This window comes from Staurois parvus, unplaced genomic scaffold, assembly GCF_062004578.1.
Source record: "Staurois parvus isolate SC_StPar_1 unplaced genomic scaffold, SC_StPar_1.0 ptg000120l, whole genome shotgun sequence".
NCBI classification, from domain to species: domain Eukaryota; kingdom Metazoa; phylum Chordata; class Amphibia; order Anura; family Ranidae; genus Staurois; species Staurois parvus.
The window spans coordinates 3,783,811-3,927,989 of record NW_028317916.1 but is presented as its reverse complement, the minus strand read 5'-3'; positions in this window follow the sequence as shown (position 1 = coordinate 3,927,989).

The following is a 144,179-nucleotide window of genomic DNA, read 5'->3' as shown; positions in this document are numbered from 1 at the left end:
CTACGCAAGCAACCGAGCATGCTATGGGCCATTTGTGCCAAGGAATGCGAGGGACTCCCTGCCTCCATCTCCACAGCATACTGCCACGGTGCGTCTGGGTCCTCTGTCTCCTCCTCCTCCTCCTCTACCAGATGCTCCTGCTCCTCCACTCCTGTCCGCTGAGTGGAAAAACCACCCATTTCACTCAATAATTCCTGAGCACAAATGTCCTCCTCTACCTCCTCCTCTTCTTCCTGTCCTGCCCCCACAGGGGTCATGTGGCGTTGACATCTGTGCGCCACGTCTACCGCACCCTGACCAGCCATTGTTAACAGCATTTGTTCCAGGACGTGCAACAGAGGAATGACGTCGTTCATCCCATAGTCCTGCCGACTCACGAATAGCGTGGCCTCCTCAAAGGGCCTGAGCAAGCGGCAGGTGTCACGCATGAGCTGCCAATGGCTGACATCTAAGTTACACAGGGGAGTACCTTTATCCGCTTGTAACATCAGGAAATCGGTGATGGCCTTTCGCTGCTCGTAAAGGCGGTCTAACATGTGTAGGGTTGAATTCCACCTTGTTGCAACGTCGCAGATCAGGCGATGCTGTGGAATTCCGTTCTGCCGCTGCAGCTCAATGAGGGTGTTCTTTGCGGTGTAGGAATGGCTGAAATGCATGCACAGTTTACGTGACATTTTAAGGATGTCTTGCAGTGGGATGGTGGATTTTAGGAACCGCTTGACAACCAGATTGAACACGTGAGCCATGCATGGCGCATGGCACAACCTTCCTTGACGCAGAGCAGACACCATGTTCTTTCCGTTGTCAGACAACATGGTTCCGATTTTTAGTTTGCGCGGAGACAGCCATCTGTCGATTTCTCTGTTCATTACACTCAGCAGTTCCTCCCCTGTGTGACTACGTTCGCCAAGGCATACCAGGTGCAGCACAGCGTGACACCGTTGCGCCCGGCACATGTGATATGCCGGTCGGGTAATGGGACTTGGCACGGGGGTGGCGGCTGAGGACACGGCGGAAAAAGAGGTGGTAGAGGCGGACATGCTTGCTGGACCAAGGACGTGCAAACGTGGAGGCAAAAGCGTCGTGACCTGTCCAAGTTGCTGGTGCGGCTGTGCCGGCACCACGTTCACCCAGTGGGCCGTAAATGACATGTACTGTCCCTGACCGTAGTTACAGCTCCACACGTCGGCGCTGCCGTGCACTTTGGCAGAGACCGACATGCTCAAAGACTGGCCCACCATCTCTTCTACATGTGAATGCAGGGCTGGCACTGCCTTTTGGGCAAAGAAATGACGGCTTGGCACTCTCCACCGCGGCGCGGCACAAGCCATCATTTCTCGGAAAGGTGCTGAGTCCACCAGTTGGAAAGGGAGGGACTGCAGCACCAGCAACTTGGACAGGAGGACGTTCAGCTTTTGCACCGTCGGGTGCGTGCTCGCAAACTGTTGTCTCTTGGATACGGATTCCAAGAAAGACTGTTGACGGAATCCGAGAAGAGGAGTAGCAGGAGAAGGAGCATCTGAACGAGGGGAAGATGCCAACGAGCGACAACTCCCCTCAGCAGAGGTGTTGGAGCCTTGACTGGCTGATAGAGGGCGATTGACGACGTCGGGTGACGGAGCAAGTAACGGAGCGGGTGATGGAGCGGGGGCTGGGGCAGGCAGAACCGCCGTATGTTTATCACGGTTTTCCCAGGCCACCGAATGGTGACGCTGCATATGCTGACGCAACGCTGTAGTCCCAACATGGGCCCCCTGGCCACGCTTGCATTTCTGGCCACATAGTCGACATACGGCTACGTTTACTTCCTCGGGCGGCTTGAGGAAAAATTGCCACACCACCGAGTAGGAAACTTTGCCCCCGCTACTCTTCACTGGCTGACTGCTACTTCCTCCGTGCGCACCGGCACCACTACTGGCCGTGGTGGTAGGCTGCAGTGGAGCTGGTGCTCTACTCCGTGGACGTTTGGCTCCACTGACACTGATGCGACCCTGCTGCCTCCTGGGCAACCCACCGACTGTTTCGCTCGCTGCCAAGCTGGCACCCTCTTCTCCTGATGATGCGGAAGAAATTGCCTGATGACGACGAGGCAGCCAAGTGCGATCAACCTCCTCATCATCAAGTACGGTCTCCGCCTCACTACTAGCCCCCTCGGCTGCGTCTGGGTCAGGAGACAGACCTGTCTCTAGACCGGCTACCGAGCCACTCTCCTCGCCAGTACTTGTTCGCTTGGCTGCTGAAAAGGCGGATGTCTCCCCCCGTTCCTGACCGCCCTCTGTTAGCTCTTCCTCACTGTACAGTGGGGCTGAGCCCACAGCATGCGATACTTCGCTTGGTGAGGGAACAGCAAAGGACAGGGGCAGGTAGAGGACACGTGATTTAAGTGGGCTTGCTCCCGGGCCATGCCAACTAACGGTTGTGTCTGACGTACCCACCGACCGTTGGCTGTAGGTGTCAGAGGTGACCTGGGAAGAGGAAGACGACCGAGCCAACCAATCAATGACGGCAGGGTTGTCGGTGGAGACACGACCGCTGGATGACACCGGGAGCACTGGCCTCTGGCTGCGAATACTGCTGCCTCGACCCCTTCCTCTGCTGCCACGTCTGCTCGCTCCTAAAACATTGCCTCCTCTGCCACTCCTCTGCATGTTGTCTGACATACTATTTAATTCAACGATTAGGTGTCCCTGAGTAACAATTCTCTGGCACTCAGTAACAATTCTGTCTGTCCCTGAGTATGAATTCTGTGGCCCTGAGTAACAATTCTGTGTCTGTGCGAGTAACAATTCTGTGTCTGTGCGAGTAACAATTCTGTGTCTGTGCAAGTAACAATTTTGTGTCTGTGCGAGTAACAATTCTCTGGCACTCAGTAACAATTCTGTTTGTCCCTGAGTAACAATTCTCTGGCACTCAGTAACAATTCTGTCTGTCCCTGAGTAACAATTCTCTGGCACTCAGTAACAATTCTGTCTGTCCCTGAGTATGAATTCTGTGGCCCTGAGTAACAATTCTGTGTCTGTGCGAGTAACAATTCTGTGTCTGTGCAAGTAACAATTTTGTGTCTGTGCGAGTAACAATTCTCTGGCACTCAGTAACAATTCTGTCTGTCCCTGAGTAACAATTCTCTGGCACTCAGTAACAATTCTGTCTGTCCCTGAGTAACAATTCTCTGGCACTCAGTAACAATTCTGTCTGTCCCTGAGTAACAATTCTCTGGCACTCAGTAACAATTCTGTCTGTCCCTGAGTATGAATTCTGTGGCCCTGAGTAACAATTCTGTGTCTGTGCGAGTAACAATTCTGTGTCTGTGCAAGTAACAATTTTGTGTCTGTGCGAGTAACAATTCTCTGGCACTCAGTAACAATTCTGTCTGTCCCTGAGTAACAATTCTCTGGCACTCAGTAACAATTCTGTCTGTCCCTGAGTAACAATTCTCTGGCACTCAGTAACAATTCTGTCTGTCCCTGAGTAACAATTCTCTGGCACTCAGTAACAATTCTGTCTGTCCCTGAGTAACAATTCTCTGGCACTCAGTAACAATTCTGTCTGTCCCTGAGTATGAATTCTGTGGCCCTGAGTAACAATTCTGTGTCTGTGCGAGTAACAATTCTGTGTCTGTGCAAGTAACAATTTTGTGTCTGTGCGAGTAACAATTCTCTGGCACTCAGTAACAATTCTGTCTGTCCCTGAGTAACAATTCTCTGGCACTCAGTAACAATTCTGTCTGTCCCTGAGTAACAATTCTCTGGCACTCAGTAACAATTCTGTCTGTCCCTGAGTAACAATTCTCTGGCACTCAGTAACAATTCTGTCTGTCCCTGAGTATGAATTCTGTGGCCCTGAGTAACAATTCTGTGTCTGTGCGAGTAACAATTCTGTGTCTGTGCAAGTAACAATTTTGTGTCTGTGCGAGTAACAATTCTCTGGCACTCAGTAACAATTCTGTCTGTCCCTGAGTAACAATTCTCTGGCACTCAGTAACAATTCTGTCTGTCCCTGAGTAACAATTCTCTGGCACTCAGTAACAATTCTGTCTGTCCCTGAGTAACAATTCTCTGGCACTCAGTAACAATTCTGTCTGTCCCTGAGTATGAATTCTGTGGCCCTGAGTAACAATTCTGTCTGTGCGAGTAACAATTCTGTGTCTGTGCAAGTAACAATTTTGTGTCTGTGCGAGTAACAATTCTCTGGCACTCAGTAACAATTCTGTCTGTCCCTGAGTAACAATTCTCTGGCACTCAGTAACAATTCTGTCTGTCCCTGAGTAACAATTCTCTGGCACTCAGTAACAATTCTGTCTGTCCCTGAGTAACAATTCTCTGGCACTCAGTAACAATTCTGTCTGTCCCTGAGTAACAATTCTGTCTGTCCCTGAGTATGAATTCTGTGGCCCTGAGTAAGAATTCTCTGGCACTCAGTAACAATTCTGTCTGTCCCTGAGTAACAATTCTCTGGCACTCAGTAACAATTCTGTCTGTCCCTGAGTAAAAATTCTGTGGCCCTAATAACGTTTCTGTGGCCCTAAGTAACAATTCTCTGGCACTGAGTGAAAATTCTGTCTGTCCCTGAGTATGAATTCTGTGGCCCTAACTAGCGTTTCTTTGTCCCTAAATAACGATTCTGTGGCCCTCATTAACAAGTCTGTGTCCCTGAGTAATGGTTCTCTGTCCCTAAGTAACTTCTCTCTGTCCCCAATTCTCGTTTCTGTGGCCCTAACTCTGTCCCTGTCCCTAGTACAGAGCGGTCTGCCTCTGTTCAATGACTGCAGGCAAATGAAGATTTCCAAAATGGCCGCTATATATACCTCGACCATTACACAGTGCTGGCTGGCTGGCTGCTGATTGGCTGATGCGATCACATGTCGTTGAGGAATGCATTATGGGGCAGCGCGCCTTGTCTGCGCGCCTTCCCCGACATCCCCGCTCCGTCGCCGCACATGTCAGCCGCCATTTTCGGAAAAATTTCGATTCGCGCGTCCGAATTAGGCTGTTTTTCGGATTCGGCACGAATCGAAATTTTTCCGATATTCGACTCGAATTCCACTTCGGATACTTCGATTCGCTCATCTCTAGTAATAATACAAGTAATTCAATCTCTGTTTACACCCCGGTCACATCAAAGCCGATTTTGAAATTGTGCAATTTCAAGTGAAGTCGCACGATTTCAAAGTCAGGTGACTTTGAGGTGCGATTTTCAAGATATCTGACACAGATATCTATGCAAATTGCAACAAAAGCAGTGCATGCACTACATTAGAAATCGGTACTGCTCCGACCAAGTCAGAACCGCACCGATATGACTGCTCTAATAGCAGACAATAGGGTGCGACTTGGCATATGATTTGCAAGTCGCATGGCATGCAAATCGCATGTCAAGTCGCACTTGATGTAACCAGGGTGTTACTCAAATTATAAGTATGTGGATATGCTGTGTCTCATTGGGAGAGCTACACACATTGTATTCTTGTTCTCTATTAATTCTAAAAGATTAACATATAAACATTTGTTACATCAGTGTTATAACTACACTTTTATACATTTTCCCAACACAATTAAAATTATTTATCTAACAAAAGGGTATAACATTATTCCAGAGTGAGGTTAGTAGAAGGGCACTCCAAAAATGAGTTAGGAACAGTGACTTGGATATGTAATAAGCATGGAAGAGCAAGGCTCTGTTCACACCTATGCAGTTTGCTTTTTGTCCGTTTTGCAGTGTTTTTCGCAGTTGGCTTTGCGTTTTTCTACACGCATCTCAGATGCGTTTTTGACACACATTTTGCGTTTTGCTCAGCTTTTCATTTTTTTTTTAAAGTGGATTTTTTTTTTGCTGGGCAGAACAAAAATGCAAAACACAGCAAATATGCAGCAAAAACGTACTATCATGTATTTCAGCAGATTCTCCATTTAAATCTTGTAGCAAACACTAGATGCAGTTCAGTGCGCTTTTTTTCTGCATCAAAAATGCATGCACAGTGTTTTCCATGTACATATAAAATGCAGCGCTGTAAAATGATCAAATCATGCAAATTAACACAATAATAGTCCTGAAAGGGTGCTCATTAATTCCCAGTGTCAATGGAAAGAATGCAAACTAACCAGAAGCGCATTTAAAGTACGCATGTGAGTAAGAAATCCTGGAGATTCCCCTCTCTCCCTCTGGTCAGAAAATGGATATGTTTCTTACACACATGCGTACTTTAAATGCGCTTCTGGTTAGTTTGCATTCTTTCCATTGACACTAGGAATTAATGAGCACCTTTTCAGGACTATTATTGTGTTGATTTGCATGATTTGATCATTTTACAGCACTGCATTTTATATGTATATGTTTTATTGAGGATTTTTATATGCGTTTATCCTGGATGTTCAGCTGCTGTTTCTTTGAGAGCGCTCACTGTGTGTCTTTTACCTATATAGTGTTTTCCATGTATTCCAATGGCCCTGGTTCACACTAGTGCAGTCAGTTCCAGGCAGTTTCTGATGCAGAAAAAAAGTAGAACATGCTGTATTTTTTCAGCACAGAACCATACTGGAATAAAGCAAACTGCATCAAAACTGCACCGGAACTGCGCGTGGTGTGAACTGTAAGCACAAACATATTCAGAATGCATCCGGAGTGCATTTTTGTAGTTTGAACTAGCCCTTAAAAAAGTTCCTGATCCGTTCCAAAAATGCAGCAGCTCATAAAAGGATAGATGTGAGCATGTTCCATAGGAAACCATGTTAAATGGACTGTAGTGCGTTTCTGCAAAAAGCACTAAAAAACCCATTGATGTGAATGGAGCCTAACAGATCGGGTCACAGAAAACTGCTGAAGATTGCTTAGCATTGAGATTAGGTATGAGCCCGGGTTCAGACTAGGCGATGCGGGACATTCGTGTGCGATGAAAATGTCTGTGCGGCGCGATTTGAGCCATACATTTTGTATGGCTCAAATCACATCCACACCAAAAAGGTGCAGGAACTTTTTTTTAAATCCACACCTGAATCGCATCACATGGGTGTTCTCTCCAATGCGTTTTGCAATCTGTTTTCTGGTGTCATTAATATATTACTGACATGCGATGCAAAAGCACACAGGATTCGCAGTGTTTCCCACACCGCATTGGTGTGAATCGGGTCTGAGTGAGCTTAAATAGCCTGACTGACACCAACATATGCACCAGGCATGCATGTACATATGCTAAGATGCATCCATCCCAGTCCCTGAGATGGACCACATATCAGAACATATACATGTGCCTGCATCAGCTTCTGAATATTCCAAACAGTGAAGTCCTTAAAAGCAATAAAGGGAAATATTAATTCTAGCAGCACTATTGCCTTTTTTTAACACTGACCCAGAGTCAGCTTTAACTATTGAGCTGTATGTTCGCTAATCTAGAGTTTATAAGCTAAATTTTTTTTTTTCATTTTTATTGTCCATTGGTAGCATGTACCCCTAAATGGTGTTCATTAGCTAGAAGCTAACTTAAAACAAAATAAATTGCTGCTTACCTTTTAATTGCTTTTTTCTTGATGAAAAAACTTTCTCTTTAGGCTTCTTTCACACTGTGTAATTTGGATTCCAAATCGCATGCCAGTCTCTGCAAAATGCGTGACATGTATTTGGGTGCCATCCTTCAATGGCATCCCAAATGTGATGGAATTCTGCTGCTATTGTCACTTAACAGGGAATCATAAAAATCATACATGTGAAGTGTGTCTCCCAAAAAGGAGCACACACCTAGGGCAGCCAATTCAAGTGAATGGGCTACACGCATAATCGCTTGACAGTTGCTCTTTAAAAATCATGTAGCAGGAGTGCTCATTCCCTCTACTCCATATGTGAACTGGGCCTTAATGTAATGTTAAAGAGGTATTAAACCCAAAACTAAAAAATTTATATTTAGCAGGTTACCCATGCCTAGATGTGGTGGCTGCATTAGTTTTATTTTGAGGCTTTTTTCTCTGTTTTCACCTGATTATCTGGCCAGTAATACACCTCCTATATTAAAGTGCTCCCATTCTGGATGAAGGAGCACAGGAGGCACCTTTGGACAGCAGCATTGTTAGTCTGGGGGAAGGGGAGTTATATATACAAGCAGATTTAGATGCACTAACAAAAACTGAAGCCAAACTCCAGCTCACACTGCACTTACTCAAACAAGTAACAGCAACAGTTTTTTTTCTTTTGGAATAAAAGTTTTACATTATTAAATAAAAGTTTATAATTGTAAACACCCCTGTCAGTGGTAAATGGTTTGTCTCTAAACGTTAATTGCTACATATATAGTACAGCTTGTTCTGTTGAAAAAACCATACTTACTGGCAGTATCACCAGGCAAAAATAAAGGAAATAAAGCCTAAAAAGGAAAACTAATGCATCCACATCTTAGAATTGGTAAACGGCAATATAATAAATGTTTGTTTTTGGTTTTAATATCGCTTTAAGAAGGAGGCTGTCAGAAGATTTGATGCCTGAATAGCTCTGTCTGTACTGTGCTGGCAGAATTTATCAGTTATTAATTAGATTTGAACACTGTCTGTACTAACAAAGGGTTAAGGATCCCAAGGCTTGATTTCTGCATTGTATGTTAATAATCTTTTTTTAAAAATGTCCTTGCCTGGCCCTTTATCTGCACATTGCCATCTATTCAAGGCAGTGGAAGCCTGCCTATAGTGTTCTATGTATAAACCTGCACCAAAGAAACAGCTAAACTTGTAAAAAATATTTTGGTCATTGTTTTAATTTTTTCAGTTATATTGTTGGAATAGGAACACATAATTGAACAAATACCATACATGATCTATAACAAAATATGAACACATTCATATAACAAACATACAGTGTTGGGCTACGTTCACACTAGCGTTGTGTGCAGGCGGCAGAGAGGCATTTGGGAAGCGTTTTTACCGCTTCCCAAACGCCTCTGCCAATTCTGCACATTACAGCACATGGTGCTGTTCTAACGGGAACATTTGCGTCACGTCGCAGCAAAACGGACACCTCTGGTAGAGTCAGGAGGCTTTGAAGCCTCCTATTCTCGTCTATGGTGCCGCTCCGCAAACGCCAGGCCGGCGTTTGCGGTGCAGTTGCGACGCGGTTGCAGGGCGTTTCCGGAGCGGTAACACCACTCAAACTGCATTATAGGCGTTTGTAGGGCGTTAACGCTCAGCAAACGCCTAGCAACCGCCGCTAAACCGCGCATGCGGTGTTTGCGGAGCGTTTGCCGAGCGTTAAAAAACGCTTCGCAAACGCCGGACCAACGCTTGCCAAACGCTATAGGGGTAAAACAGCCAAGTGTGAACGAGCCCTTGGGGTGGAGGTTCTCAAATTTGACTGCAAAGATAGAAATACACTTAAAAGCCATAGTGTAGCTAAAATAAAAAACAAAAAAATCAGCAGAAAGGATATAACATATAGTCAATAGGATATGTACCTTATGGTGATGTCTCTTGTTAGTTAAAATACTCCTCCGGTCATGCCCCTGAAGCTTCTAGGATGGTTAACAATACTGTGAGGATGTCAAAAGCCCTCATCAAGAGTACCCGGACTATGCCTGCCTTTTTCCAAGCTGCTTCATTCATAGATGCTGTGCTACACCTCTATGAATGGATGGGTAACACCTTGCGATCATTCACCTATCTTTCAATCATATATCTTGCTTCATTCTTAGAACCTGTAGTATGGCAGCTGGGTGGAATGTGTGGACATAGTTGGGCTCTCCTGATGTGAGCCTGTGACAGTCCCTTAATTATTATAACCCCTGCCATGTTGGAAGATTGAGGAGCTAAGGTTGGGGGTGGGGGCATCCAGAGGAGTATTTTTACTAAGAGAAGAGGTATCAGCAGAAAGGATACATTCTACTAACTGTAAGTTATGTCCCTTGTGCCAGTTTTTCTGTTTATTTTTGTTATTTTGCTTGTATTTAGGCTTTAAGGGGCATGCATTCTCTAACTTATCTTCAGAATATAGACATAGTTCTAGCTAAGTCTGCCTTGTATGCAGATATTTTGTTCTGATAACTGTATTTTTAAACTAATAAATAAGATATAGTGTAACCCTCTATTTATTGCATCATTCTGCAACAGATGTAGACAGGGGCGGACTGACAACTCATGGGGCCCCCGGGGCAATAGGGGATCATGGGGCCCCTGTGTCCTCACCCACACTCAAAACCACACCCAAAAAGCCTATGAAAGGTACTAGGGGCATCTCATGGGGCCCCCTACTGACCCTGGGCCCTCGGGAAGTTCCCCAAGTGCTCGAATGGTCAGTCCGCCCCTGGATGTAGATAATCCTTACACTTTACACGGCTGTCCAGTCATCTGTCATTTCATAATTTTTCTAAAAACGAACAATACCGCCTTCTATATCTTTTACGATTGTTTATGGCAAGACTTCCATTATACTTTTTAGTTTTGCAGAAGGCATAAGAGAATAGTGATTCAGAAAACTGAAAGTAATAAAGATTTTGGTGGTTATAGTGAAGCAATGCATAGTGGACAGAATCTGCAGACTTGGCACGTTTACTTTGGAAGCGCATACATTAGAATTGTCTTAAGGGAAAAAAAAGGACAAACATTGTAACAATGGATTTTAGTTGACTATTAATTACCTAACATGAACCAATATTGTTTACAAGCATACTTTTTAAATTAAACTTCTTTTGCTATCTCTAAGAGAAACACAATACATTATGAATAGCAACCTTCCATATTATTTTATCCTCCAGATACTATTTCTTCTTTCCCTCTAAAGCAACTAGAGTAAAATTAGCATTTTAGTGTGCTGCCAGGTATTGATTTCCTGTCCTAAAATGTCAATATAGTTATACCAAGATTTCTATTCATGTCTCCCTTATCCTATTGTGAACCTTCTGAAAACCTTTAAGGAATTGTTAATACCGTGAACAAGAACAGTTATAAAGTATACATGCCACTCTTTAAAACTAGATTATTCTGAGCACCTCCAGTTCCTTTAAAGAAAACCTGTCATACGGTTAAGCATGGGAAGGCAATCACCAAAAAGTGACTGTGCATATGTATTTTGTTTTTTATTTTTGTCTACATCTTCTGAAACTCCAAACTTGAGAAAACTCAGTATGCAAAAAATTATTGAATCATTCTGGAATGTCCCTAGCATTCATAAGTAAGGCAGGTATATTGAAGTATAATGAACTGGCATGCCAGAACACTAAAGAATTTTCCTGCTAATTCAATGGCTACCAGGATGCTAAGGTGGAGACGTATGTCTTTTAATAACTGATTTTAACCTACAGTATATTGCTTTTAAAGGGCGGGCCAGCCAAAAACCTAATGTCTTTGAGACGCATGCAGACCCCACCAGCTAAGGTTTTTTGGTGGGGATGGATAGCCCAATTGTCTATGGCCAGGTTTAGAGTGTTTGTACATGGTATCCCTCAGAGTCACTTAAAGCGTAATTAAACCTAAAACCAAATATTTAACATACTGCAATTTATCAGTCCTTCATCAATTTTTTTTTCCAGGCTTTTTCCTTTAATGTGTTCTGGTAACCTTGTTACCAGAAACATACTTCCTGTCTTATCATGTCTATATTTACCCCTCAACTGTATCCGTGTAGGAATTAATGGTTGCCATCCAGACAAGACTTCAAACATGTTTTCACTTGTTTATCCCCACAGCATGATGGTTGGGGAAATTAGTAGTTTGCAGAAGGAATATACCATTGTTTAAAGTGTTACTAAACCCACAACAGTCAAATCAGTCTGTATATGCAGTAAATCATGCTTGTTATACTCACTGTTCAACCTAATGGGTTAATCCTCTGCATTGTGTAAAAAGGCTGTTTGATCCTGCCTTTTCTGCTCCTCCTCTTGTTCAAATGTCCATGCTGATGAGACAGACTGAATCCGTAGCCCTTCTGCACATACTTAGTTTAGTGTGTATTGCTAGAGAGGTTTTTTTTTCTTGCGAAAGTGCATGTGATCAGCACAGGGCCAATCAGCACTGTCCAGACAGAGGTCAGGTTTTTTCTGTAACACCCTCTAGCTTAGCCAGAGAGAGTTTGTGGTTTTACTTTTTTTAGGCAGAGACTGAGTAGCAGCCTGAGATGAGTCAGCCTGGGAGTAAGGTAGAGAGGTTGCCTCAGGACAGGCTGTGAGGCTCTAACATGTCAGGACTTCTGGAGCTACTTATAGAACTTTCTGGAAGAGGGGTGGAGGAGGGGGCCCATATCTGTATGTTTGAGGGACCTTGGCCAATTCCCTGGCAGGAGGCCAGGGCAACCTTCAAAAGTGGCAGAGCCTGTGCAGCAGGGTCAGTTAGTGTCAGGTGGAAGATAGAGTGAGAGGCTGGTGTGTGGAGACTGGGAGGGGGCCTACAGGGAGGTGCTGGAGAAGGGTATCTCCACTGCACCATCTTCAAAGAGGGATATCCTGAGCAGCAGGGAAGAAGCCAGCCCTGTGAAAGGCCTGTGGGCAGCCACCAACCCAACAAGCTCACAGGAAGGACAGTATGAGTACTCCTACTTCCCCTGGGCAGGATAAGGGAAGAGGGCAGTCAGGTGGAAACCCCAACTAACTTCTCATTTGGGGCTGCTGAGCTAAATTGGCAGCTTCTGGGCCCCCTTGCACAGGGAATACCCTCAGTGCAGCTGGGTGAAGAGGAGGATTCATCTGGGGTCTGATGAGGTACACCAGAGAGCTGGAATGCTCCTAGAGAAGAGACTATTTCTTTTTGTTAACATGTTTTGTACATCATTTTTCTGATCAAGTTGTCCTCAAATTTTCAGTTTCCTTGGGCATCCCATACACCCTTCAAACCCATCCAAGTTCAATATCCCTTAATAAATCTACTAAAACAAGCTCAAGGACTGTTTACTGCCTCCGGTGTACAAGTGTGGAGGAAAATGCGTTGCCTCGCTGTGCAGGACTATAGGGGGACCCAAAAACTCAGTGACTCTTAAGGGGTTAGTGCTACATTTCTAATCAAGATTTTCCTTTTAAATTATTTTTTTCACAAAATGCACAACAAAGATGTTTATGAAGATATGAAATATGAAGAGGTCATCCTGACTGAGTGGGTCATGTGCCTAGAGGAGGTAAGTAGTTCTTGATGCAGCACAGCAAAACATGACTGGGGAAGATGAAGTTAACAATTCTCATTCAAACAAAAGTAACATTACTACTTACTAAACTTTAGAATACACAAACCAAGAAGTTAGAGCTGTCTCCAAAGTCTCTCCATTTTATCCATGTGCACCAACAAATCCAGTTGGTTTCCTGAGGACAAGGGTGAGGAAAACAACTGGAGGAGCTAGTGCACATGGATGAAATGGAGAGACTTCAATTGAAAGAGTTTGTGTAAAAAGGCTGTTTTGACCTGGATATAAATATGAATCACATTCTACTGTTAAGAATCCTATCTGTCTATTTATTTAAGTGAAGATCGTATTGATGAGTGCTAGAATCGTTATTGACCTATGCTTGTTTAGTGAGTGTTTTCTGGTAAGTGCTCTACTTGCTTGGTTCCATGATTTGAGAGCTATGAATGAGCAATACTTTTGAATAAATTGTATTCTTATCTGCATTTATTGAAAAATAACATCTTTCACTATAAGATCCTCTTTCCGTCTTATGAAAAATCACATTGTGGCGAAGTGGAGTTGAAGAAGGAGAGACGTACTAGAAGAGGGGAATATCCAGAGTTTTTTTTTTTGCTAGCTGAGGCTTTCTGAAAAAAAAATGCTGTATGACTCACTATATATGAAAGGTCAATAAACTCTGGTAAGCCTCCTTTCCACTTGAGGGATAAGGCTACGTTCACACTAGCGTTGTGTGCAGGCAGGAAAGAGGCGTTTGGGAAGCATTTTTACAGCTTCCCAAACGCCTGGGACAATTCTGCACATTGCAGCACATGGTGTTCTAACGGGAGCGGTAGCGTCGTGGCAAAACGGACGCCTCTGGTCCAGTCAGGAGGCGTTGAAGCCTCCTATTCTAGTCTATGGTGCCGCTCTGCAAACTCCCGGCCGGCAGTTGCGACGCGGTTGTGGGGCGTTTGCGGAGCGGTAACACCATTTAAGCTTCAATATAGGCGTTTGTGGGGCATTTTTAACGCTCGGCCTAGCAACTGGCGCTAAACCGCACATGCGGCATTTGCGGAGCGTTTTTTAATGTTCTGCAAACGCCAGACCAACGCTTGCCAAACGCTATAGGGGTGTTTGGCAAGCGTTGGTAAAACGGTCAAGTGTGAAAGAGCCCTAAGGGTGGTGAAGCATAAAATTGAAGACCTCCTTGTATACTAATATAGGACTTATCAATTTTTGGACTTGAATTATCACTTTACAGGACTTTTAATAATATTAGATTAGCCTATTATGTCACTGTTCACTGTATGTTAATGAAATGTAAAGTTTTTTTCACATTTGTTAGAGCTGTTTTTTTGGATAACTTTCTTATTTTTTATTTTAGGAAAAAAAAATAGCATTTAAAAACACATCAAAATGTGTTATTTTTTTCTCCTGAATCTTCAGTTTAATATAACACTTCTGCTAGTTCCATTGATCACAATGTGCTCCAAAGATAGTAAACAGTCCTTGAGCTTGGTTTTTAGGTTTTATTAAGGGTATTGAACTTGGATAGGGTAAGGGTGTTTGGGATGCCCAAGGAACAGTAAACTGAGGACAACTTTCTGACAACTATGTAAAAGTCCAAGGATAGAACTTCTCTTCTTGGAGAGCTCGCCAGCCTCTCCTACTTTACCCCAGACCCTAGATGATGCCTTTTCTCATCCAGCTATCTGGAGGAAATTCCTGGGCAAGGGAATCCATAGCTGTCACTTTAAATGTAACAGTCCCAGGTTTCAGGTCTCCCACCAGAATGCCCTCTCCCCTTGTATGGCTCAGGGGGTGCAGGATTACTCAATCGGTCCTTTCCTGTGGGGACTGGTGGGGCTGAGTGATCCTCCTTTCCAGCTCCCAGCCTGTAGGTAGGTCCTTTCCCACTGGGCCCCCTCCCAGGATCCTGCATAGCAGCCACTCATTTCATCTTCCACCATAACTCTCCTGCTGCTGAGCATGCTCTCTCACAATTAAAGGCTGCCCTTGCCCTATGCCAAGCCTCCTGCTTGGGGATTGGCCATAGTCCTCTAAGTGTGCAGGCTGGCCTCTCCTCACCCCTGCACACATCTTCTAGAATATTCTCCAAGTTTCTAGAGCAGGGGAGGTATCAGGGAGCTGACTTGCAGAGCCTCTCAGACCTGACCTGAAATTGACCCTGCTGACCATTGCCCAGGCTGTTACTTAGCCTCTCTAACATGTAACTAGCTCCCCCTGGCTATTTAGAGGGATGCTACACATGGATCAAAATTCAGCCAGTTGGTGGGGACCAGACACATTCTGGATAATGTATGGACCAGCCTGTTGTGTTTTTACAAAACAATCAATACCGCTGGTTATAGCCTGAAACACTGATCTGATTCTGTCTGCAAAAGACTCCCAGCTAGCAGAATACAAAAGCTCAGCGGGAGTGATTCCCCCATCCATATTGAATGTGTGGATCAGGGAATCACTTTGATTTTTTTAGTACAACCAACAGGTTAAACAAAAAAAAAATATCATGTATAGCCAGCCTAAGCCCTCAATGTTGCTGAGGACAGCGTTGTCCATGACAATCTCAACTCACAACTCCCAGCATTTTGGAGGTGAGACCCACCCCCCCTTAAAGCTTGGTTCTGAGACAGCAGTAAGTCCTCCTTTTCCTCCTGCTGCTGTGATCCACTGCCTTTCAGGCTATGGAGTGTGTGCTCCGAGAGGAACATGAGAGGAACTGTGTCACTAGTCCCTACCTCATCGGGGCTCACCATTCTGTTCTTCTTTTCACAAGGTTCCAAAATGCTGCACACATCCTGAATCGTAATGTGGTGGAAAGAACCCTAACTCCCCAGAATGCTTGTCACCCGAGTTGGTGGGTAGCTTGTCTTGGTGCTGTATTTTTGCAGGCAAACACTGGCCAAATATGACAGCCAAATAAATTACCACAAATTATTCTGGCTCGGTGGAGGATTTTCTCTTCTAAAGGGCATCCAGCAGGTTAATTTTATTTCCATAACCATGCCTGGTTGAGGGTGATGTGCAGTTTGCAACCCCTCGGCCTAAGACCTAAGAACTGTCTCCAGTCATACAAGGTGAAAATCACCATAGCTTTGTTGAGTCTGGGCTATTTGCATATGCTCTGGGGCACTTTGGTTCCTGAGCAGGGGCGGACTGACAACTCATGGGGCCCCCGGGCAATAGGGAATCATGGGGCCCCTGTGTCCTTGCCCACACTCAAAGTACACCCAAAAAAGCCTATAAAATAGGTACCAGGAAACAAGGTCACTTCTTCTTCACTTCTTCACCTAATCTGGGCATGCAAGTCCCTCAAATCCTATTGGAACAAGGTTTTTCAGATAATTTCCTCAATCACAGAAACACAGGTAACCCCAAACCCAGCACTAGCTCTCCTTCACATCGAAATTGATAAATACCCCATAAACTCACGCATCATCATTATCCACACTCTAGCAGCCGCAAAAATTTATATTACCAAATTATGGCGTTCCACCTCCACTCCCCTTCTGTCACACCTCATATCCGACCTTAACCTCCAATGTGAGATGGAAAGAAGAATAGCCTTTCACAACTCCTCCTACCACAAACTTACGATTCAATAGTCTCGATGGTTAAAAAATCCCAATTGCTCAATACATTGATGACTAATAGATACCGCTATAACATCCCCTAACCCCACTGAAATGGTGCCTCCACCCCCCCTTCCCCCTACCCTGTGTTCTCTCCCTACCTACATCTTACTAGTTCACCAACATGGTTCACAATACACCGAGCATACCTCTCATGTATATAAGACGAGGACCCCTAGGTCCCTGGCCAAATGGTGGGGATCTTTCATCTTTTCCTTCTCATACAATGGTCTTTCCAAATGTGAACCTTCTCATGCTGATGTTTGTATACCCTCATTTGTATGTTAAAATCCTTCAATAAAAATATTTGAATATAAAATAGGTACCAGGGGCATTTCGTGGGGCCCCCTACTGGCAGTGCCTGAGTGCTCGAACGGTCAGTCCACACCTGTTCTTGGGGGATTTCTGGCTCCAAGTTGTCATAAGATAAGGCATGTGAAAAGGAGGGTGTAAAAGTGAATGTGCTTTTTTACTCTTGTAGCATTCTTATAACATTCAGTATGACACACTGCAAATATGTGATCTTCTGTAGAGGGCTGTAAATGTGGGAGTTCAATCTAGTTATACTCATGTCAACAGATGGTATACATACTTGAGATTTACATTGGGTATATAGGCAGTTGATATATATGTTCCAGGCAGGTTTTCTTTTTCTTTGTTTTGGATGTGACAGCTCAAACCTTGTGTGTGTTTTTCTCACGGCTCACTTCCTGTTTTCGTAAGTATCTGTATGTTATTCTGTGATATGGATATATTTTTTCCTCTCCAGTTTATTTCCCTGCTTCTATTGGTTAGAGGATCCCCATTTGGAGGGCTGTTTGAAGAAATGTATATATGCATTACTCTAAGGTTGTTTTTTATATGTACTTTCTATGTTTAGAATAAAGCGAAAAATGATATGCATAATATGTCGTATGTGAACATGAGTTCCTGAAGAAGCAGTCTCTCACCGTAAAGTGCGTGGACAGCATAACTGTCACGTACCTGGTTGGGGAGCCTGACGTGGAGAGGAGGCGTCCTCTTACTACTCCTGCGCGGAGCCCCTGATAGTGGGAACAGAGGGCGCAGAGCCAGGAGTGGCACGAGTGCCGGGTGGGTCTGTAGCCAGTGGCAGACAGGTGAAGACCCAGGAGATCCGGATGCAGGCCAGGTGCGGATGCAGGAATGTGGGTGCAGCAGCAGGTAGGTCTGGCGGCAATCAGGATGCAGACCGGGAATGGACACAGGAGCATGGATGCGACAGCAGGCAGGTATGGCAGTAACCAGGATGCAGGCCAGGTGTAGCAGCAGGTGAGTATGGCAGCAATCAGGATACAGGCCAGGTGCAGATACAGGTAAGTATGTGCAGCAGAGTCAGACAAGCTGGGTCAGGATCAAACGAGCAAATCAAGTACAAGGGAGCAGGCAAGCAGATAGTCAGGGATAGCCATGGTTGGTGCAGGAGGAGTTCTTTCTTAATCAGGGTCAGATCAGATACAGGCAACAAAATCAGGTTATTGAGCACAGAACGTTATAGACCACAAGGCATTGACTGAACTGTATTGGAGGTTTAAATAGCCCGCCTTGCGGTGACGTGTACGCTTTCTGCGCATGTGCGCACTTGCACGCCCCTGCGCATGCGGGCCCACACGCTTCGGCACATGCGCACTCGCACCGCTACGGCCAGAGGGGATCCGGCGCCATCGCATGGCTGCACAGAGGAGGGATCCTTGACAATAACTTATGAGATTACTGCTTTTAAGAAAAGAATGTAAAATTTGTGCTATGGATGTGAGCACATGATTCACAATGATTGTAAACCCTTTCTATATGGGTTATTAGGTTTTATGAATATTTTGTAAATAAACTTTTTAATTTTTTATACATTTGTACTTCTGGTTATCTACTGAAAGGCCGCCTTAGACCACCCATTTCCAACTGCTTCGATTTTTTGGGTTGGTGACCTACTGGTAAAAGTTTGTTGATCCCTTACACATATATATTTAATATATAAAATCAGAGTGCAGCGCTAAAAAATAATAAATACAAACGAAAAAAGTCCGTAATAATTAAATAGATGTATATATAAACGAATCCCAAGGAATAGCTGGTAAAGCCCGGAGACAATGGAAAGAGTGCGCACTCACCGGACGCGCATGGGAAATGCGCATATGATAAATATCCCCTGGAATATTATGGAAGTGAAGAGAATAAGCTCCAACTCTGTAAATCATTCAGCCTGGAGATGTATGAGAGAAGTCCGGAGATCCCCTTTACAGATGGTATGGTAATCAGCCAGGATCCAGAGCTCCGTCCCTCCGGTGGTGGTGAACACACACTACAGGAATCCTGCAAATGGATTTAGCTTTTCCCTGAGGTTATGTTACTCCATGTGCTGGCGTCCATCTTGGATTGATGGACGCCAGCACATGGAGTAACATAACCTCAGGGAAAAGCTAAATCCATTTGCAGGATTCCTGTAGTGTGTGTTCACCACCACCGGAGGGACGGAGCTCTGGATCCTGGCTGATTACCATACCATCTGTAAAGGGGATCTCCGGACTTCTCTCATACATCTCCAGGCTGAATGATTTACAGAGTTGGAGCTTATTCTCTTCACTTCCATAATATTCCAGGGGATATTTATCATATGCGCATTTCCCATGCGCGTCCGGTGAGTGCGCACTCTTTCCATTGTCTCCGGGCTTTACCAGCTATTCCTTGGGATTCGTTTATATATACATCTATTTAATTATTACGGACTTTTTTCGTTTGTATTTATTATTTTTTAGCGCTGCACTCTGATTTTATCTGTTACTTGTGGGTATACTGTGATTACCTTTAGTGCCATAGCTGCTTACTTAGGAGCGCTCACTTTATACCATTTACATATATTTAATATGTATCTTTAATTTCTCAGCAGTAAACACTTCTGTGAAGGGATCCATTCTCTTGTTTGAAGTTTTGCACGGGCATATTCAATTTTGAAATGTCTGAAGCCTTAAATAGTGAAGGTCTAGTGTATAGAAACTATTAAACAGATACTATGGCAGACTTCAGGCCCGAACTGGCCATAGGTTATACCGGACATTTGCCCAGTGGGACAGGGCTGCCTGGATAGGAGGAGCGGCCAGGCGGCACATTGAGAAACCAATCCATGCATTTCACTTCTGCAGCCACTGAATGCCCGCATCTCCTCCTCTCCCTTCTGCAGGTATTCAGCAGTGGCAGGAGAGAAATGCATGGAGTGGTTCCTCTATGAGCCACCTGGCCGCCCCTTCTGTCTATCTCCTGCTGCCACAGGCTCCTGTATACTCACCCAGCGCCTTACACCCCCCGCAGCGCTGCTAGGTTCCACCCTCTGTGCGGTTCCACCCTCTTTCCCTTTCTTTCTTTCTTTCTTTCTCTTTCTTCCAAGGAAAGGGTCCCAAGCTTGGGCTGCTCATTCCCTGGGCTATTTCTTGGCCCAGTCCTAGCCTGCTGGATTTGATCAGTGTGCGTTGGGAGACTTTTACAGATAACATAAAACCTCATTCAGTTGGTTCACAGAAAGCAGAAAATTAAATTAGAACCTATATGGTTAAGACATCTACTCGAACAAAAATTGAGGCTTCATTTGCACAGTTTTTATTTTAAACAGTATGCAGAGACTAAGATAGTCCTGTTTGGTTTGCGAATCCAGGTGTTTCCCACAGTTCAGAATTCCCCACAGGAGCTTTAACTTTAATTTAACATCATGCTCAATAAATATGTTGAATATACATATTAAGACAACATTATGATTTTGAGATCTCGAGATTAGATGAAGATATTCAAGATATATGTAACAAATTAGTGAACTATACAGACTCCCCAACATACAAACAAACATCGGGTCCTTCAGAATTTCTAGTGTTAATATGTGGTTACACCCCTTTAGCACCTGATAGATAAACACATCTACTAGCTATTGGGATTTGAGCACAGGTATATCTTGTTTGTTGTATTGTGAGTCAGTAGCCAGACCTGAACCTAGTAGCTCTCCCCCACTTTGTCTTTTCCCCTATATTGGCATTGTGTCCACAATAGCATTTGCGTAGGCAGAGCAGAGTAGGACTGGCCATAGAGGGATTGCTTTGACGCAGTTGGCCAGCTTAAACATGTATTGCAATATGTGTGAACTAAATATCCCTATTCTTTATTGCAAAGTCTGCTGGAAAGGGTATATACCAGTGTGCCGAGGGTCCTACAGAATTTCTAGTGTTAATATGTGGTTACACCCCTTTAGCACCTGATAGATAAATGCAAGTACAAGCTATTGGGATTTGAGCACAGGTATATCTTGTTTGTTGTATTGTGGGTTAGTAGCCAGACCTAAACCTAGTAGGTCTCCCCCACTTTGTCTTTTTCCTTATATTGGCATTGCGTTCACAGTAGCATTTGCATAGGCAGAGCAGAGTAGGACTGGCCATAAAGGGATTGCTTTGACACAGTTGGCCAGCCTAAACATGTATTGCAATATGTCTGAACTAAATATCACTATTTTTTATTGCAAAGTATGCTGGAAAGCATATATACCAGTGTGCAGAGGGTCCTTCAGAATTTCAGAATTTCCCCAACATACAAATCACAAAATATCAAATACAGAGAACACCTTAAAGATGTGCATAAACAAATTGTTTTGAATAAGGATAAAGAATTCACTAGAGACCAGATAGCTTTTAAAACTAACTGTACCTACAAATGGAATCATATAAGAAAAACATAAAACAAGCACCCACATAATGGAGGATAGATTGGATGGTGATATCAACTCAACTGCCTCTTCAGTTTATTCGTTACAAAAAAATTCTTGCCATAGAGGTGCAGGAGTAATATGGTGTGGGAATAGAAATCCAACAAAAGGTGATGGTGGTGCATCCAATAGCCGGAAGTGGAAGTGACGTCAACGGACCCAGATTTAACTGGACTTGACAATCTTCCTCTACATGTTTCGCCAATCTGGCATCCTCAGGAAACCAGATATATATCATATCCTAATACACTTTTACATTTATAGGCATTGGTGTATAACACGGTGATGTAAAACACAAAGATTTTACACAAGTGGATGTATACTATTTAGAGGGATAATCAGCACTATTTAATTATTAATTTCACATTCAACTATATGTACATTATAGGTAAGAAAAGGCGCTCAGTCATTTATACCAAATATAATAAATGTGCTACTCCACTGTGTATGGCTAATACACAACAAAAGTTTATCAAAACATAAATACAGTCCAAAATATTATTGCAGTGTTGTCCTCAAAATCACGACTGTGACAGGAGTTCCAAAATTCAAACAAACGTGCTCCGTGTCTCCACCACCATAAAGATGAGCCTCTCACCTCAGAAATTTGACTCCTGCATTAACAGAAAGGTCAAATCCAGCAGTGTTTCCCCAAGGAGGAAGATAGCTCTGATCACCATATGCCAGGTCCTCACTCTCTCTTCCTCCAAATGTGATACACTGCTCCTACCCAGTACGGAAATACTCGCTATATAAATGGAGAAAAATGTAATTCTCTCTGTATAAAATGTTGGTTTAATTATAAAAGAAGTATTGCACTTACATAATATAGCACTGTTGACTTATATTATGTAAGTACAATACTTCTTTTACTACTAACTTGCAACATTGTGTAATTTATTATATTTAATATTTTAATTTTGTCACTTTTGACTAAGGTAATTGGTTATATTTATATTGACTTGGACATATCCCAGGAAGCTTTAAGTCATTCATGCAGAAGTAGGAGGGAGGGCGGGCCTAGTGTGAGGCCCCACCAGCTGAACCCGGAAGAGTTGGCGGGTCTCTCGATGATATAAGATGCTGGCTCAGGATCCAGCTGTATCTGTTGACAGAAGGATGTCGGTGGGATCCGGTGGCTCGTTGAGTATCTGAGCTGTGCCTGGAATACCACCAGATAAGCAGTGGCTGAGAAAAAGAAAAAGTAAAAAGTTGAAGGTCCTCTTAAGTAGAAAAACCTCTAAATTATAAATAAAGTTAATGAGGTATCAAGAATTCCCATGGGTGTGTAGCAGACTCTTGCTAAGCACCTGATTGGTTTTGCTGATCCTTCCAGACTTGTTCAGAGATGTCTTTTATACAGTGTGTGTTATCGCCTCTTTAGAGGTTGTGAACAAAGATAGCATTCTCAAGTAACATTCAATCTGCAGCCCTACATGTCCCCTCACACTTCCATACATGTTATACTGTCACAGTCTATGATGTCACAACATTTATGTGCAGAGCTGGGCACCTCACCGAGATTCCATGGATATGTGGAAACAAACAAACAGACACAAATCATCCTCTACATCCCAGAGAGGAATCCAGCAATCATACAGCATATGCATATTTTCATAAAATGCCTCCCAAATAGGGATAAGTGAATCTGATTGAGTTAGATTTGCAGGCTCTTTGGGGAACCCATAGTAGACTCCTAAAATTGACAAACCCCATTTAAGTGTACGGAGGGCCAATCTTGAAAATGGATTCTGTCCATTTTCAAGTCTAAAAGGCAAGGGATTTTCAGACAAAGGATGTGGGGAGCTAGGCAATGCCAAAAAAATGTTTAAAGGGGGGCACTCGTGAGTAGCGCACGAGGATGGCCGCTTGTTAGCCATGCTCCTCCACCGCCGGGCACATCAGCTCCTTCCCTGCCTCCTGGGGAGCCTGTTTTGTCCCCCGCCCTTGCCCTCATCCTCCGCTGATTCCCCCCGCCACCTATGGGGAAGAAATCAGCGGCCTTCCGCGCCTCCAGCGCTCGATTGCCGGTCCAGTGATGTGGCCTACTTGCCTGCAGAAGCCCCGGCCTCAATTTCGGCTGCTTCCCCGCCGCTACCCTTGAGCGGCCCAGACACCCCCTCGGACCTGGAGAGCCTGCCTGACATACCTGCACACCTCCCACAGCCCCCCTTGTGGGACGCAGACCTCCTGGCCAGGTTTAAGACCATGCTGCAGCAGGAGCTTCACACTGCCACCTCCAGACTCGCGACTCATCTCACCAAGGAGATTCGCGAATTGGGAAACTGATGTTCTTGAAGATAAGATGGACGCAGCGGCTACGGTGATCGAAAATCATGAACAGGACTTTCAGCAGCTCTCTTGCATCTGGTAGACTTTGAGAATAGGTCCTGTCGGGGTAATCTTCACCTGCGTGGCCTGCCCGAAGCCATCGTTGACCTCATGCCACTGCTACCGTGCTTTTTCAAGAGTTGGATCCGGCGATACCGACAGACCGCCTGGAATTCGATCGCATTCATCAGGCCCTGGGTCCGATGATGTCTGATGGTCCTCCCAGGGACATCATAAATATTACCATATGAAAGAATCGCTCCTTTGCTCTGTGCGAGACAAGCAGGATCTTCGCTTTCAAGGTCATCCGTACCAGCTGTTCGTGGATCTGGCACCATCCACCATACAGAAACGTCGACAGATGAAACCCTTCACATCAGTCCTCTTGAACAGTCACCTCAAGTACCAATGGAGCGTTCCATTTAAGTTTACGTTTGCGTACCAAGGTCGGAGCCATGTTGTCCACAATCCAGAAGAGGCCAAGTCGACCCTGGAGGCGCTACACCTTCTTCCCTCGCGGGATACCTCTGACAGCCAGATGCGGCCCTCCGGTTCACATCCTCCTTCATCTCAGCTGGGGCGTATATGGGAGAAAGTTAGCATCTGCAAACGCTCCCTCCCTAGTACTCCTCCGTTGTCCGGATCCTCCAGCTCCGATCCAGGTTGAGTACGCTTGGATGGGTAAGCTTTTTCACTTTTCAGATGGCTTGATCCACTGCTGTGACTCTCCGCATTTCTGATGGGGTGGAGACCTTGACTGGCCCTTGTTGGGCAAACTTTTCGTATGTTTTGTATGTTTCTTGTTTTTAGTTTTCCAGTTTAAAATGTTCTTCTATGCAATACTGGTCTGTACTTGTGGTGATACTTGGTCCCTGCCGGTTCCTTGTGGTCCAGCTATGAGTTGAATTATTTTTTTTTGGGTTAGGTGATATTCTTGTAAGCTTTGTGTCCTATCCCCTTGTTTTTTTTTGTTTTGTTTCCGCTAATTTTACTGTTATATCTAGATTCTGTTTATGTGGATCCCCGGCTCCCACCGGCTCCTTGTTTTATTTTTTGTTTGTTTTTTTTTAGGGGGGATATTGTGCCTTTTAATATATACTGTGGGTCTTTCTGCCTCATAGTCCTATGCCTTATATGGTTGGTGCCGGCTTCCGATCTAACAGGGCCATGACCCGGGAATGCCTCATCTCTATTATGCTGATATATCTGTGTACCTGTTTAATTTTTTTTTATATATTATGGTGTATTATTATGCATTTCTTAAGGTCATGTACTTGACATTGTCGTTTTGCCTGTTATGCCCCCCCCCCCCTTTTAATTCACTGGCCAATCATTCTAAAGTGTTCGATCATCTTAAGTCCCAAGGCGTGGATGTAGTCTGTCTGCAGGAGACAAGGTTTTCTCAATCTCTTTCACCATTATCTGACCTTTTTCTCTGCTTTGGCCCTTGAAAAGCATAGGGGCGTGGTGATTGCTTTTAGACGCAATCTGCTGTTTACTTGCAACCTGGAAATAGCTGATCCCACTGGCAGGTACTCCTCCGGGGTACCCTTTGGGACCAGGAGGTGACCCTGGTGGGTTATTATGCACCAAATAGATTTTAACACAAATTTTTTTCTCACTTGTTGAAGGTGATTTCACACGATCAACGTGGTATTCTCTTATTGCTGGGCGATTCGAATGTTGCTCTTACTTCCTCTGTCGATCGCGGTTACCCGACGGGAGGGACCCCTAGCCATGACCTTTCTCAGGAATCTAAATTGCGTCATACGCTGCAAGCTTATGGTTTGGTAGATGTCAGGCATCCTACGTCATGGGAATACACTTTTTATTCCACTCCACACCTGAGCTTTTGTAGAATAGATCACGTCTTCATTTCCTTCCAACATTTATCTTTAATTCAAAAGATTGTCATCTCAACCTCACCCTGGTCTGATCATGACCCATTGGTTTTTTCACTGTGTCTTTCTGATATGGCTCAGCCCTCTTTTCTGTGGAGACTCAATGCATCCCTGCTCACCAATCAAGCTTCTTGCTCCCAGGTTCTTTCGCACATTCAACCCTATTTTACAGACAATGTGGGTTCTGTATCCTCGGCCGTCTGTCTATGGGAGGCTCACAAAGCCACTATTAGGGGTCACCTGATTCAGATTGCCTCGTCCAGGAAATGGGCCAAAGAGAAGAGGATGTTGGAATTGACCTTGCGATTGGTCGTGGTAGACACTACCTGCAAAGCCTGCCCGACTACGGCCAATAGGAAAACTCGAGATGTGGTGGCTGCTAAACTTGATCTACTTTCCACTACACGGGCTGAGAAGGCCTTACGTTGGGCCGGTCATAGGTTTTATACATGCGCCAATAAACCGGGGCCAATGTTGGCCAAGAAACTTGATTCGCTAGGTCGCACGCATAAACCTGTTCAACTCTGAGTGAGGGGCAGTGGCCTTACCTCGGACCCTGTGAAGATTAGACATAGATTTACAGATTTTTTCTCCTCCCTTTACCAGAAACCGAACACCTTTGTCGCGGAACATGCTGATAGTTTTTTCGCTGAGCTGAGCCTACCCTCCTTATCCGTTGCAGCTTGGGATGCCCTGAATGCGGTTATCTCCGAATCTGAACTCTACCAAGCCATCAAATCTTTGAAGACCTCCAAGGCTCCAGGCCCAGATGGGTTTTCAGGGCTCTACTATAAAAAATTTGCCACCGTTCTGGTTCCTCACTTGGTGGCCTTTTTCAATTCTTTGAAGCAGGGTTCCCAGCTTTCTTTGGAGTCTCTTCAGTCGCATATTACTATGATCCCTAAGAGGTCTGAAGATGCCTTTGAACCGCAAGGTTCCAGACCGATCTCACTGCTAAATGTGGACTTGAAGATTCTAGGAAAGGTTCTGAGCACCCGAATTAATAAGTATCTACTCTCACTTATCCATCGAATTCAGGTTGGCTTCGTTATGGGGTGACAAGCTGCTGATAACATCCGTAAAGTCATCCATCTCATTCATATCTTACATCACCGCAGGATACCTGGGTTTCTTTTATCTCTGGACATTTATAAAGCATTCGATTCACTTTTTTGGGAGTATTTGACATATATGCTGTCTAGATGGGGGTTCGGTGACGCATTTCTGGCTTGGATCTTGGCTTTATATTCATCTCCCTTGGCCTCTGTCAAATATGCAGGTTTTTTTTCCTCATTTTTCCCTATTTTCGGGGGCACGAGACAGGGATGCCCACTTTAACTTGCTTTTTGTTCTCGCTCTCGAACCTCTAGCTGCAGCCATTAGAAATCACTCAGATATTTCTGGTGTCCCCTATGCCGGCACTCAATACAAGGCAAACTTTTATGCGGATGATGCTCTTTTGGTTTTAACCGATCCTCTCATCACTCTCCCCAATCTCCAAGTCATATTGGACCATTTTTCGACTATATCTGGCCTTCGCATCAATTTGTCTAAAACCACGGCATTGAATATTAGGCTCCCTGCCGACCTTGTTGAACGGTTGCATACACAATTTCCCTACTATTGGGCATCCAATTCCCTGGCTTTTCTTGGCGTTACACTTACTGCCTCCTACTCTGCATTCTTTTTGGCTAATTATTACCCCTTATTGAGCTTTGTTACTTTCCTGCTTCATTCTTGGCAGTTTCCTTCTTTATCATGGATTGGCCGGATGCATGCGGTCAAGATGACTATCTTGCCGAAGATCCTGTACTTTTTCCGTACTCTCCCTATTCAGGTCCCTGCGTCTTTTCTTCGTGTACTGCAAAGCCGGATTCTCCGTTTTATTTGGGCTCATAAATGTCCCAGAGTGCCTAGAACCACTCTGTATACTCATAGATTACAGGGAGGTTTGGGAGTTCCACATATTTCTAGATACTATTTGGTGGCTCAGATCTCCCAGTTGTCTATGCTTCATGCCACGACAGATATCCTATTATGGGTATTCTTGGAATTACCCAACTGTGCTCCGCTTTCCTTAACTACATTGCTTTGGCTTCCGCCTAAGTTGCGCCCTCCAGATTTGAGCCCTATCATGCATCACAGTTTACAAACCTGGGATTCTGTTAAATATTCAGGTAATTTGATATCATCGTTCTACCTCATTTGCTGATTACGCATAATCCTTTATTTCCACCAGGCTTAGAACATCCCCCTTCTTTCTCTTGGTGAACCTCCCATGGCTTTGTTATTGTACATGATTTTCTGAGCACTCGTACGTTTCCCTGTACTCCCCCCCCCCCTTAGGGGGGCTACAGCAACTGGACATCTGACCACCGCTGGTGGTCTATCCTGAACACATGGTCAGTACCTTTTTTTTTTTGTTATAGCTTTGATTGTACCCACTATCTGAAATAAAGGTACTTTATACAGTATCACGCTATGTGGTCTCTCATTGGGCTCTCCGTGTGAGTGCCATCATTCGCAGTGCCCATACAGCAAAGAGATGACCCCAGATGGTGATACATACTAACGGACCAGGGAACCCTATACGCTGATGAGCCTGGAAGGTGATCTATGGTGTGATCGGACCTGGAAACGGATGACCTACTTATTGCTTGATGACGCAGGATTTCATATTGCGTATTTTAAACGCACTTCTGGTGAGTGCGTATTTCATTCATTTGAATCACATCATCCACCACTCCTGGTTCAGGACACCCACATATCTGGAGTTGTGATCCCTCAGGATCCACATGATTCTATCATCTTGAACTATCTAGTCACTAAAATCACCACTAGGTGACATTATCTATTCTGCACTTGTTGATATTGTATCATACAGTATATACCGTATGTATTTATTATTCTTTAGCGCTGTACCTATTATACTGTGATATATTTTGTACTGGAGGTTTTTTATGGTTACCTTTTCTGGTGTTCTAGCAGCTTGATCTTTACTCTCTATAGCTAAAGGTAGCGCTCGCTTAGCATCCCTTTATTGTACTATAGCTCAGGCTTGGAGATGCCCTTCGGTTGTTTTCCAGGGGGTGAAGACCTGTATGAATGCTATGCTGATCAATGAACAGATGCCTAGCATTCATCAAGATTCTCATCCAAGATTCCTTAAGGTTTGGGAACCTTGGATATGTTATTCCCTGCCATCCCTGCTTCCTACTTGTTATGGCCTCTTATAGTCATTGCCTGTACTAGCCCTGGATCCGTGATTCTTCTAGTCTTCTTTTCTTCCATGTTTTTTTTTCTGAATCTTTCTTTTTTTCTTATTTTTTGCTATGTTTTTTCTATTTTCTTTTTCCTTTTTTCTAACAGAACAGTTTTTTTTTCTTTCTTTCTTTTTCAGGTAATATGATGGATTGCTGCTGCTATTATTTGGTTCGGCTTTTTGCCGTCCGTCCTTGATGTCACTGGACAATCCGTTATTTGGCTAATACAAGTCAGCAGGATGTATCTGTTTATGTATGTTATTGTTCTGCTCTGCCCCTGCGTGGGTGTATCTTGAGCTTGTTGTATAATTAAAACAAAACTTTCTTAATAAAAATATTGAAATAGAAAAATGTTTAAAGTACAGCATGGAGCTCCCAGCTCACATGTCCGGTACTCACGGAAAGGTCCTGATCTCCTCTTTCAATCGGGACCTTTCCCGATCATGTGACCGCATGTCATGGCGGTCACATGACTCTAAACCCCGCCCCGCCTCCTGGCTTCTGAAACCCTTAAAGGGCCGGGAGACACCGGTGCCAAGGGGTTAATTATAGCAGCTACTTTCTTCAGCACTGTATAGTATTTTAGAAGCAACTATCTTTCCCTGCAAACACTTTGTGATCTTTCTCTGTCTGCACCAGGACTCTCCAACACACATTAACTGAGCATATGACTAACATTGAATATAGTAACTCTATTCTGTACCACTGTATAGTAGTATAGCAGCAACTATCTGCAGACACTCTATGATATCTCGCTATCTGTTCCCTGTCTCCAACACACTGACAAATGGCTGCTGGGAATAATGACTTTTATAGGGAGTGGCTAGGAGATAAAACAACCCCTATTAATGTAGTTCAGAGGCCAAGAAGTGCATTGGTTCACCATTTTTTCCAAACTGCTAATGATGTACACAAAAGTCAACCCTACTCCAAAACAACGTATAAATATGTGTACATTGTATGTAGCATGATGTTCAAAAGTGGGTAATTATATTCCATTTATAATATGATCATAAACCTAAATACTATAAAAAACTGTCTCACTGAAGCCATTGTGCCACATTGGATGCCATTAAAAATACTTATTACATCTCAACATAAGGGTATTATAAAATCTCTTTACAGCACAGTTACAACAGACTTTCATTTTGTTAGAAAGGGCACAAAATGTTAATCCTTTGGGAAGTATAATTCCTTTAGTGATACAGCTCAAATCCAAAAATATTATGAATTGCCTATAAAAAGACCCAGGACCCAAAATATCTTTTAAACCGGGGAGGCATGCTAACGTCTGATTCTATTTCCTCTACATAGTGAAAAGTATGCCTTATGTCGCTGCTCCAAGCTATGGATGTAAGGAAAAGGATCACCCCACTGACAAGTGAGAAGAGGGGAGCTCTGAGTCCAAGCAATTCCAATGTCAGACAATACAAGTGAAGGGATAGATGCTGCTCAATTGACCCCAGGAGTCCAATGTTAAGACATGGCCGCAGCTGCCATACTGGCCACGCCATCTGATGCATTTCACCCCACCCACCAGGGCTTGGTCACAGAGGTAGTCATTTTCTCTACAGTTCACTTTCATAGACAGTTCACTTGACCATAATGTTCAAATATAAAATGTTATACCACAGGTGACCTTAGATTATAGGTTTGTATATTATAAAAATGATCATATGATAATATTCTAACAGTTCTGATGGTTTTGCCCATGTGAAGAGTACAGCAGATGCAAACCAAAATATAAACCATTCCTTGGATGTTACATTTTAAAGATTTATAGCATTTAAGTAGCAGTGGATAGTTTCAAGGTATCCCTTTCAATAATCACAATAGTCTTATCTGCCGCATCTTGATGCACCTTTACTTTTTTAAGGCTTCTTCAGAGAGCTGTGTACCAATCCATCCCAAATTAATCTAGCTCTTTTTTATATAATGCTTGGACTCCTTGCAATAGGAATAGAGAGTGATCACTAGACTTTTTGAGTTGACTGACTGGGCTTGTTGTGAGGGGGTGATTGCTATGAAAACTGTGTCATTTTTGAAGGTACAACATCCCAAATACTAGTATCCTATGGACCCCAAAGGTATATAAATCAGTCAGGGATCCCCCCTCAGAGACCTATTGTTTAAGGTAAGGGATCTTTTACTGAGAGGATCAGTGAATGCATTGATAAAATTTTGCAACTAGCTGTGGCAGCTTTACTTTCTTGTGTGAGGAACACATTATTAAGAGATGTGTGGTTCCTCAGGTTCATCAGGGGACAGTTAATCCTGATGTAGAGTTACTATATTCTTCCATCCTTCACCAGCGATGCCTTGAAATAATGTAAAAAGTATTAGACAAAATACCCAGATAAAAATATGGGGGACAGGTGGTGCAGCAGCTTGAACATGCCCATTGTATGTGATAGTGATGTATGTGTGTGATAGTCTATGGGGACACCATATTTGTCCATAAAACCTCAAGAGGAGATAATTTTCAATGGAAGAGAGACACCTTGAATGAAGTAGGGTAAGTAGGGCAGAACTGATCAGATGCTCAGCATGGGTCCGTTACATACGGTGCCTATTGGAGATCCTGATACTGTATGTATGTGTGTAGACAGCTATTTGCTGAAGTATGTTCACAACCAAAAATTATTTAATTGGTACTGTGACCAACTACTGTACCTATATAAACTGTGAATTTTGAAGGGGAGATTCTGTACCCTGCAGAGTACACATTACTGTTTGGAGCCATTTTATATATATATTTTATTTCCATGTAATGGTGGTGTGGGAGCAAGCTTGAGAAAGCTGTTAGAGATGGGATGATTTAGGCGATAGTGGTGTAAAGGATATACCTTTTAATTGTATTCAGACAGTTCAACATCTGGGTAGACATCATAGTTGTGTGGCTGCCTCGTGGGTTTTGGATGTGATTCACTGTGAAAGTTATAGCTATAACCTGGATGCAATATAAAGTGAAGACTGAACCTACGCTTTCTGCATAGTACATGTTTCTGATGTATAACAGATGTCCTTTAGATCCATGCAATGCTATACCCAAACAAACTTTATGTCCTTTTTTCACACAAATAGAGCATTCTTTCAGTGGTATTTGATCACCTGTGCACTTTTTATTTTTTGCGCTATAAACAAAAAAAGACTGAAAATTTTGAAAAAGATGATATGTTTTACTTTCGGCTATAAAATATATATAGTAAACTCAAAGTTAGTCATAAATTTAGGCCAAAATGTATTCTGCTACATGTTTTTGGTAAAAAAATCTCAATAAGTGTATATTGATTGCTTTGTGTGCAAGTTATAGCGTCTACAAACTATGGTATAGATACTACAATTTACACAGTTTTTTGCTATACAGCGCTGCGCTAGTTTAACTGACAATTGCAATACGGTACATAAATTAATTTTGTGTCTTTTTTTTCTAAATAAATAGATATTTCTTTCAGTGGTATTTTATCACCTGTGCGCTTTTTATTTTTCACGTTATAAACAAAAAAAGACTGAAAATTTTGAAAAAAATGATATGTTTTACTTTCGGCTATAAAAAATATATAGTAAACTCAAAGTTAGTCATAAAGTTAGGGCAAAATGTATTCTGCTACATGTTTTTGATAAAAAAATTCTCCATAACTGTATATTGATTGCTTTGTGTGAAAGTTATAGCATCTACAAACTATGGTATAGATCAGTGATGGCGAACCTTTTTGAGCCCGAGTGCCCAAACTGCAACCCAAAACCAACTTATTTCTTTCAAAGTGCCAACACTGCAATGAAACCTGAATATCGAGCTTTTGGTTTAGAAAAAACAACTCGTACAGTAGTGCAAACTAATTAACAGTACAGGGATGACCAGAGACTGCGGACACAGTACAGGGATGACCAGAGACTGCGGACACAGTACAGGGATGACCAGAGACTGCGGACACAGTACAGGGATGACCAGAGACTGCGGACAGTACAGGGATGACCAGAGACTGCGGACAGTACAGGGATGACCAGAGACTGCGGACACAGTACAGGGATGACCAGAGACTGCGGACACAGTACAGGGATGACCAGAGACTGCGGACACAGTACAGGGATGACCAGAGACTGCGGACACAGTACAGGAGATGACCAGAGACTGCGGACAGTACAAGGATGACCACAGACTGCAGACAGTACAGGGATGACCAGAGACTGCGGACACAGTACAGGGATGACCAGAGACTGCAGACACAGTACAGGGATGACCAGAGACTGCGGACAGTACAGGGATGACCAGAGACTGCGGACACAGTACAGGAGATGACCAGAGACTGCGGACAGTACAGGGATGACCAGAGACTGCGGACACAGTACAGGAGATGGCCAGAGACTGTGGACACAGTACAGGGATGACCAGAGACTGCGGACAGTACAGGGATGACCAGAGACTGCGGACAGTACAGGAGATGACCAGAGACTGCGGACACAGTACAGGAGATGACCAGAGACTGCGGACACAGTACAGGAGATGACCAGAGACTGCGGACACAGTACAGGAGATGACCAGAGACTGCGGACACAGTACAGGAGATGACCAGAGACTGCGAACAGTACAGGAGATGACCAGAGACTGCGGACAGTACAGGGATGACCAGAGACTGCGGACACAGTACAGGAGATGACCAGAGACTGCGGACAGTACAGGGATGACCAGAGACTGCGGACAGTACAGGGATGACCAGAGACTGCGGACACAGTACAGGAGATGACCAGAGACTGCGGACACAGTACAGGGATGACCAGAGACTGCGGACACAGTACAGGGATGACCAGAGACTGCGGACACAGTACAGGAGATGACCAGAGACTGCGGACAGTACAGGAGATGACCAGAGACTGCGGACACAGTACAGGAGATGACCAGAGACTGCGGACACAGTACAGGAGATGACCAGAGACTGCGAACAGTACAGGAGATGACCAGAGACTGCGGACAGTACAGGAGATGACCAGAGACTGCAGACAGTACAGGGATGACCAGAGACTGCGGACACAGTACAGGGATGACCAGAGACTGCGGACAGTACAGGGATGACCAGAGACTGCGGACACAGTACAGGAGATGACCAGAGACTGCGGACACAGTACAGGGATGACCAGAGACTGCGGACACAGTACAGGGATGACCAGTGACTGCGGACAGTACAGGGATGACCAGAGACTGTGGAAAGTACAGGAGATGACCAGAGACTGCGGACAGTACAGGGATGACCAGAGACTGCGGACATAGTACAGGGATGACCAGTGACTGCGGACAGTACAGGGATGACCAGAGACTGCGGACAGTACAGGGATGACCAGAGACTGCGGACACAGTACAGGGATGACCAGAGACTGCGGACACAGTACAGGGATGACCAGAGACTGCGGACACAGTACAGGAGATGACCAGAGACTGCGGACACAGTACACGGATGACCAGAGACTGCGGACACAGTACAGGAGATGACCAGAGACTGCGGACAGCACAGGGATGACCAGAGACTGCGGACACAGTACAGGGATGACCAGAGACTGCGGACAGCACGGGGATGACCAGAGACTGCGGACAGTACAGGAGATGACCAGAGACTGCGGACAGTACAGGGGATGACCAGAGACTGCGGACAGCACAGGGATGACCAGAGACTGTGGACAGCACAGGGATGACCAGAGACTGCGGACAGCACAGGGATGACCAGAGACTGCGGACAGCACAGGGATGACCAGAGACTGCGGACAGCACAGGGATGACCAGAGACTGCGGACAGTACAGAGATGACTGCTGACCTTTGGGGAGGGAGGGGGAGCGGGTACCTGAATTTGACAGGTACCCGCTCTTACTTCCGCAGAGTTTTTTTTTATCTTACCTGTTCCTTTATCCAGCCGCGCGCTGTCTTCCCGGCTTCTGTAGTGTGGGCGCTCGTCGGACAGCCGGATGCCCAGTGCGCATGCGCGAGAAGCGCTGCGCTTTGTGATTGGTCCGGCGGCTTCTGGGATCTGTCATGTGTCCCAGGTACCGCCTTACCATTCACAAAGAGCACTGCTTCTTGTGCATGCGCATTGGGACCCGGCTGTCACGCACACTACAGCCGGGAAGACAGCGCGCCGCTGGATTCTCCTGGCGTGCCCACAGATAAGGCTCGGCGTGCCGGCTGTGGCACGCGTGCCACGGGTTCGCCATCACTGGTATAGATACTGCAATTTACACAATTTTTTTGCTATACAGCGCACGGTCATGCAATACTGTACATAAATGAAATTTATGTCCTTTTTTCACACAAATAGAGCTTTCTTTTGGTCGTATTTGATCACTTGTGCACTTTTTATTTTTTGCGCTATAAACAAAAAAATACCAAAAATTAAAAAAAATATATATTTTCTCATTTCTGTCATAAAAAACATCCAAAAAACTCACATTTTGTCATAAATTTAGGCCAAAATGTATTCTGCTACATGTTTTTGGTAAACAAAATCCCAATATGTGCATATTGATTGCTTTGTGTGAAAGTTATAGCATCCACAAACTATGGTATAGATAATGGAATTTACACCCCCAAATTACCCCTTTTCAGAAAGTAGACACCCAAAGCTATCTGCTGAGAGGCATATTGAGTCCATGGAAGATTTATTTTTTCCATGTTTTTGAAAAATGACAAAAGCATTTTTTTTTTTACACAAAGTTATTTATTTAAATGATATATTGCTCACACAAGCCATGGGTATATGTGGAATTACACCCCAGAACACATTCTGCTACTTTTACTGATTATGGGGATATCGCATGTGTGAGACCTTTTTGGGAGCCTAGCCACATACAGGAGCCTGAAATCCAATGATCACTTTGAAAGCCTGAAGGTATGTAAATTCCTCATTTCACTTCCTCACTGCCTATCACAGTTTCGGAGGCCCTGAAATGCCAGGTTAGCACCAAACCTTCTAAATTGACCCCTTTTTTGAAAGTAGACACCCCAAGGAATTTAAAAAGAGGCATGGTGAGTATTTTGCAGATCTCATTTTTTGAAATATAAAAAAAGAAAAGAAAAAATATGTGTTTGTTTTCTTTTTTCATTTTCTAAAACCTTGTGGCAACAAACGATATCTGCAAAATACTCACCATGCTTCTTATCAAATTCCTTGAGGTGTCTACATTCCAAAAAATGGTCATTTGGGGGTTTTGGTGCTGTCCTGGAATTTCAGGGCCTCCGAAACTGTAATAGGTAGTCAGGAAGAATAATGAGGAAATAAAGCCTTTAAAATCCTTAGGTGCGTATTGGATTTTGGAGTCCTGTACTTGGCTAGACTGCCAAAAAGTCTCTCACATGTGGTATTTCCATACTCAGGAGAAGTAGCAGAATGTATTTTGGTGAGTAATTCCACATATACCCATGGCATGTGTGAACAATAAATCATTTAAGTGACAATTTTGTGTAAAAAAAAAACTATTTTTTTTCTCATTTTCCAAAAACTTGTTGTAAAAAATTATATTCTTCTATTGACTCAACATGCCTCTCAGCAAATAGTTTGTGGTGTCTACTGTCCATAAAAGGGTCATTTTGGGGGGTGGGGGCATTTTATGTCCAGCATTAGAAGTTTATGCTACACATCACTCACTCTTCTAGCCACTGGACCAAGCCTTTTCTGACACGTTTTGCTCACATGAAAAAAATCAGCATTTTAAAACTTACTTTAAAACTGCGCATGCCCCGTGCAATGGTGACAAACTGCATACATTTTTTATATTCATAAGCAACACTTTAAAAGCCTTTAGAAGCTACCATTTTAGATTGACTGAGGAGGTCTAGTGCTAAAATTGCTGCCCTTGATCTAACGTTCGCGGCGATACCTCACATGCATGGTGCAACTGCTGTTTACATACTTACACGGGGTGAACACACGCAGGTGCAAGTGTGCACGGGGGGGGGGGGGGCGAGGATGATTATTTGATTATTTTTACATTGTCCCTCTTCATTTTTTTTTTTATCACTTTTAATGCTATCACAGGGAATGCAAATATCACCTGTAACTTCAATGGGTATTGTCATATATTCTTTTCTTTTAAATCTGGGATCTATCAGACTCTAGATATCTCCTTTGCCCTTATGTTATCTAATCTCACCAAGGTCTGTGTGATCAGATGCTTTCCCAATTTACAAATGGCGCTGTTTACATCCTGTGAAACTGAAGTGATGAAATGCTCGTAGCTTCTGATTTCTTAGACTATAGAGATGATTGGCACCATTCCAGTCTCCAATCAGCTCTATGGTCAGCTGACAGAAACACTAGCTGCATTGTCAGGTTCCCCCAGTGGCACGGGACTGCCCAAGAAGGCCATGGAAGGCAGTGGGGGAGGGGGGGCATTGTCTCCCGCTGCTTGTAAAAGCAATCCTGCAGCTAATTAGCCACTAGGATTGCTTTTACATGAAATCCGATCATCGGCTGAAAAAAATCAATACCAGGATGATGCCTGCAGCCACAGGCATAATCCTGGAATAACCACTCAAAGACCAGTGATGTACCAGTACATCACTGGTCCTTGTTGGGTGTATATGCTATGTTCTTTTCTTATGCAGCCTATGGGCTGAATAATAAAAGAGAAGAAATCTCTGCCAGAAAACGTGTGTGGTATGCCCACCATTAGAACATACCTCCATGCACCCACCCACTTCTAATGGTGGGCACACATGAAATGTGCCAAAAAATATTATAAAATATATATGCCAAAGCATAGGGGCCATCCACCCACTGGCCACCCCAGGCCCCCATGCTTCAAGATATATGCTCTTTTTTTTTACTGCAAATGAAAAATCTTAGCCAACAGCACTACTAACACCTATTTATGTATATTCTGAGAGCAAGACCCTGTTGCTGTCAGAATAAACAAGTCGGTGCTGCAGCTGAATTACATTCCTGCAAAGAAAACAGCAATGGATAAAAATAAAAGAGTAACTCAATATAACAACTTTTTTATTGAAAAATATCTGCCAGGAAAAGTGTGTGGTATGCCTACCATTAGAATATACCTCCCTGCATCCACCTACTTCTAATGGTGGGCACACATGAACTGTGCCAAAAAATATTATAAAATATATATGCCGAAACACAGCGGCCATCCACCCACTGGCCACCCAGGCCCCCATGCTTCGGCATATATGCTCTTTTTTAACTGTGGATGAAAAATCTCATCCAACAGCGCTGCCCACACTGACTTATGTATATTCTGAGAGCAAGTTCCTGTTGCTGTCAGAATAAACATATTGGTGCTGCAGCTGAATGAAATTCCTGCAAAGAAAACAGCAATGGTTAAAAATAAAACAGTAAAATTGTAACAGTAGAACAGTAACAACAACAACAATAACAAAAACTATAACTATTTTGGTTTTTAAAATGTTTAATTTTTGGGGGGATTTTTTTTTAATCTTTAAACTTTTTTAAACAGATTGTAGGGTTTCTTCAAATGCGATAGCCAGTTTCCTGACTACCTATCATCTTTTGAGACCCTGTGTAAATATGTACCCTGAACTGTGCTGTGCTGTACCCTATATTAATACTCCACTAGTGTGTGGTAGCGATGGAAGCAGTCCTTAAGGCAGAGACCAGGTTGGCCAGGACAGGAGAGACAAAAAAATCCATGTCTGCTACAGACACATCTTTTTTGGGGTGTCTTTTGGGTTGGAGTACCAGGAATAGCATCGGGAAAATGCATCTCATGCAGCTGGGTAATTGCATCTTTGTTGGAGGTTTGAGCCACAGCACCTTCTGGATACAAAAGGGCCATTATGATCTCTTTCTGGAATTTTAGGAAGGATCCACTTTGTTCAGTTGCTTTGTAAAGCACAAAAGCATTATATAGAGCCAATTTCAATAAATAAAAAGACACTTTTTTGTACCAGCGTCTGGCTTTTTGGGAAACTAAGTACGGCTTCATCATCTGGTCGTAGAAGTCCACCCCTCCCTTGTTAAGTTTATAGTTGTGGACACAGAGGGGCTTCTCAACAACATCAGCTGCCTTGGCAATTCGGATGGTCGTAAGGATACTAGGGGCTCTATGGGCCTGTGTGTGAATTCTTGGTGGCTGCGGGACACTACTTGTGCTCACCACTGCACCAGCTTGCACTGCACTTATGGGACTCGCCACGTCACAAGTGATACTGCAGTGTTGGTATGTGAAAGACCAGGATGTACTAGGCAGCTGGTGCTCGCCAGTTCACCAAAAGGTAGAGCAGCATTAGTACTGGCACTGTGCTGCATATGAGAGTCATCATGCGTTTGGAACATCTCAGATACCTGGGAATGGGGTCGGGTATGCCTGATCTTAGCAGGGACCTCTTCTCCATCGTCTGAGCTTTCTGTCAGGGTGCCACTGCTGTGCACCTCCGGCCTGTGAAAACTGCGTGATACATAATTTTGCGCACATGTGCCGCCCTGTAGCAGTACTTCTGCTATAGGGAGGCACAGAAGCGGTTAAATAAAAACAAGTAATGGAAAGGCTTAAAATACACTTACAAGGATGTGAGTAAATGGGCATAACATCAGTCCTTATTCGCTGGCAAGCGTCGGTGGACAGCAGGTGGATGGATGGATGAGATGTATCCTCAAAACAGCTCTATAGGACAGGTGGAATAGAGCTGTGCATAGCCATCCAGACCAGTGTGCCTGAGCTGACAGGGAGGAGGATTGTTAGTAATCAAAACAGTCCTTCTCCCCGTCTGAGATGCTTGGTAATCACCAGGTGCCGGTGGGTATTTACCGGCCGGGACCCAGGGATTGACAGCCGCCGCTATGAATGGCGGCGTGGGTAGGGTGCGCACGCGCTTTGCGTGCGCCCCCTGCCGGGAAATGCAATTTTTGCACACTCCTGCCACCCTGTAGCAGTATATCTGCTATAGGACGACGGGAAAGCAGTTAAGGATACATTAAGTTCACCTTTTGGAACATGTTACATGTTCTACCAGTATTTAGGGTGGAACATGTAATCCCCCTCACACCCCCCCCCCCTTCCCCAGTGGGGGATCTTCTCCCTGCACCTGATGTCACTATATGAAAGTACGGCGGCAGTGCGGGGCTCCGGCTTGTAGTTCTGAATGGACTATGAGGTCACTGATGAATATCCTTATAGTTAATTAATGAGCCCTGCAGCTTTTAAGCAGTCAGCCCGTACGAACGTATGGGCTGAAAGCTGCAGGGTTTGTCTGCAGAAGCCTGAGAAAGCACCCCTGATCATGGGTGCAATGCTTTCAAGGCTTCTTCGGACCCTTTTTAGTCAGTTTTTAACGTGAACCCGATCAGGCCCGCCATTATCCTCTATGGAGGAATTGTCAGTTTACACCCGTCTATATCCAATCTGCTCCGATCCACTAAAAACAGGTGAATGGGATCCTTTCCCCATCTGTCTAGTAAATCGGATTGGATGGCAGTAAGGTGTAAACGGACATGTGGTCTGTTTTCATCTGACCGTCCATAGAGGACAGCGGGCTGTGTCTGTGTCCGCTCTGCATAAGCAGAGCAGAAACGGACCAGCCATCTGCTTGCTCAGCCGGGACTAGAGCACAGATTCCATGCTAAGCAAGCGGATTCTTGGTGGCGTTCACCCCGCTTTGAAGGGGTCTTAGGGAAAAAATAATAAATGCACGTTTTTTTTTCTGAAAAAAATATGTGCATGTATTATTTTTTCACAAAAGTTGAACCTATGCTTTAAAAAGTTCTAATTCTTTGATGTCATACTGAGGCAGCTCAAAATTTTGGTGACACCATATATGTATACACCATAAGGTATAGTATTTGCCACAATGCTGCTGAAGATGAAGTGTTTTATTTACTCTAAGTTAGCTATGGTAGAATACCTGGAAAAAAATTGATATGCCATTTCACAAGCTAGATCCATAATTTTGCTCACACCTTTTTACCTATTACACGATATTACAAATAATATAAGCAAACGTGTTTATTTATAGCAGGTGTGACCCATTTTCTTTCTATTCGTATTTGTTGACAGTATGCCTATTATGCTGTCTGCTATCTGATTGTTATTTCAAAGAAAACTGTGTTTTGTAACTTGTTATACTAGAAGACTGACATTTTCAGAAATCATTTATTGTACTCCTCAAAAATATTTTTCATCAAAGCTTGTTGTAAATGTGAGTGTTAGTTATTATAGCAAAAATCATATTCATGGTTTTAAAACTGTAAATCAGTACAGGAAATAATCCAAAACTTTCAAATATATAACTTTACTTTTGGCTAGGTGTAATTAGAATGAAACCTGATAACAATGAACTTAAAAATAACGAAAATGGACAGCATATTCTAAATCTGGCAGATAGTGTTTATCATTATCCCTAGGGAAATCGGTGACAGCACAACAACCACATCTTTAGGATATAAGATTGAATTAATCTCACCTAGCTGTTACTAGTTTTTGCCTGTTAAAACTAGTGACTGAACATCTTACAGCGTTCCCAATGCTACCATAGCAAGATGTTTAATTTACACAATTTCAGATAATTCAATTAATTGGATTGTCCTAGCAATTGGTTTCCTACCTTATGCTAGTCCAGAACAAAATGTTATACTGCAAATTGACAAAAGCAAGAATGAAAGCATCCACTGTACACCTGATTTGTTCTCTAATAAGTGAGAAGATTGAAAACTATGGTAAGTAGATGAGGAAAAGGTAACAGATTTCTGTTGTTTCTGTTCATGTGACTTGGTGGTGAAGGGATGCCTTGAATGGTGTAAACAATTACTGCAAAAAGTGAAGTTAGCATTAGACAAGTTGAGAATAGAGTCAAAACTAGATCAATAAAAGTACATGGATTGTCCAAGCCTGCAGTTTTATGTATTTGAATTCAGGGAGAAGAGAGAAATAGAACCCACTCTATGTGGGTAAAATCAGGGGATATGGGGAAAACAGTTGTGATCAGAAAGCAAAATTAAAGCTAATCAGTGAGGTCTAGCATTGAGATCAGTCAGCAAAGGGTTTTAGGTGTAGAATGTCCAAAAATGTCCGAAAATGTATGATTATTTTCTAGTCCATAAATAAATGTAAATAATTAATTACATAAATACATATTTTTGTTTAAAAAATAAAAAAAAAATATTTCTTACTGAAAATGCAATCAATGTAGACATTAAGAACTATTGTTCAGAAAAAAAACAGTTCTACTGCAAACTGACAAAAACAAGAATGAAAGTATTCACCCTACACTTAATATGTTTTCTGATAGGTGAGAACATTGAAAAATATACTGTTACTGCTAGTAATTAGGGGGGGAAAGTGAATAAAATTAGATTTCTGCTGTTTCTCTCCATGTGATTCCATGTGAATGTATTTGAAGTTGGAAATCCTTACTGCAAAAAGTAAAGTTTGTCTCAGACAAGTTGGGAATACAGATAAAAATGGACCACCAAAACAAAATGGATTGTCCAAGCATGCAGTTTAAAGACTATGTAAACCCAACAATTCATATTCCTGTTATGTGTCATGTACCTGTTGTACCATGTACTTGTATGCAAATGTATATGTTTTTCTTTGTATTGCTTACTTTGTGTGAAATCCCTGGTGCTTCTACCAGTCCCTCTGTGCTCCTATTACAAACTGACCACTCTAAGCATGGGAAAACAGCGTGGTCAGTGTTTAGCTGTAATATATACAGTATATGATACTTTTTTAATTAGTACAGGTTCTACAGTATATATTATTATTCTGTAAAGTTTGCCACATTAGCTTACATAAGTTTAATATAATTTTTATAGGGTACCCATATTAAGATAAATTAAAGGTTTTGTATTTTGTAATGTTAGAAGCAATAGGAATGCCTTTATTTTTGTGCTTGTTATATTTATGCACTTGGAGAAAAGTGTAAACACCATCACTTCTTCCACATTAAATAACTCATCTTGCAATTTGAACAGTAACAGTTATTTTTGCAAAACACAGACTACAGTACTTATATCATAGACAATAGGTTGTTTACTGTAATTACAGAAGTATTCCACATGTTTCGATGGGCTTTATGCCAGGATCATTGGCAACAATTTGTGTTCATTTAAAGACCGTAAACTGAAACAAGTGGCATGGGACAAAATAAGCAATTTTAGCTGATACTGTGAAGGCATTGAGCTTCTTTTACAGGGCTTTTCATGGCACCATATGGCTGCATTTTTTTTTAGTCTTGATTCAAATCAATAGATACAATATTTGTGTACACAGTCTGAATGAGCCCTCAGTGTTTGAGGTTCAGCAATGTGACATATAGTTAGTTTCAGATAAAACATTATTCTCTACGTTTCTGTGCCCTTATAAGACACTGTCTATATTTGGGAAAGCTTAGCTTAGTTTTGAAGCATTATCTGTACCAAAAATTCTCAAAATTTGATAATACTATAGAGTGCTTGGCCTGTATTTATATAATTGCTACTCCCCTCACAAAAAAAAACCTACAATCTTTCAAAATCACTTTAAATTTCAACATTGTCAGACAACACAGCCTCATCCTCAGTGAAGCTGAGGCATAGCTTGGTCAAGAAGACTCCAGCCTGTTGGACACTAAAAGTGCAGCAGCACACTGATACATTCGTCCATCTTTCTATTCTATCCATTGTTCTGTGTGCATGCTGCAGAGGAGCCTTTTTGGGTACTAGTGCTAGCCCCCCTCTCCTACTTTGAGTTCTGTTTTACAACAGAATATGGGAACAAATTCAGGAATGTCCACATATACAGGCAAAAATATGTTTTCTTTTATAACTTTTAATGCTTTTTAGTGTACTTTGTCAACTTAAAAATAGAAAATCAAACACTCTTTGCTGAGTACTGAATATTTGGCTTGCATGTGTCCCAGTCAATATGCACATAAGGGTTCTATTTTTAAAATATTAGTTGCACGAATGTTAGAAAGATTTGTGAAAGTTGCCCCAAATTTCACTGTGTGCTTTCGAATAGATTTACTCCATATCATTAGCTTCATCTAGTGGTCAAAATGCAGTAAAGTTTTCTGAAATACCTCAATGAAAAAATAAAACACATTTTGGCTGTGGTATAGCACAGATATAGAAATTTAAAAAAACCTGGTATGCACTAAAAAGTAACACACATTATGCATATTCATTCTTAATAGAACCCTAATGCCTCTTTCCCCTGCACCTATGTTGCAGTGTACCTGTGTGCTGCATTACAAAAACAGCAACACCTTTTTTGGTACATTTTGGTGAGATGGGCAGCCTATTCAGATGACAATGCATCACGGTAACGCACCGCAACAATGTGAACTCAGCCTAAATGTAAAATTATATATTCGGTCATCAAAGGACCTGATATTTATTACTAAATGATCAGATCCTTTTTTGTATTGCCACATGTTAAGATTGATTGGAATGATGCTGCCTAATTGCTCACCTTTAGGCTAGGTTCAAACCTAAGCAGTTTGCGCTTGATATGTTTATGCAGTGCTTTTTGCATTGCATTTTGCGTGTTTGCACATGCATTTTGTAAGCATTTTTGATGCGTTTTTATTTTTTTCTCCAGCTTGTTGCTGGACAGATTAAAAATGCAAAACGCATCAACAACGCATCAAAAACACAAGCAAAACACAGCACTTGTGATTTATATGCGGTTCCATTGCAGTATTTTGGACTGCACCAAATTCTGAGTGAACCAGCTGTAGTAAATCTCCCCCTGTGTTTGTTTACTGTGTCACTGACTTGAGGCAAATGTGCAGATTGAAAAAAGTTGATCACTGACCTACGTCAAGTCGGTAGATAAAAAAGCTGGTCACTTGCACTTGTGTACATTTTCTTTGTGCCCCTCTTTTGAATGACACTCGACCAGTTATGAGACGTTGCTGCTGTTTCATCATGCATTGCTTTGTTGGATACTTTTGTTTGTATAAATAAAGAATTTAAAAAAAAAGGTGGTCACTGATGTAGGCCAAGTGGGTTGATAAAAAAGGTGGTCAGATTTTATGCCTTTGTTCTATCTTTTGAAACGTAGAGGCTAGTCTCCATGTATCTCATGAAAACATGTGGGCAGACCTTAACCTTGGTAATAACACATTGGCATGTTTGGTACATACAATCATAACAGGTTAAAACTGAGATTGATCTGGCTTATTAAACTACCTGGTATTTTTAGCATGTATGTTAATGTTAAATATGACCAGACTAGAATACATATTTTCCAAAAAACTTGTTTTTTTATTTTCCCTTACCATCTTCAAGAAGAATGCAGTGATTTGATTATGATACTTATGTTTTGTAGAGAGGATATGCATACATGCTGATTTTTTTACAACTTTAAATAACAATTCAACAAACATAAATTATTATTAACATTCCACATCAATAATCAGAAAATAACAGAAATTAATAAATTAAGACTACTAATTTAAATGGAGAACACTCTGCTGTTACCCAATGAAAAAAAAGTACTGTGACCCCCTCTTTCATATTTGGTGTCCACAATCAGGATTTACATCCAGTTAAACATACCTGATAGGCAGTTAGTTCTTCGTTTTGATCTCATCTTACGGCCTCGCATAAACTGGCCTGAAAGTTTATGCTAAAGTTTACCAATTAGTCATATTTCTTGTGCAACTGTTCTGGCAAATCTCAGGGAATGTTGTGAATATCTTATAATGTACATTCTGGCAGAAGTGAACTATAATAATGTATAATGCATAATAATAACTACATAGAGTTCCATCACCTCATGCTTGCCTTAGAGAAGATATGCAACAGAGATGCTCTCTTTGCCTGTCTTCAGCTTAAACCCTTGAAGGTTGAGTTACTAAAATCCGGTGCAGCTCTGCATAGTAACCAATCAGCATCCAGGTCTTTTTTTCAAACCTTAATCACACAAGCTGAAGTTAGAATCTGATTGTCTACCAGGCACAGCTGCACCAGATTTTGTACTCCCCTGTTTTAGTAAATCAATCCCTTGGTGTTCAAACTGTTGCCTGGGGGGCATATGTAGCCTTTTGGCATTTGTTGCATTCCTGCAGATGGTAGTGTGTGTTTTACTTACCTAGGTGCTTACACAGGCCAGTGAAGAAAAAATATTTTTTAGACTGGTTTGCTTCTGTCACAGTAGCTTACTTTTTCTGCAGTGGCCAACTCTTTTCCCTTTAGTGTTTTTTTCCCTCTAATTTCTATTAGTGGTTCTTGCTTTGCCACAAGTAATTTTTAAGTTGCTCTGTGGAGCACAAATGTAAAAGCATGAATTTTTAAAGGGATTGTAATAGCAGTGACCTCTAGCAGTTTCACATATCTCCAGTCTTCTGATGCATGTCCCCAGTTTCCAACAGTTCCTATAGCATGTTAACAATCTCTGACCATTTCAGTCTCTAACCTGCTAGTGTTAGATTTCTGCAGTATCTTACAGTTTTCTCTAGTATTACATTCACTTGATATTATGTTATGCCCTTTAGGCCACTTGACACCCCCATATCAAAAGAGTTGACTGCCACTGGAATACACTATGCTTGTATATTTTATATAGGTGTGCCTTGTAACAATCATGCACACAGGGAGAGGCGCGGTTCTCCATTTTGCTCCAAACTTCTGCATTTTGGTATTTCTCTTAAATTCCAAATCACTCTCCCTCCTTCGATTTCCCCCCTCCCTCAGGAATGCATTCAGTGTACCTTGCTAGTTCCCTGTCTTTATACAATCCTTTTACCAAATAAGGCAATTGGGTTCTGTTGTAAGAGACACCCAGTTGATTTTGGGTAGAAAAGAGGCTGTTATGTTTTGTGTGTAGACAGAGAAGTGAGGACCTTCTACATTTTATCATCTAGCAGACAGAGAAAGGAGAATCTCGCTGTAACAACAAAACTGAGTGCGAGACCAGAAATCCCTTTTGAGCTCATCAGACTTGAAACTGCTTAACCCCAGGCATCTATTTGGCAAGTACTTATTTACCTAAACTTCTTTCTGTTATCTGTTTGCTGTGCTGTTGTGCTCTGTATATATATATATATATATATATATATATATATATAGATATATATTTATTGGTTACATCTGTTTTTCTGTAAATATTTCTACTGCACCCTTTTGACCTTTTAGTAATAAATCTTACTTTCTGAAAGTGTTGAACTGTTTCTATAGCTCTTTAATGTAGCTTACGAATCCCTGCTGCTGAAGAGCGCTACTATGAGTGTTTAACCCTCTGTATAACCTGTCTGTGGAGATAGCGGTATACCGACAATTAACCAATCATCCTAGTGTATGGCTGAGTTTCCTCTTTCTCTGTACAAAAAGGAGGTGGTGGCAGTGTAAAGGGTTAATTGCGTAATTAACCTGACCCATTAACAAACACTCCCAGGCTGCAGGTACATCGATTGTGGTCCAATTAGCTGGAAAATCGTTGTGCAGGGTGCAGCTGGGTGTGATATTGTTACACACGTGACATCGCGGTTTCAGATTGGCTAGTCCTTCGGTCATGGGTTTGGCGAGATGGTCAGGGGTCTGACGCGTGATCGTCACATGCCTCACCTCTTACTCCATACAGTTACCTGCTGTGGCAAAGAAACAGGTAAGGCTGGACATACATTATACTATAGATTTACCAAAAACATATACAGAAATATGAGGTCAAGCCTAAACAACAATTTCCATTTGTATCCAGTCAGGCTGGCCCTTGCACTACATAGTTGAAGGTAGAACCTAAGGGAGATTGTACAAGAAAATTCTTTAATATGTGGCCAGCCTACAGTTGGGAGACATACAAATGAACCTGAAGTATTGGGCTGGAATGCATATTACAGAGTCAGAACTTCCAGCCAAACCTTATGTGCACATTTCCTGCTGCCACTGGGTCTCCTGGTTTAACTCTATACGGCCACATGTGGTACAGAAAGGAGTAGGCTGAGTGTTGGAACATAGATGCTAGCTCTTGTATTTTTACATTTATTCACCTGTTAATCAGTTTAACTAGGGAGCCTCCTACATTGGGCCTACAGTGCTTGTTTGAAAAGCAGCTTATCTTATAGGTCACCAAGGTAATTCTACAACATATAAGAAGGGACAGATGGGACCTGAATGCAATGCATATGTTGATATTAACCTCTTCGCACATACAGTACACACACACTATATTGCCAAAAGTATTGGGATGCCTGCCTTTATACACACATGAACTTTAATGACATCCCAGTCTTAGTCCGTAGGGTTTAATATTGAGTTGGCCCTCCATTTGCAGCTATAACAGCTTCAACTCTTCTGGGATGGCTGTCCACAAGGTTTAGGAGTGTGTCTATGGAAATGTTTGACCATTCTTCCAGAAGCGCATTTGTGAAGTAAGTTACTGATGTCTGATGAGAAGGCCTGGCTCACAGTCTCTGCTCTATTTCATCCCAAAGGTGTTCTATCAGGTTGAGGTTAGGACTCTGTGCAGGCCAGTCAAGTTCCCCCACCCCAAACTCGCTCATCCATGTCTTTATGGACCTTGCTTTGTGCACTGGTGCACAGTCATGTTGGAACAGGAAGGGGCCATCCCCAAACTGTTCCCATAGAGTTGGAAGCATGAAATTGTCCAAAATGTCTTGGTATGCTGATAGCTTAAGAGTTCCCTTCACTGAAACTAAGGGGCCAAGCCCAACTCCTGAAAAACAACTCCAAAACATAATCCTCCCTCCACCAAACTTTACACTTGGCACAATACAGTCAGGCAAGTACCATTCTCCTGGCAACCACCAAACCCAAACATGTCCATCAGATTGCCAGACAGATAAGCGTGATTTGTCACTCCAGAGAACATGTCTCCACTGCTCTAGAGTCCAGTGGTGGCGTGCTTTACACCACTGCATCCAACGCTTTGCATTGCATTTACTGACGTAAGGCTTGGATGCAGCTCCTCGGTCTCAGAAACCCATTCCAAGAAGCTTTTTATGCACTGTTGTTGTGCTAATCTGAAGGCCACACGAAGTTGTGGCTATTGGCTCTGCAGACAGTTGGTGACTTCTGTGCACTGTGTGCTTCAGCATGAGTTGACACTGCTCTGTCATTTTACATGCTCTACCACTTCATGGCTGAGTCGCTGTTGTTCTCAGTTGCTTCCACTTTGTTATAATATCAATAACAGTTGACCGTGGAATATTTAGTAGCTTGTAATTCAATGAGCTTGAATTCACTGAGCTCCTGAGAGCGACCATTCTTTCACGAATTTTTGTAGAAGCATTCTGTATGCCTAGGTGCTTTATTTTATACACCTGTGGCCATAGAAGTAATTGGAACACCTGAATCCAATGATTTGAAGGGGAGTCCCAATACTTTTGGCAATGTAATGTATATGTGGTCTCTGAGGCTGCATATATGTGTATCAAAATGTAAACAAGCCTATGCCTGAGCCCTGTGTGCACCTGGCACAGTTACCGGTGTCTAACAGAAAGCTCCTGATTGCTACTTGCGATCGGTAGCTTTCCAATCATGTGACCACTGTGACAGCAAATAACAGTGGTCAAATGATCATAAACCTTGCTCTGACTCCAAGCATCAGAAACCCCATAAAGGGCTGCGATACACCAGCGTTAAGGGGTTAAATGATCTCATTCGTTTTAAACAATGAGTTTGGATATCTATGTGTATCTAGTTTTTAGTACATCCCATGACCATTGCACTTATCATATATTAATTTCAATAGGATACACTTTGTAGATGTGTTCGCATGGCATCTTTTACATCTTTTGACAGTTTTCTAATAGCCAGCTGTCATTAGATATACTTTTTTGGGAATTTCTCACTTCTGGTAAAGCCAATATTTAGAAAACCAGATCTTTATCCTGAATAGGGGGGAGGTAGGTCATATTGCGGGAAAAGTGGGGCAAAATATTATAAAATTTTTAAAGCACTTTTCAACAATCTCTGGTTTTTATTATGTTTTATGTTGCCTACAGAAAAATAAACAAATCTGCTTCACTTGGGATTTAAATTACTATTAGTGTTTGTACTTCACAAATTTAAACTTAGTCCTGCTGTTTTATTGCTGATATAATTATTGTGGAGGTTTTTCTATTCACATAACATATTGTACCACAGATATAATGATACGTTTCTAAATTTCAGTTGTAGCAAATAGTCAAGGAAGGACCAATTTGGAAACAGAAATGTTACGTTGTTATGATTTAAACAAAATAAAATATATATATATATGTATTTATTTAAAACATTTTTATATTGACAGTAGTCTCCATATATACTATTGCAGTTACAGCAGTAATTATCATTTAAATTATGTTTGTGTGCTGAATGTGAAGGCAAGTATTCACCCTAATTATTGTGAAAAATGAAACCTATTAAACACTTAAAATTATTCTTAATGTATATAGTAATTAAACAAATTATATTTTTAATTGGCCTAATCCATTAGCATGTGCAGTATAAAGAAAGAAAATTGCATTTTCACGAATGCCATCAGGCGTTTTGTAAAACCGGAAATCATTTTTAGCTTGCATTAATTGAAATATTTTTAATAATATACTAAGCATTCCCTCACAGGGGAAAATACATTATGCATGGATCATATGAAGATTTTTTTTATTAACAGAAGCAAAACATAAAACACTTTACATATCTAGAGATATTGTAGAAAACTAGGTGAAATCAGGGTTATCATTCCAGTGCCGTGAAAGTTGCTGGAAGTTGCAGAACTTCCAGTGTCACCTAAAAAGGTTAGCGCTCCATTAATAGAATCTTCCAGAGTGCACATTATAATACTAAGGCTGGTACCAATACTCTCGCACTGATGAGTTTCAGGGCTAAGGTGGACTGGGGGGAATTGCAGGAGGCTAAGAAGGAGGCTAGGGCCAGTGGATTGGGAAGAAGTACAGTGAGAGGAGTGGGTATTTTAGTTAGTTAGGGGCATTAGAGGAACTATATAGTAGGGTGAGGGGCACGCAGTGGTCTGAGAAAAAATGTATGAGACCAGGGGCATTATGGGAACTGGAGTACACTGTACCAGGTTTTACTTTAGGAGCTGAGAAGCATTTCTGGAAGGCTGCAGACTGTGCAGGAGGCTGGGCGGAACTGCAAAGGACTGGAAGCATTTAAGGGAGCTATGATACCTTCTGAATCACTGCCTGCACTTATTTTCAAACTGCCTCTCAGAGCTGGCTAAACAGAGAAAACTGAATTGCACCCTTCTTTTTTATGCTCCTGTGTGTCCTGTCATGAGTCATGTGCCTGATAAAAGAGAAAGAAAGTTAGTCTTCACTTCCTGGCGGGCATTCCAGCATAAGGCACTCAACATCTAGTAACTCTGCCACCCCTAGCAGCAATGGCACCCTGGGTCATAATCTATGTTGACTAGTGACAAATCCATCTCCATCACTAACTTAACCCTTCTATCACAGGCCAGGCAACTAGCATATTCATAAACTTTAAGACCACCCTAACATTTAATCAGTTTTTGCAGAGTATGATAGGACATTATTTACCTTTAAAAGCTGCACTTTTAAATCTTAATGCTGCCTAAAAAAACTTTTGTACGTTTGACAGAACAGTTGTTTATTTTGAATTCTATGATATAATTAAGCTGCTCATTTCCACTGTGTACTAAAGTAATAATACCATTGATCATCTTTCAGGCTGTAATTAATGACTTTACAAAACAACTTTCGTGTAAAAGTTTATTTAATCAGTTAAAAAAGTTGCACTGAGAATGCCTCTCTCCAACACGGTAATTCTATATATTAGGATCTGATTGACACGTTTTGCAAAATTTAGAATAACAGATGGTAGTTTTCACAGATATGGCAAAACCATCCTTGAGCCAGATGGACCTGTAGATGTCTGTGCCAGAACTGTATGTTAACCATATGGACTTCATGTTCAAGTCTTGAAAAAATGTTATTTTCCCATTCTGTAAATACATAATGTTCTGTTTGCTGTGGATTTTCAGAAAAGATCTTCAGCCAAGTGAAGTTAATTACATGAATGTAAAATTCTGTATATTAATTTAATAAATGTCAAGACTTTTTTGAATATTGCAGATTATGTGTAAATATTATAGGTAAATTCCAGGCAGATATTAAAAAAAAACAAACAATGTGGTAATTAAATCTATCTATTGCTAATCTGTGAGCACCAAAACATTATGTAAATATATGCCTCAAAAGGGTGTAAATCCACTTTGAGTGTATCAACTGCCTTTGCAACTCAAACATTTACAACTCAAACATTACCTTGTAAAAGTAGCAGTGAAATCATTGTGAATCAAGGGGAGAAAGAAGCAATGACTTTGTCTTTATTACAGGAAGCAAAGTGAAGTAGTGATTTCATGGGGGAATACTTCACAGATCTGGAAGAAATACAAAAAAGAAACAAACATTCCAGCCCTTAAGGGTAAGGGAGATTGTTCAGAGGCAGGAGGAGAAGGAGGTAGGAGAAGGATGAGAGAGGTTGAAGTTCAGGAGCCTGGGAGGTAGCCCAGGCTGGAAGGGGCTCACTTTCAGGAGTGATGCTGGAGAGGAGGAAAGCTTCGGACTTCACTGGGCCCCTGAAAGAGGACCACCTGGCAGTAGGGAAGGAGCAGCCCAGCTTAAAGGCCCAGTAGCAGCCACTAGTCCAACAGCAGCGCAGGAGAAGGTCTCAATGAGTACACCTATAGCTCCTGGGCCAAAAAGGGGAGAGAGCATTTGGGTGAGAAACCTAACTCGCTTTACAAACCCGGGATTATTGCCCGTCCAGTAGTTACTACTGGATCCCCTGTCCAGGTATTCCTCCATACAGCTGGACTGAGGAGCACCTGGGGTTGGATAGGTACATTGGGAAATGCTGGCTAGCTCTCCAGAAGAAGATTTCTGTGTAAAGTCTTGTAATATAGTTTCAGGATGTTTGTCTTCATTTTCTATTCCATTGGACATCCCATACATCCCTTACCCCATCCAAGTTTTAAACCCCTAATAAAATTTCAAAACAAAGCTCAATGACTGGTTTCTGTCTCCTGGTACAAATCTGAATGAAAGATGCATGTTGCCTGACTGTGCAGGGCTATAGGGGGACCCAAATCTTCAGCAACCCCTAAGGGGGTAGTGGTACATGTCTATCAGCCTCTTTATCCCTTTACTAGCACAACTCAGGAAACCAAGCCCTAGAAGCCAGTTAGGCTCTGGTGCAGTGTACAAGTGCAGTGAACATGCTGACAGAAGGAGACATTAGAGTGAATTAGAGTGCATTCCCCACATTAAGGTAACAAATATCCAGCTACTTTCTCTCCCCCCCAATACTTTCCTGAATCCTATCTCCAGTCTGAAGCAGCACTGCTTTGTCTTCCTCTCCTCCCAGGACTCACTGAGAGCAGAAGGAGCCTTTGGCTCCCACTGCTGTCAGTCCAATCCAGTGAGGAAGGAGCGGGGGGTAATGCCAATCCGTGCTGTGTGTCTATGGATGCACACAGCCTAGCTTGGGAGTGCAACTGCACAAGTGCACATGTAGAAGAAGAGACGTGGACAGCACTGGCAGAGGACCCCAGAAAAGGAGGCAAGCACAATACCATTGCACACAGCAGGAAAGTATAACATTAAAAATACCAAATTGCCACGCTCCACTGTTACCAATAAATCATAAATACATGTATATGTGCCCAAATGACATATAGTGCAATATTACATGAATCCACTGTGGATAACAAAATAGTCCATATATAATTCTTCAAAATTCTTGTGTTCACTTAAAATATATTAATTCACCTCCTGTGTGAAAATTCACTTTAAAATTTGTGCACCCCCACCGGTTGTGCTCTCACCTCAAATATATGACCAAACCGTTAAGTGAGGTCATATAAAGCATGTGTCCCAATAATTGGACCAAATATGGATGGGATGGGGTCCTGCTGAGTGGGATCCCTTTTGCTCATCAATTGGCTCTCCTCCCACGATGGATATGTTAAAAGAGTAACCAGATCATAGTGCTTGTGGGAGGGATTGTGCTGGGGAAGGTTTGAATTATTTATTTATTTTGCTAGTTTGAGATTTTGCCTAATTTTATTTGTATATTGTCATGCTTGCTCGTAAATTGCCCATTTGTTCACATATCTGGGCTAAATTAGCACCGTTATCACAAAATTCACCAGTGCTGCTTCATGAACACATAAACTTATCCTTAGCATTTACAAAGCTGTGAAAGATTGTTGCTAATCTGACAGAGCAGTTTGACTTAGTAAGTAACACCTGATTCATTACAGAGATTCGGCGTGTGCTTTTGAAGATCTAACGGCTATGTGCTGAAGAGCTACACTGAGCTACACTGTGAAACTGTATTTTAATGGCAACCCATTATTTTCAAGCAGGAGATTAATAGCTGTGCAAGGTGGCATACAATTGATACGTGAGTATTAAAGTAGTTTTATAAAGAAAACATGATTAACATGTCTGAATCAAAAAGAGTGCAGGCCTTGAAGAAGATGGAATGGTAGCTATGTGCATGCATTGTAGCTGATCAGCAAACCTATGTTTGATTTAGTATCAACTGTGCTGTGATAGTTGAATCTAATGTTAAATTTCTGTATCACCATCAGTGTGAAAGCTCAATGTTCTGGGTGCATGAGCATTTTATTAAGGCAACCGCTTACGGTGTATGCTGCCAGTAGAAATTACTAGAGATACTATTATTGCATTATTTTTTTTTAAATATTGCCTTAGCTATTATTTGGATGCACTGGTAGCAATGCTTTAACATCTGTGATCTGCAACACAAAAACAACTTAGGGAGATAAGCAATTGCAGCACACATAATTGAGAGCTTTTAATAATTTTGCATTTTTTTACATTTACCCCCATATAATTCCATATTACACTGGACCCTGCCCAGTCTGTAGTGTTCAGAACAACATCTATGTTTTTGCCAATTTTTTCAGAACAATGTCAGTAAATTTTTGCCTTTGCAGTTTGGATACAGTAGGATTTTGTTCAGTCACCCCCTTTTCACTGGTTCCTTTTTTACTTCATCCCCTGTAGTCTTAATAGGACGTGAATAAGATATTTCCAAATGTGTGTTGCATAACATTGGGCCACAGGCATAAATACATAAGCTTCCACATCCACTTTAGGCATTTACAAACATTTTACTGGCACTATAATTGCACAGACAAAAATTTGGAAACGTTCACATTTGCTATTGGCTTGTCTCTTGCCAGTAGCTGCTCCACAGGTGTTACATTTCAAGATCTGTATTTATCCCTGATTTTTAACTCATTCATGCCTAAGGGTAAAACAGATCTTAAAGCCTAAGTAAACTTTACAACTTGTTGACATGTGTTAGTAAAACCATACATCTCATCATAACTACTTTGTACATCCAGGTGGATTATACCTTGTTTTTGTCAGGACAAATTGGGCTTTCATTTGGTGGTAAATGGTAATGGATATCTCCTGATTTTTTTTATTATCAAAGGAAAACTGGCCCAAAATAGTAAAAAAGAAAATCTTTTTTGTTTAATTTAGCTCTGTGTTTCTTGTTAGTACCATAACCTACCACCAAAGAGCAACCCAAGAGAAATTTCCCAGCTTTTGATGATACCATATATGTGTATGTTATTTGTTGTTTGCACCTGTACTACAGCCCAGAAACAATAGTGCACTTTGTGTTTTTCTTTTTTTGTACCTAAAACATGCTGACACTAACTGACACTGATACCAATTAAAAAAAAAATCCTGACCTTTGACCATGACGTTTGACCCTGACCTTGACCCACCCACTAACCCTGGCACTGAACTAGATCAAACCTTGCTCTAAGTAATTTTTCTTTATTTTTTCTTTTTTAATATTTATTTATTCATTAATTTTTTTACAAACAGTTTTTTTTTCTCTGCAAGGAGATAGAGAGATACAATGTATCTCTTTCCTCCATTCAGGGAGAAAAAAAACAAGGGGGGCGGGCTTCACAGGGACTGATCACTGTGAAAGCCATTCAGAGGCTAAAAATCTTTATTGTCATCAATTGTATTCTAACCCTTATTAGCATTTATTTAATTTCTTGATTACTGATGAAAATAATTGTGACATATAGCGGAGTGTGGGGAGAGGAGTGTTAAAAATAATCTGCCCCAGGTGTCAACTATGCTAGGTACAACATCAGTGTTTTTATGTCTTTATTTTCATTTTACATGTTTAAGATCTTATACTGTTTTCTACATTAAAGTGTTCTGCAGGAGGTGAAGTACAGTATTTAGAGTTAATCTATTCCTATGAATTGTAAAGATGAATGTTATTGTTTTATATACACTCATTTAACAGATTGTGAAATGTGTAGTCGTTATTTAAAAACTGCTCCGCACAGTTGTCCCTTTCCTTTTCAGTTTTAAAACAGGGGTGATATACTAAATTACTCATTTCAATTCCATCTATGGTTCCCTAAAATATTCAGTCACATACACGAGAAGTGCTATATTATTATTCCCTTGCACATAATTCATTGTTTGGTATTACCTAAGGTTCCTAAAGTGTTAATTTAAATTCTTTAGTAAGACACTTCTATATGGAATTCACTACAGGACATTGTGATTCTCATGTGCCATGGATGTAGAATGTAGGCAGATCCGGCTCATCTTCTATGGCGCTATCATGACCAGTATTTAATATTTTTTAGCTTGTAGGGTTCTTTATTTACATATATATTTATTTAACTCACAAGAGTTAAACAGTACATGTTACAATTTCTGCAGGATTCATGTTTGTGCATTATAACCCAAATAACTCCCCCCCCCCACATTTTGTTTGTGTTTCTCCTGCAGAATATGATATGAGCAGCTTTTTTGAAGCTCATCAAGCATCATAGGCATCCAGAGATCTGCCTCCCCCCGGACTTTGGATAAGTAGTTGAGATTCGTGGGGTTTTTTTCAAAAGAACTTTCTGTTTCAATATTTTTATTAGGAAAATTTTGTTTTAAGAATACAACAAGCTCAAGGGGTAGAGCAGAACAATAACACATACTTAGATACATCCTGCTGAACCAAATAATAGCAGCAGAAATCCATTATATTATCAGAAAAAGAAGAGGAAAGAAGAAGAAAGAAGCAGAGAACAAAAAAAAAGAATCAGAAAGAAAACATGGAGGAAAGGAAAACTAGAAGAGTCACGGATCCAGGGCTAGCGCAGGCAGCGACTATAAGAGGCCATAACTGGTAGGAGGCAGGGATGGCAAGGAATAACGTATCCAAGGTCCACGCTATGTAAGTTATGTGACAACTAAATTTATGATTGGTGTTTGTATTATTATTAATTGTTAGCGCTGAATTATAACTACTTCTATATATTTCTTGACTAATTTGTCTTATACAAATACAATTTGAATACAGCCTAACATGGTTACAGCCTTTACCAGCAAAAGAAAATTTGGAGAGAAGCTTAGCTGCAGGTGTTGGGATTGTTCCTAGTCCATTTCGCTTTAAAGAACAGTCTACAGGACAACCATCAAACATCACCTCTTTTATCTGTTTATGTTAAGAGGACAATTGACAACTGTTTGATTGCAGGATGATATAGCCTTGAAATATTATCTTGTGAAATGTATTTTGCATTTTATTATTAAATTACAATTACTTGATTGTTATACATTGGCAGATTTGAAAAATGATGAACCACTAGAAAGTAATATCAAATAATTTGAAAGCAAATTAATAGTGTACCGAACAATAGATTTGGTGCTAAAGTCTTGAATACTATTACTAAACTACAAACATCCTTGGGTGAAGTGTAAAATAGTAATGTAGTGTAAGGTTCCACAAAATGGTCACTAGATGTCACTACAATTGGAGTTTGGAACCCTGTAGTGAAGAGTTGGCAGTGTAAGTGCCTAGGTATTTGAAATCCTCAAACTAGTGAGTGGGGTGTACCATAGATAGTGTGTGGGGTATCGTGGTTAAAAGGGCTCTGTATATATAGTCTGATGGGAGTCTGCCTATAGGTTGCTGGTCAATGAAAGCAGTGCAAGGACCAAGGTATGCAAATATGTAATCTTTGAGACTGTAGCTTTTCGGACCTTCCCCTTAGGGATAAACAAAAAAGGGAGGTGCATAAATAATGGGACTACTCACACCCTGCGTCTTGTGATGTAGGCTTCTAGGACCCCCTAAAGGTAAAGGCTATTGTTCAGCTCTGCTCTCATCCATGCTGTTATCTGCTTGCAACTTAAAGAGTATGTAAACCCAACATTTCATATTCCTGATATGTGCCTGCTGTACTATGTACTTGTATGAAAAAGTGTCCTGTTCTCTTTGTATTGCTTTCTTTGTATGAAATCCCTGGTGTTCCTGCCTGTGTCTCTGATTTCCTATTAAAAATTGACTACACTAGACATGACAGCAAAGCGTGGTCAGTTCTCTAGCTGTACTGAGAACTTAGCTTGCTCTTCTCCAATGATCAGATTTCTGCTCACACTCCCCATTCACTGGGAAGACAAGCATGCTGCTATTTCTCCTGCCACAGCTCTCTGTTCTCAGACATAAAAGGAGCTTATAGGTTATGCTATCATTTATACTAAAAAAAGGGGGAAAAGGTATGTATAATGTTTTTATATCTATACACAAATATTTTGTGTATGATTTGGTTTAATGGAGAGGGTTTACATATACTTTAAACAATGTGCCATAACTGTTGGAATGACTGAAAGACTGTAAATATTTAATTCACCTGTGCTCCTGTAAAGAAGTAAAAGGCTGTTGCTGTTTGCGCTCTTCTACTTTTAACCTCAAGATGGGAGCATCTTTTGCCTATGTAATGGATTCCATGCCCATAGTACCTCATTGAGTCTCAGGGGACCATTCTATGGTGGGAAGGAAAGAATTAAAGAGTGCAGATGCTCCCCAACCATGTGGATATGCACGCGGAGGACAAACTTTCCAGTATGCAGCTAGGCCATGACAGAACAGCAACAATCTTCAATACTTTAAAGAATAAATGGACCCTAATACAAGGTATCACCTACAACACCTACGTTGTATTATCCCATTCCATTTAGAAATGTTTCTCAAACCCCTCTTCATATAACACAAGATATCAATAAATTGCATGAAAGTTATCGTTATTATACAAGAAACAGCGTGTATAATATTGCAATAGTAATACTAAAAGCTCAAACAGTAATGCCATGTCACTTTTTGTGATAAATTCAATCTCTACATATTACAATTAGCTAAATGAACACACTTTACCTGCACAAATAATTTTCATCCTAGTTTCAAAACAGAGCTTCTGGTTGCATATCTCTGCGAATGTATATACAATAGCTTTCAATCTAAAAATGGACAGAGCAGGTCATCTATATTGATTGGTACTGTGTGTACTAAGGAAATGTGTTTGTTGTTTGTGCACCTGGTGTAATCTGCCTTATCAAGCATTAAATAGAATGTGCATCTACCATTCTTTCCCGGCCTTTATCCTAGCTTTCATCTTGCACAACTGGATGTCCTGCTAACTAAATCCTAATACTTTCCAGTATTCTCTTCTGTATGGTCCTGAAGCAGAAAAGCAATCCGGCATTCTCCTCAGATCCTACATCACACTCTTTGAGCTACCTTCAGCTTTGCTACACACACTGGAGCATCAGAGGGTAATTACATATCACATAATCATGAAAAACGGCTAAAACCTTCTTCAGAAGCTGTGCAAGCAGCCTGATGAATCTGCTTTCAGTAAAGTGCCATTCACCCTGTTGCAGTTTGATAAGATGACATGTACTATATATTTTCAAGAAAAGTTGGGTACCATGGTGCAGGAAGTTTAGGAATACTGATACCTTTCTATGAAATATATATATATATATATATATAGTTTTAATCAAAGAAACAACCAGAACTTCATGAAGTATATTTTTGTAAAACATTTTCAAATGTATCTCTAAGGTCACATGCAGTCAAAGAATATTAATCCGTATATCCTTGGGGAAGCTTGGTTCTATCTTCAAATGGTATCTGAACCAGAAATAACTCTGTGACCTTAAAACTGAAAGGATAATTACAGCACAGTTGTATTATGCTCTTAGGTGAAGAGTTAAGGTCTCTGGCAGATGAGTTGCTGATCATTTAACTTTCTACTGGTTATTTTGTGAAAATCACAGTCAATCACAGTCTTTCACAGAGACATCATAAAACATCTGATGCAAAATAAAGACACAATAATTGCATATTCTGTATTACATTTCACCACTAATGGTGCTTTCTCTACACTGAGGCTGGAAATGCAGATTTAAATGATATATTTTATTGAGTAGTTTACAACTTGAGGCTTTTGAGACTCATGTCTTCTTTTTGGGCATGGCATAACAGGAAAACAAAATTCATTATATTATATACATACTAAGACAAGAAAATAAAGTTATCATTTGATATCTATGTCAAACAAATTCCTGCACATATACTGATTGGTATCACAAAACTGAAATTAATTTGCACAAAATTGCAGAGAATAAAGAGACTTAACAACTATCTGAAACCAATGGGGTTGATTTATTAAAGGGAAATAGACTGTGCACCTTGCAAGTGCAGCTGCACTCATTCTCCCCAGAGCTTAGTGAATGTGATAAAACTGCTGATTTCCATCATCCCAGGGGTCTCCTAACTTTATAAACAAAGGACCGATTTACTGTCCTTCAGACTTAAGGGGGGCTGACCTGAGGCCATTGGGAGTAGAAAAGGTCCTGACATCAGTGGAAATAAACATCTCCCCATCTTCGGTGTCAGTGGGATGAATTTTGCCCCATCATTGGTGTCGTGGGAGGAATTGTGCTGCATCATTGGTGTCATTGGGCCCCACCATTAGCATCATTGGGAATAAGTGTGCCCCATCATTGGTGTCATTACGTCCCATTATTGGTGTCATTGTTAGGAATTGTGCCCCATCATTGGTGTCTTTGGGAAGCATTCTGCCCATTCATTGGTGCCAGTGGGGGGGAATTGTTCCCCATTGTTGGTACTAGTGAATGAAAATGGTGCCCCAGATAATAGTACCAGACAAAAGCAAGCAAAGGGCCACATCTGGCCCCCGGGACGCAGTTTGGGCCAGATAAAAGCAAGCAAAGGGCCGCATCTGGCCCCCAGGATGCAGTTTGGGCCAGATAAAAACAAGCAAAGGGCTGCATCTGGCCCCTGGGAGACAACTGCATTATCCAATCTTCCAATCATGTGCAAGCAAAAAAGTTGTTTTTTTTCCTTTATACCTGACTGGGTATTCTTGGGAAGAGAAGGTTCACCACATTCACTAAGGTCTGAGGAAAATTAGTGCAACTGCACTTTCAAAATGCACAGTCTATCTGCCTTTAGTAAATCAACACCACTGTATTTTGAAAAGCATTTTTTTTTTTGCTGTCCTAGCACTATAAATATATGTGAACATCAAATGTTAAAAAATCCACTGTTAAGAAATGATTGTAAAATATATAATTGCTACAAAAGGCCTTTTGCCATTCAATGTAATTAAAACTGACCTTTCCATTTTAACCTACAGCCAGCCATAATTTTCTTAAATTGGAACACAAATGAAAATATTGCTGCTTTGTAATTGTAAGTGAGGGTGGTTTATAATTGTATGTGTACAGAATTTCCCCAGAAACATCCTTGCCTTGTGATTAGCTCACTGCTTTCCCTAGCAGTTTTATTTCAATTCTGTGCCTGATCTAGTAGCAGGCAGACAATTGCTTTTAACACACAGAAATCAAGAAGTGAGAGTTTTGTACATATAGGTTGCTACAAAACAGTACAAGGTATGAGTCTATACAAGGTTTGGTGCTTTACTTTAAGTTTCCATTCCTTGTGTTCCTGTTTTGAAATTGCCAATTCATAGAGCCACCCTAGGAACCTTAATATTGCTGTTCTTGCTGCAGAAAGACCAACTCAATTTAAAAGACTGATGCTGAGTTTGTGTTAATTTTCTGGTGCAGTTTGTCTGGTTTTCATGCATGGAGCTATAGAGGTTGATTTACTGAAGGCAAATAGATTGTACACTTTGAGAGAAGTTACACTTTACAAAGAAATTTGTGCCGGAGTTTAGTGAATGTGGTGAAGTTTCACTTTGCAGCAAAGGGGTTTATTTACTAAGACAAAATCACAGAGAGCACACAACCACCCTAGTGTAACTTCATTTATTGAAATAAAAATCATAAAATCATTTGCACTCACATGGTACAGTCACAGATGAGGCACTTCTAAATGATAATAATCCTCCTCAACTCCTCTCTACGCTGATGGTATAACTCGCACAGTGATTTTGTATGCTGACAGCTCCTTGGATCATACAGTGGCAAGGCAGAGAGTGCTGCCGCTACTGCGCATGTGCCTGGACGTGGTTGCTATGATGAGGTGTTTTGGAGGCATGGCCACCTTAGTCAAGTCATGCCCACTCATAGCACCCAAAGCTTTATATATAGTGCTAATATGGTCCTCCCAAGGATCCTTATAGGGGTACCCTTTTAAGGATGCTTAGGAGGATTGTATTAGCACTATATATAAAGTTTTTGGTGCTGTGGGGGGGGCATAACTTGACAAAGGAGGCCATGCCTCCGAAACGCCTCATCATAGCAACCATGTTGACGTTCTTCTTTTCTTCTCCAAGCATTGAGATGTACGCACTGAGTGTGTGCTGGCTGGTCAGGGCGCATGCGCAGTAGCGGCAGCTTGCTCTGTCTAGCCACTGTATGATCCAAGGATCTGTCAGCATACAAGATCACTGTGCGAGTTATACCATCAGCGCTGAGAGGAGCTGTGCAAGATCAATATCATTTAGAAGTGCCTCATCTGTGACTGTACCACGTGAGTGCAAATGGTTTTATGATTTTTATTTTAATAAATAAAAGGAGTTACACTAGGGCAGTTGTGCACACTCTGTCCTATTGTCTTGTTATTCAGATCCTCTTCCACCCTGCGAAGATATTGGAAAGCTGCAATACCTATCCCTGTACTCCTTGCATTACAAGTCCCAACCAGCTTGAGGGTTTGATAGAAGATCAGCACAATAGTGACATTAACTGTTTGCTTCCTTGTTTCATGGGGTTTATTTACTAAAGCTCAGAATCTTGTACACTTCTGCATGGAAACCAATCAGCTTACAAGTTTTATTGTTAAAGCTTAGTTGAACAAGCTGAGGTTAGAAGCTGACTGACTACCATGCACAGGTGCACAAGATTCTGAGGGAACCAGCTTTAGTAAATCTCTGCAAAATACTCAATCATGTGCAAAGAAAATACGTAAATGCATTTTTACTTGATCATAATTGGATAAACTAAGCTTGAGAGCAAATTATTTTGCAAGGTACAACTTCCCTTGCAGAGTGAAAAGCCTATTTGTCTTTAGTAAATCATTCACTGAATAAGGAAATTATTCTTGGATTGGTTAGTGACAAAAGGAAGCCAGGTTGCCAAAAAATATGATTGTTAGATATCCTAAAAGTTTACACCTGCCAGAATATGAAACAACTAAAAGAAGCAGTACAAAATTGAAAAAGGTTGAAAAGAGCTGCCTTGCTGAGAGTCAGACTCAACTGAACAGTTATCATCATCATCAAAATAATGCACGGAAACTGCAACTTAAAGAATATTGTGTTGATGATATCCACCTCAGCTTACAAATGTTCTTCAGCAGGCCAGCCCATGCATCTTCTGCAGGTAGGGAGATGTTGAGGTTTATGCATGAACTCTTCATTGAATTATAGAATCCCAAGAGGGAAATATATTTTCTGGACTTGGCAAAATAACCATAACTTAAAGAAGCTGAATATCTTGGAATAGTAAGTCAGAGAAAAGGGCAAACATACCATCTGAATATATGATGACCATCATATAGCGGAGGGATCAAGGGGTAGGGGTTTAGTACCTTAAAAAGAAGAATGTGTAATGCCCTCTGTACCTTACTGGGTCTTAAGTAACATTTGCTCTGTAAAAACCAAGTTGCTGTCATGATGCCTGACATTGCCTGGAGGTTTGTGGGCATATTTGATATAGTTATATTTAAACTAATATTAGTAATTTAATTTAAATAGAATAGTTATGTGTAAACTGCAAGCAAAGTTACCAAACATGAAAAAACAGCATATCACTCCCTAAAGTAATCCTTTCTTAATAAAAACACGAGTGGTACCATTGCTGACCTCTTTCTGTTGTTGGCTGTTTTTCTCATCCACTGCCTTCATTACTTTCTGAGGCACTGTTATAGAAAAAGTATGTAGATCAAGATATTTGTTCCAGAATACTCACTCAAAGAGGTGATTTAATAAAGGCAAATAGGCTGTTCACTTTGCTAGGGAATTTTCCCATAGCTTAGTGAATGTGGTGAAAGTGTACGCAATCGTGTTCAAAGAAAAAAAAATATTTTCATTTGGACATAATTGGATAATGAACGTCAGCATAGCTATACCTCAATAAGTAACCTAAGAGAAATTTCCCTTACAAAGTGAAAATTCCCTTGCAAAGTAAACAGCCTATTTGCCTTTAGTAAATCAACCCCAAAATAAGAAGGCAAGAGTTTCAGGGTGACAGCAAATCAATCAAGCAAAGATGTTGGTAATGACAACCTTCAAGTCTCTCTCATCACAGGTCTACATTAAAACAGAACTACACTGCATCTGAGCACCACAAACCAAACAGACAATTTATTCATTTTTAACATTCAAAGTAAACTCACCCATTCAGCCATGTCTCCATGCTTTATTTTTCTGAAAAATCAATTTCAAAAACACCCTCTAGCATTTTTGGCCATGGCCATCTTGAGTAAGAACAGATGATTCATGTAGCATTCACTTTGTTTAATCTATCTGCCATTAATTTAGGCATGCAGGAAGGGGGGTGTCCTTAGCTGAGAAAGCCCCTCCTCCCTTTCTGAAGACTCCTGGGATGTATGACATTTGCGTAGGCCTTAAAACCAGGAAGTAACTAAAGAAATGTTAGGAAAAAAAAGTTTAAATCAAGAAAATACAATATACTTTGCTATCTATTTACTAATGATAACAGCATAAGGATTAAAAATAGTCAATGTTGATTGTGGGAGTGAAGTTTCGCTTTAAGCACCTTAAGTCAAGTATGAATTTAGTTACCTTCTAAATACTTTGAATAAATTAAATTCAATACAGTTACCAGCCCAAGATTAAAATGAAGACATAATCACCATAATTAGAATGTTATGACAAGTACCTATCGTTTTTTGAATAACTAACATCATTTTCTTACAAACTTTACAACTTTCAATATTAAAGTGTGTTAAATTATTAAAAGGGTGATGCAGTAAAACTGAACATAAAGTCACAATTATAGGTTAGAGCTTTCCAGGAAGTATAATTATATGCTTTGAAATAAAAAAAAATGCATTATATTGTGAAATCTTACTGTTTATTTTCCAATTATGCCATCATGGTAATTTATATGTTGACATTTATAATTACAAGTCACAACACAAGCAAATAATATAGGTTCAGTGGAGAAAAACACCTGCTTGCTAACTTCAAATGTCCATGTTTGATGTGTAAAGAGCTAGCGTTATAATGCCAAAATTATTGAAAACTGTAATTTCACCCAGTGTTTTTCAAATATCATGAATATAGGTGAAGGATTTATAAAAGAGGATATGTTTGTATTTTTTATTCTATGTTCTAAAATCACATACTAAAGCCTACTTTTTGTACATAACTTCAAATCACATTATTTTACGTTACCAGAAAGGGCATTTTGACTCAGGACCTCTTGTGGTAAAATCAGAATGATTTCTAAACTTATCTTTTTTACCCTGTTTACATACTACCAGGAAATGACACCTTGATTGTTATCATAATAAGTCATCAAGGTTTCTGTAGAATAAAAAAAAGAGATTTCCAAGCCAGAGCAATGATTAGAGTAAGCTATACCCTCATCTTTTTAATAAAGTTCCACGGCAATATTTTTCAGATTACTTCAGCACAATAACTTCAATCCCCAATAGAGAACTTCTATATAACCCCCAAAACACACTGACTGACCTTCTTTTAAAGACACTGTTATTGTGACAAATAAATATGATATCTGGACATTCCAAATTGAACCTAACTCAAGATGACTCTACAGCTCTAATGGGTCACCAGCTTTACATATTTGTGTAACAAAATCTCTGCATAGTCTTCTGAGTACATTATTTATTTATTTCAGGTACTTATATAGTGCCGTCAATTTACGCAGCGCTTTACATATACAGTATATTGTACATTCACATTAGTCCCTAACCTTCAAGGAGCGTTACTGTAAACATATTACCTATGTTGAATGATGTAAGTACCAAGCTTAAGGCATGAAGCAATTTGTCACTGTGCTTCATTGGGACGTATCAACTTGATCAACATGAAAATGCTACCCAAAAACACATTTCTATTTTGTAATTCTTTGGCCTGGATTCCCATGTCCTATTTTATAAGCCTTACATCTCAACTTTCTATCTTTATCTGTTGGGGAAAGCCTCTGAGATTTAATTACACTTACTAGGCCCACTCTACATGGGGGATTGGCCATGCCAGATTTTTTGGCTTCCCAGTTGGTCATTCTTAATCGGTGCAATAGCCCTGATGAAAATAACCCAGCATGAATGCAGGAAGCTGCTTTCCTGGTCCTTCCGTTTACTTCCTTAAAGGGGTCCTAAGGCTCCATGTGCTCTCACTACTGCCATGTTAACTTATCACATTAAAACATGGGAGGTGAACTAGTGGTGGTGCATACACAGTACCTTTAGATTCCCACCTAACATCTCCCGTATGGTGAAACTCTAAATTAGATTGCTTCTTCAGCTTACCTGATCCACACAGTGGGGTCAAACTTGGTGTTAAAAGACTTGTGGCAATTTCTACAATGTGTAGTCTTAAGGAAGCAGTAGCAACCACCAGACAAATACTTGTTTAAATACCTTCAGGTCACTCACTTCTACAGCTCCCAATTTGGCAGTCTGTTTGTTTTGAGCTTACAGACCTTAAGACATTGATACTCTCTTCTCCTCTGCTTGAAGTTACCTCCACAATATAAGGGCATAAAGACTGCACCTCTTCTTACCAAACATGAAAAACAGTGTCAGAGAGACATTCAATCGTATGATGTGAATTAGTGGACTGATATCTGGAATACACCATTTGCTGCATCGATTTCTGTATTCTACTTCAAAATCATTCAAAGAGCTTATATTACACTTCAGAGGCTGAAACAATGAACCCTCTTCTTTCTTCTGTATGTTGGCATTGTGATCACTCTGACGGAGAGTTATTTTATATTTTTTGGACTTATGTGAAAATACAGCTTTATTGGACTCAAGAATTAGCCAGTATTATGGACATTAATGACCTTTTATGTGTTCCCCGTTGTATTGTCTCCTGCAGTTTACTGAAAACTTAAACTTTGGTGGGACACCTACGGCATTATGCCAGAAAAGCCATTGTCATATTTTGGAAAATACCAGAGCCTTCTACCTTTAAAGTTTTGGAAAAATCCTAATTATTTCTAACCTCCATCACTTTCAGGAATCCAATAATGTTAGGGGATACTATAAGGTCTGAGCACACTGGTTAAATACTCCATATTGTGCAACCAATTTGCAGTAACTTTTAAATATCTCCTCAACATTGCAGTCCCCTCACCTTGCCTCATCTTGACACTTTCTGGACCTCAAATCTGGACCTACGCCCTAATATTTAATTAAGTTTATATATCTGAAGAAGGCAAGTGAAATCGGATTACCACAAGCTGTTGTGCAACTCTAGAGCTGGTCTACTAGTACAAGCTATTGGCGTTTGTGCATGTTATTAGTTATGTGAACTTTACCCTATGGGGGATTTGTAAATAAAAATAAACAGTCCTTACCATATTATTTAAACAATAATAATGTGCGTAATAGGTAGTATTTAAAACATACTACCTACTATGTAAGATGATATGATATACTGTATACAGTAAATTCTAAAGTGTTCCTAAGCTTAAGTTGTTATTATTTCTTCCAGGTGATGTTGAGCATGTTCCAGCAATATGCGTCAGGGGAGTTAACTTCTAAGCTATAAATGTTTATCAGCCCACATAATCACTGAGGAGTATTTCCTAGTGGTACAAGCTAAAAAGGTGACAATTATTTGGGACAACTTTACAGAGTGTTTCTGGACTCCTGCCTATGGGGATGGTCAGGGGCGGACTGACAACTCATGGGGCCCCCAGGCAATAGGGGATCATGGGGCCCCTGTGTCCTTGCCCAAACTCAAAAAAGCCTATGAAAAAGGTACCAGGGGCATCTCATGGGGCCCCCTACTGACCCCGGGCCCTCGGGCAGTGCCCGAGTTTCCAAATGGTCAGTCCACCCCTGGGATGGTGCATTGCATTCTATGATACTTTGGTTTAGGCCTAAGGAGTTATATATCAGAGGAGGCTCTTCTTCTGGAAGCCTAATGCAAAATGCTAACCTACTACTGGATAATACGTACTTTAGCTTTGAGAAAGCACATACAACTATCCCCCACTTAGGGAGTGGCAGGTGACAGCCTGTGGGAGAGGTGTAGACTGGAACCTAATTCACTCTACTGCCTTAGGAACAGCTTCCAAGATACCACTAGATCCTTCATCCATAAGGGGCCAAAGATCCATAGGTTTTGCTTAGCTGATATAGGAAGTAAGCTTGAGTTTTGAGGCTGTGTACAATTAAAGCATCCTTATTATACCTCACCTTTCTCCCTACTAACTGCAGTTCTGCAAATAATTGTTTGTTCAAGTTTAAATTGGGCTATGCCCAATTTATTTACCAACACTCTAGAAAAAAAAACTAGACCTGAAGTGGATGTGCCTAAAAAACTGAAACCAACTAAGTGGTCCGTAGATCATATTCTTTAATAGGGTAAATTGCATTATATGTAAAATGATATAAAGTATCTTCAAACCAACTCATCTTTCATATGCTTTTATTGGAGATTCATCCGGGGTGCATGATCCTTGTGTTCTCCCATGTCATCAAGTTTGAAACTACACATTGATCAGCACTAGAGATGAGCGAAGAAATGAAAAATTCGATTCGACTGATTCGGCGAATTCGTGGACAATATTCGATTCGAGTCGAATAAATTCGCTGTGAATTTAACTTAAAAAAGGGTGTTTCTAGGCTTCAGAGAGACTTAATATTAGTGCAGAACACTGTACCTTTAATTTAAATGCCCTTGGAGTCTGCTGGGGAAGAGAAATAATACTGTCACTCAGTATGACATGCAGATGAGTGCCGTTGATCTTAGAATCACCGCACACTTCACTCATTTGGCCAGTCACGGGGCCAAAACCAGTGTTTGGAGCCACAGTGTGGCGGTGGAGGCAGCAGCAATGGGAGGCCATACAGCAACCTATGACAAAATGGAAACCAGCAGGAGTGTGAGGAGACCTGAAAGTGGCACATGGCAGAGTGGGAGCAATGGGAGGCGGTACAGGGACCCAGGTCACACTGTGGGCCCAGCAGCAGCGTGACCAGGCGGTACGGGGGCCCATGGCAGATTTGGGGCCTGGCAGCACCTATGGGAGGCCTGTAACCTGCCAGCAACCTATGACAAAATGGAAAACCGCAGGAGTGTGAGGAGACCTCAAAGTGGCACATGGCAGAGTGGGAGCAATGGGAGGCGGTACAGGGACCCAGGTCACACTGTGGGACCAGCATCAGTGTGAACAGGCGGTACGGGGGCCCATGGCCGATTTGACCTCGTTCATCCCATAGTCCTGCCGACTCACGAATAGCGTGGCCTCCTCAAAGGGCCTGAGCAAGCGCAGGTGTCACGCATGAGCTGACAATGGCTGACATCTAAGTTACACAGGGAGTACCTTTATCCGCTTTTAACATCAGGAAATCTGTGATGGCCTTTCGCTGTTCGTAAAGGCGGTCTAACATATGTAGTGTTGAATTCCACCTTGTTGCAACGTCACAGCATGAGGAGTCGGTACGGGGGCCCATGGCAGATTACGTGCCTGGCAGCAGCAATGGGAGGCCCGTAATCTGCCAGCACCCTATGTCAAAAAATTGAACACACCAGCAGTGTGAGGAGACCTCAAAGTGGCACATGGCAGGGTGGGAGCAATGGGAGGCGGTACAGGGACCCAGGTCACACTGTGGGCTCAGCAGCAGCATGACCAGGCGGTACGGGGGCCCATGGCCGATTTGGGGCCTGGTGGCACCTATGGAAGGCCTGTAATCTGCCAGCAACCTATGACAAAATGGACAACCGCAGGAGTGTGAGGAGATTTCAAAGTGGCACATGGCAGAGTGGAAGCAATGGGAGGCCGTACAGGGACCCAGGTCACACTGTGGGCTCAGCAGCAGCGTGACCAGGCGGTACGGGGGCCCATGGCCGATTTGGGGCCTGGCGGCACCTATGGGAGGTCTGTAATCTGCCAGCACCCTATGACAAAATGGAACCCTGGGCTGGGGCAGGCAGAACCGCCGTATCTTTATCACGGTTTTCCCAGGCCACCGAATGGCGACGCTGCATATGCTGACGCAACGCTGTAGTCCCAACATGGGCCCCCTGGCCACGCTTGACTTTCTGGCCACATAGTCGACATACGGCTACGTTTACTTCCTCGGGCGGCTTGACGAAAAATTGCCACACCGCAGAGTAGGAAACTTTGCCTCCGCTACTCCTCACTGGCTGACTGCTACTTCCTCCGTGCACACCGGCACCACTACTGGCCGTGGTGGTAGGCTGCAGTGGAGCTGGTGCTCTACTCCGTGGCCGTTTGCCTCCACTGACACTGCTGCGACCCTGATGCCTCCTGGCAGCAGCAATGGGAGGCCGTACAGGGACCCATGAGAGACTCTGGACTTGGCAGCAGCATGAGGAGGCGGTATATAGGGGCCCATGGCAGATTAGGGGCCTGGCAGCAGCTATAGGAGGCCCGTAATCTGCCAGCACCCTATGTCAAAAAATTCAACACACCAGCAGTGTGAGGAGACCTGAAAGTGGCACATGGCAGAGTGTGGCGATGGAGACAGCAGCAATGGGAGGCCGTACAGGGACCCATGAGAGACTCTGGACCTGGCAGCAGCATGAGGAGGCGGTATATAGGGGCCCATGGCAGATTAGGGGCCTGGCAGCAGCTATAGGAGGCCCGTAATCTGCCAGCACCCTATGTCAAAAAATTCAACACACCAGCAGTGTGTGTGGAGACCTGAAAGTGGCACATGGCAGAGTGTGGCGATGGAGACAGCAGCAATGGGAGGCCGTATAGGGACCCATGAGAGACTCTGGACTTGGCAGCAGCATGAGGAGGCGGTATATAGGGGCCCATGGCAGATTAGGGGCCTGGCAGCAGCTATGGGAGGCCCGTAATCTGCCAGCACCCTATGTCAAAAAATTGAAAACACAAGCAGTGTGAAGAGACCTGAATGTGGCACATGGCAGAGTGTGGCGATGGAGACAGCAGCAATGGGAGGCCGTACAGGGACCCATGAGAGACTCTGGACCTGGCAGCAGCATGAGGAGGCGGTATATAGGGGCCTATGGCAGATTAGGGGCCTGGCAGCAGCTATAGGAGGCCCGTAATCTGCCAGCACCCTATGTCCAAAAATTCTACACACCAGCAGTGTGAGGAGACCTGAAAGTGGCACATGGCAGAGTGTGGCGATGGAGACAGCAGCAATGGGAGGCCGTACAGGGACCCATGAGAGACTCTGGACCTGGCAGCAGCATGAGGAGGCGGTATATAGGGGCCCATGGCAGATTAGGGGCCTGGCAGCAGCTATAGGAGGCCCGTAATCTGCCAGCACCCTATGTCAAAAAATTCAACACACCAGCAGTGTGTGAGGAGACCTGAAAGTGGCACATGGCAGAGTGTGGCGATGGAGACAGCAGCAATGGGAGGCCGTATAGGGACCCATGAGAGACTCTGGACTTGGCAGCAGCATGAGGAGGCGGTATATAGGGGCCCATGGCAGATTAGGGGCCTGGCAGCAGCTATGGGAGGCCCGTAATCTGCCAGCACCCTATGTCAAAAAATTGAAAACACAAGCAGTGTGAAGAGACCTGAATGTGGCACATGGCAGAGTGTGGCGATGGAGACAGCAGCAATGGGAGGCCGTACAGGGACCCATGAGAGACTCTGGACCTGGCAGCAGCATGAGGAGGCGGTATATAGGGGCCCATGGCAGATTAGGGGCCTGGCAGCAGCTATAGGAGGCCCGTAATCTGCCAGCACCCAATGTCAAAAAATTCTACACACCAGCAGTGTGTGAGGAGACCTGAAAGTGGCACATGGCAGAGTGTGGCGATGGAGACAGCAGCAATGGGAGGCCGTACAGGGACCATGAGAGACTCTGGACCTGGCAGCAGCATGAGGAGGCGGTATATAGGGGCCCATGGCAGATTAGGGGCCTGGCAGCAGCTATAGGAGGCCCGTAATCTGCCAGCACCCTATGTCAAAAAATTCAACACACCAGCAGTGTGTGAGGAGACCTGAAAGTGGCACATGGCAGAGTGTGGCGATGGAGACAGCAGCAATGGGAGGCCGTATAGGGGCCCATGAGAGACTCTGGACTTGGCAGCAGCATGAGGAGGCGGTATATAGGGGCCCATGGCAGATTAGGGGCCTGGCAGCAGCTATGGGAGGCCCGTAATCTGCCAGCACCCTATGTCAAAAAATTGAAAACACAAGCAGTGTGAAGAGACCTGAATGTGGCACATGGCAGAGTGTGGCGATGGAGACAGCAGCAATGGGAGGCCGTACAGGGACCCATGAGAGACTCTGGACCTGGCAGCAGCATGAGGAGGCGGTATATAGGGGCCTATGGCAGATTAGGGGCCTGGCAGCAGCTATAGGAGGCCCGTAATCTGCCAGCACCCTATGTCCAAAAATTCTACACACCAGCAGTGTGAGGAGACCTGAAAGTGGCACATGGCAGAGTGTGGCGATGGAGACAGCAGCAATGGGAGGCCGTACAGGGACCCATGAGAGACTCTGGACCTGGCAGCAGCATGAGGAGGCGGTATATAGGGGCCCATGGCAGATTAGGGGCCTGGCAGCAGCTATAGGAGGCCCGTAACCTGCCAGCACCCTATGTCAAAAAATTCTACACACCAGCAGTGTGTGAGGAGACCTGAAAGTGGCACATGGCAGAGTGTGGCGATGGAGACAGCAGCAATGGGAGGCCGTACAGGGACCCATGAGAGACTCTGGACCTGGCAGCAGCATGAGGAGGCGGTATATAGGGGCCCATGGCAGATTAGGGGCCTGGCAGCAGCTATAGGAGGCCCGTAATCTGCCAGCACCCTATGTCAAAAAATTCAACACACCAGCAGTGTGTGAGGAGACCTGAAAGTGGCACATGGCAGAGTGTGGCGATGGAGACAGCAGCAATGGGAGGCCGTATAGGGACCCATGAGAGACTCTGGACTTGGCAGCAGCATGAGGAGGCGGTATATAGGGGCCCATGGCAGATTAGGGGCCTGGCAGCAGCTATGGGAGGCCCGTAATCTGCCAGCACCCTATGTCAAAAAATTGAAAACACAAGCAGTGTGAAGAGACCTGAATGTGGCACATGGCAGAGTGTGGCGATGGAGACAGCAGCAATGGGAGGCCGTACAGGGACCCATGAGAGACTCTGGACCTGGCAGCAGCATGAGGAGGCGGTATATAGGGGCCCATGGCAGATTAGGGGCCTGGCAGCAGCTATAGGAGGCCCGTAATCTGCCAGCACCCTATGTCAAAAAATTCTACACACCAGCAGTGTGTGAGGAGACCTGAAAGTGGCACATGGCAGAGTGTGGCGATGGAGACAGCAGCAATGGGAGGCCGTATAGGGACCCATGAGAGACTCTGGACTTGGCAGCAGCATGAGGAGGCGGTATATAGGGGCCCATGGCAGATTAGGGGCCTGGCAGCAGCTATGGGAGGCCCGTAATCTGCCAGCACCCTATGTCAAAAAATTGAAAACACAAGCAGTGTGAAGAGACCTGAATGTGGCACGTGGCAGAGTGTGGCGATGGAGACAGCAGCAATGGGAGGCCGTACAGGGACCCATGAGAGACTCTGGACCTGGCAGCAGCATGAGGAGGCGGTATATAGGGGCCTATGGCAGATTAGGGGCCTGGCAGCAGCTATAGGAGGCCCGTAATCTGCCAGCACCCTATGTCAAAAAATTTTACACACCAGCAGTGTGAGGAGACCTGAAAGTGGCACATGGCAGAGTGTGGCGATGGAGACAGCAGCAATGGGAGGCCGTACAGGGACCCATGAGAGACTCTGGACTTGGCAGCAGCATGAGGAGGCGGTATATAGGGGCCCATGGCAGATTAGGGGCCTGGCAGCAGCTATGGGAGGCCCGTAATCTGCCAGCACCCTATGTCAAAAAATTGAAAACACAAGCAGTGTGAAGAGACCTGAATGTGGCACATGGCAGAGTGTGGCGATGGAGACAGCAGCAATGGGAGGCCGTATAGGGACCCATGAGAGACTCTGGACTTGGCAGCAGCATGAGGAGGCGGTATATAGGGGCCTATGGCAGATTAGGGGCCTGGCAGCAGCTATGGGAGGCCCGTAATCTGCCAGCACCCTATGACAAAAAATGGAACACACCAGCAGTGTGTGAGGAGACCTGAAAGTGGCACATGTTTGAGGCATGATTCATGGCGGATTTAGTCAGTTGTGTCAGGAACTGGTGGTTTGAAATCCAGACTAATCCACGCCTGATTCATTTTCACAAACGTGAGTCTCTCCACACTTTGGGTGGACAGTCGTGTCCTCCGCGGAGTTACAATACCTCCTGCCGCACTAAACACGCGCTCCGATGCCACGCTACTGGCCGGGCATGACAGCCTTTCAAGGGCAAATTCAGCTAGTTGGGGCCAAAGGTCAAGTTTCGTTGCCCAGTAGTCAAGGGGATTGTCTACCTTGGTTGGCAGGGTGTTGTCCAAGTAGGCCCAAGCCTGTTGTTTGAGGTCCTGCTCCAGGTCCACCTGATGCTGCTGCTGCTGCTGCTGCTGCGGCTGGTTAGTAGTTTCCTCACTGCGCTGGTGAAGAAAGCTACTCATCATCGACTGCAGACTGAGGCAGCTGCTGCTGGTGGAGCTGCCACTGCTCCTACCACCCCACCCCTCCCCTGCTGCCATGGCAGCGGAACGCGAGCGCACAGGGCCCACAGTGTCTGAGGATGGACGTTGGCGCACAAAGGCAGAGACCAACTGACTACATAGGTGGTTTTTATAGTACGTTATTTTGGCCTCCCTCTCAGCAGGTGTGAAAAAGGCCACCATTTTTGAACGGTAGCGAGGGTCCAACAAGGTGGACAGCCAAAAGTCATCCCTCTGTCTGATGGTTATTATTCGGCTGTCGCTACGCAAGCAACCAAGCATTCTATGGGCCATTTGTGCCAAGGAATGCGAGGGACTCCCTGCCTCCATCTCCACAGCATACTGCCACGGTGCGTCTGGGTCCTCTGTCTCCTCCTCCTCCTCCTCTACCAGATGCTCCTGCTCCTCCACTCCTGTCCGCTGAGTGGAAAAACCACCCATTTCACTCAATAATTCCTGAGCACAAATGTCCTCCTCTACCTCCTCCTCTTCTTCCTGTCCTGCCCCCACAGGGTCATGTGGCGTTGAGATCTGTGCGCCACGTCTACCGCATCCTGACCAGCCATTGTTAACAGCATTTGTTCAAGGACGTGCAACAGAGGAATGACGTCGTTCATCCCATAGTCCTGCCGACTCACGAATAGCGTGGCCTCCTCAAAGGGCCTGAGCAAGCGGCAGGTGTCACGCATGAGCTGCCAATGGCTGACATCGAAGTTACACAGGGGAGTACCTTTATCCGCTTGTAACATCAGGAAATCGGTGATGGCCTTTCGCTGCTCGTAAAGGCGGTCTAACATGTGTAGGGTTGAATTCCACCTTGTTGCAACGTCGCAGATCAGGCGATGATGTGGAATTCCGTTCTGCCGCTGCAGCTCAAGGAGGGTGTGCTTTGCGGTGTAGGAATGGCTGAAATGCATGCAAAGTTTACGTGACATTTTAAGGATGTCTTGCAGTGGGATGGTGGATTTTAGGAACCGCTTGACAACCAGATTGAACACGTGAGCCATGCATGGCGCATGGCACAACCTTCCTTGACGCAGAGCAGACACCATGTTCTTTCCGTTGTCGGTCAAAATGGTTCCGATTTTCAGTTTGCGCGGAGACAGCCATCTGTCGATTTCTCTGTTCATTACACTGAGAAGTTCCTCCCCTGTGTGACTACGTTCGCCTGGACCTGGCAGCAGCATGAGGAGGCGGTATAGGGGCCCATGGCAGATTAGGGGCCTGGCAGCAGCTATGGGAGGCCCGTAATCTGCCAGCACCCTATGTCAAAAAATTCAACACACCAGCAGTGTGAGGAGACCTGAAAGTGGCACATGGCATGAGAGACTGTGGACCTGGCAGCAGCATGAGGAGGCGGTATAGGGGCCCATGGCAGATTAGGGGCCTGGCAGCAGCTATGGGAGGCCCGTAATCTGCCAGCACCCTATGTCAAAAAATTCAACACACCAGCAGTGTGTGAGGAGACCTGAAAGTGGCACATGGCAGAGTGTGGCGATGGAGACAGCAGCAATGGGAGGCCGTACAGGGACCCATGACAGACTCTGGACCTGGCAGCAGCATGAGGAGGCGGTATATAGGGGCCCATGGCAGATTAGGGGCCTGGCAGCAGCTATGGGAGGCCCGTAATCTGCCAGCACCCTATGTCAAAAAATTCAACACACCAGCAGTGTGAGGAGACCTGAAAGTGGCACATGGCATGAGAGACTGTGGACCTGGCAGCAGCATGAGGAGGCGGTATAGGGGCCCATGGCAGATTAGGGGCCTGGCAGCAGCTATGGGAGGCCCGTAATCTGCCAGCACCCTATGTCAAAAAATTCAACACACCAGCAGTGTGTGAGGAGACCTGAAAGTGGCACATGGCAGAGTGTGGCGATGGAGACAGCAGCAATGGGAGGCCGTACAGGGACCCATGACAGACTCTGGACCTGGCAGCAGCATGAGGAGGCGGTATATAGGGGCCCATGGCAGATTAGGGGCCTGGCAGCAGCTATGGGAGGCCCGTAATCTGCCAGCACCCTATGTCAAAAAATTCAACACACCAGCAGTGTGAGGAGACCTGAAAGTGGCACATGGCATGAGAGACTGTGGACCTGGCAGCAGCATGAGGAGGCGGTATAGGGGCCCATGGCAGATTAGGGGCCTGGCAGCAGCTATGGGAGGCCCGTAATCTGCCAGCACCCTATGTCAAAAAATTCAACACACCAGCAGTGTGTGAGGAGACCTGAAAGTGGCACATGGCAGAGTGTGGCGATGGAGACAGCAGCAATGGGAGGCTGTACAGGGACCCATGACAGACTCTGGACCTGGCAGCAGCATGAGGAGGCGGTATATAGGGGCCCATGGCAGATTAGGGGCCTGGCAGCAGCTATGGGAGGCCCGTAATCTGCCAGCACCCTATGTCAAAAAATTCAACACACCAGCAGTGTGAGGAGACCTGAAAGTGGCACATGGCATGAGAGACTGTGGACCTGGCAGCAGCATGAGGAGGCGGTATAGGGGCCCATGGCAGATTAGGGGCCTGGCAGCAGCTATGGGAGGCCCGTAATCTGCCAGCACCCTATGTCAAAAAATTCAACACACCAGCAGTGTGTGAGGAGACCTGAAAGTGGCACATGGCAGAGTGTGGCGATGGAGACAGCAGCAATGGGAGGCCGTACAGGGACCCATGAGAGCCTCTGGACTTGGCAGCAGCATGAGGAGGCGGTATATAGGGGCCCATGGCAGATTAGGGGCCTGGCAGCAGCTATGGGAGGCCCGTAATCTGCCAGCACCCTATGTCAAAAAATTCAACACACCAGCAGTGTGAGGAGACCTGAAAGTGGCACATGGCATGAGAGACTGTGGACCTGGCAGCAGCATGAGGAGGCGGTATAGGGGCCCATGGCAGATTAGGGGCCTGGCAGCAGCTATGGGAGGCCCGTAATCTGCCAGCACCCTATGTCAAAAAATTCAACACACCAGCAGTGTGAGGAGACCTGAAAGTGGCACATGGCATGAGAGACTGTGGACCTGGCAGCAGCATGAGGAGGCGGTATAGGGGCCCATGGCAGATTAGGGGCCTGGCAGCAGCTATGGGAGGCCCGTAATCTGCCAGCACCCTATGTCAAAAAATTCAACACACCAGCAGTGTGTGAGGAGACCTGAAAGTGGCACATGGCAGAGTGTGGCGATGGAGACAGCAGCAATGGGAGGCCGTACAGGGACCCATGAGAGACTCTGGACTTGGCAGCAGCATGAGGAGGCGGTATATAGGGGCCCATGGCAGATTAGGGGCCTGGCAGCAGCTATGGGAGGCCCGTAATCTGCCAGCACCCTATGTCAAAAAATTCAACACACCAGCAGTGTGAGGAGACCTGAAAGTGGCACATGGCATGAGAGACTGTGGACCTGGCAGCAGCATGAGGAGGCGGTATAGGGGCCCATGGCAGATTAGGGGCCTGGCAGCAGCTATGGGAGGCCCGTAATCTGCCAGCACCCTATGTCAAAAAATTCAACACACCAGCAGTGTGTGAGGAGACCTGAAAGTGGCACATGGCAGAGTGTGGCGATGGAGACAACCCACCGACTGTTTTGCTCGCTGCCAAGCTGCCACCCTCTTCTCCTGATGATGCGGAAGCAATAGCCTGATGACGACGAGGCTGCCAAGTGCGATCAGCCTCATCATCATCAATTAGGGTCTCCGCCTCACTACTAGCCCCCTCGGCTGCGTGTGGGTCAGGAGACAGACCTGTCTCTACACCGGCTACCGAGCCACTCTCCTCGCCACTACTTCTTCGCCTGGCTGCTGAAGAGGCGGATGTCTCCCCCCGTTCCTGACCGCCCTCTGTTAGCTCTTCCTCACTGTACTGGATGACACCGGGAGCACTAGCCTCTGGCTGCGAATAGTGCTGCCTCGACCCCTTCCTCTGCTGCCACGTCTGCTCGCTCCTAAAACATTGCCTCCTCTGCCACTCCTCTGCATGTTGTCTGACATACTGTTTAATTAAACGATTCTGTGTCCCTGAGTAACAATTCTGTGGCCCTAAGTAACGGTTCTGTGGCCCTCAGTAACAGTTCTGTGTCCCTGAGTAACAATTCTGTGTCTGTGCGAGTAACAATTCTGTGGCCCTAAGTAACAGTTCTGTGGCCCTCAGTAACAATTCTGTGGCCCTAAGTAACGGTTCTGTGGCCCTCAGTAACAATTCTGTGTCCCTGTGTAACAATTCTGTGTCTGTGCGAGTAACAATTCTGTGGCCCTAAGTAACAGTTCTGTGGCCCTCAGTAACAGTTCTGTGTCCCTGAGTAACAACTCTGTGTCTGTGCGAGTAACAATTCTGTGGCCCTAAGTAACAGTTCTGTGGCCCTCAGTAACAATTCTGTGGCCCTAAGTAACGGTTCTGTGGCCCTCAGTAACAATTCTGTGTCCCTGTGTAACAATTCTGTGTCTGTGCGAGTAACAATTCTGTGGCCCTAAGTAACAGTTCAGTGGCCCTCAGTAACAGTTCTGTGTCCCTGAGTAACAATTCTGTGTCTGTGCGAGTAACAATTCTGTGGCCCTAAGTAACAGTTCTGTGGCCCTCAGTAACAGTTCTGTGTCCCTGAGTAACAATTCTGTGTCTGTGCGAGTAACAATTCTGTGGCCCTAAGTAACAGTTCTGTGGCCCTCAGTAACAATTCTGTGGCCCTAAGTAATGGTTCTGTGGCCCTCAGTAACAATTCTGTGTTCCTGTGTAACAATTCTGTGTCTGTGCGAGTAACAATTCTGTGGCCCTAAGTAACAATTCTGTGGCCCTAAGTAACGGTTCTGTGGCCCTCAGTAACAATTCTGTGTCCCTGTGTAACAATTCTGTGTCTGTGCGAGTAACAATTCTGTGGCCCTAAGTAACAGTTCTGTGGCCCTCAGTAACAGTTCTGTGTCCCTGAGTAACAATTCTGTGTCTGTGCGAGTAACAATTCTGTGGCCCTAAGTAACAGTTCTGTGGCCCTCAGTAACAATTCTGTGTCCCTGAGTAACAATTCTGTGGCCCTAAGTAACGGTTCTGTGGCCCTCAGTAACAATTCTGTGTCCCTGTGTAACAATTCTGTGTCTGTGCGAGTAACAATTCTGTGGCCCTAAGTAACAGTTCTGTGGCCCTCAGTAAAAGTTCTGTGTCCCTGAGTAACAATTCTGTGTCTGTGCGAGTAACAATTCTGTGGCCCTAAGTAACAGTTCTGTGGCCCTCAGTAACAATTCTGTGGCCCTAAGTAACGGTTCTGTGGCCCTCAGTAACAATTCTGTGTCCCTGTGTAACAATTCTGTGTCTGTGCGAGTAACAATTCTGTGGCCCTAAGTAACAGTTCTGAGGCCCTCAGTAACAGTTCTGTGTCCCTGAGTAACTATTCTGTGTCTGTGCGAGTAACAATTCTGTGGCCCTAAGTAACAGTTCTGTGGCCCTCAGTAACAATTCTGTGTCCCTGAGTAACAATTCTGTGGCCCTAAGTAACGGTTCTGTGGCCCTCAGTAACAATTCTGTGTCCCTGTGTAACAATTCTGTGTCTGTGCGAGTAACAATTCTGTGGCCCTAAGTAACAGTTCTGTGGCCCTCAGTAACAGTTCTGTGTCCCTGAGTAACAATTCTGTGTCTGTGCGAGTAACAATTCTGTGGCCCTAAGTAACAGTTCTGTGGCCCTCAGTAACAATTCTGTGGCCCTAAGTAACGGTTCTGTGGCCCTCAGTAACAATTCTGTGTCCCTGTGTAACAATTCTGTGTCTGTGCGAGTAACAATTCTGTGGCCCTAAGTAACAGTTCTGTGTCCCTGAGTAACAATTCTGTGTCTGTGCGAGTAACAATTCTGTGGCCCTAAGTAACAGTTCTGTGGCCCTCAGTAACAATTCTGTGTCCCTGAGTAACAATTCTGTGGCCCTAAGTAACGGTTCTGTGGCCCTCAGTAACAATTCTGTGTCCCTGTGTAACAATTCTGTGTCTGTGCGAGTAACAATTCTGTGGCCCTAAGTAACGGTTCTGTGGCCCTCAGTAACAGTTCTGTGTCCCTGAGTAACAATTCTGTGTCTGTGCGAGTAACAATTCTGTGGCCCTAAGTAACAGTTCTGTGGCCCTCAGTAACAGTTCTGTGTCCCTGAGTAACAATTCTGTGTCTGTGCGAGTAACAATTCTGTGGCCCTAAGTAACAGTTCTGTGGCCCTCAGTAACAATTCTGTGGCCCTAAGTAACGGTTCTGTGGCCCTCAGTAACAATTCTGTGTCCCTGTGTAACAATTCTGTGTCTGTGCGAGTAACAATTCTGTGGCCCTAAGTAACAGTTCTGTGGCCCTCAGTAACAGTTCTGTGTCCCTGAGTAACAATTCTGTGTCTGTGCGAGTAACAATTCTGTGGCCCTAAGTAACAGTTCTGTGGCCCTAAGTAACAATTCTGTGTCCCTGAGTAACAATTCTGTGGCCCTAAGTAACGGTTCTGTGGCCCTCAGTAACAATTCTGTGTCCCTGTGTAACAATTCTGTGTCTGTGCGAGTAACAATTCTGTGGCCCTAAGTAACAGTTCTGTGGCCCTCAGTAACAGTTCTGTGTCCCTGAGTAACAATTCTGTGTCTGTGCGAGTAACAATTCTGTGGCCCTAAGTAACAGTTCTGTGGCCCTCAGTAACAGTTCTGTGTCCCTGAGTAACAATTCTGTGTCTGTGCGAGTAACAATTCTGTGGCCCTAAGTAACGGTTCTGTGGCCCTCAGTAACAATTCTGTGTCCCTGTGTAACAATTCTGTGTCTGTGCGAGTAACAATTCTGTGGCCCTAAGTAACAGTTCTGTGTCCCTGAGTAACAATTCTGTGTCTGTGCGAGTAACAATTCTGTGGCCCTAAGTAACAGTTCTGTGGCCCTCAGTAACAATTCTGTGTCCCTGAGTAACAATTCTGTGGCCCTAAGTAACGGTTCTGTGGCCCTCAGTAACAATTCTGTGTCCCTGTGTAACAATTCTGTGTCTGTGCGAGTAACAATTCTGTGGCCCTAAGTAACGGTTCTGTGGCCCTCAGTAACAGTTCTGTGTCCCTGAGTAACAATTCTGTGTCTGTGCGAGTAACAATTCTGTGGCCCTAAGTAACAGTTCTGTGGCCCTCAGTAACAGTTCTGTGTCCCTGAGTAACAATTCTGTGTCTGTGCGAGTAACAATTCTGTGGCCCTAAGTAACAGTTCTGTGGCCCTCAGTAACAATTCTGTGGCCCTAAGTAACGGTTCTGTGGCCCTCAGTAACAATTCTGTGTCCCTGTGTAACAATTCTGTGTCTGTGCGAGTAACAATTCTGTGGCCCTAAGTAACAGTTCTGTGGCCCTCAGTAACAGTTCTGTGTCCCTGAGTAACAATTCTGTGTCTGTGCGAGTAACAATTCTGTGGCCCTAAGTAACAGTTCTGTGGCCTTCAGTAACAATTCTGTGTCCCTGAGTAACAATTCTGTGGCCCTAAGTAACGGTTCTGTGGCCCTCAGTAACAATTCTGTGTCCCTGTGTAACAATTCTGTGTCTGTGCGAGTAACAATTCTGTGGCCCTAAGTAACGGTTCTGTGGCCCTCAGTAACAATTCTGTGTCCCTGAGTAACAATTCTGTGTCTGTGCGAGTAACAATTCTGTGGCCCTAAGTAACAGTTCTGTGGCCCTCAGTAACAATTCTGTGTCTGTCCCTGAGTAACAATTCTGTGGCCCTAACTAAAGTTTCTGTGGCCCTAAGTAACAGTTCTGTGGCCCTCAGTAACAATTCTGTGTCTGTCCCTGAGTAACAATTCTGTGGCCCTAACTAAAGTTTCTGTGGCCCTAAGTAACAATTCTCTGGCACTCAGTAACAATTCTGTCTGTCCCTGAGTAACAATACTGTGGCCCTAATAACGTTTCTGTGGCCCTAAGTAACAGTTCTGTGGCCCTCAGTAACAATTCTGTGTCTGTCCCTGAGTAACAATTCTGTGGCCCTAACTAAAGTTTCTGTGGCCCTAAGTAACAATTCTCTGGCACTCAGTAACAATTCTGTCTGTCCCTGAGTAACAATTCTGTGGCCCTAATAACGTTTCTGTGGCCCTAAGTAACAATTCTTTGGCACTCAGTAACAATTCTGTCTGTCCCTGAGTATGAATTCTGTGGCCCTAACTAGCGTTTCTTTGTCCCTAAGTAACGATTCTGTGGCCCTCACTAACAATTCTGTGTCCCTGAGTAATTGTTCTCTGTCCCTAAGTAACGTTTCTCTGTCCCCAAGTATCGTTTCTGTGGCCCTAACTCTGTCCCTAATACAGAGCGGTCTGCCTCTGTTCAATGACTGCAGGCAAATGAAGAATTCCAAAATGGCCGCTATTTATAGCTCGACCATTACACAGTGCTGGCTGGCTGGCTGCTGATTGGCTGATGCGATCACATGTCATTGAGGAATGCATTATGGGTCAGCGCGCCTTGTCTGCGCGCCTTCCCAGACATCCCCGCTCCGTCGCCGCACATGTCCGCCGCCATTTTCGGAAAAATTTCGATTCGCGCGTCCGAAGTAGGCTATTTTTCGGATTCGGCGCGAATCGAAATTTTTCCGATATTCGACTCGAATTCCACTTCGGCTACTTCGATTCGCTCATCTCTAATCAGCACAGCCAGAATATAAAACAAACCCCTTTATTATAATCTGTTTAAGAACAAAGCAATGTAGGTACAAGGACACACTCTTCATTGCAGTTAAATGCTTAAAAACCTAGGTAACATAGAGGGTATAAAGCAAAACAGGCAAAAAGCATGTAGAACCTGATTACAAAAGTCTTCATGTTCCAGGTTTTCCTAATACGTATGTCATAGATTTAGCTAAAATAAAAAAAACATACTTTATACAATGTAATGAACCTATATTAGGTTTAACTGTATCTACTATAGTATGTGAATTAAAACTTGTTTAAAAAAATTAAAAAGTTATTACAGCAGGTAGGAAGGGAATAACATTAAGATATGAACTGTGGCCCAGTGAAAGCTATATTAAATGTACCTTCAACTCTTTCTCTATTTTCCTATCATTAACCATTGCTAAATAAATTAATCTAGCCAAACTGAAAGTTCACAGGATTTTATATGATTAGCATTTGTAGTGATAATTTAATATGAAAAGTGACCTTAATTAAAATTATCATAGTTCTAAAACAGCATTATCTTAGGATTTCTAAACAGTAATTGTTAAACTGTTCTGGGAAAAAAATGCAAAGTTATTTTAGCAAGTAAGATCATTAGATTAGAGCTGAGTTATGTCTTAAAGATACTCTTAATACAGTAGTGAAACAAGTAAAATATTAAGCTTAAAAAAAGGTATCACATTGCTGCATTTATCTTTTAGTTTTTTTATCATAGATAACAGTTTTTAAAATCTCTAAGGGTATGTCACTGTAGTTTTGATTAACATAATGTTGTTACCTTTCACAGATTTTGTGTGTGAACATATTTTATAAACTGATGAACTGGCTTCCACCATGAATAATTAAACTGTTGAACGTATATCAGTCAGAAGAAAGATTTAATGTTGTCACAAAGAGTGCTCTGGGACTCCTTTAAGATTTATGGTTATGATTCCTTTAAGCTATAGCACTTTAGAATATGAATCATAGTTTTTATGCTTTTTAATTAATGCACAGATCTTGCTAATGATAATTATTCACACATTTATATGTGTAGGTTTTATAGTAACAGTCACTGTGCAGTATTTTTTTTTTTAAAAGTTGCTCATTGTTTTGGTTTGCTAAAAAAAAAACATTATTACAAATTTTTTGAAAGTGAATGAATTTTGATTAAGCGTAAACTATTTTCAAATATAAAGCATACAAAATGAATATGCATGGTATAAGTAACAGTTTTCTTAAAGCTTTGATGGGAGATATAAAAAGGTTGTCATTGTTGTCCTTATGCTGAAACTGTTGGTTACAAGCCATTTTGCTGACCCAATGGCTAAGTTACTTTTGAAGTAATTGACATGTGACAAGTAAGCAAATTGGGATGTTTGACTTGAAAGGCTAAATGCATGCTCCAGATAAGGGTCAGAGATATAAACTGTTGTGGAGGTCAGCACAACATTAAAGCATTTATAAAAGTCATTTTTTTTATTAAAGTAACAAACATGTTGCACTTTATTGGTTTTGCACAGAGTGGCCCTGAATCTCCTCTTATTGGGTCCCCTGCTGGCACTGTCTGCTCCTCCTCTTCTGTGTCTGCCCCCAGAGCAAGCAGCTTGCTGTGGGGCAGAAATGCATGTGCACTTCCAAGCCAGGCTGTGTGAGTCCATTGACACAAGGTGTGGCTTGGCCCTGCCTTCCTCTCTCTCCTCACTGGTTTTGACTAACAGCAGTAGAAGCCAATGGCTCCTTCTGCCGTTACAGCCTCTAAGGAAACCAGGAATCGGAATGAAGAGCTGCAGTGGATAAGCACAGCGCTGGACTGAGAATAGACTCAGGCAAGTCTAACCCTTGGTGCTGGTGCCTCCCTGCCCTTTAAGAGGTGTCTGTTGTCGGGAGGCGGGGTGGGGTTTAGGGTCATGTGGCTGTCATGATTGGCTGCCACAGCGATCACATGATCAGACAGCTCCTAATCGCAAGTAACGATCAGGAGCTTTCCGTAAGCCGCTGGTAACTGTGCCAGGAGCGTGCAGAGCACGCACTCTTGTCACATGTTTGTTTTCTATTAGGTACGCAAATATGAAGCCTCTCGGTGTCAAGGCCCAGCTGCTGAGAGGCCGCATATTTGTGTACCATTGGCAATGAGTTAAGGAGGAGGCTGGAAGAGCTGTTATTGAAAGGGTTTTTTTCAACCTTAATGCAGAGAATACATTAAGGTAAAAAAAAACCTTTTACCTTTAAAACTACTTTAAGTGAGCTAGCATTTTCACAAAGAAGATAGTATGGGCTTCTTGTAAATATTCTAGGACTTACTGCCTGTTCCATAGACACAAAAGTGAGAAGAAATACCTCCACACAGAAGTAAATCCTAGTTCAGACCTATCTCACCACGTGTCCTCATAAAAATACTTCTCCTCTGTTCTGGCTTCTACTCTATCCTTTTCCATGGACAACTCAACATTCTGGATTCTCATTTACTTCCTCACTTTTAGTCCCAATAACAGTGGTCACTAGAGAAGGTGGCTCTTCTCAGCAGGAAACAGACAGAAAATTTTGGAGTTGGATACACCTGTGACATAAGAAAATCTTCATGCATTACAGCCAAAAGACTTTTGCATCATGAATCAATAATACATTAAAGGCTACTCCTAACCTGAGCAGTTACGCCCTAGGGAATCAATACTAGGGGAAGAATTTAGCATCTAGGGAGCTTAGGGAACTTAACAAGTGGCTGGGTAACTGGTGCAGGAACAAGGGCTTTGGGTTTATGGAGAACTGAGCTGACTTTTCGGTTAATTAATTACCTGACCTATAGCATTGACAGACTGCACCGAAATGGGGAGAGAAGGATGTAGTTCTATTGGAAGAGAAGATGGCCACAAGATTGAAGGAATTTTTAAACTAGGTGGGGGGGAGGGAAGACTCATAGGAAGCTATAGCTGCCAGTGAATGAAAGTAAGAGGATAATACCATGGGCAACATTGGTGGTATATTTATAGTACTAAAAGTATGGCGAGGCAGGTATGTTATTATCATGGGGGACTTCAGTTATCCAGATGTTGACTGGGCAGATGGGACTGCTCAGTCATGTAATGCTTGTCTTTTCTTAAATGTTTTGCAGAATTATTTCATGTGTCAGTTGGTGGATGCCCCAACTAGAAATAATGTTCTGCTAGATCCGCTACTAACAGACTACTGTACTGTGACTACTGTTACAAACAACACAGATTTGATTGCAGATGTAGAAGTAAGGGATAACTTAGGAAATAGTGATCACAGAATATTTATGTACAACATTAATCATAGGAAAGGAGACATGAGGGTAGTGCAAGAACACTAAATTGGAGCCAAATTTAGTAAACTGCACTCCATATTGCATGACATTACACGTGATCAAAGTCTAGAAGCAAAGAACACTGAGGAAAAATGGGAGTGCTTTAACATCTAGGGCAATCAAAGGTTTAACTGTGTGCCTAACTCTATGTAATGTGTGTGCTGTGTGCAGGGGTGGACTGACCATTTGGAAACTCGGGCCCAGGGTCAGTAGGGGGCCCCATGAGATGCCCCTGGTACCTTTTTCATAGGCTTTTTTGAGTTTGGGCAAGGACACAGGGGCCCCATGATCCCCTTTTGCCCGGGGGCCCCATGAGTTGTTAGTCCGCCCCTGGCTGTGTGCTGTTATCTAAGCCTCTGATGAAAACAGTATTGTGAAAAACTCGGTGCTCAACCCCTGCCCTTCTCACCAACTCGTGACAAAGGGCTGTCCGGTCTCACTCTGTGCTGTCACTTACGCAACAATGCCACTCTCAGCTGCAACCTGCACAAAGATTTTCCAGCTGAAAGCTCTCCAGCAGCCTGAGAGCATTTGTCACTGGGTTTAGTTAATTAAGCATTTAACCCTTTAAACGTCACCACCACCTTTTTACCGAGAAGGAGGAAACTCGCAATCTTAGCAATAACAAATCTCTGATTTTAGAATAAACACTTGCAACACGTACTTCACCACAGACAGGTATGTTATGACTTTAATTCTGAGCCTTACAACTCAAGCAGAAAAATGCATCAGCTGGTAGCAGCATAAATATTACACAATGCGGGATATGCCTACCACCTTACTGGCAAGGAAATTGGTACCATGTGTATAAATGCTTTGCCTAAGCTGAGTTTGTAAAATGGGCACTTAACCCAGAACCCTGCACTGTTACTGAGTGAATTTCATACATTTTATTCCACACTATATGCCAAACCTGACCAGTTCCCGCCGGACAGGGCGGATACATTTTTTCAACATATTTCCTTGCCTAAAACTGAAGCAGGCTCATTCTGAGCTTATGGACAGGGCATTTTCTGAAGAGGAAATTAAATTAGCTATCAAGAACGTACACCCCTCTAAATCACCTGTCCCAGACAGCTTCTTGGGTTATTATTACCGGAAATAGCTAGATGTTTTGACACCTCACCTATGCTCCTTTTTCAAAGCAATCAAGTAGGACTCGGCTCTCCCAACTCAGGAGAATGCAGCATATATAAATGTTAATCAAAAACCCTGCAAAGACCACAGGGACTGCGCCAATTACGGCCCCATATATTTAAAAAACATGGACTTTAAAATATTGTCTAAGATACTAGCTTTCAGATTAAACTTTTTCCTAGCCCAGTATATCCATCCTGAACAAGTGGGATACTCTCTAGGAGTTCGATAAAACTAGGAGGATAATCAACATTATTTTGGCAATAGATTCAGTTTGAGATGGACGGGGGCACCAACAGAGTATGTTATTGTCCCTGGACATACATAAGGCCTTCGACTCCCTGTCTTGGGACTATCGTTTTAATACCCTATCACGATATGGATTTGGACAGAGTTTTGTATCAACATTGCAGGTCCTATATAGCACACCTAATGCGTCCTTAACGGTGAAGGGAAATGTTTTGGACCCTCTAACCATCCACAGAGGAACTCTCCAGAGGTGTCCTCTATCCCCAGTACTCTTTGCACTGGCCTTAGAACCACTGGCCATCAAAATCCACAATTGTGTAGACATTAAAGGGGATACCCTGCTTCCTTGTCCAATAATATTGTAGATGTCCTAGAAACATCATATGGTTTTCATTGGCAGTCTGAGGCCCTCCCATTCCTGGGGATTAATTTGACACCTACTCTGCACTTGGAATGCTACATTCACTGAAGATGAACATCATTCCATGCTTGTTATATTTATTTCACACTTTACCAGTATCACTTTTTAGATCTGATTTGTTGATTTTTCAAAGAAATCTAATACTGTTTGTCTGGGGCAGAAAGAGGCCTAGGGTGAATAAGCTTACTCTATTGACTCCGAAACTAAGAGGTGCCCTGGGGATTCCGGACTTGCTAAAATACTTTCATGCTGCTCAGTTGGCTTAGTTAATTAAAATTCAGTCCCACAAACCCCAACTGTTGTGGATGGCAATGGAGTCCTGCTCCTTTCTATCTAGGCCAATCTCTTTCATTCTATGGCTACCAGCGAAGGAGTGGCCTCCAATTTTATGTCCCTCCCTTTCACTTGCCCTGGAAATTTGGGATAGACTTTCCAAGTCCTATAAATTTAAGTCCCCTCACAGTCCACTTGCCTCAATACTTCGCAATAAAGAGTTCACCCTCATTCCCAATACTTTTGATTGGTGGACTAACAAGTGCCTTTTGCATTTAGCTGATCTCTGTGATCATAGAGGAATTCTGTAGAAATAAACTTTAATAGAGCGGTACTATATGCCAGAAACTGAATGTTATAGATATTGTATATTCAGACATCTCATTTTGTATTTTTAAAAGCCTTATCTCATAGATCTGATTTAGTTTCCATGTCCTCTATGGAACATTTATGTCACAGAATTGATAAAATTACGGGGCATAATTCAGCAATCTATACTATTTCAACTGATGCTAAGGCAAATCTTGGCTACATGCAGAAATGGGAAACAGATCTCCAGGATAGTTTTGAGCTGGACAAACGACATTCATTAGCCCAAAGGGCCTCAAGGCCTATCGTGAATACTTCCAATATCAAAGCCAATTATAAAGGACTCCTTAAGTGGTACATGGCACCAGTTAGACTGGCCACACATATCCCGGGTGTGTCTACACTATGCTTTAGAGGTTGTGACCAGGAAGGTACAGCATACCACATATGGTGGAGATGTCCCAAAGTGAGGCGCTTTTGGATTAGAGTGTATAATTTCATATATACCCTCACCCACGTAAATTTGACCAAGTCGCCGAAGCATGCCCTACTGGGATGCGAGGTGGAGGAAGCTTCCAAACATCAAAGAAGGCTTATTGCCTTCATATTTGTCTCAGAAAAATTACTACTGCCAGAAACTGGAAGTCAGCAATTATACCTTTTTACCAACTTAAACATAAGCTTTCTTGGATAATGATAAATGAGCGGCTGTCAGCAATTTAGAATGAAAAAATGAAACTCTTCGAAAAAGGTGTGGGACTCCTGGGTTAAATATTTAACAAACACCCTTGGGTTTAGTCTGAATAGGAAAACTTGGACAAGGGTTGAGATGGAGTGTGGAGTCCTTTTCTCTCCCCCCGCCTTTTCTTTTCCTTTACTGCCTTTTTCTAGGCACTCTTGCCTTTTCCTCATTCGTAAAGCTGTATTTCAACAAACTCAGGGACAATGTTTACTACAGCACATTTATGGTATGTTCCCTACAGTTAGGGAAGATAGCCTGACATATATGGCATGTTTGGCATATATTGCACCTACTATATTGTTCATAAGGTTATACATATTATATTTTTACGTAGTTATTTATCTAGTTGTTGGGTATGTTCCCTAAAGTATAGGTGGCCTGGTATTTACCAGGATCATGATATTGATGAGTAACATTCAAGTTACAGGGGCTCCCCTCGTGCCCCACAAGTACTACTGATACCCAGATAACAAGTGCCTTTTGTTTTGACCAGATAGGGAACAAATGTATTTGTTGTTAAGTTAACTGTCTGCTTTATGTACTGTATAAAGAGCTATGTAATGCTTTTTGGAACCCTTTTATGCCAATTATTGTTAAAAATTTTCAATAAAAATATTGAAAACAAAAATGAAGAATACTAGAAAATCCTTGGTTTAAGCAGAGTTCAGTCAAGGGTGAGCAAGGTGTTATCATCTCTCATAACTTGAGAGATGTGCCTTGGCTGATGGTACACAAGTGCTGTCAAAAGGTCCTGAAATTTTTCTGTGGTATCAAAGGGATGTTGACAGAGACCATCTGACCAATCATCCAGTTTAAGGGGTAGTGGCTGGGAGGTCACTACATTTATGACCAAGTCCCAAATATAGTTTACTATACTGTAAGAATTCATATTTCTGAATACCTACCGTGTACAGTCTGATACCTTGCAGATTATTGTCTAGCATAAAATTAGCTTAAAAAATGGATATAGATGTGACAGGTCTCGGATATCTATTTCTCATAGAAGGGGTGTGGAGGCCTAATCAACTCTGGTAGCTCCTGCATAGGGGTGTTTTAGTTCAAAATACTACCCAATAACTGGCTGTGCTGTCATTATTTCATTAATTATGAAAGATGCTGAAGTTTTAGAGTCTTGGATGATAACCAGTCAATCAGGGTTGTGTATTCTCCCGACTTCCAGCTAAGGTATTTATGACCCAATATCTGTTAACTTTCTGGTCACTGAAGTGGCTATGCCAGACACTTTTATGGGCCCTGCAAAGTATATTTGGGGTTAGATCCTGCTAGTCCTATTACCAGGCTGATAAGGGGTGTCTACCAGTAACTACGATTTTGTGGACTGTATGAGCTGAAAGGAGGAGTGTCAGGGCTCTGTCCTCGACAGAGGTGTTAGGAGACCTGGCACCCCTGCCAGTACCTTGCATGGCCGCAGAAGTTCACATTGGCTCAAATTTGGCTCCAAACGGCCTTTATAAGGAAGCCCTGCCCTACTCTCAGGTGCTGGTTGATCTCTGGCTTCCCAGTTCCTTGTTCCTGTTTCCTGTGCTATTGTACTTCCTGTGCTTCCTAGGAGACGAACGTAAATTCTGAGCCTTCAAGAACACTTGTGAGTTGTATTTCGCACTGCAACCCAGAACCTTCTCACTTGAGGCAGTTAAAGTGGGGTTCATCATTTCTCTCCTTTCTGACGAACCTCAATCATGGGCACACAGCTTACTGGAACAAAAAGACCCAGCGCTGAACTCAGTGATCACATTTTGTCTAGGTCTGTCTGAGTCCCTCAAGGACGAATTAGCCAGGGTGGAAGCTCCCTCCTCCTTGGAGAACCTAATTCAACTCGCTACAGAATTGGATCGACGACTACGGGAGAGATGTTCTGAACGTACCCAGACCTTTCGCCCCACGTGGGTTCTGCCAAGGGTTCCAAGACCAGTTAATTCTATCCCTATTTCTCTTCATATCAGCACTCCTGAAGTAGAACCCATGCAAATTGGCCTTCTCCAATCTGCCTTAACTCCAGAGGAAAAATTACGCAGATGGCAAGGCAACCTATGCCTTTACTGCGGGGCCATGAGCCATTTCTTACGCAACTGCCCAGTGCGACCAAGTAAGTCCTCATCCTTCATATCTCCAGTTTTCTGGAACATTAACCACCCATGTCGTTCTACGCATGTCATTACAGGTGGCTGGAAAGGAAGTCAAGTTGCGGGCAATCATTGATTCGAGAGCCTGTAGTTGTTTCTTGGACATCAACCTTGCCCAGAACCTAGGTAAACCTCTTTGTTCTAAAACACAAAGGCTCGATATACTCCTAGCAGATGGCACCGCTCCTAGCTCAGGGCTCGTTACCCAAGAAACCATTCCCATCCTAGCCACAGCTGACTCTGGCCATCAGGAATGAAACCGCTTCGATGTCCTGAGATCTACCATGTTTCCAGCCATCCTAGGAATACCTTAGTTGCAAGCTCACAATCCACAAATCAACAGGCTCAAGAAAGAAGTCACCTTCCCATCAAATTACTGCCTTCAGCACTGCACACTCCCACACCCACCAATTTCCCTCTGTGCCTCTCAGTTCAGCCTACCTCAGATGCCAGTCAATCCGTTCCCCCTGCCTACCACCATTTCCTTGATGTATTTGATAAAAAGAAATCTGACACCCTACGGAACCTCCATTTGCAACCACCAACAACATCATCAGAAAGCTCCAGACGGTGGTCCGCGTCCTGCTCACCACAGAAATCCCACCCATCACACCTTGCCAACGGTCAACTTAATGCCCACAAACGAGGGTGCTTCTCTTCACCTGCTCCATCTCCACAAGACTCTATGGACTGAGCCTCACCATTCACTTCTTGCCTCAGCATCCTCACGTGACTCATCCTCACGTGACGCTGCCAACGCAGCGGTCAACATCCACGTTGTCCACCCTCCTCATCCCTCCTTAGGATGCGGACGTTATGTATCCTTGCACTAGCCCTCAGGGCCTATTTTGTTCTTATCCTAATTTTCTCTTTTTTTTCTTTTAAATACCGGGAACACATTTTTTTTCTAATTCGTCCTGAGAGTTAATGGTTATTTTGACTCTTCTCTTTACCAGGTTTCTGAGAGTTTATTGTGCCTTACATGATACATTCTGCACTGTCTTGTTATGGATGTATTTTAACATATGTATGGGGACCCCAGCTCTGGCGGCACATTAAGCTGCATTTTATCCTCACCGGCCCTTTTTGACGGCTGGTGCCGCTTGAACTCAGGACCCCTAGGTTCCTTCGGGAACCCATTCTTCTATTTTACTTCCAGGATCTTACTGTAATGTATTTATTGTACTACTGTCGTCCCCTGCACACTTGCCACTAGCCCCTGCGGTATTGCAGTTTTAATACTGCTTGGGCTTCCACTGCTCCTTAGACCACCCTGTCACTTGGTGACTTTAGGGACCATCTCCCTTTTTTTTTTTTTTTTTTCTTTCTAGGCCTAGAATGGCCACCCACTCCCCCCCCCCAACACCTTTCCCTATATCCATCCTCCCCCCTCCTTTTTAAATGACTCCACAATCTCGTCTAGCCTTCTGTACCACCCAATTGCCTACTACCGCGACTACCAAATTCCCAACCAGTTGCTGATACCTTATCACTTAACACGCCTACACTTAACCCATGGGTTCTTTAAATATTCTCACCCTGAATGCTCAGGGCCTTAACATACCTCAGAAACGCAACAAGGCCTTCCACTCTTTTGCTTCATGTAAAACCCACATAGTATGCCTACAAGAAACGCACTTCACCCCTACTTCTACTCCCAAATTCCTTGGCCCCCCTTACCCCCAGGTATACACAGCCTCTGCTGCAACCAAACACAGAGGGTTACTTGTTGCCTTCTACCGTACAACTCCCTTTACGCTGCACAATGAGATTAAAGACCCTGAAGGCCATTATCTCTTGCTAATCGGACTACTTTTAGACGTAGAAGTCACCATCGCTACATATTATGCCCCAAACCAAGGTCCCTTACCATTCGTTTCCCACTTGCTATCAGTTATTGACCATCACAAATGCGGTACTCTGGTTGCATGCAGGGATTCAAACAGTACCTTATACCCCTCCCTAGACAAATCTCCTCAACTTCCCCCATCATTAACCCCTAAACAAACTTTCCAGGACATATTACAGTGTTACTCCCTGATTGACACTTGGAGAGAACTCAACCTGGCCCGACTCGTTTTGGTGGCCCAACTTAAGTTAGGACTGCAGAACTTACGTAAAATCCTGCACAGTGTGTCTACGTAGCAAGGGAGACAAAGCCAAGGCATGGGGGTTGCTGAGGCCCCTGTCCATTCCTAAGGATCCATGGGAAATGATCGCAATGGAATTTATTGTAGACTTGCTGCTCTCTGAGGGGTTTACTACCATCCTAGTGGTGGTAGACCGGCTATCCAAGATGGCCCATTTTCTGCCAATGATAGGAACTCTGTAAGCACCTGAGATGGCACATATCTTTATCAAGGAAATCGTTAGGCTACACGGACTGATCAGCAATATCGTGTCAGACCGAGGGGTTCAATTTACCTTCAGGTAAAACCCTATGTAAAACCCTGAAAGTGGAACTCTGCCTATCATCATCCATCTGCCTACCACCCTCAAAGGAATGGCCAAACTGAACGAACTAACCAAACATTGGAACAATATCTACGATGTTTCTCCACCTTTTCCCAGGATGACTGGACATCTCTACTCCCATTAGCAGAATTTGCATACAATAATTCTGTCCATTCCACTAAGAATCAGTCATCTTTTTGGGCCAAATATGGATTCCACCCTTCGTGCCTGCCAGATACCATACTTGGAACCTCGGTACCTGCAGTTCAGGACAGAATCAGCAGGATACAGGACAATTATCGAGCTCTCCAGGAATCCATACAAAGATCACAAACTGACTACAAAAGATACTATGACAAGAAATGGAGGGGAAATCCTTTTCTGAAGGTTGGAGACCAGGTTTGGTTATCAACAGCCAACCTAAAACTTCCTTGCCCATCGCGAATGTTGGGACCAAGATACATTGGGCCCTTTTGGATCAAACGAGTAATCAATCCAGTAGCATATAAGCCATCTCTTCCCAAATCATATAGGATTCACCCAGTCTTTCATGTTTCTCTGCTCAAGCCAGCAGTTCATGATCCATTTCCAGGAAGAGTAGAACCACCTCTGCCGCCAATAACAGTTGGGGAGGAGGCATAATACAAGGTAGAATCAATCCTGGACTGCAGGAAGCGAGGAGGGCAGATCCAGTTCTTGATCAAATGGAAGGGGTATCCTCCTGCAGAAAGCTCCTGGGAAGTAAAAGACAACTTACATGACCCCACACTTCTCCAGGAGTTCTACTCCAAATATCCAGACAAGATGGCCCAAGTAGGCATCCGGAGGCTGCCCTTTAGGGGGGGCACTGTCAAGGCTCTGTCCTTGGCTGAGGTGTTAGAAGACCTCTCACCCCTACCAGTACCTTGCATGGCTGCAGAAGTTCACATTGGCTCAAATTTGGCTCCAAACAGCCTTTATAAGGGCCTCCTTGATCCCCTACAGTCTGGCTTCCGTCCCCTACACTACACCAAAACCGCCCTACTCAAACTCACCAACGGGCTGCTAACCGCCAAAGCTACTCAGTCCTCCTGCTCCTCGACCTCTCCGTGGCCTTTGACACAGTTGACCGCCCCCTTCTCCTTAAAAAACTATACTCCCTTGGCATCAGAGACTTCGCTCTCTCCTGTCTCTCCTCCTTTCTATCCCAGCGCTCCTTCAGTGTTACCTATAACGCTGCCACCTCCCCCTCTCTGTTGGGGTCCCCCAAGGCTCTGTCCTCGGGCCCCTTCTCTTCTCCATCTACACCTCCTCCCTTGGCCAACTGATACACTCCCACGGCTTCAACTACCACCTCTACGCCGATGACACGCAAATCTACCTCTCTACCCCTCGCCTCACCCCTTCAGTCTCCGCCTGAATCGCCTGCCTACTGAACGACATATCAGACTGGATGTCACTCCACTTCCTGAAATTAAACCTTTCCAAAACCGAGCTCCTAGTTTTCCCCCAAGCCCTTGCCCCCCCCCCCCCCCCAACCTCTCCATCACGACCAATAACGCCACCATCAGTCCCACCCCGCAAGCCAAAGTTCTAGGTGTCACTCTAGACTCCAACCTATCCTTCCAGCCCCATGTCGAATCGCTGGCAAATTCATGCAGGCTCCACCTCCGCAACATCTCCAAAATACGTTCGTTCCTAACCCCAGACTAACTACTAAACAACTCATTCACTCCCTTATTATCTCATAACTTGACTACTGCAACTCCCTCCTCACCGGCTAACCTCATCACAGACTCTCCCCGCTTCAGTCTATCCTGAACTCTGCGGCCAGACTCATCCACCATACCAACCGCTCCGTATCAGCCACCCCCCTCTGTCATTCCCTCCACTGGCTTCCGATTGCCCAACGCATACAATTCAAACTACTAACATTGGCGTACAAAGCTATTCATAATACTGCCCCAAACTACCTCACCGACCTGATATCCATATACCACCCAACGCGTACTCTCCGCTCCTCACAAGACCTCCTACTCTCCAGTTCCCAGTTCTCCTCCTCCCATGACCGACTCCAGGACTTCTCCAGGTCTTCCCCCATCCTCTGGAACTCACTACCCCAATCCATCAGACTGTCATCTACCCTCCTCACCTTTAGGCGCACCCTGAAAACCCATCTCTTCAGGGAAGCCTACCCCACCCTCACCTAAAAGCCAATCTCCTCCACTCCTCCTACCACTCCATCCCCCACAGCCATTTCCTCCTGTACCACTATCCCCTCCCTCCTAGATTGTAAGCTCCAAGGAGCAGGGCCCTCGAACCTCTCGTGTATCGCATTGTATTGTTATTGTACTGTCTCATGTATTGTCTCCCATTGTAATGTACAGCGCTGAGTGAACTGTTGGCGCTATATAAATACTGTATAATAATAATAAGGAAGCCCTGCCCTACTCTCAGGTGCTGGTTGATCTCTGGCTTCCCAGTTCCTTGTTCCTGTTTCCTGTGCTATTGTGATCTGTGATTTCCTGATACCAACTCGGCTTGTTCTTGGACCTGTCTTCTCTGCTTAACCCCTGATCTGACCTCGGCTTGGCTAACGGATATTCCCTCTTTGCTCCTCTGTGTATGACTTTGGTTATCCCATCTGACTATGTCTGCTCTGATTCCCACCCGGTACCTGACCTTGGCTTTAAACTGGTTATCCAGTAATCCTCTGTTCCCCGGAAGGGCTTGCATACCTTGCACAGGCGCCACCTGTCTGCAGACCTCATCTCAGTGCATCAGCTGTGCTCCTGGGTGGACCATCAACAAGCACTCCTACAGGCGACCTGTGCCACTTTGGGCCTGACTCCTGCTGTCCCACTCCTGGGGAGTCTGGAACTTAGCCACAAGGGAAGCCCTCTCTCCATTGGCCTCTCACACCAGGTACGTGACAAGAAGGAAGGGGGGTGTCAAAGATGCGGGTGTGACCAGAAGTGTGTGGACTGACACAGGGAAACGCAGGCTTCAGATATAGTAAATAATATAATTTATTCCATTCGATAGACCTCTTGTAAATTATGTTTGAGTCGTGCCACATACTGGTAGTGATTTCTATGTTCCACTCCATCAGTAGACACATGCAACTGAATGTCAAAGGCAGACGGGCTTCTCTCCCAAACATGAGAAAATAAGGAGAGAAACCAGTTGACTCATGTCTGGCACAATTATAGGCATGTACCATAGCTCCAACATGTCGGCTCCAGGTTTGTCTAGCACCATTAGGAAAGGAACCCAACATATTCAACAAGGTACGATTGAAACGCTCAGGGAGAGCATCACCCTCTGGTTGATAAGGCGTGGTTCAGCTCTTGTTGATGTTAAGCAATGTTAACAGCTCTTTAATTAGGCGACTTTCAAAGTCCCGTCCCTGGCCAGAGTGAAGTCAATTTGGCAGTCCATAATGAACAAAAAACTTCTCCCACAACACTTTGGCCACAGTTACTGCTTTTTGATCTTTGGTGGGATAAGCTTGAGCATATCGAGTGTAGTGATCAGTCACAATCAAAACATTTCCCACACCATTGCTGTCATTATCAATAGACAAAAAGTCCATGCACACTAAATCCATTGGACCAGAACTTTTCAAGTGTTCCATAGGAGCAGCTCGAGAAGGCAGTGTTTTCTGTTGCAGACATCTCACACAACAGCGGCAATAGTTCACAACAGCTTCCCTCATTCGTGGCCAAAAGAAACGGTCTCGGATAAATCCATATGTTTTTTCAACTCCTAGATGCCCATGTTGGTCATGCAAACTTCTCAAAACAGATTTTCTGTAGACTTGAGGGAGCACTAGCTGTCTCCTTCCAGGATGATCATGGAACAAATGTACCCTATACAAAAGTCCATCGATTTTAGTTCATCCCATTCCTTAAGATAGTAGGTACTCTGCTCAGGTATGGTTTTTCTCATGTAATTAGGATCTTTGCAGAAAACAGACTCTCTAACATGTCTGATTACTGGATCCCTCATTTGTAGAAGAATCATATCTTTCTTTTGCAGCTGGATGTTTTCTGGTACCCCTAGAGCAGTGGGGCAGCAATACATGTCTGGGATACACTCTTCACCAGCTCCAAATGAGTCAATAACTCGTAAGTCAGAGAAAACAATATTGTCTCCTTGTACAGCAGCTGTAGCACAGTAGGCAGCCACAGCAGACCCAGGTACTTCCTCCCATTCACTTTCTTCTAAATTCACTGGCAATCCAGGATGCCTGGAGAGAGCATCAGCGCCAATATTTTTGGGTCCTGGCTTGTACTTGAGAGTGAATTGGTAATTAGACAAGGCAGAAAGCCACCTATGACCAGTGGCATCCAGCTTGGCTGTAGTCAAAACATAAGTGAGGGGGTTATTATCAGTTCTCACCTCAAACTGAGCCCCATACAAGTAATCATGCAGCTTTTCAACAATAGCCCACTTCAGGGCAAGAAATTCCAGTTTGTGCACAGGATAATTCTTCTCTGCTGGGCTTTGACTGCGACTGATATAAGCAACAGGCCTTAGTCCTCCTGGGTACTCCTGGCTTTTGTGAGTCTACATAAGCCAACACTGGTGCTTTTGTAAGGCTTTTCTTAAGCTGTAGAAAAGCTTCCTCACAAGCAGAAGTCCACCTCTCACTGAAAGGAGTTTTCCTGGTTGTGTCAATACCAGGTGTTTCTTTAAGCAAGTCATTAAGAGACCGAGCAGTCTTGGAATAGTCTCTAATGAAGCGGCGATAATAGCCACAAAGCCCCAAGAAGGAACTCAGTTCTGTCAGATTTGTGGGACAGGGCCAGGTTACCACAGCCTCCACTTTAGCAGGATCAGTTGCTACCCCTTCTGCAGATACGATGTGGCCCACAAAGTTTACTGAAGAATGGGCAAACTTACATTTGTCCAGGGAGAGTATCAGACCTTCTCTCCTCAAACGATCAAGCACTTTAAACAGTCTCTGATCATGCTCCTCCAGAGTGGAGCCAAAAACAATTATGTCATCTAGGTAGACAATACATTGAGTGGGACAAAGGTCTCCCAGTGTCCGATCCATTAGACGGTGGAAGGTTGCAGGTGCACCACTAATTCCTTGAGGCATTCAAGCAAACTGGAAAAACCCCAGAGGGCAAATAAAAGATGTCTTTTCTTGATCTTCCTCACTCATTGGTACTTGGTAATACCCGGATCTTAGGTCCATTACTGTGAACCATTTGCTGACTTTCAGGGCATCAAGAGCTTCCTCAATGCGAGGTAGAGTGTATGGATCTGGGACCGTTCCCCGATTTAGAGTCCTGTAATCAACACATATTCGCACTCCACGATTTTTCTTTCTGACAACCACTATTGGGGATGCGTACGGGCTTTTAGACTCAACAATGATGTTTTGATCTTTCATTTTGTGCAAGCACTCTCGAACATCATCCAGATCTTTAGGAGGTATGCGCCTGGATCTTTCTCTAAAGGGGGTGCTATCTGTTAGCCGAATACTGTGTTGAATACTTTTAGCACACCCGACATCCATGTCATCAGTAGAGAAAACATCATTGTTTTCCATTAGCTGCTCTTCTAGTACTTGTTTGTGCTCTGCAGGACTATCAGCATCATTCAGGTGAAAGTCTAATTTGGTTTCTTTCTCCTCGAGCTTGGCAGGGTAAGAGCTAGTAGTTTCCACTGGGTAACAATAGGCTACCTCCTGCCAGGCTGGTATTATAACTGGGTATGTGGTAACATTCCGAACAGTAACAACATCCATTCTTGGACATTTTAAACAATAGTCTTTCCTTTCTGGTACTATCTCCCAGCCATTCTTTGCAGCCTCTTTTGGATCGGTCTCCAGCAGGAAAAAACTACCATTTGCACCCGGTGAAATTTCCACATAAACCCGCAACACTCTCACTCCCCCGGCTGGAAGCTCTATGGGATGCCATGGATTCCCCACACATCCTCCAGGAAGATCAGGAGCAAAAGTTTGGCAGATATTTTGAAGTTCTGGAGCAACAGGCAGTGAAGGTAGAGGAGTACCCTGTTGTGGCTGAAGAAACCTTATGAAAGCAGCCTCAACGGCTTCAACATTGGAGCCCACAATCATACTAGCATACTCATTACCCCGGAAGGAGGACTCACATAGGCAATGACTTTAAGTGGGGGATCCTCATCAGCTGTCACACCAGGAATGTGAAGCTCAACTTCCAGACAACCATCCATAAAAACAGGATTTTCTCCCACACCATAAACAGGCATAGTGTCCATAGGTTTCAAAGGGAGGTGGCTTAAGTGTTGCTGATAGAAGGGTCTGTAGATAGTAGTCAGCTGAGAGCCCGTGTCAAAAAGAGCAGTAGTGGGTATATCATTAACAAACAAATTGAAAGTACATCTGCGGCCTACTCCAAGCAGTTTAGTGAACATTTTTTTTCTTGATTTCCCCTGTTTTCTTTTATACATTTGTCCAGCTTTACTATGAATTTCAGAACTATCAGCAAGCTGTGGACACTGAAGAACTGTGTGACCTGCTTGTCCACAGCGAAAACATTTAATGTGGAAGAGAGGCTTATCACTGGAGGTTTTCTCAGCAGATAGAGCTCTAGGCTGTGGAAGTCTACCAACTTCTTTGTTTTTAGCAACAGTCTCATTTTTGTGCTCACCCGAAGAACTCTGATGAACTTTGCTTTTAGAAGGGGTACTAAAAAGGATTTCAGCCTCCTGTTTCTTTACTTCAGTCATAGTTTCAGTAAAAGTAAAGTTTCTCTCTCTCAAAACAACTCTTAGGACCGGTGACATTGGGTGATGCGGCAGTAACCCCTTTATGATTTGAGCAGTCCTTAATTTATCTACATCTGTAGGAGAGATGACCTTTTCAGTGAGAAATCTTCCTAGAAACACTTCTAGCCTCCTCACAAACACAGAAACATCCTCTCCCTCTTTATGCTTTGTCTGTTTAAAATCAGCAAGCATCTGATCCGGGTCATGGTGCAGTCCATAAGCATCTGTCAAAATATCAATATATTCTTGAGCACTGGTACTCACATGTGTGTCCTTGTAAACTCTAACAATAATGGATGCTGGTGGTCTTAAGCTTTCCATGATGCGCTGTTTTTTCTTTTCCTCTGAGCAGGTCCATTCCTCTATCACTTGTTGTGCAAAATCTTTCCACACTTCAAAGCTTTCTTCACCAGCAGGGACAGGTAGCACTCCTGAAAAAGCCTTTAATTTGCAGTAAGAATCAGCATGTAAATTCTGAGCAATGACTTCAGTGACTTTTAGCAGTAGATGCTCAATATTTGTTTCCTGCATAGTGGCTGTAGCAGGCAACATTACAGTCTCTCCTAATGAAGCCGTTGTTTTCAATGGTTCACACTTTACAGGCAGGGCTGTTAACTTTTGCCTTACTGGAGATGAAATCACTGGAAATACTACAGCACAACCAATTGCTTCAGCCCCCTTTTGGATTTATGCAAAAGGACCCTTTAACTGGATTTAAATCCACCTCACTGAGACAGAGATAATGGGTATACAGTTCACAACTCTCATCTTCTTCTCTTTTATCCACAAGAAAGGCATATTGCAAGGTTTCATTTGCTTTTAGTGCCTCCCACAGTCTGTGGGAACTCACAGTGATAGGCACATATGAAATAGCAAATGTCCTTTCAGGTGGCAGTCCCTCTTCTAGGGCCCACTGCCTCACAGCTTCTGTTGATATGGTCTTTCTGTAATGTTCTAATCCAAGATATATTCTCTCAGCAGTGCCTCCAAATGTAGTGCTATTTGTACACTCTTTGCGGCTACTGGTGTGTGATGACACCACCTGTATAGTATTTAGGAGCAGAATCCTTATAATCTTTGTGATCAGGACAAGATCTCTAACAAGCGCTAGTGCCTCCACTCAATTGGGGCTTGTAGATAACAAGTGATATCCCAACTGAAAAATATATCGTCCACATAGACAGTAATCCACACAGCAGTGTATATGAAAGTTCATGTATTGAAGAAATAACATTCAGTGAACCATCCAACATAAAGTAACTTCCAAATAGGAACATTAAAGCAATAACAGTCTTTTCTGCATGTCTCAGTGAGGGGAGGCTGCAACACTTACAGTCTGAGTTCTCTCTCTCTCCCAGGAAATCCACACTTCCCTCTTTTTCACAAGTCTCTCTCTGATGACCTCATCCTCAGTGCCCAGACAGCATAGCAGCCATATTGGAAAAGGGCAAAACAAACACTGCATAATAGAAGTATACACTGGAAAATGGGCAAAGAAATTATCACATCACTACATAACAAAATGGCATGGAAGACTTGTGACCTGAACAAGATGGATGTTTTCTACAGCTTTCATGTGCCTAGTACACACAACCATTAAAAGTTTCATTAGTAGTAAGCCGCATGGATTTATTAAATATCGTTCTTGCCAGACCAACCTGTTCACATTCTATGAGAAAGTGACTAGCAATCTCATTAGCAGAAGGCCTGTGGACATAGTATATCTAGATTTCACCAAAACATTTGATACAATTCCCTATAAATAGGATTGATGATAGTGTATGTACCTGGATAGTGTATGTCTCTTGGTTGCTTGAAAGTGCCCAGAGGGTGATGGTTAATAATGTATCTTCTGAATGGTCTGGAGTTGTAAGTGGGGTACCTCAAGGATCTGTCTTGGGAACAATTTTCTTTAATATGTTTATAAATGATATAAAGGTTGGTATACATAGTTCATTCTGGGTGTTTGCTGATGATTCAAAGCTAAGCAGGGCAATAACTTCACAGCAGGACAACTTTACAGGAAGACCTCAGTAAAATAAAGGGGTGGGCAACTGCATGGCAAATGGTTTAATATTGCAAAATGCAAAGTAATGCATTTAGGGGCTAAAAAAATGAATGCATGTTACTCACTAGGGGGAGAACCTCTAGTGGAATTGAGAATGGAAAAAGGTTTGGGGATCCCACTAGATCAAGGGTCTGCAACCTTTAAGACATAAAGAGCCACTTGGACCCGTTTCCGAGAGGGAAAAAAAGACTGGGAGCCGCAAAACCATTGCAACATTTAAAACAAATCCAACACTGCATATATTGCAAAAAGCGCTCTGGTCATGAAGGGGGTTTAAGGGCCCAGTAAGCAAAGGGTTAATCAGGGCCACAGTGTATTGTCATAATCACAATCATAGCCTTAGGTCAGTGGTGGGCAACCTTTTTTTTCAACTGAGCCAAATCTCGCCAAAACCACGATTGAAATTTATTTTGAGAGCCACATTTTTAAAACTGAAAATACATCCCCCATATAGTAATTCATCCCCCATATAGTAATCCATCCCCCATAGTAATTCATCCCCCATATAGTAATTCATCCCCCATATAGTAATTCATCCCCCCTATAGTAATTCATCCCCCATAGTAATTCATCCCCCATATAGTAATTCATCCCCCCTATAGTAATTCATCCCCCATAGTAATTCATCCCCCATATAGTAATTCATCCCCCCTATAGTAATTCATCCCCCATAGTAATTCATCCCCCATATAGTAATTCATCCCCCATAGTAATTCATCCCCCATAGTAATTAATCCCCCATATAGTAATTAATCCCCCATAGTAATTCATCCCCCATATAGTAATTCATCCCCCATAGTAATTCATCCCCCATATAGTAATTCATCCCCCATATAGTAATTCATCCCCCATAGTAATTCATCCCCCATAGTAATTCATCCCCCATAGTAATTAATCCCCATATAGTAATTCATCCCCATAGTAATTCATCCCCCATATAGTAATTCATCCCCCATATAGTAATTCATCCCACATAGTAATTAATCCCCCATATAGTAATTAATCCCCCATAGTAATTCATCCCCCATATAGTAATTCATCCCCCATAGTAATTCATCCCCCATATAGTAATTCATCCCCCCTATAGTAATTCATCCCCCATATTAATTCATCCCCCATATTAAGTCCCCAAGTCCCCCCTGTGTCAATTCACTTACCTTTGCTCCGCGCGTTCCTCTCGCCGTGTTCCCGCACCGTTCCGGTGTAGCATGAAAATCTGTCTCCTATGAGGATCTGTCCCCCTCGACGTATCTGCGCATGTGCCAGTTTCAGGCATTAGCAGCCGATCGGCGATCTCCGGCACATGCGCAGATACATCGAGAGGGACAGATCCTCATAGGAGACAGATTTTCATGCTACACCAGTCTTCAGGGCGGACTGTGAGAGGAGCCTAGCTCCGCGGGCCGGATTAAAAGGTCCGCCGGGCCGTAGTTTGCCCATTGCTGCCCTATTGCCTGTCACCTGGTGGGCAGTGTGCTCTGGAGCCGCAGCCAAGGTGAAAAAGAGCCGCATGCGGCTCTGGAGCCGCGGGTTGCCGACACCCGCACTAGATCACAGCCTCAGCAATAGCATGCAATGCCAAGCTTCAGCAAGCAAGGCTAGCAGACTGTTAGCATGCATTAAAAAACTATTTGCTCAAGAAATAAGACCAGGGCCGGTGCTAGACTATTTTGCACTCTAGGCAAGACCAGCTACTTGTACCCCTCTGCCCCATCCCCCAAAAAATAAAAATAAAACAGTCTGTGTGTTATCCGGTGTACTTCTGCCACCTCAAAGTTACTGAGCTCCCTACACTTAGAGACACCTGCTCCAATGGCTGGGAAGAGAGGGGGAAAGGGGCATGGAGCAGACCAGGGGAGCAGGGCAGCACACAGGGGCCGGTAGCAGCAGAAGGAAGAGGAAGCTGGACAGGAGGGGAGGCATTTACTAGAACTATTCACCAATATTTTCCTCCTGCAGCGGCTGAATGCTGGTGGGAGGGAGAGGAAGAGAAGATGACATTCAGCTGCGGCAGGAGGAAAATACTAGTGAATAGTTCTAGTAAATATTAAAGTACCAGTAAATAGTAAAATGTATAATGTAGCATCTTTGTATAAGACATTTTTAATAATAAGCTGCTGTCTCCACAACTTCCTTGGTGTTTACATGTTCTTTATGTGTTTGTTTCCTCTCATAACCCATAGACAATGTGGTAGATTAATTGGCTTCTGCCCAACCTGATCCCAGAGTATCTGTGGTAGGAGTCTTGCAATCAAAGCTCCACTGGTTAGGAATTGCCATGAGTTATACAATGATATTAGCATTTCTGCACAATATGATGGTATTGTATAAATAGTGGATGATAACAGAATTACAAAAATATCACCATTTGTAGCACAAACTTTGCAAGTGAACAAGTCGAAAAAATGTAGGCAATTCTTTATACAGAATGAACACTTTTATTGCAAGCCAAAATTTCTATTGCTCATTATCCTTTATGCATGAGTTATTTGCAGTTAAATGTATTATTTAAAATTATTACTTTAGAGTTACATAGAATAACAAATCCAGGTCTGGGTGGCTTACATTATGTCTAAGACAGATAATACTTATCATTAGCAGGGTCATAGTACTGCAGCACCTGCCAGGGGAAATTAATTATTACAGTCCAGATTGTGTATGTCGTAAAACAAATTCAGCTGAAAGGATGAAAATAATAAACTATTCAGGTACTGGGTTTCTGTCAAACAATATAAGATTACACACCTGGGAGAGGCTAGATTGACAGATCTATACCAACACTGGCATGATTTATTGCAATGGAATGTGTATCCTCCTCATGCTTGAATAGTGAAAAAGCACATTTAAAATTTTTAGTTTCATGGTCATATAAACTGGTCTCTGATGAGAACAGGTTACTCCTTTTCACATGCAACATCAATGCCTGGCATTGCTTATTAAAATGACAGATAATTTTGAGACTAAATTATTGTAAGTCTGTACATTAATTGTCTAAATCCTACTGTTTCAGGTTATACACAACCACAAAAAAAGTTGTTAACTCTCGTAGACTCTTGAAGATAATTGGCAAACTACCATAGTAACCAGTAGCGCTGCACTTTTATACTATATACTTATTAGGAGTTGTTGCCTTTTCCTTATGTGCTAGCTGCTTTATATTTGTTCCCAGTCCTTGCCTATATACAATATACCATAGTAACCAGTCGGTAATTAGGTTTATTTGTTTACTACAAATCAGATTGTGGAAGCAATGTGTAATTAGCTATGGTTCCATGCATACTTGGTCAGAACAGTGGGGTTAGTAAATACACCCTCTGTATGATTTGGACCTTTAGATATGGGCTCCAAAGCAGTGCAATTGGAATGCATTCCTACTGCTGCAAAAGGTCTCTGACACCCAGGCTGTAAAAAACACATTAAATATTGTCTTGGCTCACTAGGCTTTTATTTCTTTTAGCTATTCTTTGATCAATTCAGTTGTTTCTCTAGGTGGACCCACATCTGGCAGGGATAAAGCATTAGCATAACAAAGTTTTGAAGTTGTTGGATGTTTTATACATGCTGTGTAAGCAGTGATCTTGCCGAATGCTTATGCTTTTTATTTTTCGAGTTGTGTACCAGAAAGGACAACACTGCAATGATTTATAATTGCCAATTCCTCTGTTTATACATGGTAATAGAATCATAAAAGGATGGATGAGTGGGGTCTGTCAGCTCATTACCTAGAATTGATCAGCCAGAGAAACTTTGTAGTTAACACTTACACACGTTATTAATAAAAATGCAAGTGCAAGCCCAATTAATATTTCAATATCATTAGACCAATACTGCATCAAATGAGAACTCAGCTGGAAGGAAGAGAAGCCTTTTTCACCATTGGAGTCTTAAAAAGTTAAAGGCGCCCAGTAAGTCATACATTAGACTTTAGCTTCTTGGCTGGTTTTATCATTGAATTTTAGTACCACAAAATCTTGTACGGTATAAACATGAGTACAAATATTTTTACTGCACAAGTTATATACTTAAAGCATCTGAAAAATTATTTTATCACACCTTAAAACACAACAGTGGTTATTCACTGGCTTTTAATCTCAATATAATCTAACCTACCTAAGCCTAACCCTTATCCTCAGCTTAAAGCTGAAATCTGGGCAGATAAAAAGGACATAAATGTATGCAACTCTGTAATCATCACTATTTTCTTTTTTTTTTTTGCAAACAGTGTAAGTAATTGTATTTATTGACCTGGTATTAGCTTCTTGCCACTTATGTAAAACAAGATTGGAGTGAGAAGAAAAAGCAGTACAAGATGCCAATCAGTTCATGTGCTAACAAGGAACATGCTGATAGGAGGTGAAAGCAGAGTGACAAGAGAGATGAACTTATCACTGTGCTTCTTCACCTTTCACTGTCCAGTAATAGGCTGGAGCCAGTCCAGGGTGAGCTGAGATCTGAGAAAGTGGGCTGAATAATGATAGCCACCAGACGGAGGACATCTAGTAGCAGAAAAAGTACTGTGGGAAAACTCTGGATTAATGGTAAATAATGCAACAGTTAAAATTTGTTGATAGAGATGGTACCACATCCCTATATTAATTGCATACTACAAAATATCCCTTAGCTAGATGAGGGACTTTTAGATGCCAAAGCACATGCAACACAAACTGTTACATAAAATGCATCATAATCCTTATTGCATTGCATATACACATTGTTTTTAAATGAATGAGCTAGTGATAGTCCTTATACCCCTAGAACATTGTACATAGGTAAATATGTCAATGCTAATTGCCTCATCGCCACCTAATATAGCTACAGTATATGGTATAAGTAGAAAAAGTACTTTCACTCATTTGATGAATTTCATGTTGCAAAGTAGGTATGGTGGCCAATCAGTCCCAATGCATTTTTGGGACATAAGGACTATTACTAGGTCATTAATTTAAAAAAAAAAGTGCACATACAAAGTTATAAAGATTGCAATGTATTTTTGTAACAAATTGTGTTTCATGTGCTTTTAGCACCTAAAAAGTCTTTCATCCAGCTAAAGGAAGTTTTTCAGTATTGCAAAAGTTGTTTTTTTTTATTATTATTAGCTATTCATGCTAATGTTGTTATTTTGACTGCAGGTCTGCTTTAACCCAATTCTTGGAGGCCTTATGCTTACTGCCATTAAAAGTCTCCTGCAAAATGGCCACCTGAGGACTTCCTGTCTATGGGTGATGCACTTCCTGTCCATCAATGACACACTTCCGATTGGAAGTGCAATCTGGCATCTCTGCCAGTTTGTTTGCGGCCACTTCCTTTCATCACATCCATCCTCACCTTGGATTGCCGACCTTGCCATACCCACTGTCAGGTTATTCACAGGATGATCTTCTATTTACAGTCCCACCATGATAGAGATGCTGCCAATTCACTGCACACCATGGAAACCATAGTAAGCACATTAACATTGTCATTACAGTGTGGGGTTCTTATATATGGACTGTGGACTTTTGTATTTTCATTTATTTGTTCTGATTCAATAAAGTGCATTTTTGGATATTTTATGCAACTAGACAATCTGTCACATCAATATATTACCATCACTACAGTGCACGCATGGCTCAGGCATGCGGATGTGCACTTTATGTGACATGGATCATGTGGCAGTGGCTCAAGTTCAATATTAGCTAATATAGTCAATTAGTTCAATTCACAAGGACATTGCCACCAACATTCATTATACCCCCCCGGTGCGCTGGGTTTTATATGTTGTTTGGCTTACTTATAGCATCACCCATTAACTAAAACCTGACCAATAATACCCTAAAATCAGGCAAATAATATACTTTACTATAAATGCAATATATATTTTATAATCCCAGTGATATACGAAATGACAATCATATTGTCATACTAAAATAATAACAACAATATTTAACAGCAATACAAAAATAGCTCAATGACAAAAAAAGTGATAAACTGGCAACCAGAGATGTTATTAAAAATTGGCAACAAATGATTATAATGCACAGGTTAACATTTACAGAATTTAGTCCCACATTCACTCTATTCATATTATTGTTGTCTATATTAAAATATAAAATCAGTTGTAGTGAGGCTGGTCACTGTAATAGATGAAGCTATTTTAAACATTTTCTGCTCTCAGAGGGTTGAGTTTATTTTTTAACTTAATTTTTAACTACTTTGGTCCCAGGTGCTGTTATTAAGTCATGCTCGTCTAGCAGCTATGTGTCCAAGCATCCTTTTTAAGATAGCACCCAAACTCAGTACTGGAGGGATGTAATGCTGCAATCAATCAGTTATTGTACTTGAAATACCAATACTGAGCCCTTTGCAGCAGGATAGGTCATGAGAGGTGCTGTGACCTCTCCTGTGATTAAATCAGCACTTTCTGTAGGTTCAGTGAACATCTTTTTTTTTTTATGACAGAACTGAATTAGCCCTCTTCTGCGGCAACTAATACACCACTTATATAAGTGACCTATTGCTTACTGCTATTAGCAAGCAATAGTTCACTATTTTAGGTTATTTGTTGCTGCAGGGGTGTACAGTGGGGGAGGGGGGAAGGGCTGAATTAGGTCAATGAAGTGAAAAAGATGTAAGAAAACAAATCAATGAAAAAATAAATCAATCAATAAAAAAGTCTCAGAAAATACATTGGATGTTTTGGAAGGCATTTGCATTTACTGTGTGAACGTAAAACATTTGGAATATTGCATAATCAAGCATAATGTCTTTTGAAACTATTATACAAACCTTTGAACTTTACTGTTTGGCTCATTACATAAAAAACACACTAATCTGTAACATCTCACTTGTACAGTATATAACATATATCTAGTCAGAAGGTTTTGATGAGTACATTTTGGGGTATATATCTAGGGCAGCACAAATTGCATAAAAAGTGTTGGAAAAATCTTCAGGAAAGTGCATTTTTTTTCTAATTTGCCTTATTCTAGTCAATTAAGAATTAAAAAATGAAAATATACTGTACATATTGAAATCTGACACTTACCACTTGTTTTAAACCAAAACATTACTTTTAAAAATTAATTTTAAGAATATCATTCAGGGTTGGATACCCTAATATTTAGCATGAACACAACCAGTACAAGGTTTTAAATATTCATTTGTATAGCTTTTTTATTTTGGCAGTGTGCGTTCTATCACAGAATCAAACTAAAAACATGCGCACTTAGTGCGTAGGATGGATGATAACGAAAAAGATATATCAAATAAATTATTATCAAATAAATATTTTTTTACAGGGTGTGGTAGCTCAACAGCATCCAGGGAATCAAAATTAAAAGGTATACAGTCAGGTCCATAAATATTGGGACATCGACACAATTCTAACATTTTTGGCTCTATACACCACCACAATGGATTTGAAAAGAAACAAAGAAGATGTGCTTTAACTGCAGACTATCAGCTTTAATTTGAGGGTATTTACATCCAAACAGGTGAACGGTGTAGGAATTACAACAGTTTGCATATGTGCCTCCCACTTGTTAAGGGACCAAAATAATGGGACAGAATAATAATCATAAATCAAACTTTCACTTTTTAATACTTGGTTGCAAATCCTTTGCAGTCAATTACAACCTGAAGTCTGGAACGCCTAGACATTACCAGACGCTGCGTTTCATCCCTGGTGATGCTCTGCCAGGCCTCTACTGCAAATGTCTTCAGTTCCTGCTTGTTCTCGGCGCATTTTCCCTTCAGTTTTGTCTTCAGCAAGTGAAATGCATGCTCAATCGGATTCAGGTCAGGTGATTGACTTAGCCATTGCATAACATTCCACTTCTTTCCCTTAAAGAACTCTTTGGTTGCTTTTGCAGTATGATTTGGGTCATTGTCCATTTGCACTGTGAATCGGCGTCCAATGAGTTCTGAAGCATTTGGCTGAATATGAGCAGATAATATTGCCTGAAACATGTCAGAATTCATCCTGCTGCTTTTGTCAGCAGTCACATCATCAATAAATACAAGAGAACCAGTTCCATTGGCAGCCATACATGCCCACGCCATGACACTACCACCACCATGCTTCACTGATGAGGTGGTATGCTTAGGATCATGAGCAGTTCCTTTCCTTCTCCATACTCTACTCTTCCCATCACTCTGGTACAAGTTGATCTTGGTCTCATCTGCCCATAGGATGTTGTTCCAGAACTGTGAAGGCTTTTTTAGATGTCGTTTGGCAAACTCTAATCTGGCCTTCCTGTTTTTGAGTCTCACCAATGGTTTAGATCTTGTGGTGAACCCTCTGTATTCACTCTGGTGAAGGCTTCTCTTGATTGTTGACTTTGACACACGTACACCTACCTCCTGGAGAGTGTTCTTGATCTGGCCAACTGTTGTGAAGGGTGTTTTCTTCACCAGGGAAAGAATTCTTTGGTCATCCACCACAGTTGTTTTCCGTGGTCTTCCGGGTCTTTTGGTGTTGCTGAGCTATCTGGTGCGTTCCTTCTTTTTAAGAATGTTCCAAACAGTTGTTTTGGCCACGCCTAATATTTTTGCTATCTCTCTGATGGGTTTGTTTTGTTTTTTCAGCCTAATGATGGCTTGCTTCACTGATAGTGACAGCTCTTTGGATCTCATCTTGAGAGTTGACAGCAACAGATTCCAAATGCAAATAGCACACTTGAAATGAACTCTGGACCTTTTATCTGCTCATTGTAATTGGGATAATGAGGGAATAACACACACCTGGCCATGGAACAGCTGAGAAGCCAATTGTCCCATTACTTTTGGTCCCTTAACAAGTGGGATGCATATATGCAAACTGTTGTAATTCCTACACTGTTTACCTGATTTGGATGTAAATACCCTCAAATTAAAGCTGACAGTCTGCAGTTAAAGCACATCTTGTTCATTTCATTTCAAATCCACTGTGGTGGTGTATAGAGCCAAAAATGTTAGAATTGTGTCGATGTCCCAATATTTATGGACCTGACTGTAATTTCATTAAAATTGAGTTACATTTTTTTCTGAAAGAGGATCTGTAGAATTTGTGCCCAAAAAAGGCAAGCAGAGGGCAAAGGCCTAGTAACCAGTATTGTCTGTAGGCTCCCTGCAGCTAATCCCTTCCCTATAACTTACAATGCCTTATTCTGTACGGTGTGTGGAAAAATTGACCAGATGTGTAAGACATGCTAGGCCAGTGGTCGGCAAGCCGCGGCTCGCGAGCCACATGCGGCTCTTTACACGCTTTAATGCGGCTCTTGTGTGTCGGGCGCCCGCTCCCCTCCCTCCTCTCGGGCGGCAGGGACTCTGCAGCGTGATCCAAAAAAAAAACAGCCAGGGCAGCGCGCTCAAATGCAATGATTGGCCAGTCTCGCTGCCACTCACATCCTGATAGCCAGTGATTGGCTGTCAGGATGTGTGTAGGCGGGGCAGCGTGACGAACGTGAGAGGAGCTAGGCTCCTCTCACAGTCCGCCCTGAAGACCGGAACGGCGCGAGAACACGGCGAGAGGAACGCGCGGAGCAAAGGTAAGTGAATTGACACAGGGGGGACTTGGCTTACTACTTGCTACTTACTTACTACTACTATATGAGGGATGAATTAATATGGGGGATGAATTACTATAGGGGGGATGAATTACTATGGGGGATGAATTACTATGGGGGATGAATTACTATATGGGGGATGAATTACTATGGGGGATGAATTACTATAGGGGATGAAATACTATGAGGGATGAATTACTATATGGGGGATGAATTACTATGGGGGATGAATTACTATGGGGGATGAATTACTATGGGGGATGAATTACTATATGGGGGATGAATTACTATGGGGGATGAATTACTATATGGGGGATGAATTACTATGGGGAATGAATTACTATAAAAACGTATTGAAACTAAAAACAGTGTACCATCCTAGGTATTTTCAGTTTTAAAATGTGGCTCTCAAAATAAATTTCAATCGTGGTTTTGGCGAGATTTGGCTCAGTTGAAAAAAAAGGTTGCCCACCACTGTGCTAGGCAACTGGGGGTCAGCCACCAATCAGAGTGTGTCGTATATGCACCGCAAGCACAGCATTCGAGTGAGACAAATGTGTGTTGGGGGGGGTTAGATTGGAAAAAAAAAGATAAAAATCTGAAAATTAAAAGACAAAAAAAGAAGAAAAAAAGAAGAAAAGTCAAAATAACAAAATACGAAAATAAACCAGAAAATAAATTCAAAATAAAATTCAAAATTCAAAAAGTAAAAATTTAAAATGAACTAAAAAATACTAATAAAAATACTAAACTAAAATAAACGGAAAAATAAACAAAAAAAAGTAAAAATAGAAATTATAAAATAATCAAAAGTGATAGAAAGTTACAGAAGATACAGGGGGGCATGGGAGGAGGGAAGGGGGAGGAAAAAAGGAGGAAAGGAGGAAAAAAAATAAGCAGCAAAAAGAAGGGAAAGCGGGGAAGAAAGTAAAAATAGCCCAGAAAAGATGGCTCCTAAGAGCCACTAACTGACATGTCATGTTTCACATGACTGTCATATTGACTGTCATATGCCTTTAAATGTTTTCTATATTTTGTCTCTGCTCCTCCCTTTCCTTTGGTTTAGTTAATGTTGCATAGATAGCCCTCCCCCTTTCCCAGAGATGCATTGCAGCAAGCATCATGGCAAGAAGCAGAAACAGTATGATCTTTCGATCTATGGAATTTCATTGTAAGATTGTAAGATTCTCTCAGTTTATGGAATAATTTTCACAAGATCTACAAGATGTCATTCTCATTGAGTCACCGACTGTGGTATCCAACTGAGGCTGAAGTTATTGCTATCTCATCAAAACTGTAAGTTACAGAGATCACACTATCAATGCTTAGATTGGAGAGACAGAACATGACACTTTTGACACTTTGTGGGAACCAGTGACACCAACACAGTGATCAGTGCTAAATATATACACTGTCACTCTACTAATGACACTGGGTGGGAAGGGGTTAAACATCTAGGGCAATCAATGGGTTAAATGTGTGCCTAACCAGAGTTTATGTGAGTACTGTGAGGTGCTTTCACTAGGGGATGTGCCAGCTTTTATTCCCTGCTTTGCAGGGAAACAAAAACCGATATGTCCCCACTGACAGGACAGAGCTCTGTATTGTTTACACGGACAGACCCCTGCCATGTCTTACTCCTTACCAATCAGCAGGTGCCAGCAGCTAATCATTGGTCTGCACCTGCTGATCTGCTTGTGCTGTAACTAATCATGTATGTGCGCTCTATCCAGAACTGCAGAATCACATACTAGATACGTGATCCAGCACAGGAGATCCACTATGCCGCCATACTACTACAGGAGATGGTCGGAATGCAGATATTCATGAAGACTGAGGTAGCATGGAGACTATAGAGTTAAAAATACTCTACTACTGATATGATTTTTTTATACCTATTACTGAGTTGGTTTTGTATCTTGTCCTGTTTTGATGTCATAGTTACTAATGTTTATCTTCATATATACTTACAGAGAACTACTGTTGTGACTTGTCCACCCTCTGAGGAAGCAGTAGTTTCCACAAAAAATGTCTAGAAGCTAGAGATATTCCCGGTAATTTTCCAACTTGGCACTGGTTTTATATATCCACTTAGTTCCAGCTTGTGCACTATATTAAGGTGGAATTATCCAAAGGGCAATGGAGGCAAAATATCTGATGTTTTCAGAAGTTTGTAGCTTTTATTACTTTAAATTTTGATCAATATATTTTTGTCATAGTTTATCTCAATATTTATGTGACTCTGTGAGGTGCCAATAAAGTGCAATTCTTCTCTAAGCATGGGTTTCTATTTCTGCCAGACAATGCATGCTGAGAAGTTTAAAGTCTTTTCTAGTTATATCATTTTAGATGAGTTTCTATCAGACAATGGCCCTTAAGTTTACTTTTACACACCTTCAAAGGTTTCTAAAACCCTGTGACTTTCATCATACAATTTTCATGCAATTAACCACAGTATATTCACAGTCAGAAAGACAGGGTAATCATTCAAAGTGATCTTAAAGTGGATGTAAACCCTCAATTATACCCAGTGAAGTAACTGGCCTTAGGTGATACACAGAGAAGAAACAACTCATGTAGGATAAGTTGTACCTGTTTGTACCTGTTTATCTACAGTTGCAAGAAAAAGTATGTGAACCCCTTGGGATTACGTGGAGTTTTGCATGAATTGGGCATAAAATGTGCTCTGAACGTCATCTAAGTCACAACAATAGAAGAACACAGTCTGCTGAACATAATACTACACAAACATTAGATGTTTCCATGGTTTAATTGCACATAACATGTAAACAATCACAGTGCAGGGAGGAAAAAGTATGTGAACCTTTGGACTTAATAACTGGTTGACCCTCCTTTGGCAGCAATAACCTCAACCAAACGTTTCCTGTAGTTGCAGATCAGACCTGCACAACGATCTGGAGTCATTTTGGACCACTCCTCTTCACAAAACTGTTTCAGTGTAGCAATATTCTTGGGATGTCTGGTGTGAATCGCTCTCTTAAGGTCATGCCACAGCATTTCAATCGGGTTGAGGTCAGGACTCTGACTGGGCCACTCCAGAAGGCGTATTCTGTGCTGTTGCAGCCATTGTTTTGTTGAATTACTTGTATGCTTTGGGTCATTGTCCTTTTGCATCACCCATCCTCTGCGGAGCTTCAGTTGGCGGACAGATGGTCATATGTTTTCCTGCAAAATGTCTTGATAAACTCTGGAATTCATTTTCCCATCAATGACAACGATCCAACCAGGCCCTGAGGCAGCAAAGCAGCCCCAAACCATGATGCTCCCTCCGCCATGTTTCACAGTGGGGATGAGGTTTTGATGTTGGTGTGCTGCACCTTTTTTTCTCCACACATAGTGTTGTGTGTTCTTCCCAAACAACTCAATCTTGGTTTCATCTGTCCACAGTATATTTTGCCAGTAATGCTGTGGAACATCCAGATGCTCTTTTGCAAACTTCAAACGTGCTGCAATCTTCTTTTTGGACAGCAATGGCTTCCTCCGTGGTGTCCTCCCATGTACTCCATTCTTGTTTAATGTTTTCCTTATTGTAGATGTGTCAACAAAAATGTTAGCATGTGCCAGAGATTTCTGTAGGTCTTTAGCTGACACTCTGGGATTCTTCTTTACCTCATGCAGCATTCTGCGCTGTGCTCTTGCAGTCATTTTTACAGGACGACCGCGCCTAGGGAGAGTAGCAACAGTGCTAAACTTTCTCCATTTGTAGACAGTCTGTCTTACCGTGGACACATGAACATCAAGGCTTTTGGAGATACTTTTGTAACCCTTTCCAGCTTCATGCAAGTCAACAATTCTTGATGGTAGGTCTTCTGAGAGCTCTTTTCTGCGAGGCATGGTTCACATCAGACAGTGCTTCTTGAAACCAGTAAACCCAAAACAGGTGTGTGTTTTTTAAGGGCAGGACAGCTGTCAGCAACACATCCAATATCATCACACTGATTGGAGTCAAGGTTGGCTCACTCTTGGCTCCAATTAGCTCTGGGAGAAGTCATTAAGCTAGGGCCTCACATACTTTTTCCTCCCTGCACTGTGAATGTTTACATGTTATGTGCAATTAAACCATGGAAACATCTAATGTTTGTGTAGTATTATGTTCAGCAGACTGTGTTCTTCTATTGTTGTGACTTAGATGATGTTCAGAGCACATTTTATGCCCAATTCATGCAAAACTCCACGTAATCCCAAGGGGTTCACATACTTTTTCTTGCAACTGTATGTCTGTCTTTCCCCGACTTCCATTAAAAGTGTAGAATTTACACAGGATCTCTCAACTCTGAAAAGTAAAGAGCTGATTGGAGACAAGGGACATACCCCCTTCACACAGCACACAGGAACAGAGCCGAGGCTGTCAATCGCAGACTCCACCATTCACTGTCACTGTTTTTAGTCCTTTTTGGTGTCAGGAAAACTCATCAGAAAAGAGTTATGCTTATAGCAGAGGAACAAGGCAGCGAACAGAAATGATACTTAGTGCTCTGGATTGAGACATGTACACACTATGGAGGGATATGCTTTGTTCATATTTCATGCCTGAGGGTTACAACCACTTTAAGCTGATAATAGATGGATTGAAATGTGGCCAGTTCAGCAGGGACAGGCCAGATTTTGATCTGTGTGTGTCCATGACTGTTCAACAGAAGTTGATCATTAAATCAACATTTTTCAAATAGGCTAGTTGGAAATTTTTTTCCTATTAGTTGGCTGAAGCAAATGGCTGGAGCCACTGATCAGTGTATTCTAACAATGGAGAATTCTGCTGCCAGAATACAGTGCTCCAGTGGGGAGATTCCTCTATCCACCTTGCTTGAGTGGGTGGAAGAATCCATTTTTTATTTCAACCCACTGGCTGATCGCAAAAAATGAATAATTTATGACAAGCTTTACCTGGTGCACACTGGGGATTGTGGTTTTCATAGAAACAACAGAAGACAGCTTATCAAAATGAGCACAACAGTACATTTAAATGGAACAGATGAGATCTACTGAATAAAGACTGATGATCTGTATCTGTATCTGATGGACAGAAAATCCACAAAAAGAATCTGAAGCACCAGGAACAGATAATGATTCTACATACACCAGTGAAGCGGCACCAAAAAATGTGAGAGAAAAAGTGGTTGAATCTTGAATCATAAACATGCATCATGTATTTCCTGGAAAGAGGAGAATTGTAACATACTGTGGTCAGCACCAGGTGGTACCAAAATAGTTTTTGTATCAAATTGTAGATTTGGAGTTTTATGTTAACGGGTGTGGCTGGAGTTACAGTATTTCAGCTATTTTCTTAATGTGAAATACTCATTTCCAGATTACAAGCACAGAAAATTCTGATTTAGAACATTACAGATGCAAAAAAGATTAAAATAAAACACAGTCAACCCTCCAGTATCTTACCATAAATTACATCTATTTACATTTTGAACTAGCCATGTTTTAAAATGTGTATGCATGCAAGAAGGTTTTATGCAACAACGAGTAGTCTGTCAATGAATATATTTCAGCTGTTAAACATTTTCTTTTTCTGACATTTTTCTTGGTGTACAGTACTTTAATCAGAAAACAATTTTAAAACTTTGCACTGCTATAGATCTGTTTTTTTTTTGTCAAAATGCTACGGTCCTGTCATTTCTGCTAAGTAGGTTATAAATCAGACTTCTTTTTATTTAATGCTGCATAAATCAATTGTGCTTGTCCAAAAAATGTCTCAGACATTAATCACTTAATGTAAACTGCATGGTTGGACAACTACAGAGATCCTTTCAATGTAATAAAAATATAATTTATATGGCTGACATACCAACGGGGATTTTAGATCAAACGTTTTAGGACACAAATAGTAAATGTATATGATCACTGAATATGATCACGCACACACGTCTTATTAGAGTGAGCAGAACAGAATTGGCTTGCTACTCTCCTACAAAACAACAGTAGTAGTCATAGTAAAGGGAATGTATAGCATTTTCAATGTTTTTTCAGATATACATGCAAAACAGATTTACCTAATAAACTGTAAGTTAGCATTCATATCACTGTGTTAAAGCTCAATTCTGAGATAAAATTAACTGTCCTCCCACTCCTCCGTCTCGACCCTATCTCTCTGATTGCAGCGTTGAAAAAAGATTTCCCTCTTTTACTTACCCAATACCATGGTCACATGATCATTCAGCGCTGGGTTCTTCTTCTCTCGTATTTCCTGTTGGATTTCTCTTAGGTTCTAGAAGATATGTGACATTGGACCGAGAGGAGTGAAGGAGACCAGACTGCGAGAGGTAATGTGTGGTGTTGGGTTAGCGGTCCCTGCAGATGGAAATTATGTCAGGGAGGAACATGGATGGGGAGACTCAGGTGAGTATAACTGATTTCTCCAGATAAGGAAAATTGAACAGCTGTCTAGAAGGGTTAGAGAGTGGAGTATAGGCTTCAAAGTTTAAATCCTTGTATTTACAGTCAAGCTCAAAAGTTTGCAAACCCTAGCAGAAATCGTGAAATTTTGGCAATAATATTGAAAATATGACTGATCATGCCAAAAAAAACTGTCTTTTTAAAGGATAGTTACCATAAGAGGCCATTTCTTATCACATAGTTGTTTGGCTCCTTTTTAAATCATAATGATAGCAGAAATCACCCAAATGGCCATGATCAAAAGTTTACATACCCTGGAATGGTTGGCCTTGGTACAGACACACAAGGTGACACACACAGGTTTAATGGCAATTAAAAGTGTATTTCCCACATCTGTGGCTTTTTTAAATTGCAATTAGTGTCTGTGTATAAATAGTCAAAGAGTTTGTTAGCTCTCACATGAATACAGTTGTGGCTGCAATCTTTCTTGCTCTGCCTGACCTTGGCTCGGTACCAGATTTTCCACTACTTAATAAGTGATTTAACAGTACTGACTGGCATATCCAAGGCTTTGGAAATCCTTTTATATCCTTTACCATCTTTATAAAGTTCCATTACCTTGTTAAACAGGTCTTTTGACAGTTCTTTTCTGATTCCCATGACTCTGTATCAAACCTGCTCAGTGCAACCACGTGAGAAATAACAAATTCATTGACTATTTATACACAGGCATTAATTGCAATTTTAAAAGTCACAGATGTGGGAAATTACCTTTCATTGGCATTTTAACCTGTATGTGTGTCACCTTGTGTGTCTGTAGCAAGGCCAAACATTCCAGGGTATGCAAACTATTTCTGCTAGCGTGTGCGAACATTTGAGCACAACTGTGCATGTAATGTGTAGTTACATATGTATATTATTATTATTATTGCATATATTTTATTAATGTATACATATCTACTTAAGTACATGTGCATAATTGACTTGTTTCTTTGTTGTGCTATACAATGGCTATGCTTTGTTGCTAATACTTGCAATGTATGTCAGCAGGGCAAAAGGAGTAGGGAATGTACACCTAGCATAGTGAATACATATCCAAATACAAACAAACAATCAATGTCTCCATGGTGCGTCCCTATTCACAGGAATAGGTCGTGTCTGGCAGTGGTACTACCAACCAAACACAACAGGGGGATACCTTTTGCTACACACATGCAGCAAAACATCATGGCATGTGAACATTCCCATATGCTTTCTTTGGAGCTTTAAGTGGTTGTAAAGGCAGAAGGGTTTTACATTAATGCATTCTCTGCATTAATGTAAAAAACCTTCTTTGATCATTTTCCTTCCAGTCCCCATATATATGTATATATATATACTTACCTGAGTCCAAACTCTATCCAGCGCTGTGCCCAAGAACAGCAGTGCTGCTCTCTCTCTCCACATATCTTCTTCTGTGTCTGCCTTCATAGCAAGTGCTTGCTATGGAGGCAGACATGTAGGCTCGTTACCGATCTGGGCTGTTTGTTTCTATAGACACACACAACATTAAGGTAAAAAATGCCTTGGCTTTAGAACTACATCAAGGTTATCTTGAGAAAAAGGGCCAAGTGCTCCACCTGCTAGCTGGAAATATGAAATGTTTGTGTGCAATATTTTATACTTAGTCAATTATAATAAAATAACAAAAACGTGTTTTAAAACGTTGTTTTTAGGAAAGTACAAAATAAATAAATAAATACATTTTCTTTAAATGCTAATCAAAAATCAAGTAATTATAATGACATGATGGCAATATATGTTTGTTTTGCACGGTAGTTTTGGTTTTTCTAATGTATTTTTCTGATTCCAGGCTACTTTTTCCCAACCTGTCCTGATAATCAACTAAGATCAAATTTTCATTTCTAAACTTCAACCACAATCATTTAAAAGATCAGGAATTCAGCTCACTTAAACCACATCCGAGTCTAATAAATGACTAGTCTAAAATGTAAATCCCGTACCACAAAAACAGGGGGTTGTTTAAAAACTAGTTTATTACAATCTATTTACATATTACAGCTCAATAAATAACTTCATAATCCAGAGCACTCCTTCTCAACAAGCCCCCTACACTGCATACTTTTTAAATTTCCAAGCAGAACTGCAACTTTGTTAGTTACACTTAGCCTTAAAGGAGTCCTGGAAACTACCATCATTGATTCATTTTTTAAAGATGCTACAGGGCTAGACATGTGTGTTTCATTTCGTAATGAATTGATTTTCGGATGAAAATTATATTTCCAGAGATTTGGATGTATACAAATCTCCAAGTGGACAGAATGTCAATGAATCCAAAAAAAGTTATAATGAAATTAACAAATGCATTTGTTTTATTTGTTTCATTCAGATGATGTCACATAATGTGATAGTAGTTTAGGCCTATGGAAAAATGAATTACAACTTCAAATGTGTTCGGTAATTTGGATTTGAGTACATTTGTGATTTAAACTGACTTTGTAATTGTCACAGTGGAATTTATTTTCTAAAGCTGGAGAGTGCAAAATCAGGCATACTTCTGCATAGAAACCAGTCAACTTCTAACCTCATCTTGATCAATGAAGCTTTGGCAATAAAACCTGGAATCTGATTGGTTTCTATGCATAAGTGAGCCTGATTTTACATTCTCCTGCTTCAGTAAATAAACTGCAGTCAGTCAATTCAGTTCAGTTCCACAGTTTAATGCAATTCTTAGGCTTGAAAAATTTGGAGCTGCCAAATTTTACATTATATTTATTCTGTTGAGTCCGAAAATATTGATTAGTTTCGATATATGAATCCACTCAAAATATCATAACCAAAAACTAATATATAGCAGTCTTCCAAAAAAAAAACTGCAAAATTCTCAAATCCACCCAGACCAATGAAACTAAATTCTTCAATAAATGTATGCACACGAAACGAAAATTTGCAGTGTGTACATGTCTACTTATGCCTATCATCCTGGCTTCAAAACCTAGTGAGTCAATGACCTGGAAAGAGCATGCCAAAAGGGAATTCAGACTTTCCAGATTTCACTGTCTGCATGCACAATCTAGGTCAAAGACACATTGGGCGATGAAACCAGAATCAAGATGGAAACCCTGGAAACTACACCTTTAAAACATATCAACAATGCCTGTTTTTATTCTAAAAAGAAAATAATAATAATAAACATAAATGTCAGTGCCATGCTTCTTGTACAGTTTTGTAACTCTTCATGGCTAATTCTGATCCTAGCCTCAGGTGCACATCTGTTTGGAGGGACATGGCCAGCTCAGCCAGGACTATACATCCCATGCTGCTTTGCTCTGCTTCCCACAGAGTATTAATGTGATTAAGATAGTATTATTTATGGTTGTCCCTCTTCAAGTTATTTGGACTGGAAGGACCACCAGGATGTTGGGTTGTATTCTACAGTGGGAATGCACATCCTTGGTTCCGCCATACAGAGACACTCGGTAACCTTTACCATTCTAGGACAGGAAGATGCTAGGTATTCCATCACTAGCAGGATCACTGGGTACAAATAAATGTAAAGAAAGCCTGCATGAAAAAAAACAATACTCTAAATAAACCAAAGGAATGATAAGCTACCATATAGTGATTTTTTTACGGGGGGGAGTTAAATACACTTTCAAGACCAAAAATGTAATGTATATTGCAGCTTACCACTCATTATATGTGGTGGCTGCATAAGTTTTTTTTCCTTGGGGGGGGGCTGGGTTTTTTTGTTTTTTTTAAGCATTTTTTTTCCCTGTTTTCACCTGGTGATCTAGCCAGTAACACACCTCCTGTTTTAGAGCGCCCCCACTCTGGATGAGGGAGCACAGGAGGGCACATATGGACACCAGCATTTTCAGTCTGGGGGGAGGGGAGTGTTACATGTACTGTCAGATTTAAATACACTGATAAATTGAAGCCAAACTCCAGCTAAAAGTTTATAATCAGTTACATCTACCCAAAGAACCCCCAGTGGGACTTTAATGCACAATAGGATCATACGTATATTGAAAGAGACATTTGGTTAAAAAAAGATTTTTACCAACTTTATTACATACACATTTCCATTACAATATTAAATACATGATTTCTAAAAAGAATATTGCTCTGACAGTATTCTTACAAGAGAACTCTCAATACAAGAATATGAAACCACACAGAAAAAAAAAGAAGAAACACCAACACGTCTCGATCATTCCACATTCTAGATCTTCCTCAGGGGACATGAGAGACAAAGGACTTTCTAGTAGATATATAAGCAATCATAAATAAGTATACCAAAAAATAAATAAACAGATAATCAAAAATATATCATTTTTTATCACATAACCAAATAATTTTTTACATACAAAAGCATATGTCAGAGCAAAAGAGAGGATGACTTCCGAGATGTGAGGCTGGACACTATGTTCCAGTGGGGTGCATCATCCAAGTGGGTAAGAGTGATCAGATGTAAGTCACCAGACAACAAAGACTGACAGAGGGGCACCAGAAAATCCCCCCAATGGGACTAAAGATGGTATGAAAAACAGAATATATTAAATTCCAAATCATCAGACCAAAAGGGACATACCTAATAAAAGAATATGCATTCAAGAATAGTCCATAAAGGATATATCAAGAGATGAAACTGACCGTGTCTTGAGCAGGCCAATGTATGGAACAAATAGAATTTCACTCAGTAATGGATGTAACAACTCAAGGAAATAGAGTGGTACATTTGAGATATAAATTTTTCCAAGGAATGTATGTATGTCAAATCCCATGGAACAAAGACCAATGTGACAGGTAAGACTGGGAAAGATCCAAATATTATGCAGACAATTAATGGTAATATGTACAGTATATTATATAGGGAGTGCTTGTTGGAGCCCAACCTATGTAGCTGTAAGATAAAGGTGCCAGATGGATATCAGGGATGGATGGATGGGAGCAGTAACACTGAGGCAGCTCTTCTTAGAGTGAAAGCAAGGCTCTAATGCAGTAACAAGATAAAGAGAGGAAGGCGCCTCTAAGTGCAGTATTGACAATTTATTTAGTAAACAATGGCTAAATTGCACTTACAAGATAAACAGTTAAAAAGACTCATCGTGTTGTAATTAGATCCAGGTGGGACATCCAGCCGTATAGCAGCAAACTATGTCTATAGGAACAGGAAGTAGAGTCCAGGATGTGCCTGTGCATCAAAAATGATGCTTGGAGAGCAGAGTCAGATGTAGCAGGTGAAGGGGGCGGTAATGCATTTCGGAGCATGCTCAATAGGCTCCTTCTTCAGACGCCCCCTTCACCTGCTACATCTGACTCTGCTCTCCAAGCTTCATTTTTGATGCACAGGCACATCCTGGACTCTACTTCCTGATCCTATAGACATAGTTTGCTGCTGGACGGCTGGATGTCCCACCTGGATCTAATTACCACACGATGAGTCTTTTTAACCGTTTATCTTGTAAGTGCAATTTATCCATTGTTTACTAAATAAATTGTCAATACTGCACTTAGAGGCACCTTCCTCTCTTTTTCTAATTAATGGTAATACCAAATGATAGTATAAAAAAGAACTATACGGTTGGCGTGTCCAAGATGGCGCCGGGAGCAGACGCTTCTTTCTGAAGCTCCGGCACCCTGATCCTCCATCCGTTGCCATCCGGGGTACGGAGGCTGCCCACGAAGGATCCCCGGCTGCCCAGACTCTACCTGACATCTGAGGAGGGGTGTCGAGCTGCTCTGCCCCTTCTCTGAGCTCCTGGGGCACGGGGCGGATTGAGGCCTACCGCGGCGTGTGAAGCCGCGGTGTTTCCTAGATCCGCGACCGGAGCGGATCGCCATCGCGGCCGGACCGCCGCACTATCACCTTGCCCGCCAACCTTTGGAGTCAGGTCAGCTATTGGGGCAGGCTGGGTGGGCTCCCATAGTCCTCCTGGTGGCTCGGTGGACTATTCTATGTCCCTGCAGGATCCTGGCAGGATACTGGAGGTCTGACCTGCTACAGGACGGGTGCTGGATGGGGGAAGGCATCCTTTTGCATAGCCCCCTTCCCCAGTGGATAAATCAGGGGTGCCTGGGATATTTTTTGGCAACCTATACACAGCCTGCATACCTGGCCTATATACCATAACCATCTATCTTTCACTGACTGTTGCATTATGTTGAACCTTCTGTGAATACCTCCCCGGTGGGGGACACGTACACGTACCAGGGGGGAAATGTCAGAGTGACCTCCTTGGGCCGTGCCACCGAGACATTCATCTCGGCCATTGGGCTTCTACACCCTAACATAACACTTCAATAGTCCGAGGGCGACTTGGAAATCTGTGGACCGCTTTCGGCAATGCACCGTACTCCCCGCACTAAACTTAAACACCGGGCCAAACAGCAATCCCCTTCACAGGGCCACATTGCCAAGTTGATACCTAGCCCGCCTGAGCCTGATGATAACACCCAACTTCCAGGAGACCCTGAGTCTGATGGTGATAGTCAGCGGCAATTCCCGTCGGGGATGGTTGATCCTCTTGAACATGATCCCGAAGCCTTATTACACAAATTTCGCACTATAGTGTGAGAGGAGATTACTATTGCCTCACGTAAATTATCTTCTGACCTGGCGAGAGGCCTAAAAGAGTTGGGTCTCCGCGCCCATCAGTTGGAACAACGCATGGATCTGGCAACTACAGTCTTGGAGGGTCACGAACAAGAAGTGGAGGATCTACATGCTGAGCTGGATACTTTGAAAGATAAGTTGAAGGATGCTGAGAGTAGAGCTCGCAGGGATAATCTCCGCATCCGCGGAATCCCGGAGGCAATCACCGATCTGCAGGGCACTGCAACTGCTCTTTTCCAGGAGCTGGCCCCTGAGATTCCTATGGAACATCTGGAGTTTGATCGTATCCATAGAGCTCTAGCACCTAAGCCCACGGAGGGTACTCCCAGAGACATTATTATTAAATTCCACTTCTATCGCACTAAGGAACGTCTACTGCAGGCAGCTCGGAATCGTTCAGTTTTGGAGTTTCAAGGTCATTCTGTCCATCTGTTCGCGGATCTGTCCCCAGTCACAATTGCCAAACGTCGTTCCTTGAGGCCTTATCTTTGGATTCTTCAGTCAGCTGATATCAAGTACAGATGGGGCTTCCCTTTCAAGCTTTCATTCTCCTTTCAAGGTTGTCAATTCCAAGCTTCTTCGCCAGCGGATCTCCGGCGTCACTTTCGGGAGCTCAAATTGGAGTTGCCACAATCCCAGAGTGAGGAGACTTTAATACCTACGCGTCCTCAAAATTCCCAGTCTTCGCATAAATCTCCTCCTAGTCAAAGCGGTTCACAGGCTCTTCGATCCCTACAGGCCCAGTGCTTTCAGGAAATCTCTGCGACCTGATGTTTGGAAGCTGGCCGCCAGTATGTAGCTTAGTCCCATGTGGATTTTTTTTTCTTTTCTTTTTTTTGCTGCCACTTTCTGGACTTGAGTCTAGATTTGTTCAGGGATTTCATATTTCCGTGTGTCTTATCTCTTCCAATCAAGAGTGGATGTTACTTTTCTCTGCATTGATTGGTTGAGATCTTCATTGTCCCGCGAGTTTTGGATTGCCTATTCACAGGTGTATTAGCCTCAGTTGTTTGTATAATGTTTATATATTCTATATCAATGCTGAGTTGTTCCTGTGGATGGTCGTGTCCCCCTTCGAGCTGGCTAGCGGTCTGGTCTTCTGTCCCGCCCGCTACCTAGCCTTTATGTGGGTGTTTTACCCACAGGTGATTACTATATTGTTTGAATCACTCTCCATGATTTACAGATATCTTGCTTGTATATTAGAGGTCTTCTTGTCCTCTCCTTTCTTCTTAGTTTCTTTCTCCTTGTCTTTTGTCATGTATGTTTTGTGTTTTTGCAAATTTTTGTTTCCAGGGCTCCCGGGGATCGTGGCGGATTTTATCTTCCTTCCTTTTAAATTTCCATGTCGTTGAACTGGTTATCGCTGAATGTCCAGGGGATGAACTCTCCACAGAAACGGGTAAAGATATTTAAGTTTCTTCAGGCTCGCCAAGTTGACATTGCTTGTTTGCAAGAAACCCACTTCTCCACTACTTCTGCCCCAAAATATTTTGATGCACGTTACTCTCAGATATTTCAAGCTACTGGTCCCACTATACAGAGAGGTGTACTGGTTGCTTTCCATAGTAGAACTCCATTTGTCTGTGTGAAGCGTATTGCTGATCCCAATGGCAGATACCGTCTGCTCCAGGGTACGATCCATGGAATAGAGGTTACCATTATGTCCTATTACGCTCCTAAGGTCAACCCTGGACCTTTTCTGTCACATCTATGTTCTCTCCTGGCCACACATCAAAGGAGTACGCTTCTGATGGCGGGGGATTCAAATTTAGTGTTAAATCCTGCACTAGATAAATATCCAGCGGAGCGCTCTGACCCTTCCACATCAGCGAAGTCCTTTGCACGGACGTTAACTACCCATGACCTGGTAGATTTATGGCGTGAATTTCATCCTCAGGGGAAAGACTACACTTATTATTCACATCCCCATCATTCTCATTCTAGAATTGATCATGCCTTCGTTTCACGTAAACACCTCCCTTTGGTTCGTTCTATTTCTATCCTAACAGTCCCATGGTCAGACCATGAGCCTATTTTGGTGGTCTGTCGATCTCTCCTTTGCAGGCCGACCTTCTCTTCATGGACAATGAATGACTCCTTGCTTTCACTGAAGGAGATTCAGACGGAGCTACATAGTAAGTCTCAGGAATATTTTCAATTAAACTCGGGTTCTGTCTCTTCAGTAACATTGTGGGAAGCATACAAGGCAGTTCTTAGGGGACATATTATCCATATAGCTTCAAGGCGAAAGAAAGAAAGACAGCTTAAGCAACATCAGTTAGAACTGAAGTTAGCTTCCGTGTCAGCCCAGTTTAAACAGTCACCTTCCCCGTCAAATCATAGACTCTTGGATCAGGCTCGCTTAGAATTGGATTTATGCCTAACAGATGAGGCTGAACGCTCCTTACGTTGGACTCGCCAGAAGTGGTATAGCAAAGCTAACAAACCAGACTCTATGTTGGCCCGTAGATTGCGTTCTTTTGCGCAACACCCCAAACCGATATCTTTACGTACTCGTCACAATACTCTTACGAGCAACCCAGTAACGGTTTTAGAGGAGTTCCGGCACAGACTAGCTAAACTTTACTCTGATCCCACCCGGGCCGACACTCAGTCTATTTCTGACTTTTTATCTAGGTTGCCCTTACCTACTTTAACGTCGGCCCATAAGGATTTGATGGACCGTAATATCCAAGTATCTGAGGTTTTACAATGTATAGCAGAACTGAAAACGGGCAAACGCCCAGGTCCTGATGGATACACGGCATTATATTATAAGAAATTAGCTGATGTGCTTGCTCCCCACCTTGCCGCTATGTTTAATGCGGTTATGGGAGGTTCGAATTTTTCCCCGGACTCTTTAACTGCTAATGTGGTTATGATCCCTAAACCGGATCGAGACCATTCTTCCTGGGCTAATTATAGGCCTATTTCTCTTATCAATATTGATATGAAGATTCTTACTAAGATTTTGGCTACTCGATTGAATTCCTTCCTTTCTCGTCTGATTAAAAAGGACCAGGTGGGATTTGTTCCCGATAGGCAGGCCGGAGATGCTATCAGACGTATTTTACAACTGCAACATTTGGCCCATACTCGTAAAATCAATATGATGCTCTTATCCTTAGACATCAATAAGGCCTTTGACACTTTATCCTGGCCGTATCTCCTGTCGGTCCTCCATCGTTTTGGCTTTGGCCCTTCCTTCTTACGATGGATCTCTTCGCTATATACATCCCCTCAAGCGAAGCTTAGATACTACGGATTTGAGTCTTCTACGTTCTCGGTTGCCAGAGGTACTAGGCAGGGCTGCCCGCTTTCCCCTTTACTTTTTATTTTAGCCCTGGAACCATTGGCAGAAGCAATCCGTATACATCCTGATATTAAGGGAATCGATGTGGCAGGCTCCCAACATAAATTGTCGTTGTTTGCGGATGACATATTATTGTCAATTTCGAACCCGGGGATTACTTTGCCTAATTTACTTGCAGTTCTCGATTCCTTTGCCACCCTCTCAGGTTTACATGTCAATCCAGCTAAATCAAGAGCTATGTCAGTTACCCTCCCACCATCACTTTTGACTACTATGAAGCAAACGTTCCCCTTCCAATGGCTTTCAGCCTTACCATATCTAGGAATTAAGCTTACCCCGACATATGATGGACTATACCAGGCTAACTTTCCCACTGTCTTTCATGAGTTGACCGAACTCTTGTCCTCTTGGTCTCATTTCCCGTTATCATGGTTTGGCAGAATTAATGCAATCCGTATGACTTATCTCCCTAAACTACTTTACCTATTTCGTGTTCTGCCAGTTTCAGTACCTTCACATATATTGCGTCTACATCAGCGAAAACTTCTGTCCTTTATTTGGGGCTCCTCTCTACCCAGAATTAGCAAACATATCTTATTTGCAAATGAATGCGGGCGGGTTATCAGTCCCAAATCTCCAGTCTTACTATTTGGCAGCTAACATTGCCACTTTAGCTCATATTCATGCATCTCACCATTTCCCTCTGTTGGCTGTAGTAGATATGATGGACTCTCACCCGATACCGCTCTCCTCCTTGCCATGGCTCCCTATTTCCCAACGTCCACCTACCCTTAGCCCAACACTGACACTTTCGCTTCGTCTTTGGGATTCTGTCAAATACTCCGCTGGCCTTATCTCTCCTCACCTGCCTCTGATACGTCTATTGCATAACCCATTATTCCCTCCGGGTAGGGATAACCCTAGACAGTTTGTCTAGTGGCAGGCGCATGGTTTTTATGATGTTCACTCACTCCTATCCCCCACCAGAATAATTACCTTTGATACTCTGCGTTCTTCTTATAACATTCCCCTCCGAGAACATTTTGGTTATCTTCAACTTCGTCACTTTATTCATACTTTAATACGTACGCATCCAGGACCTTATCGCCTATCCCCTTTTGAAAGCCAGTGTAGACATAGACCTCATGCTCCGGGTCTGATCTCCTTGATTTATTCTTCCATTATATCTTCTAGAACCCCTCCGGTTCGTTCCTATCATCAGTGTTGGCAGTCGGAATTAGGGGGAACCTTGGATCAACAAGACTGGCAGCACATGACCCAAACATTATCTAAGTGTTCCAGGAATGTCATTATTCTTGAGAATGCCTACAAAATTCTATATCGATGGTATTATACGCCTGCCCGTTTAGCTAGTTTTATCCCTACCTATTCCCCGGCTTGTTTTCGGGGATGCCAACAATTGGGTACCATGGCCCACATCTGGTGGACTTGCCCTAAGGTAAGCAGGTTGTGGATCAGGGTGTATGCCCTCCTCCGCACTATTCTTCATACAGACATCAAACGTAATCCCTATGAAGCGCTTCTATTTAAACCACTAGAGGGCCTTCTCCGCTCTGAACGGCAGCTGGCATCACATTTATTTATGGCAACTAAATTGACGATTGCGAGGGCTTGGAAGGCTCCTGTCCTTAGCTTTGAGGCTGTCAAAAATCGGATGAACTTCATAATGGTCAATGAAAAACTGACGGCCATATTGTTGGATACCCATACAAAATTTCTGCGGATATGGTGTCCCTGGCTGGATATAGCTCAGCCCTCGAGATTCGACCAGTCCCTTCTATCGATATGAGGATGGATTCTGCTGTGACCCCCCCAGAGCCCCTCCCTCCCCTTTTTTTTTTTTTTTGTGTGTGTGTTGTCCATGTCTCTCTACTATTTGTCTTTTTCTACTCTTCTGTTTACTCTGTCCTGAAACATAATTTACAGATTGTGCCTGCTGTTTTCTGCGCTACTTCCGCAATACTATTTATGCAATCTAGATTTTTTTTTAAACTCTAGGTCATGAATATGTACTGGTTTTTTTTTATGCGGCCTCTTCTCTCAGGGCACCTATATAAACTTTTCAGATTATGCTTTTATCGATGCATGCCTTGTACCAGCTTCCCTTCATTTATTGTAATATGTAAAAGTTGGTCATTGAATTTTTGCTTCGACTGTATGTTTATTTTTGCTTATTATTCAATAAAGCCTTTTGTAAAAGAAAAAAGAACTATACATTAACAATAGCATATGAAGGAAAGAATAGAAAAATATATCCCAATCACAAATTGATGGGGTATAAATAAATAATTTATTGTACTGCAACAAGAATTATTATCAATGCTGGTCAAAAAAGAAAAGAAAAGGCACCTGATTATGAGATATATGATAATATACTCTGCAAGAAACAAACAACCATAATTGTTGCTCACCATGTCTGCAAGGAAGCACAAAAAAAGGTGCTGTAGGGAACAAATCCACCAAATCCCTATTAGGCAAAAGAGATGGTGAGCCACCATTAGTATAAATTACATCCAAGTAATTGGCTATATATAAGGCAAGTCACACCATGTGGCCATGGAGAGATTTAACCAGTATATCAAAGTAGTAAACTAAGAATGAAATCAGAACAAGCCATATATGCATTAAAGTAATCATCCATGGTTGAAACTACTTGAAGCACAGACAGTGAGTCAGAACACAAAGAGACAAATGTAAGATGGATGCTCATTAATTAGGGCTGTGTGTAGGTGGTTTGGTAATGGGTATTAAATTAATGTACCAGTGTCCCAGGTCTAGAAGCGGCTGAAGCAGCCAATGACTACTTGCTTTATAGCAGACACATAAAAACAAATGTAATACTCACCAAATGATCAGAGTGATGCACAGACAGCCTGTGAATCAGAAGACTGAGAGACAAATGTAAAATGGATGCTCATTAAATAGAGCTGTATATGGATGATTTGGTAATTGGGGAAAAAATTAGTGCAACTGTGTCCCAGGTCCGGAGTGGCAGCTAAAGCAGCCAATGACACCAGAGGGCATCACCATATGGCCACCCTGATGTCAATGAGGGAAAAATCCCCAGCCTCCGCCGCCAACCATGACGGAAGTGGTATAGAGGCATCACATCCACACCTGCGCAATGCATCCCAGAAATGGGAGCATGAGCAGAAGACCGCGTCGTGCAAGGGCAGTCATGGGACACCGCCAGCATGGGAAACTATCCAAGGAAGAACATGCGGGGAAGAAATGTACCACTCTATTTCCTTGAGTTGTTACATCCATTACCTAGTGAAATTCTATTTGTTCCATACATTGGCCTGGTCAAGACAGTTTAATCTCTTAATATATTCTTTATGGACTATTCTTCAATGCATATTCTTTTATTAGGTATATCCCCTTTGGTCTGATAATTTGGAATTTAATATATTCTGTTTTTCATACCATCTTTAGTCCCATTGGGGGGATGTTCTGGTGCCCCTCTGTCAGTCCTTGTCTGGTGACTTACATCTGGCCACTCTTGCCCTCTTGGATGATGCACCCCACTGGTACATGGTGTCCAGCCTCTCATCTTGGAAATCATCCTCTCTTTTGCTCTGACATATGCTTTTGTAAGTAAAAAATTCTTTGGTTATGTGATTAAAAAAAATAAGTTTTTTTTTGATTATCTGTTAATTTATTTTTTGGTATACTCATCTATGATTGCTTGTATATCTACTAGAAAGTCCTTTGTTGCTAGGATGTGGAATGATCTAAACGCTTTGGTGTTTTTTTTTCTTTTCTGTATGGTTTCAAATTCTTGTATTAAAAGTTCTCTTGTAAGAATACTGTCAGAGCAATATTCTATTTGGAAATCATGTATTTAATATTACAATGGAAATGTGTATGTAATAAAGTTGATAGAAACCTTTTTTTAACCAAATGTCTCTTTCAATATATTTATGAACCTATTGCTGCATTAAAGTCCCACTGGGGGTTCTTTGGGTACATGCATTCATATAGGGACGAGCAGCCAGACACTCAACCCTTTTGGTTATAATCAGTTACATCAAGTCTTTTTTTTATTTTCGGGATAAAGGTTTCCATAAATAAATAAATGCATAAATAAAAGCTAAATATTGTAAGCACCCCTTCCAGTGGTAAACGGTCTATCTCATCTGCAGGACAGCTTGTTCTTTTGAAAAACAACAGACTTACTGGCTGGATGAAAATAGAAGAAAGAAATCCCCCAAAAAAAGAAAATTAATGCAGCCATCACATCTACAGTAAAATTTGGTAAGTTGCAATATAATAAATGATTGCTTTTGGGTTTAATATCACTGTAAAGACTCTGAAATACCAACGCAAAGCCAAAATGCTGTATTTATTAGCAGAAGAAACAAATAGAGAAAATTGTGACATTTTCTAAAATAGGTATAACAAAGGTCTAATTAATTATATGCTATTTTTCTCATCAGTATTGTCTTTTTATTTTTTGTTCAGTCAAAAAAGCTATATGTTCAGTCAAAAAAGCTATACGTTCAGTCAAAAAAGCTATAAAGATTTAGCCTCCTAGAAGTTAGCATTTTGTGGTTTTATTGTTACTGTGCTGTCATCGTTCATATAACATTTACTGCAATATTTGTACATCGATATATTAGATTCTGAATTGAAGTGGGTAGATGTTTGACCTTGTTTCCACCTTTTGAGTTTGCTCTTTAGCACTGTTTGATCCATGTTCTGATCTTTAAAAACAATGCAAACAACTAATTAAGAAGTGAACAGCTCAATTCCCCATGTGCCTTCTAATGACTTTTCACATTTTGGTTGCCAATTTTCTTGGAGGAATGATCTGCCTATTGACATTTGTTATTGAGCATATAAATTGACATTTCTCTGCCTTCTAAAAATAAATGAACCCACATTTATTTCGTAAAATCCTGACAGTACAAAAGTATTGCAAATGACAAGGAAAATGTTTCAGATAAAAAGATTAAACTAAAGTATGTACTAGTTTAACTAAATTATGGTGGAGAGTTGTGATGTAATTGACTTAAATAATATGCAATGCTGAAAGGTAACAATTCCATTCTACATACAAGCTGGCCCAGAAGGCATAGTCATAGTGTACTCCTTTGAACACAATGTGAACAGTATCCAAAGAAATAAATTGTGACCCATCTGCGAGGCGTTTCTGCATTGTCTGGCAATTGCTACAAAGTACTTATAAGAATAATTTTCCAGTGCTATAAAAAAAAAAAAAATTACAATTTTTACCAAGAATAAATAGACCAGTTAAAAAGGCAAAATTATCATCAAAGTGATACCTTTTTACTTTCTGTATATCCAAAGGAGCAACCTAGAACTAAATGTAAAAAATATGGGATTCTCCTTGTAAATTCACTATTTCTCACCTGGTCCATTTATGTAAACAGAGGCATACCTCGCTTAAGTAAAATAGTCCTATGCCTATGATCTGGGAGCAATCGTGTATTTCCATTCAAGCAGCCAAATTGGAATCACACCTACTTTATATTTGTTGAAAGTTCTCATTCACATAGCAAAACATGCTATACTTTGTTTGCAGATCTCCTTATTAGTTTGAAACTAGAGATTAGCACTGTCTGCTCTAACAAAGGGTTGAAGATCCAGAAGCTTCATTGTTAATGAAGGGAAACTCAGTGTGTCCCTCTTTGTCAGTTTTGTCTCATTTCAAGGCTCGTTCCCAACAGAAACATAAGATTTTTTATTATTATTATATTTAGTTATGCTGTGTGAATGGGAACACATAGGAAATATATAGCAAGAGTTTTCTTAGATTCAACTGCAAAGTGTAAATAAAGTAATAATGACAGCTACAGTATACACTGCTCAAAAAAATAAAGGAACACTTTGAAAATGTATCATGCTGGATATCTATACTGATATGGACTGGGTAATGTGTTAGGAACATAAGGATGCCCCATCGTTTGATGGAAATGAAAATTATCAACCTACAAAGGACTGAATTCAAAGACACCCCAAAAATCAAAGTGAAAAAATTATGCAGCAGGCTAGTCCATTTTGCTGAAATTTCATTGTAGCAACTCAAAATGGTACTCAGTAGTTTGTATGGTCCCCGTGTGCAAGTATGCATGTCTGACAATGTTGGGACATGCTCCTAATGAGATGACAGATGGTGTCCTGGGATATTTCCTCCCAGATCTAGACCAGAACATCACTGAGCTCCTGCACAGTCTGAGGTGCAACCTGGCAGCGTCGAATAGATCGAAACATGACATCCCAGAGGTATTCTATTGGATTTAGTTCAGGTGAGCGTGGGGGCCATTCAATGGTATCAATTCCTTCATCTTCCCAGAACTGCCTGCATACTCTCGCCTCATGAGGCCGGGCATTTTCGTGCACCAGGAGGAACCCAGGAGCCACTGCACCATTGTAGGGTCTGACAATGGGTCCAAGGATTTCATCCAAATATCTAATGGCAGTCAGGGTGTCATTGTCTAGCTTGTAGAGGTGTGTGTCCCTCCATGGATATGCCTTCCCAGACCATCACTGACCCACAACCAAAACGGTCAAGCTGAATGATGTTACAGGTAGCATAATGTTCTCCATGGCTTATCCAGACTCTTTCATATCTATCACACATGTGCTCAGGGTGAACCTAAACTCATCTGTGAAATACACAGGGCACCAGTGGCAGACCTGCCAATTCTGGTGTTTAATGGCAAATGCCAATGAAGCTCTATGGTGCCAGGCAGTGAGCATAGGGCCCATTAGAGGATGTCAGACCCTCAGGCCACCCTCATGAAGTCTGTTTCTGATTGTTTGGTCAGAGACATTCACACCAGTGGCCTGCTGGAGGTCATTTTGTAGGGCTATGGCAGTGCACATCCTCTTACTCCTTACACAAAAATAGCAGATACCAGTCCGGCTAATGGGTTAAGGACTTTCTATGGCCCTGTCCAGCTCGCCCAGAGTAACTGCCTGTCTCCTGGAATCACCTCCATGCTCTTGATACTGTGCTGGGAGACACAGCAATCCTTCTGGCAATGGCACGTATTAATGTGCCATCCTAGAAGAGTTGGACTGCCTGTGCAACCTCTGTAGGGTCCAGGTATCGCCTCCTGCTACCAGTAGTGACACTGACCCTAGCCAAATGCAAAACTAGTGAAAAACAGTCAGAAAAGATGAGCAGGGAAAAAAATGCCTCCACCTGTAAAACCATTCCTGTTTTGGGGGTCATCTCATTGTTGTCTATCTAGTGCACCTGTTGTTAATTTCATTAACACCAAAGCAACTGAAACTGATTTACAACCTCCTCTAACTCACCAGATTAATATCCCAGAAGTTTAATTGACTTGATGTTATACCTGTTCCTTTAATTTTATTTAAGCAGTGTACTTCTGTTACAGATAAAATGCTGCTGAAAAAAATATAATTTTGAGGGGGTTATTAAGTTATTTTTGTAAGTACCCATAAGCCTGTCTCTCTCAGACATGGCATTGTATTGATTCACAAAATGAAACACTCAAAAATGAGTACACAGGGATAGTATTTCTATTTAGAAAGCTTAGCATGTACCCTGCATTAAAGCCAAATTCTAATCTTGAATCACTGATGTAAGTGCTGTCCTCTGCAGCATTATCCATTGAGCCCAGGGAGGCTTGATGATGCACCCTCAGAGAGCATGTTCTTAATGCCCTGGGCTCAAGTGAGTTGAATGATGCTTGGCAATATTCATCCTGGAAGAGGACCAGCACTGGGCCTCATAGGTGGAGCATAGGGCTGAGCTGAAGTATAGGGAGTACTGCTTTCCAAAGTTTATTTTCTATATACAGAAATGAGGGGAAAGGCATTTGAAAAAATAACTTTAAATTGACTTTCAATGTTTATTTGTAGAATAAAAATGTTTTTATATACTGTACAGTATATACATATATACACTGTATAGCCAAAAGTATTGGGACACCTGCCTTTACACGCACATGAACTTTGATGGCATCCCAGTCTTAGTCCGTAGGGTTCAATATTGAGTTGGCCCACCCTTTATAGCTATAACACATTCAACTCTTCTGGGAAGGCTGTCCACAAAGTTTAGGAGTGTGTCTATGGCAGTGGTTCTTAACCTGGGTTCGATCGAACCCCAGGGGTTCGGTGAGTCAGTCTCGGGGGTTCGGCGGAGGTGACCCACACCCGACTCATATGATTTGTGATGACATGCCCCGCTTGTCCATCATTGGCTGCAGGTGGTCACGCAACATCGCTTAGCCCAGTGGTCGGCAAGCCGCGGCTCTTGTGTGTCGGGCGCCCGCTCCCCTCCCTCCTCTCGGGCGGCAGGGACTCAAATGCAATGATTGGCCAGTCTCGCTGCCACTCACATCCTGATAGCCAGTGATTGGCTGTCAGGATGTGTGTAGGCGGGGCAGCGTGACGAACGTGAGAGGAGCTAGGCTCCTCTCACAGTCCCAATAAATAAATAATTTGCGCTAGTAAATGTGTATAAATATATAAATATATATAAAGAAATCATCAAATCATAAGTCCAGAAAAAAATATATATATGCCAATACCACAAAAAAAAAATTATATAAAAAAACTTTTAAGTGCAAAAAACTTTTGTGCAAAAAAAGTGTCTAAATATGAAAAATTTCACCAAAAAACCTTGATAATATAATGGCAGATCATCCATAAATATATCTTCAGAAACGGAAACTCTGCAACACACCGATCCTCATCGATCGAAATAACAGGATGAAAAACTTTGTAGTTAATCGAAAATCCACTTCTCCAATAGATAAAGGACCACCTTCAAACGTATCCATGGGGGGAAATGCCAAGCACTCGAGAGAAACAGAAAGACTTCATGGTGCAATATTATAAAAACCAATTCCTTTATTAGGTACTCATTGCACTTACTCAAGAGGTGTCCCAGCCGACACCAGCATCAACAGCATAACAGCAATCACATAAACGAGCCTGGCTAATCAGCACATGCGCAGTAGCTGGCAGCCAAAAACGTAATGACGTCACATCAATCAAGCTCCGCCCTACGCGTTTCGTCATCGACGTCCTCACGGAGCGGACGTCTCACAGTCCGCCCTGAAGACCGGAACGGCGCGGGAATATAGCGAGAGGAACGCACGGAGCAAAGGTAAGTGAATTGACACAGAGGGGACTTGGGGACTTAATATGGGGGATGGATTAATATGGGGAATGAATTACTATAGGGGGGATGAATTACTATATGGGGGATGAATTATTATATGGGGGATGAATTACTATATGGGGGATGTATTACTATATGGGGGATGTATTACTATATGGGGGATGAATTACTATATGGGGGATGTATTACTATATGGGGGATGTATTACTATATGGGGGATGAATTACTATATGGGGGATGTATTACTATGGGGATGAATTACTATATGGGGAATGTATTACTATGGGGGATGAATTACTATATGGGGGATGAATTACTATATGGGGGATGAATTACTATGGGGGATGAATTACTATATGGGGGATGAATTACTATGGGGGATGAATTACTATATGGGGGATGAATTACTATATGGGGGATGAATTACTATGGCGGATGAATTACTATATGGGGGATGAATTACTATATGGGGGATGAATTACTATGGGGGATGAATTTTCATACCGTTTGTTACAACATATCTTTGCGAGCAATCCTTTTCGAGGATGCTGGACATAAAGACGAAGAAAAGGAACAGACTTTGTTGCAAAAATGACATGAGAGTGGCACTTGCCAAGGTAATGCCGCGCATTTCTGAACTGGCCTCTGAAAGACAACAGCAGAAGTCACACTGATTTGCGGTAAATATTCATTATTTTGTTTTTGTGTGAAAATCATGTTTTAATGGTTTTGTTCTTTGTTCTTAATGGTTTTGTTCATTTTGTGCACCTATGTATAAATATATACCTATGTTTTGAATTTTAAAAATCATATTTTATTTTTCCAATTAAGAAGGGTTCGGTGAATGCGCATATGAAACTGGTGGGGTTCAGTACCTCCAAAAAGGTTAAGAACCACTGGTCTATGGGAATGTTTGACCATTCTTTCAGAAGCGCATTTGTGAGGTCAGGCACTGATGTCAGATGAGAAGGCCTGGCTTGCAGTCTCCGCTCTAATTCATCCTAAAGGTGTTCTATTGGGTTGAGGTCAGGACTCTGTGCAAGCCAGTGAAGTTCCTTCACCCCAAACTTGCTCATCCATGTCTTTATGGATCTTGCTTTGTGCACTGGTGCGCAGTCATGTTGGAACAGGAAGGGGCCATCCCCAAACTGAGTTCCCTTCACTGAAACTAAGGGGCCAAGCCCAACCCCTGAAAAACAACCCCACACCATAATGCCCCCTCCAACAAACTTTACACTTGGTACAATGCAGTCAGCCAAGTACTGTTCTCCTGGCAACCGCCAAACTCAGACATGTCCATTGGATTGCCAGACAGAAAAGCATGATTCGTCACTTCATGATAAGTTGCAGCCTGTGCAATAAGTCCATCCGTGAAATTTCTTTGCTACTAAACATTCCACGGTCAACTGTTAGTGGTATTATAACAAAGTGGAAGCAACTGGGAACAATAGCAACTCAGCCACAAAGTGGTAGGCCACGTAAAATGACAGAGCGGGGTTAGTGCATGTTGAAGCACACAGTGCGCAGAAGTTGCCAACTGTCTGCAGAGTCAATAGCTAAAGACCTCCAAACTTCATGTGGCATTCATATTAGTGCAAAAAAGCCCCAGAAAAAAAAAAGATAAAGCACCTTAATGGGTAATGAACAGGATACCTGTTCATTAGCCATTGAGGAGCTGTATCCTTTTTTTTCTGGGGGTTTTTTGCAGTGAATTTCTTTTGGATGCGCCTCCTCCCAGTTATATATTGTGTAGGGGATTTGGCATGAGCTGGTGTACCACTCCCAGGACAGGCTGGATAGCCATTGGGTTTTTTTTTACATAGTTGCTTTCAGAGTAGCACAACAGTGTGTAGAAAGCTTCATGGAATGGATTTCAGCAGCTGCATCCAAGCCTTACATCACCAAGTGCAATGCAAAGCGTCGGATGCAGTGGTGTAAAGCACACCACTACTGGACTCTAGAGCAGTGGAGATGTGTTCTCTGGAGTGAGGAATCAGACTTCTCTGTCTGGAAATCCGATAGACGTGTCTGGTTTTGGTGGTTGCCAGGAAAACAGTACTTGCCTGACTGTATTGTGCCAAGTGTAAAGTTTGGTGGAGGGGGGATTATGGTGTGGGGTTGTTTTTCAGGGGTTGGGCTTGGCCCCTTACTTCCAGTAAAGGGAACTCTTAAGGTAACAACATGCCACGTCATTTTGGGCATTTTAATTCAATCCACTGTTTTGTTCAGGTATGACAGGCCTGTTCTATGCAGACAATCAGGCGCTCTAAGACTTACATGATATGCCACTGGAGAGTCTTTACAAGCAATTATACATCTCAGAAAAAAAGAGTTCTACCTCCAAAACTGTAAAGAAACAAATTTTAAAAAACGTTAAAGTTCTTTAAAGTTGATTTAGTTTAAGCTGTAATGCACTATAAATAAATATGAAGAAAAAAGACTGTTGTAACAGAGCAAAAATGTAACTGAATATATTTGCATTACATAAAAAAATGTAAATCCTATGTGTAAACTGAAACAATTTCCTTGTGTCATATTTGGTTTTCACTTCATTTGCATATCACTGAGATAATGAAATGAATTATACAAGATGACCTTCCTTTATGGTAATTATTTTCTATGTTAATAATCCCCTGCCTATGTTCACCTCTGCTGTAAACTGCTGTCACTTTGGCATCTAAAGAGCTGTCTCCAGATGTCATGCTGTCTATTCTGTTTGCATCTTTTTCATGTCTCTTATCTTATCCATGCGAGGATGCCAAATAATTCTGATGACTAAGCCATCAGAGGTGGTAATGAGAAGATATCTCGGAAAACGGAGTAGATGAATTAGTCTAATAATCCAGTGTGCCAGGAATCAGGAATATCATTAAAATATTCTTAGCCCACCATTCATCCCAAGCAGTTACAAATATAGAACTTGTAGGAGATGATTGAATCTTCTAAGATTCTTACAGTTAACTGCAAAGCTGTTAGACTTGCTGGAAAAGAGTTTTCAGTTTCCCTGTATCCTGTTTAGACTATTCTATTATTACATTATGTTTGGATAGAGCTGGATAACTACTCAGTCTCGTAATATGCTGTGAAACAGCTTGAGTACTACATCCATCAAACTCCTATTGAGCAGCATCTTTTCTACCACAGTGGCCTCCAAGCAATTACTTTTTAAGCCTTTCTAGATAACACAGATTGTGTTGCCTTAGTTTGAAGCAATTAATGCAAATATTTGTAAAATAGCAGAAAGCTTTCCACATAAACCTAACCCATGACAAGGGGTAATAAGGTGAATTATAGAACTGTAATTCTAGCATTTAGAGCCAACGCCTCTATCAATTGTTTTTATTTAGAACAGCAGAAATTGGGTCATGTATGAATTGTTATTTATCCCTTTTATTGGCAGGAATGACAGTTTGCGCATTTTATTCATTGTGTGAATGGCCTTATACAGTAAAACCTATTGAATCAGCCATAGAACAGTGATCATATAAGGTGGGGCTTAGTGGAAAGGAGCAGGGAATAGATTAGCTCTGTCAAAGTGTACAGCAGCTTTTCTAAGCCAGGGTTGTGTTCAGGGGCGGACTGACAACTCATGGGGCTCCGGGCAATAGGGGATCATGGGGCCCCTGTGTCCTTGCCCAAACTCAAAAAAGCCTATGAAAAAGGTACCAGGGACATCTCATGGGACCCCCTACTGACCCCGGGTCCTCGGGCAGTGCCCGAGTTTGTTGGTCCCTAGGATTCCAATGGTTCAGCAGGGACCAGCCACATTTTTAATCCATGTGGCCATCCACATTCAGCAGAAGTTGATGGCTAGATTGACTTTTCTCAAAGGGGCAAACTAGAAAACTTCAGTGGATCAGTGGAGGAAACCAATCAGCCGTAGCCATTGACCAGTGTATTCTAACAACAAAGAGTTTCTCTGTTAAAAAAACAATGCCCTGGCTGGGGAATTCCTCCATCCACTTTGTTTGTGTGGATGGAGAAATCTGTGTTTTATCAGCCTACTTGCTGAATGAAAAAAACAAAAAAACAAAAAAAGCAACTATGAGCAGCTTAGAGGTTGATAGGGGTTCTTTGTGTAATGAAAAGTGCTTTCACATTTTAGGCACCGACATTGCTTGGCAGAAGCAGTGGCATGGCACCAGTGGAGCTTCTCCTTTCTATAGCAGCCATTAATATCAAATATCTTTTTATCAGCTTGTAAAAGAATCATTATTCCCAATGACCTCCCATATATGGCACTTTGGTGTCCCCATGAGCTCTGCCATTTATATTTACATTTTACGTTGATTTTATCAAATTAAAGTGATATTATTTATAGCCAATTGTCAGTGTCCTCTTCATATATCTTTTATATATAACCATGATTTTAGTAGCTTGCATATATTATATTAGTTTTCATATATATACATTTTTAGATGTATTTTTGTTGTTGCATTTTTATAGCTTTGATGAATTGGCCAATTTTGATGCCCCAGAAATGTGTTGGTCCCATCCTTTATCCTAATTCAAAATAAGTGGAATAAATCCATACCTGGACATTTAATTCTTGGTGTGGCACTTCAGATCAATTCAATTATGACTCAAGAAAACTGGAAATCCTCTAGCATGGAGAACTTGCCAACCCAGAATCCAAATACCAACATAACATTTTCACTAATAGGATAACTCTAGGATTTCAGTGCTAATTTCCCTTCTACCATTAAACATGACCTACATACAACACTTTTGTTTCATTTTGGTGGAGAACAAAGGTTTAAGCAGAAAAAAGTGTAAAACCATACTTTTTTGGCATAGTACCAAAGTGGTCGCAAGTGACCTAATTAAGGTGTCTGAATTAAGAACCAATTATATCGCATTTTGTTAATAACTAATGCACTTGTGGTTTCATTTCATTCCTTATACTCTATACAAACAGTTCTTATCAAACATTTGTTAACTAGGGACGAGTTTTGGGTTTATCATGGGTTCCAGGCAAACCATGCTTTTTGAAGACCTGCCACATTTATGGGGGATTTGCTGCCATAGTAACCATAACTGAACTTTCTGACCCTTATAATTAGATCAGCTGGCTTAGGCTGCTTAGTGTACTAATAAAGGGTTTTTTGGAAAAGCCAGCCCCCTAACTATAAAATTCAGCAGCCGGATTGACAATGTGACTTAGCTGTGATAGGGAGAGCATATGCAGTGCTGCTGATAACTACGGTGAGGAACAGAGGTATTTGAACACCCTGCGATTTTGCAAGTTCTCCCACTTAGAAAACATGGAGGGGTCTGAAATTCCCATTGTAGGTGCATTCCCACTCTGAGAGACAGAATTAAAAAAAAAATTCAGGAAATCACATTGTATGATTTTTAAAGAATTTATTTGTCTTGCATTGCTGAAAATAAGTATTTGAACACCTGTGAAAATCAGTGTTATTTGGTACAGAAGCCTTTGTTTGCAATTACAGAGGTCAAACGTTTCCTGTAGTTCTTGACCAGGTTTGCACACTGCAACAGGGATTTTGGCCCACTCCTCCACACAGATCTCCTCTAGATTATTATTATTATTATTATTAATATTACACACTATTTATATAGCACCAACAGTTTGCTCAGCGCTGCACATTACAATGGGAGACAATACATGAGACAGTACAGTAACAATACAATAAAATACACGAGGGGTTTGAGGGCCCTTCTCCTTGGAGCTTACAATCTAGGAGGGAGGGGAGAGTGGTACAGGAGGAAATAGCTGTGGGGGATGGAGTGGTAAGAAGAGTGGAGGAGATCGGC